The sequence below is a fragment of the Populus nigra genome, chromosome 5, assembly GCF_951802175.1.
Source record: "Populus nigra chromosome 5, ddPopNigr1.1, whole genome shotgun sequence".
Taxonomy (NCBI): Eukaryota; Viridiplantae; Streptophyta; class Magnoliopsida; order Malpighiales; family Salicaceae; genus Populus; species Populus nigra.
This window is the reverse complement of record NC_084856.1, coordinates 1270113-1384356: the sequence shown is the minus strand read 5'-3', so window position 1 is coordinate 1384356 and position 114244 is coordinate 1270113. Positions and strand designations below refer to the sequence as shown.

General features: G+C 33.9%; 20 protein-coding genes and 2 non-coding genes across 27 annotated transcripts; 11 read left to right on the top strand and 11 right to left on the bottom strand.

Moving 5' to 3' along the window:
- The first annotated feature begins 4772 nt into the window (after positions 1-4772).
- On the top strand, positions 4773-5584 carry LOC133693940 (uncharacterized). The gene has a single exon (XM_062115325.1). It carries the CDS (start codon positions 5007-5009, stop codon positions 5358-5360), a length of 354 nt encoding a protein of 117 aa, XP_061971309.1. The 5' UTR covers positions 4773-5006; the 3' UTR covers positions 5361-5584.
- A 457-nt stretch (positions 5585-6041) lies between these two features.
- On the bottom strand, positions 6042-7846 carry LOC133693939 (WEB family protein At1g75720-like). The gene is made up of 2 exons (XM_062115324.1): positions 7374-7846; positions 6042-6699 (listed from the first exon to the last, which is right to left on the bottom strand). Exons 1-2 carry the CDS (start codon positions 7512-7514, stop codon positions 6235-6237), a joined length of 606 nt encoding a protein of 201 aa, XP_061971308.1. The 5' UTR covers positions 7515-7846; the 3' UTR covers positions 6042-6234.
- A 1601-nt stretch (positions 7847-9447) lies between these two features.
- Positions 9448-12843, top strand: LOC133693465 (hexokinase-2, chloroplastic). The gene is made up of 9 exons (XM_062114682.1): positions 9448-9855; positions 10107-10257; positions 10335-10517; positions 10926-11000; positions 11087-11242; positions 11367-11462; positions 11550-11680; positions 11850-11931; positions 12237-12843. Exons 1-9 carry the CDS (start codon positions 9581-9583, stop codon positions 12573-12575), a joined length of 1488 nt encoding a protein of 495 aa, XP_061970666.1. The 5' UTR covers positions 9448-9580; the 3' UTR covers positions 12576-12843.
- An 803-nt stretch (positions 12844-13646) lies between these two features.
- Positions 13647-15461, top strand: LOC133693699 (AP-2 complex subunit sigma-like). Its single transcript, XM_062114973.1, has 6 exons — positions 13647-13880; positions 13954-14052; positions 14135-14185; positions 14420-14593; positions 14918-14977; positions 15114-15461. The coding sequence occupies exons 1-6, from the start codon at positions 13878-13880 to the stop codon at positions 15153-15155; spliced, it is 429 nt and encodes a 142-aa protein (XP_061970957.1). The 5' UTR covers positions 13647-13877; the 3' UTR covers positions 15156-15461.
- Positions 15462-15981: 520 nt separating this feature from the next.
- Positions 15982-21690, bottom strand: LOC133694618 (uncharacterized). Of its 2 annotated transcripts, none has more exons than XM_062116208.1 (12): positions 20642-21690; positions 20151-20392; positions 19885-19942; positions 19227-19351; positions 18949-19135; positions 18573-18843; positions 18339-18463; positions 18148-18217; positions 17974-18064; positions 17528-17872; positions 17239-17451; positions 15982-16894 (listed from the first exon to the last, which is right to left on the bottom strand). In XM_062116208.1, exons 1-12 carry the CDS (start codon positions 20733-20735, stop codon positions 16424-16426), a joined length of 2292 nt encoding a protein of 763 aa, XP_061972192.1. In that variant the 5' UTR covers positions 20736-21690; the 3' UTR covers positions 15982-16423. The 2 variants fall into 2 exon arrangements, with proteins under 2 accessions (XP_061972192.1, XP_061972193.1); XM_062116209.1 differs by having other exon boundaries at positions 19230-19351.
- Positions 21691-28629: 6939 nt separating this feature from the next.
- Positions 28630-29564, bottom strand: LOC133694351 (gibberellin-regulated protein 11-like). Its single transcript, XM_062115849.1, has 3 exons — positions 29430-29564; positions 29278-29320; positions 28630-29179 (listed from the first exon to the last, which is right to left on the bottom strand). Exons 1-3 carry the CDS (start codon positions 29499-29501, stop codon positions 28998-29000), a joined length of 297 nt encoding a protein of 98 aa, XP_061971833.1. The 5' UTR covers positions 29502-29564; the 3' UTR covers positions 28630-28997.
- Positions 29565-32231: 2667 nt separating this feature from the next.
- LOC133694194 (gibberellin-regulated protein 1-like) lies at positions 32232-33184 on the bottom strand. Its single transcript, XM_062115655.1, has 3 exons — positions 33011-33184; positions 32830-32872; positions 32232-32606 (listed from the first exon to the last, which is right to left on the bottom strand). Exons 1-3 carry the CDS (start codon positions 33092-33094, stop codon positions 32425-32427), a joined length of 309 nt encoding a protein of 102 aa, XP_061971639.1. The 5' UTR covers positions 33095-33184; the 3' UTR covers positions 32232-32424.
- Positions 33185-42587: 9403 nt separating this feature from the next.
- LOC133695328 (snakin-2-like) lies at positions 42588-43584 on the bottom strand. The gene is made up of 3 exons (XM_062117263.1): positions 43300-43584; positions 43101-43152; positions 42588-42948 (listed from the first exon to the last, which is right to left on the bottom strand). The coding sequence occupies exons 1-3, from the start codon at positions 43375-43377 to the stop codon at positions 42767-42769; spliced, it is 312 nt and encodes a 103-aa protein (XP_061973247.1). The 5' UTR covers positions 43378-43584; the 3' UTR covers positions 42588-42766.
- A 3066-nt stretch (positions 43585-46650) lies between these two features.
- On the bottom strand, positions 46651-50079 carry LOC133693905 (uncharacterized). The gene is made up of 6 exons (XM_062115282.1): positions 49655-50079; positions 48721-48920; positions 47916-48056; positions 47688-47768; positions 46987-47111; positions 46651-46907 (listed from the first exon to the last, which is right to left on the bottom strand). Exons 1-6 carry the CDS (start codon positions 49875-49877, stop codon positions 46859-46861), a joined length of 819 nt encoding a protein of 272 aa, XP_061971266.1. The 5' UTR covers positions 49878-50079; the 3' UTR covers positions 46651-46858.
- Positions 50080-55724: 5645 nt separating this feature from the next.
- Positions 55725-56797, bottom strand: LOC133695022 (chlorophyll a-b binding protein of LHCII type 1-like). The gene has a single exon (XM_062116760.1). The coding sequence runs from the start codon at positions 56672-56674 to the stop codon at positions 55880-55882; it is 795 nt and encodes a 264-aa protein (XP_061972744.1). The 5' UTR covers positions 56675-56797; the 3' UTR covers positions 55725-55879.
- Positions 56798-57665: 868 nt separating this feature from the next.
- LOC133695021 (chlorophyll a-b binding protein of LHCII type 1-like) lies at positions 57666-58796 on the top strand. The gene has a single exon (XM_062116759.1). The coding sequence runs from the start codon at positions 57861-57863 to the stop codon at positions 58653-58655; it is 795 nt and encodes a 264-aa protein (XP_061972743.1). The 5' UTR covers positions 57666-57860; the 3' UTR covers positions 58656-58796.
- Positions 58797-61507: 2711 nt separating this feature from the next.
- On the bottom strand, positions 61508-63484 carry LOC133693467 (probable alkaline/neutral invertase B). The gene is made up of 4 exons (XM_062114684.1): positions 63104-63484; positions 62578-63009; positions 61937-62495; positions 61508-61803 (listed from the first exon to the last, which is right to left on the bottom strand). The coding sequence occupies exons 1-4, from the start codon at positions 63482-63484 to the stop codon at positions 61508-61510; spliced, it is 1668 nt and encodes a 555-aa protein (XP_061970668.1).
- A 1292-nt stretch (positions 63485-64776) lies between these two features.
- LOC133693948 (uncharacterized) lies at positions 64777-67693 on the top strand. The gene is made up of 5 exons (XM_062115334.1): positions 64777-65142; positions 65235-65346; positions 66093-66157; positions 66243-66824; positions 67308-67693. Exons 1-5 carry the CDS (start codon positions 64936-64938, stop codon positions 67413-67415), a joined length of 1074 nt encoding a protein of 357 aa, XP_061971318.1. The 5' UTR covers positions 64777-64935; the 3' UTR covers positions 67416-67693.
- A 1866-nt stretch (positions 67694-69559) lies between these two features.
- On the top strand, positions 69560-72796 carry LOC133695422 (uncharacterized). 2 transcript variants are annotated; one of them, XM_062117417.1, is made up of 4 exons: positions 69560-69997; positions 70260-70397; positions 70484-70554; positions 72280-72796. In XM_062117417.1, the coding sequence occupies exons 1-4, from the start codon at positions 69644-69646 to the stop codon at positions 72620-72622; spliced, it is 906 nt and encodes a 301-aa protein (XP_061973401.1). In that variant the 5' UTR covers positions 69560-69643; the 3' UTR covers positions 72623-72796. The 2 variants fall into 2 exon arrangements, with proteins under 2 accessions (XP_061973401.1, XP_061973399.1); XM_062117415.1 differs by having other exon boundaries at positions 70254-70397.
- A 5192-nt stretch (positions 72797-77988) lies between these two features.
- Positions 77989-80091, top strand: LOC133693820 (uncharacterized). The gene is made up of 4 exons (XM_062115147.1): positions 77989-78623; positions 78870-78932; positions 79139-79213; positions 79355-80091. The coding sequence occupies exons 1-4, from the start codon at positions 78210-78212 to the stop codon at positions 79850-79852; spliced, it is 1050 nt and encodes a 349-aa protein (XP_061971131.1). The 5' UTR covers positions 77989-78209; the 3' UTR covers positions 79853-80091.
- Positions 80092-82013: 1922 nt separating this feature from the next.
- Positions 82014-85440, bottom strand: LOC133695168 (tubulin beta chain-like). The gene is made up of 3 exons (XM_062117020.1): positions 84882-85440; positions 83111-83380; positions 82014-83011 (listed from the first exon to the last, which is right to left on the bottom strand). The coding sequence occupies exons 1-3, from the start codon at positions 85282-85284 to the stop codon at positions 82335-82337; spliced, it is 1350 nt and encodes a 449-aa protein (XP_061973004.1). The 5' UTR covers positions 85285-85440; the 3' UTR covers positions 82014-82334.
- A 519-nt stretch (positions 85441-85959) lies between these two features.
- On the bottom strand, positions 85960-90024 carry LOC133695169 (uncharacterized). Of its 4 annotated transcripts, none has more exons than XM_062117023.1 (13): positions 89757-90024; positions 89648-89673; positions 89295-89484; positions 89111-89201; positions 88889-88924; positions 88665-88763; positions 88368-88495; positions 88211-88259; positions 88026-88115; positions 87888-87941; positions 87122-87187; positions 86432-86529; positions 85960-86325 (listed from the first exon to the last, which is right to left on the bottom strand). In XM_062117023.1, the coding sequence occupies exons 1-13, from the start codon at positions 89864-89866 to the stop codon at positions 86259-86261; spliced, it is 1104 nt and encodes a 367-aa protein (XP_061973007.1). In that variant the 5' UTR covers positions 89867-90024; the 3' UTR covers positions 85960-86258. The 4 variants fall into 4 exon arrangements, with proteins under 4 accessions (XP_061973007.1, XP_061973005.1, XP_061973008.1 ...); XM_062117021.1 differs by having other exon boundaries at positions 89583-89673; positions 89789-90024; XM_062117024.1 differs by having other exon boundaries at positions 89789-90024.
- A 2308-nt stretch (positions 90025-92332) lies between these two features.
- Positions 92333-92430, top strand: LOC133695495 (small nucleolar RNA Z161/Z228). Its single transcript, XR_009842448.1, has one exon. It is a non-coding gene; the product is annotated as a small nucleolar RNA Z161/Z228 (small nucleolar RNA).
- A 67-nt stretch (positions 92431-92497) lies between these two features.
- Positions 92498-92569, top strand: LOC133695559 (small nucleolar RNA Z105). The gene has a single exon (XR_009842499.1). It is a non-coding gene; the product is annotated as a small nucleolar RNA Z105 (small nucleolar RNA).
- A 557-nt stretch (positions 92570-93126) lies between these two features.
- LOC133694025 (putative E3 ubiquitin-protein ligase LIN-1) lies at positions 93127-99693 on the bottom strand. Its single transcript, XM_062115442.1, has 15 exons — positions 98547-99693; positions 98318-98378; positions 97848-98234; positions 97670-97755; positions 96270-97562; positions 95892-96036; positions 95532-95804; positions 95130-95439; positions 94921-95045; positions 94713-94832; positions 94479-94610; positions 94123-94245; positions 93768-94022; positions 93430-93681; positions 93127-93335 (listed from the first exon to the last, which is right to left on the bottom strand). Exons 1-15 carry the CDS (start codon positions 99482-99484, stop codon positions 93318-93320), a joined length of 4518 nt encoding a protein of 1505 aa, XP_061971426.1. The 5' UTR covers positions 99485-99693; the 3' UTR covers positions 93127-93317.
- A 1908-nt stretch (positions 99694-101601) lies between these two features.
- LOC133695190 (peptidyl-prolyl cis-trans isomerase-like) lies at positions 101602-102321 on the top strand. The gene has a single exon (XM_062117055.1). It carries the CDS (start codon positions 101640-101642, stop codon positions 102156-102158), a length of 519 nt encoding a protein of 172 aa, XP_061973039.1. The 5' UTR covers positions 101602-101639; the 3' UTR covers positions 102159-102321.
- A 6013-nt stretch (positions 102322-108334) lies between these two features.
- Positions 108335-113628, top strand: LOC133693567 (protein PSK SIMULATOR 2-like). The gene is made up of 12 exons (XM_062114800.1): positions 108335-108968; positions 109068-109393; positions 109498-109590; positions 109675-109765; positions 110173-110266; positions 110773-110870; positions 111215-111284; positions 112149-112252; positions 112355-112471; positions 112607-112683; positions 112876-112920; positions 113011-113628. The coding sequence occupies exons 1-12, from the start codon at positions 108708-108710 to the stop codon at positions 113474-113476; spliced, it is 1842 nt and encodes a 613-aa protein (XP_061970784.1). The 5' UTR covers positions 108335-108707; the 3' UTR covers positions 113477-113628.
- The last annotated feature ends 616 nt before the right edge of the window (positions 113629-114244 follow it).

The window sequence follows — 114244 nt, the reverse complement described above, 5'->3', positions numbered from 1 at the left end:
GTCTAAATAGCTCGCCCAAGTCTCTTTATTTGCAGGTGGGTCTCTTCTCCTATGATTTTATTCGTGACATTTACAGTAACTTGTCATGAGAAACAAAATTAAAGTCTTAAAGGGTGATTAATTAGGTATGAATTATTTCAGAATGGATGGATTAGTGCAATCTTTTCATTCTTTCAATTAAGTGACATGCTCCCATATGGGTTCTTGAGGAGAGTAGTGGACCAAAATTATGAAGGGCCACGTGAAATTATCTTGAAATAATTGTTAGATGAGATGAAAAGTGGTGGGGAGGGAGGGTATTCTTTGACCTTGACCAATCAACAATTAATAGCCAAGAGAAGACTTATGCGTGCTGGCTTTATATAACACACACAGTGACTCGATTATAATTGCCTACACATGCTTGAGCATATGCACATTCATTGTTTCTCGTTGTTTGCTGTGCTTGGATTTTGCAGGAGGTGATTAGAATATAGGAATAATTAAGGTCATGGCATGGTGTGTTTAAATCGAATGGGAGTTTCCTAGAATCATGATCAATGTAATCCCCAATGAGATCACTGAAAACTTGGCACACAAATCAATATAATAATTTAAGTGACGAGGGTCCATATATATTCTTGTCTTGTGTGAAAGACAGACCAGCTAATCTTGCCTGCATCGGCTCGTAGCTAAGATTCGAGGGTTGTGAGCAGTAGCACGCGTTGACAGGTTGATGATTAGCCATTGATCTTAGATCGAGGCTTGGCCTTGCGGGATAGAACCTTTGGCTAGTAAACCAAGTAAAAAAATACTCTCCTTGCCCTAATTGCTGGTCTTAATCATGTTTATATATTTAATTGTTGATAGCTTAATGTAAGTGTTTTTTTGGTTTGACATTTGTGTGGTCTCAGACTCTCAGTTATAAAATTAAATCAATTATGAGTTATGAATTTATTAGCATGATCTGTTATGGTGTCTTTTATAATTAGCTGTGACCTTAAATGATTTTGTTTTTCAATTTAAAACAGCAGAGCTGAGCTTGTGAAAGAACAATTTTTTTTCTAAAATGTAGCATCTTAAAGGCACGCTTATCTACATGGCCAACAATACTTTAAATTGCGGTTTGCCATGGAAAAAAAACATAAAAATTCAATTGCAGTTTGAAAAATAGGGTTGACCGCGTAGACAAATATACACTAAACTGGATTATTTGCTTAATATCTTGTCAAGAAAAAGATAAATTTGGAAATAAGAAGATAAAAGGAGGTGATATTATTGGTATTATCTTAACTTGGTTTTATATGTAAAATTTTATTTCAGAATAGTATCATTATTATTATTAGATGAAAACATTTAGATGCAAGATATATATATATATATATATATATATATATATATATATATATATTATTGTGCTGATTTTTGCTGGTTTGGTTGAGCAGATATAAATGCGCAGTGCCATTATAGCGGGTGATCCAAATACCACAAGCTCAAGCTTGATGGGACTGTCTCGTGCTTGATAGCAAGGATCAAGAGAGGTGGAAAGGGTCCAAGAACATGCGAACAAAACTAAACAAGAAAGAAAAGGTGAGCAGAATGCTCATAATATCAAGAAATTACTTGATCACTGAGAGATCCCACCAGCCCAGAACCGTTATCTTATCCCTTAAAAACTAGTGCCGTAATTTTTTATCATGGCTAAAAAGGATCAAATTTAATCTGTTTCCAGACAGGGAAGAACTTCTAACCCAATTAACACGGCAACAGGTTCAGCAGATTTCTCTCTTGAAAAGGCTGCTGAAGTATTTTTAGAAAGGACGTTGAATGGAAGAGAATTGAAAGTGAAATCATGGGACATATACTTGCCTTTACAAGGAGGAAATGTGCTAGATATGTGTCTTTCTATTCCCCTACAGCCTCGTTAAAGACATGTATATCAGAATCTATCTTTTATTGGCATGTCTTAAGCTTTATTTGCAGAGGTTTCTGCTCTAAATCTCTGTTTGTTTGTGGTACGTTCTGAGTTTTGTCTTTAAAATTATATAGTTAATCAAGAAATATCGTAGTCTTATATGAGTTTTACTAAAAACGCTTTCTTAAAATCTTTGTCAAGCAAAAATTATAATTTATATTTTTTTAAAAAAATATATTATTTTTTAAGCTGGAACACCAAGAGTTATTACAATGACAAACTCACACTCATGCAACTGCAACTGCTGTGTTCTAGGATTCCTGTTTGGAAATTCCTTTTGTATGGCCTCACTATAAGATGTTTGGGGATGCTCTATCTCTATAGATTTGTTTTCTGGGCTTTCAGCCTCGTAAACCTAAGGCCTTCTAGCAGGCCCAACTTTGTAAGGTTCAGCTATGACCCTACCAGATTGGCCCATAAAAAGCCCATTTACTAAGCCTAGTTTATAGACTTTTTAGCAAATTTCACTATTGTATTGAGGAGGAACTTTCGAGTGTTTTGTATGATTAAGAAAAAGTTGTTGATTATGCTGTTAAACCTATCATGGCTACTTAATTAAAAATTAATGTGAAAGGTGGCTAACTACAGACCTCATTATTGTCCCACCACTTAGATTATAGAAGAAAGTACAAGACACAATCATGGTTGTCTTGCAAAATCATCATCTCAAGCCCTCCACTCTTAATGATATCATTGAACAGACTCTTTTAATCTCATCATACATGACATGTTCTGCTCCTTTTAATTTTAAAATTAGTATAGTTTTGTGTTTTAAAATTTATTTTTTGCTTTAAATTCAAAATTTTTTAGTATTATTATATTATTTTAATGTACTGATATCAAAAATAAATTCTAAAAATAAAATATATATTATTTTATAATAAAAAATATTTTAAAAAATAACCACAATTAAAAAAAAAAACAAAGGCTATTAATCTTTTCAATTGAGCTTTTTTATCTAGTATTTTTTAAAAGCCTTTCATTTCCTCTGGCCACTTTTGTCATTGGTCTCTTGATAGATGCATGCACAATCAAGCCAAGCTTTGGATTTTATGTTGTATGGACCACAAGACCAGCGAGCTTCAAATATGAAATACGAAACTGTTTTTTAAAATACCTTTTAAATTATTTTTTGCTTTTTAATTAATATATTGATATCAAAAAATGAAAAAATAAAAAAGATATATTTTTAAATATAAAATATTTTTAAAAAACAGTAAACACCATTTTATCAAATACACTATTCGTTGCTTGGATTAGAATTGAATAATCACAGGTTCAGCTTTTGCTTATTCCCAATCAGCAGTGAATGATCAAGAGGCAGGCAGTTAATTACCAAGCCCTTCATTGAATGAACAGTAAAAAACTTGTCATTTCTCAAGCCAAGGGGTCATTTAGTTTCACATGCATCATGACATTAATCACTAATCACTAATTCATTATCAAATGCAATATTTCCATGATTCAATCCATCATCAAATTTAACACCATAAAAAGAAAATAATCACAAGTGGTGTTGAAAAATAATGCTACTAATTAATCTCTCTAAAACAAAATAATTCCAAAATCATTTTATCTACTTGCAAATTCAATACCGGCTATATCAATTTATTTCATGTTTATATATATTTTATCGATTAATAAATATTTAGATATTTATACTTATTCATGAGATTTTGAATATTTATATAGGTATTCATTATTCGATAATTATTTATTATCTAATATATATATATATATATATATATATATATATATAATCTCATATTAGATCTGAGTTAAGTTTTAGGATGGATTTAATGAATTCATAACTTATTTATTATTTGAGTAAAATAACTATCTAAAAAAATCCATTTATTTAGATTAGTATCTATCATGTTAATACCATGCATGCTAGTCTATCAATTCAGTACATATTTTTTTAAAAACAAATCAATAAAATTAAAATTAGCACAAGGCCACTCCACTTGTTGATAAATGTTTTCAATTAATTGACCCCACGTGAGCTAAACAGTTGATTAATTATGAAACAAAGAAGGCCACGCCCATCATTCACCATGGCTTTTACTATTCGTTTCAAGAAACCCCATCATACAAAATTACAGATTGGTTTCTTTTGAATTGATCACAAGAAGACAAGACACATTTGATCCTTCTGCTGCGAACTCGAGCCATTAATTTACCTCGTTCGAATCAGTAATCATTTACTACTCCCCCCCACCCACTATCCTGATGAGTTGAAGCCGAGACCACGAATCAAATTATTCTTTTTTTATGGAAATAGTTAAAACCAGGAACCATCCGAGCTTTTTAGGTAATGGGAATAACAATCATGTTCATGAGATATCTCTCTAAAAGATCGTTTGACTGTTACATCATTGGTGTTGGTGTTTGAATGCTCGAGTTCTTAAATTTATTCTAACACTTGGGTTTTAACTTATGAATGCCAGTAACTTTCTTTCTTTCTGCGTAACTTAGCTGAGTTAAAGAAAATATATTTTCTAAGTCAAGTATAGAGTTTTTATATGCATGAATACTTTGTTTGCATAGAATTGTTCTCTTACAAAAAATCAAAATCTCATGTATGGATGTTTTTGGTAAATGATGGAAAAAATATATATATCCGGTACGTACGTAGGATTAGCATACTAATTTTAATTTTTATGGGATATTCTTCCATTAATCAAAACTTACCTTCTTCATCTAATTAAACTCATGGGTCCACCATCTGGTTTGAGAACATCATTAAAAGGTAGGCAAGTGCCTTTGAAGTTTTCTTAAACTGCTTTAATCAGTTGAAGATAATCAAGAACAAACCCTAATAAACAATAACAACTTTGTCAGGACAAGTGAAGCCCATACAAATGATTTGGGCACATGCTACCTCTTTTCCCTCTCCTGCAATATGCTCTCTTTGAGCCTTCCCAAATAGAATAAACCCAGTGTTTGAAACCCTTCCCTCTTTTTATATCGTTCACCCAAACGACATACATGATTTGATTACACTTCCCGGAGGGTATCTGTCAAGCCAAGAGAAAAGAGAATTAATACCATGCACAAGCCTCAAAGAGACAGCTTTGTTATACAAGTAAGAGGCAGTAGTATTTATTCTGAAGCCCTTAGTGACCAGGCCCCTCAGGCTAGTAAGTTTAATTTCTCTGCCATGAAGCTTTTCAATCGCTTCAGGAAAATTCTCATGCGACTCGTGTTTTCGAGTCCATCTACGTCAAGCATGGCTTCAAAGCAAAGAAGTTGTGAGAGATTTGATCCACCAAAGACTTCATGTAGCTCTTACTACTCGTCTAACTCACATTATAGTGAGGCTATTGCTGATTGCATTGAGTTCTTCAACAAGTCATCTCAGGAAGGGATTTTAGATGGTCGAAAATCTGATGTTTGGGTTTGATTATGTTTCATGATGATTACTTTAATCACTTTCTTGCTTGGATTTCATTTGTTCTTGCTTTGATATATAATATACACGGTGGATACAAGAGTTAGGCATGCTGTTCTTGTTGGTTCTGTCAAGCACTTCTCTTCCCTGTTCTTTGTGGGCATCGTTTTGATGGTTGTGCTATGTTGTAAATCAATAATTTTGAGCTTGATATGAAGAATTTCCTTTTCTTTTTCTTTCTGTCTCTCTTTCCCTACATGGGCTGCCGTTTATGGCCCAGATCTTTGTCTGAACACTGGATATCTAGCAAAGCCGTCTCTAATGGGATTCCTGGCTCAGTAATGCATAGTCCAAAGTGTCCATAAGAGGCTTAGAAGTAAAGACCCTGAGATGCCTTAGCTCAACAACTATCAGAAAATGGGCCAAATGTGGCCCGTGACTCGTCTAAGATTTGTCTGCAGTGTCACTGGGTCGTAGACGATACAATAAAAGGTAGCTCTTCCTTTTCCATCATCATTGCATAATCTCTCCCGTAGCTTGTGTGAACCAGCTAGCAAGCACCCACTTCTGATTCTTTTTTTTTCCCTACTGATACAATGCTGTAGATATGTTTTGAAATTTCTTTGTTTTTTTTTTTTAATGTAAATTTAAGATCCATTTAAGTTAATAGTTCAAGAAGTAACAAAAACATAATGATTTGAACGTATTTTTATTACATAGACCTCGCAACCTTTTCAAACATCCATTTGCAAGTCAACTTCAGCTACAATGGAAAGGGACTGAAAAGGATTGTATGAAAACTTTGGGTACTAGATTATCATTATTTTTGGAGCTGAAAGTATGTTAATTAAGGATGTGCTTATGCTGCAACGCATGGAGATGAGCTTCATTTTCCGAGTTTCTTAGAGAAAATCCCTCCTATTAGAGGGATCAAAGGCTTCTTCTTCTTTTTCCTTAGAGAAGGGTGCCTCTCTAGTGCTTCAACTCCTTGTGGCATTAGAACTTGTGTCAAGGAAGGCGGATTGGCAAATGTCACATATCTCTTGTTTTGAAACTGTGTCCCTTCTTCATTCGATGTCTGCATTTTGACTTCAAATTTTGTTGTGTCTTCAACAACCTTGACAACTTCAATTTCAGATTCTATCAGTTGCCTTTCGACCTCACGTTCCTTCAATTGTTGAAGCTCTCTCCTTGTTCTCTCAAGTTCTTCTTGAAGCGAAGAAAGGCAATTTGCCATTAGCGTCCTTTGTTCTTTGGCTTTTTCGAGACTTTGTTTCGTCTCCTTTAGCTCTGCTGTGACTGTTCCAAGCCTGGAAGTGCCCTGCCCATATTCAATTCCTCCAACGTGCATCTACTTAAACAAAATAAAAAAAATTACATGAACATTAACAATGAATCATTAATCAATTAGAGCAACTCTAATAGAATCCATCCATCACCAATGTCAAAGATGTCGTCACCAATGGAGCCTTGGCTCGATCGAGATCTTCTTAGGTTCAAGAACCTATAGGATGCTTTGCTTACCGCCCTCTCCTATTAGACCTAAAGTGGTCATAGCCTTATTCTATGACAAGGTCGCATGCAGGATGAGCTGGCTTCTCCTCGTCAAAAGCAATTGAGATTGATTCTTAAAGCTCTAAATAAATCCTACTAAATAATAAAATAATATCGCTATTGTTTATCAATTGGAAAAAACATTCGGTATATTTTTAACTTTATCCTATCACATGACAAGGAATAAAAGTCTTAAATTCCGTCACAAGCAAGCATAATAACACTGTGATCAAGTGAATGATAATTAACGAAATGTTAATAATCTCATCATTAATTACAATGAAAACATTCTAGTGATCTTCTCCATCTGCTTTGGCCCCATGACAATGTCAGTGTGTGTTCACTTTCACAGTTGTTAAGCGTTAAAATTGAAAGGAAAACAGGCAAAGTCTCCAACAAGTAACAACTAGTTCCATATAGGAACATAGGAGCAACACAACAATGTAATAGAATCATGAAACAAAAGCTAACCTGTTTGAGCTTATTGGCATAGAGCTCCTCAGCTAAAACTTTCTCCCCGAACAATGTGACGGCCTCTTTAACTGACCTGAAGGGTGCTCGAGTATCAATCTCAGCCCTTTTGAGCACGATCACTCCTTCTCCACCTTCCATGTTCTATATGTGCCTTATTGTAAGGGAGAAATTAAGAGATTGAGAGCTAGAGATCAGGTATTTCTGGGTTGAAGGAAAGATGGGAACGAGGATGCAGTTTTAATCTAGAGAAAAGGATAGAGACAGGGACAGGTAGGTTACAAGTAGCTAGAAGTGAATCTTGATTAGGGGAGACAATAATGTATGATAAGTATATGTCTTGCAGGGGAGCTTCTTTTCTTCGCGTCCACTTCACTAGAATTCTTCTACTTCTGTTAATACTATTTTCGAGCGTGGAGGTGGTGGTTGGATGGACTTTTGCACAGTGGCGTCTGAGTAGCCCATGTTGATTCGGCAGAGGAGAGGGACTTTTCACCAAGAGCCAACGTTTCAAATGGGGCAATGCGTGTGTGTTAGGTGTTCCACGATCCACATTCTAATCCATAATTGTATCAAGTTATCAACTAAAGCCCAATATAGCCAAATTAACTCTAACCCGTGATTATGGGTCTTAATTTGGGCTCTCAAGCTTGTACATATCTTGTGCCTCTTGTTTTTGTATTGTTATTTTTTAAAATTATTTTTTTATTATTGACATAAATATATACTAAGATTATTATAAAAAATTTAAAAATATATTAATTTATGTTTTTTTAATAATTTAAAATGCAGAAAAACTATAATTTCAAGCGGACACAAAATCGCTTTTTATAACAACAATATGAAGGAAAATTAACCACGTAACATTGTTTAATAAGGAGTAAAATCATTTTCAATTTCCTCAAACTCTTACATGTTTTTAGAGAAGTGATTTGGCAATCCCAATATTGTAAGAAACCTCATATTAAACCTCAATTCTAATCAAGATTTAAGTCTTGTTTACTTAAAATAAAATTAAAAAGTGCATCTGACAGGTTAATTTGGATATTTTAAAAAATTAAATTAGCACTAGTTGAGGGACTAACATAAAAGAATCATAAAAAGAAAATGAACTAAGTTGTAATTTACCTAATTCTAATTGGTCTCTTAGGCCAGAGTTCACCCATCAAGAAAATCCTTATTATCGGTGTGGATTAATTTTTCAAAGGCCCACTGATAAATCCTCTGGGGCAGGGTCGATATTTGACATGATTCATCACCAGCTCTAACTTCTAAGGCAAAATTTCAGCAAGGAATTTCCCAGTGCCAGGCCCGTCGGAAAATTACCGGGAGTCCATAATATGCTGCCTGATGAAGGCTTGTCTGAACATCTAATTCATATCCATCTTGATCAGTCTGAAATCTACATGAGATTTACCTGATGTCTTTAGAATTTCCGAGTAATTATGTCCATTTTAATGTCTTTGTAGAATCAAAATCTAAATTTGATGACTTATTGAAGATTTGTTTCCGAATTGACTCTATCATTAGGCAGGTGTTTCTAGAAATGCTCCCGGTTAAGAGTGAGTTTGGGTCATTGAATCATATTCAATTTTAAAATAGTGTTGTTTAAATAATTTTTCTAAATAAAACGAAATTATCTTGGATAAAAATAAAAAATTCCTGGCATAATTCCTTGTCACCGCAACCTATGATTTGGAGGCAATGAGCTGCATAATGTACTATACAACATGCCAAAGAGAGCTAAAACATCTGAAGAGGACTCTCCGAACGAGAACAAGGCACAGATGTTGTGTCAACATCGGCTTGTCCGCCCATTCCCCAACTTTGTCCACCCCACCAAAGTCTTTATCCTCTAGCTAACATCGTTACATAAAAAATAACTAAACTAAAAAAATTTAAAAAAAAAAGAAGGAAAAAACCACCGAAATAAACTAGAATGTAACGACCGTGGTTGTTAAACTAGAAGAGAAACCGTTAACGGATTGTTTTTATTTTTATTTTATTTTTTTAAAATTAAGTATTTTATTATTAATAATAAATCTTGAAACCTAACTGTGGAAACCTTCCCGTCAAGAAATAAAAGAGAGCAAACAACACTCACTGTTCGCTATGCTTTCTGTGTCCCTGTCCCTGTCTCGGCCTCACATCTTTCTTTTTCCTTGTTTCTCTTTCTTCACGTTCTTTGATCTTACCGTCCACCCAAAATGTCGGTTGCCGCAACCACTTCACCGGCCGTTGGAACACTTTACGTTTCCCCTTCTCCTAGGAGCAGGGGCATGCCTCGAGTAACAATGGCTCTCCGATCTGTTGTTTCAGTAGGCTCGATCTTGACTAAGTTACAGCAAGACTGTGCAACTCCTTTACCGGTCATTCGCCACGTGGCGGATTCCATGACTGCTGACATGCGAGCTGGGCTTGCTGTTGATGGTGGCAGCAATCTCAAGATGATACTCAGCTATGTTGATAGCTTGCCTAGCGGGTATTTCCAAAGTTAAAGCTTAATGTTTTTTGCTTTATTTAGTTTACTTTTTGCTGAATTTTCTTCGTATGGAATGTATTTATATCTTATTCATGGAGCAAGCTAGGAAAATATTAAATTTTCAGTCACTTGATACAGAAAGAATAGTTATTATTGTAGTTAGTTGTTAGGTAGCTTGAAATTCATACCCAGAAACAGAGATGCCTACTAGAATTAAATTTTAAATAATTCATTGTTTCTTTGTTTGAAAGAAATGAGAAGGGATTGTTTTATGCATTGGATCTTGGAGGCACAAATTTTCGGGCGCTGAGGGTGCAGTTAGGTGGGAAAGAAGAGAGAGTTGTTGCCACGGAATTTGAGCAATTATCAATTCCTCAAGAGCTTATGTTTGGTACATCTGAGGTCTGTTTTTGCACAATTTAAGTCTGCCAACACATTTGTTTATGCATTCCTTTTAATTGTTTTGTGTCTTGATACAGGAGCTTTTCGATTTTATTGCATCCACACTGGCTGGATTTGCAGAAAAGGAGAGCAAGAAATTTCACCTGCCGCATGGAAGGCAAAGAGAAATTGGGTTCACATTTTCTTTCCCTGTGAAGCAGACATCCATCGACTCTGGCATATTAATGAAGTGGACCAAGGGTTTTGCAGTCTCCGGAACGGTTTGTAACTCTGTATCCTTTAATTGTATATACAAGAAATATTCTTCATAAGATTTTGGTGTCTCGACAATTCTTATCTTATTTCATATGGGTTTAGTTTGAACTTATTTGATAGAATCTAAAGTAGAAGGATGTTTGTGTCGATAACTCATTTCTCGTTTAGATAAAAAAAGTTTCACCTGTCCAATAAGCCTTCTATCAACTGGATTGTTGCAAACTGTCCGAGTTTAACCTACGTGCTCGTCTTCAGGTTCATTAGTTAGCTATAAACATAAACTTCCACCCTTATGTCTGGACACTTGCACTCTGAAGTAGTATCTTGCGTTAGAGTAGTTCTTTGTTTTACTGCATGAAGTGAACTCACTAATTCAAGTTATGGAGTAACCTGGCATGCCACGGTCTTTACAGGCAGGGCGAGATGTCGTTGCTTGTCTGAATGAAGCTATGGAAAGACAAGGATTGGATATGCGTGTGTCTGCCCTGGTATGTTGTGCTCATTCCAGCATCCTCCACGATAAACTTTCTGGCTTGATGAAATATTCTTTTTATTATAAATTCATGCCTATTAGGTTAATGATACTGTGGGAACTTTAGCGGGAGCAAGATACTGGGATGATGATGTCATGGTTGCTGTTATTTTGGGTACTGGAACTAATGCATGCTATGTAGAACGGACGGATTGCATTCCAAAACTACAGGGGCCTAAGTCTTCTTCTGGAAGAACGGTGCGGAAATTTTCCCTCTACCTCTTCTTCCTTCCCCTCCATCTCTTTCTATTTCTCTCATTCGAGGTTCTAAAAACATGGTCTTGATTTGAATCCTTAATTAGATGACATTCCCTTGCCTCAGATTATTAACACAGAATGGGGAGCGTTTTCAGATGGTATTCCTTTGACTGTGTTTGATAGAGATATGGATGCAGCTAGTATCAATCCTGGTGAGCAGGTAACTTTAGTTTTCTGTGTCATGGTCAATTATGTATGCTATGCCGTCATAATTGGTTAAAATTCAAAATAACTTATGCCTGGACAGATATTTGAGAAGACAATCTCTGGAATGTATCTAGGAGAAATTGCACGGCGAGCTCTAGTCACAATGGCTGGAGAAGGTTCTTTGTTTGGCAGGGCCGTCCCGAATAAACTATGCACACCTTTTGCACTCCGGTAACTACATCTTGAAATTTCCTCCATTGTAATTATAGAGTTTAAAGGTTAAAAAACTCACCATGAGTCACAGTAACACACTGTTACTGTCTGGTCCAGTTATATGCTTACATGCGATTAGCCCAATGTATTTCCTGCATGCTGAAGCATGTTCTCAAATGTATTGTAGGACACCAGATATATGCGCAATGCAGCAGGACAATTCAGATGATCTTCAAGCCGTTGGTTCAATTCTACATAATGTAGCTGGGGTAACATATACTATTCTGCCACTCCTCTGATATTCACCCTTCTGACGAAATTGAGCGTAAACACAGAATTTGCTTCCAGTGTGTGTGGATGCTCACGCTATCAATCAAGTGGGTTGATATTCAAAAAACAATTAATTAGTAACCTCTAGAGCTGCATTGTGCGTACACCATGCTATTTAGTAGTCCTGCTTTTTATACAGTATATTTGAACTAATGTCAATTGTTAACATCTGAAGCGTGCATATCTGAACTTAACTGTTCTTCTTACTCAATCACTATTTTATTTAATCCCTTTTCAAGTTCAGGTTGAATCCAGCTTAAGTGCAAGGAAGATTGTATTAGAGGTTTGCGATGCCCTTGTAAAGAGAGGTGGACGCTTGGCGGGTGCAGGAATTGTTGGGATTCTTCAAAAAATGGAAGAAGATTCAAAAGGTACCATCTTCAATAAAAGAACAGTGGTTGCCATGGACGGTGGATTATATGAGCACTACCCTCAGTACAGAAGTTACCTTCAAGATGCTGTCACCGAGCTTCTGGGATCAGAAATTTCAAAAAACATGGTCATAGAACATTCAAAGGATGGATCTGGTATTGGAGCTGCTCTCCTAGCAGCCACAAACTCCAAGTATGATCATGATTTTTAGGTCAGCCAGCAACCGGCTAGCCATGAAAGGTAATTTACTCCCATGTAATTAGTCTTTGATTAGAGTGAAGTAGTTGGGATTTGTAATGTGTACTTAAATTCGGAAACTAGGTTGAGAATAAGAAGACTTGTCCACGATCTCATTGTAATTCAAGAGAAATAGCTGTGAGGTCACATTTCCTGGCATATATGCAACCTAGCATATGGTGCAATTTTGTGTCATGTGTAATGTAAGTCAGACCATATGTAATAAGAGTGTGATTTATGTATCTTCAAAATCGGTTGCCTCATGCTTGCTCAATCAAGTGCTAAGTTTTTTCGGATAGTTTTTGGTTAGTGTAAGAGAAGAGATGAAGTGCTAGTTTTGAACTTGTTTTTTAAATGAATTTTTATTTGAAATAATATTAAATTGATTTTAAAAAAAATATTTATTGATAATTTGAATGTATTAATGTTAAAAATAAAAAAATAAAAATATTTTGATATATTTTTAAAAATAATTATACGCAACATTATTAAACATAAAAAATAATGACATATCTCTATTTAAAAGACAAAAATTCACTTTAAAGAAACATTTATTTTATTCATTCGTCTCTTTAATTAAATATTTTTTATTTTTTTTATTTTACGAAGCAATTATAAAGTGACTGGAATTCATTATTGGTGTATATTATTTTGATAATATATAATGAACACCACTATATGTTTTAAAAAAGAATAAAAATAAAACATACGGATATTTCTCAATGTAAACGTTGAGATTTATTGAATTCTCAAAAACATTTTCCTAGAATAAAATCATATGACTTTTCACGAGGTGTACAGACTACAGTAAATATTAAATTCTGAAAATTATAATATTGGAATTTACTTTCTTAGAAAATAAAAAGGCAAGCTGTCTGCGTTTCGTTTGACAAACACAGCGAAACGGCTAACATCAGGCTCGGCTCATTCATGTACGTGTGAAACACTTATACCAACTTTATGTGTGAACATCACGATAGCCGCAGATTAATCATATGAACACAGAGGGACAAAATTAGGAAATACATCATCGAGAAAGAAAATAAGACGTCAAGTATCAGACGATTTATCTGTATGATGTAGTTACACGCTAGATCTCTCACTCTCGCCTCCTTTCCTTCGGCATCTATTCAACCTCGGAGACTCTCTGCGAAGACGAAAGAAATTCACGACAAAAATCAAACATTTCTGCTCTCATCCCTCTCTATATTCACTCTCTCTGCAAATAATAATTCGTGGATTTTCTTCGTTAATTCCTCTTTCGATCCTTCTAACAATGGTACTGTTTTCAATTATCTTGTTAATGCATTTCTGCTTGATATCATGTTTATGATTGGTTTTTGACTTGGCAGATCCGGTTTATACTGCTGCAAAACAGACAAGGCAAGACTCGTCTCGCCAAATACTATGTTCCCCTCGAGGATTCCGAGAAGCACAAGGTCGAATACGAGGTGATGATCTTATTCATACTCTTTTCCTTTTGTTTTATTTTTTTAGGTTTTTTTATGATTTTTTTTTTAAAATAATTTACAGGTTCATCGATTGGTTGTTAATAGAGATCCCAAATTCACGAATTTTGTTGAGGTAAGTGATTTCTGATTCCTTTTCAATATTTGAGCAAAATATTTGATAAAGAGAAGAAGCTAATTGTGAAACGGAAGCCTGTGCTTAAACAAGCTTTAATCCAATTGATTTGACTAGATGTGCTGAGGTTTTTCATTAATGAAAGCCATTAAGAATTGAACGTTTGATTGCTTTTCCCACAGTTAGTAATGGAATGGTTGTTTTAGTTTTACCTAAGGAATGTTTTGGTTGCAGTTTCGGACACACAAGGTCATATACAGGCGGTATGCTGGATTGTTTTTCGCACTGTGTGTTGACATAACGGATAATGAACTGGCTTATTTGGAGTGCATTCATTTATTTGTGGAGATATTGGATCATTTCTTTAGCAATGTGTGCGAGCTAGATTTGGTGTTTAACTTTCACAAGGTTTGTCACTGCTGCAATTTTTCTTTTTAGTTGTTTTGATACTTTGACTTTAACCATGGTCGTCTTTTCTCTTGAAATTCTGTGTGAGTTGCATGCATAATTGATGTTTCCTTTTCCTACTTGAGATCATTGCCTTTTGGTCAGGTTACCAGATCAATTACTTTATCACGAGTCCCTCAAAAGGAATTTATTCACCGGCCTCATATTGGCTCTGATGATTCTCCTAATGTGTGCGCGCCTGCATGCGTGTTGCTATTGAGTAATTTGTTCTTTGCTGCTGTTTTTCTGATATACTGTTTTGTTTGATTTTCTGTTTCCTCCAAGGTTTATCTGATACTTGATGAATTCATTCTTGCCGGGGAGCTTCAAGAAACAAGCAAGAGGGTGAGTGTTTTCTAGAGTTTTATTTCTTCCTGGCATATCCAGCTCATAGGGAAACAAGTTTTTGCCCATTTCACACTGACATGTATAGAGTGCATGGTCTTCAAACATGCAACTAATACTCATTTGTAATGTGCAGGCAATCATAGAGAGAATGGGAGAGCTGGAGAAGCTGGAGTAAGCATGTGTTCTGCAGTGAAGAGTGTTTATGAGTGTCAATTTGGTCTTCCATTTTTTCCCTCCTGTGTTTGTTTGCCTTGTTCTTTATTGTTCAGCTGTTATTTCTTTACCCATTTTGCACAAGCCAGTTCTCACCTTGTAACATTACAGATTTTAGACAGAAATTGCTTCTTTTATCCTTCATTTTCCATCGCCTCTGTGTCTCACTCTGCCTTTATGGAGTGAGTTTGTGTGAGGTTACTGGGGTGTTCATCTCATGTTCTTTCTTATAACATTCTGGATGTCCATAAACAATTTACAATCGTCATCTCCTGTAACTCGTTAAACTCGTTCAAATTGTACTTTTATTTCAAGTAGATGCCAGAGATTTAGGAGCCTAAAGCTGTGGCAATTGCCCAACAGTGCTCAGGAAAACGCGGAAGTGATGGATAGGTGAGAAGTTTGATAATGAATTTACCGAAGCAATAGCACAGCTTTCTTGGCCTGCCAATAATCTAGCAAACACAACATTATGAAAAGTTAAATCCTGAATTCTAAATAGGAATGAATGCTCTCTGACATCATGCCCAGTCCCTATAAGCCCAAGATATTTATGAAAAATAGAACTGGGTTTTTTTTAATGGTAAAATAATATAGTTTGAAAAAAATTGATAAAATAGTATGTCGTGGTTAAAAAATATAACATTTCAAAAAACAATTATGAAATTTAGCACAAATATGAAAATAAAAAGGAAAGGAAAAAATAAAAATAAAAATCCTGGAAGTAAATTAAAGCTTTGATTATAACATTATTTGTATCATATATGAACGAAATGAATTGAACAGCATTAAAAAAAATCACCAAAAGTAATTAATTTGAATGTTGAGTTTTCTAATTACAACGTGTACTAATTATTTTTCAAACTATATTATTTTATCAATCTAAAAAAAAAAACCGTGGTAATAAGCAAAAACCATGAGCTAGCTTACAGGATTGAAGGTACTCAAAAGAGACAACGACATTCTACAATTTCCTTTCTATTTAAATTTTCTTTGAAAATGATCAAGATGTACTTGTAAAAAGGCGACAGTACTAAACGTCGTCACCACTTTTTATCAGCTAACTTCCCCTGCCTGCTGTCCTCCCCATTTCAATTGAACACCCAAGGATAACTTTGATGTTCATTCCCCATTTGATGGTGCCGAGGAATCACAGGTATTAACACACAGAATAAAATTATCTCACTGCTCATCTGATAGACAACAGCCTTCAGCCATCCCATTCCCATTTCATAGGCTCTCGTTACAGAGTAATTGCAATGGCAGTGCACCACCAGTTCGAAACCCACCTCCATTTTCTTCATAAACAGAAGAGAGATGGTGGTCTTGTCTTCTGACCCTAGCATGAGGCAATGTAGTGATGGTCATAAGCTGCTGCTGAGAGATTTGAGCGTGCTTGGGACCAATTGCTTCTTGAGATGACGAAGTAGGGATGATGGTTTGGGCGAATGATATCTGTGCAGGCGACTCTTGCCTTCCATTTTGCCAGTTTGGAAATTGAGTCATAGCTGTGGAATTTCCAACTGTCCTACATTGAGCTGCTGCTAACTGAGCTGCCCAAAGCCGGTTTTGTTGTTGCTGTTGGTGCTGCAGCTGCTGCTGCTGTTGGTTCTGTTTCTGATGCTGCTTTGTGAAGCCCGTAGGACTTGCACGAGTACCACAGTACAAGTTGCCAAGGTAGGAGGGTTGTTGAATCTGGGCCTAGATCAAGAATTGCGCCATAAGTTGGCATATGACTCGAAAGGCAACTCAGTAACTCAATCAGGATTTGACTAAATCATGTATAGATGTAGTAGAATTTAGTGTGAATTTGGAGACCACAGATAACTCAGAAAAGGGTAAGGAAAAAATAAGATCATGTCGAAAATAAGATCACCGATTGGCTGGCTCCCTACGTTCACTAAAACTACACTTCCACGGCATCCCCATTTAATGGATGTAATATTGACTAGAATTAAGGGAGAGTTTCAAAACCATCTGTTCAATTTGTTGTTCAGTCATCAATGTAAATGCATACATGCAATCTAAGAGGCAAGGATAAAAACCTGCTGTGCTGCTGCAGGCTGATCAGGGTGAGATGAGTAATATGTTTGGGACATAGGGAAAGGCACGAGTGTGGAATGTTGCTGTTGCAAATGTGAGTGCAGGTAAGGAAATTGCAGCTGAGCCGATTGTTCAGACCACTTTCCAACCCCACTGGAACTGTTATTAGCTTCTAAGCCGCTCCCACCAGTTGACAAGGACAAGAAATTGAAAGTCTGCAAGAGAGTACAAATTGATGAAAACCAGTTAGAAAATATTAAACCATAGCTAAATTGACATAGCTAAATTTACCTGCTTCTGAGAATTGTGCACCCCAGATGCTGATGAAGTCTGTGGCTGATCTTGGAGTGTTCTCTGTAGAAGAGTAGCCATTTCAACTTGATTTGAATTCTTGTCGACCATGTTAATTATGGCTCTAGCAGATGTAGCTCCATTCAAACCATTCCTGTTGCCATTGAAGTCGTTCATTGTCATGAATGCACCTTGCCTTAATATATCCTGTGGCCTCGGTTGATTCAGATGTGGTGGCAAGCTGTCTTTGCTCTCTGGAATTTGTAAAACCCGAATGAGATGACTTATGTAAACATGAGTTGTGGACCTCCTCAATGATCTTTTATCGGTGCTGACTTTAGAAACCTGTACAAGTCATAGTCCGTAAGATAAACCGGTCATTAAGTTTGGAGCAACCAATTCATGTGGGCAAGAGAAATAATCATTAGACTCAAGTCTTCCATCACCTTTCCAATAGACGAACAATTCTGGAATGAATTGGGCCTGGTAGCACCAAGAGCAGTATCCATCCAAGAAGGAAATTTGGTGGCAGAGGATCTGAGATAGGGAAAACTGAATGACAAATTGCAAAGGCATGGATGCTGTAAATGTACAAGATCAAAGGCATGGAAGAAAATTACTGTGATGAAGAACCATGATTGCATGCACCACTTGATACAGTTGAAGACAAACCTGGCCACAATGCTGGACCTTCAAATGAACAAAAAAATTCAATTATTTAATGTAGTCATAAACATGACAAAAATAATCTAATATCAAAGCTATTTCAAGTACATATGAGATGATAATTTCCCAGGAGCAGAAGTTTTACCATTGTTCTTGGATTGACAGATTGTATGCCGTTGATCTAGTTTACTTACAGCTGCTGTCAGCCCCAATGCAATGTCTGGCTTTCTCTCAAGTGAGGTCTCCAACCGTGTGGAGTGCTTCACTTTGCTGCAAGCCCAAAAAATGTAACGAATAAATAAACAAATGCCTTGAAGCTATAAATAAAGCAATGTATTTAACATAACCACCAAATGAAAAAGGAAAAAGATAAGCATACGGAGTATTTCGGTATTGCTCAGGGGCAATGAAAAGATTGATAGAATTGCACAATGACTTTAGCTCCTCCTGTTTAGCCAAAATAGGGGGCAGATTCATTTGAGCAACACGACCGCCTAATTCACCTTGGATTTTATCAGTGGGCAAATAAGGTCGTTCTTGAGCACTAGGCTTGTTCAAATAATCAACTTTAGGAGTTTCGTCAAGCAATGTTTTCTCAGCAGCCTCGTCAATTCTCGGGAGGGAAATTAGATTCAAGTCCTCTTTTACAGCTACAGAATTCCATAAACAACATACTTACAACACAAAAGGTACAACAACAAAAAATGGAGAAAAATAACAAAAAGAATCTTCAAAATCAGGGGAATTAGTCTCACTGGGCTCTTGCAATGTTGAAGGACTTGCATCCAAAGAAGTATTATCCAATTTACAGTCATTTTTAGGTTCTTCGTTGTCAGTGAACATTCCTGCCAAAGAATATAAGGTCTCCACAACTTCTTCCTCGTCTTTGGTTATTGGCCCACAGCCACTCTGTTCTCTGGACCAGTCTGGGCTTGGTTGTTTCTACAAAAGCATTTTTTGCCTTATATAAATTAAAGTGCTTAATGCAAAAGGAACTGGAACTTAAGAACTGAAACTGGGATCTAGATATAACCACATTCAGTCTCGATTTCTTTAAACCATCCCTTTTGGGTGATTCCACTCCACTGTTAGGGTGGTTCAGCTTCTTTGAATCAGGAACATGTGGAGAGATAGATTCGCGATTGCGCTTCTTCATGGCTGAGAATGAAAATGGTCATATATCCACAGAATTAATGCCACCAATATCGTGAAGAACTGATTTAATTTATTGCTTATTCAGGAAAAGAGAAATGAAAGAAACTTTTCTGATTCATAAAAAAGCTGAAAGTATCTCCCTCGGAAAAGCAAGCTTGAGAATATTAAGAACAAAAAGAAAATCCCAAACACAATAATATAAAAAATTACTTGAAAAGATTCGATACACCGTGAAAGTGGAAGCATCAACATAATAAATAGAATTAAAAAGGACAACACAGAGAATCTTGCTTCCATAAAAAGAAAAGAAAAGGCAAAAAGCTCCAGTTTTGCTTCAGCTCTAATCCAAAATTCACTATGACAAAAACAAAACCATCCGGAAAAAAAAAAAAAAAAGAAAGAAACTTCCAAGAAATACCCACCACCAAAAAACACTTGATATCAAAAACCAGACATCCAACCAAATAGCCAAAAACCCCACCAAGAAAAATGAAAAAGCATTCAATTTCTGAATTGACAAACGAAACAGCACACACCTGACCGTAGCTTCCTTGGAACAGTTGCATGATCAACACCATCGCAATCATCCAAAAACTGCTTTGGAATTCAACCAAAACATTAGAAAAGAAAACGAAATTATGAAGTGAAATTCGTACAGCAAAAAAAAAAGGAACAGGAATCTAATTAGTGAAAAGAAAAAAAAAACGAAATTAACAAGTAAAATCCGTACACAAAAATAAAGTTAACTTCAAACAGGAAACTAATTAATGAAAAGCAACTAACTCATAATTAATGGACTTACCTTTCTGGGAAGCTTGAATCTTTTGTTGCTTGTACTAACTACACCAATAAAAGTAGACGGTGCTTGAACTTCTTTGTCAGACTCCTCACAACCACCAACACCACCACCACCCATCTCACACTTCTTTTCTTTCTCCACCTCGTAACTACAACTCCCTTTATTAATATTATTATTAACAGCACTCAATCTTTTAATTCTCTTCGATTTCTCCAAAGAAACAACAAAGTCACCACCATTCGAACCTTGAAAAAATCATAAAAAATAAGAGACCAGATACTTCTACTAGGAATAGCTAACAAAGCAGAGAGCATGGAATCATAGACACGCATTATCAGTGGAACTCTTATCACAAAATCAGAATATGAATAAAACAGATAACGACAAATCTTCATTTGGGGTTTTGTTTATTTGTTTTTAAGTAAAAGACATGAATTTTTTTTTTCCTTGGGGACCAGAAATAATTAAATTTGAAATTTAGAAAAAGAAATCACCAGAGAGAAGCTTGTGTCCAGATTGCTTAATCTGTTGTCTTGAGAACCGACTGGCTCTTGGCCTCACGTCTTTACTCTTGTCCATTTCTATCATCTTTTAATCATTTTAACACACCAACACCACCACCACCACCACCACCAGCAGCTCTACTTCTGCTTCCTCAAAGACCAAAAAAATCCAGCCAGAATAAGCCAAACCCAGATCTTTTCTTATCGTTGCTACTGTCTTTCTCTTCACAATTTAAGCTTCTTCAATGGAACAAATACAAGTTAGATAACATTGACTATTGAGAGGAATACTGAAGGGGAGAGAGAGAGAGAGAGAGAGTTTTTGGTGTATTAGTTAGTAAGCGAAATGCAAGGCTGAAATAACCGAAAAAATGGCATTTGGGTTTTTTGTTTTTGTTCCAAAGAAAGAGAAAGTTAATCAATTTAGTAGCCAGATATCTCTCCGCTTCTCTCTCTCTCTCTCTCTTTATCTTGAAGAGCAGAGAATCTCTGTTTCTCTCGGAGAAGATGGAGATGAAGATAAGAGATAGAGAGAAATATAGCCGAGACAAAAAGCAAGAAAAGCCAAATAAAAAAAATAAAAAGAAGAAGAAGAAGAAGAAGAAACAGAAAAGTAATTCGTTTCCTCGTGTTTAGAGAATCAGGTTCTTCTTCGTGAAATAAAGCACACAAAAGACACGAACAAAGAACAAAGAAAGAGAAAAAATGGGACACCAAAAGAAAGTCTCAAAGCAGAAAGAAGGAGCAGAGCAAGCAAAAGGCAAAGCTCTTGAAAAATTTAAAGAGTGGGTGGATCTCACTCCTAAAACTTCTCCTTCATTACAATTAACATTAGCCCATCAATGCCACCAATCTCTACTACACTACTCTACACACAATATCCTACCTAGCCTCCATTTCAAAAATCATCACTCCTTTCACTCAAGCCATAAAAGAAAGAAATGGGAAATGCGAGTAACAAGTAACAACCTTTAAATTCGAAGGAAAATCGAAGCTTTGGGCACACGAAAATCCTCTTCGTTAAAGCTTCACTTGAGAAAACGTCTTCTTTTACTTCCAGCATTCCTTTATACACGCTCCCCATTCTCTTGTAATTCCCAATCTCAACGGTTTCTATTCTCTGCTCATCCGAAACCGTCCGATCAGTAGACTTGGGCTACTTACACGTGTCTGCCACATCGGATTTAATATGCCCCCATCGTTTTCTTGTCGCTCCCTGACACTCTGGAACTTTATTCTCTAGGGCTACGGAAAACCTTAATGTAGTCCCTAAAGTTTTTAAATTATTAATGATTAGGTTAATTTTGATATCTTTGATGAAAATATTTCATTTGAATGACTCTTGAAGAGGTAATCTTGTCTAGAATTTTTAATTTGATTGGTTTTGGGACAATAGTGACAATATCAAAAGATTTAGGGATCGGTAGATAATGAGGGTAGCAGTTAGGGGCTAAATTGAGGGTTCCTCGATCAAATAATCAACGCACCTGATTCACTGAAAAATGAGACTTTTGATTCATCGATCAACGGTTACTATTGAAAAGGTCAAATACAATAGACACGAGGCACTGCAGTATGTCCGTACGAGCGATCAGTCTGTTTCTGCTGTAAGAAAAGGAAATATACTGTATAAATTATCGGCCTTTCTACGAATTTTAGATACTAAAAAGGCCTGAATTCAGTCGCTGGTTTCTGATCTGACCCACACGCAACAGAATTTGAAGGGAGTGGAGCGTGAGGTGCATTCACGCGCTATCGAGAGAATTCGTGTTCGCTACTGAGAGAAAGAAGACGGGGGGGTTCTAGAAAAAGGTGGCGCTCACGAGGGAGTGGAGGTGTTTTAGAATCGGCGATTAATCGACGTTGATGTGGAAAATGGTAATGCGTGCAGTGATGATGATTCGATGCTGTGCGTCTCAGCGTGGCATCGGGTCATGAATTATGCGTGACTTCCATTTCTTTTGAGTTGGTAAGTTTAACTTGAAATGACAGAAATAACCCCGGATGATAATTCATGTTTTCGCATAGCAACGACTGCATAACACACAATAGGATTCAACCACTTACGTAGTGCGAATTATATATTTTTAGTTTTTATAAAAAAAATTATATATATATAGATTTTTTTTAATATGTTTTTATAATTTAAAAGATTTAATTTTAAATAAAAAAATTATGTATATATATAATTAAATAAATTAAAAATTATGTGTCTGAATAAATAAGTAAAAAATCATTAACGATATCTAAAAGTAAAACTTAAAAATTTTAAAAATATATATTTAGATCAAAACATTTGATCTTAGAAGACGAGATATTTATCTGGTTATATTTGCTAAATTTATTTATTAAAATAATTTTCTCATTCAAGTAAACAATAATAGAAATACAAAATTGATTGAATAAAATAAAAAGAGAAAAATCATCATGCAAGGCTGCATATATTAGAAATATTATCTGAAAATATTTTTTTATTTTCAAAAATAAAATTCATCTATACAAAAGATAAAAAAAAATTAAAAAAAAATCCATAAATGTAAATGCATAACTAAAAAAATAATCATTATTTAAAATAAGCTCTCCAAACAAAATAAAGAAGAGAATAGGTACTAATTTAAATATATTAAAAATATTTAGAGAGAAAACCATTAAAAACAATTAATTTTTTATGAAAAAAAAAGAGCAAAGGTCAAGTGTGGTGGGCCTAACAAGCTAGCCCACCTGACCCATTTTATCAGGCCTATGCGCGAGCCTTCTCTGGCAGACAAGTCTACGCGCGAGCCTTCTCTGGCAGACAAGCGCTATGGGGCCTTTAATTTTTTTGCCTACAACTAAGTGATTTAACCCAAAAGTTTTTGAAAAAAAATCATACGACACATTGCATGTTGAAACAGATAACATGTTATCCAATTTGCTCAAATTTCAGTTATCACAACGACCGGAAAATCAAGGCTTAAACTGTTTTTATTCAAAAACTCATTTTCAAGTCCTGTACGACACAAAACACTTATAAAATAACATAATAATAGTGATAAATCTATATATCTGGTTATATTTGCTAAATTTTTTTATTAAAATAATTTTCTCATCCAAGTAAACGATAATAGAAACAGAAACACAAATCAAATTGATTGAATAAAATAAAAAGAAAAAAATCATTATGCAAGGCTGTGCATATTAGAAATATTATCTAAAAATATTTTTTTATTTTCAAAAATAAAGTTTATTTATACAAAAGATAAAAAAAATATAGAAAAATTAAAAAAAAGTCTATAAATGTAAATGCATAACTAAGAAAATTATCATTATTTAAAATAAGCTCTCCAAACAAAATAAAAAAGAGAGTGTGTACTAATTTAAATATATTAAAAATATTTAGAGAGAAAACCATTAAAAAAATTAATTTTTTATAAAAAAATTAAAAAAAAAACAAGCAAAGGTCCCGTGTGGTGGGCCTAGCAAGCCAGCCCGCCTAACCCATTTTATCAGGCTCGCGCGAGAGCCTTCTCTGGTAGGCAAGCGCGATGGGGCCTTTAATTTTTTTGCTTGCAACTAGGTGATTTAACCCAAAAGTTTTTGAAAAAAAAATCATATGACGCATTGCCTGTTGAAGCAGATGACATGTTATCTAATTTGCTCAGATTTCAATTATCACAGTGACCGGAAAATCAAGGCTTAAATTTTTTTTAATTCAAAAACTCATTTTCAACTCATGTATGACACAAAACACTTATAAAATATCATAATAATAGTGATAAATCTATATATGACCTAAAAAACCACCTTAAAAACTGAAATAACCTCAAAACAAAAAATCAACTCAAGCTCATATCTGTTTTTTCATAAACTTTAAAGCTAGACAAAAGATCTAATATAAACTCTCATCGTTAAATTAAATCATTTGACACAAATATCATCTATTTTGGTGGTCTAAATCATTGTCAATAACATTTCTCTCTTTTTATAGCTGGGATTTAACGATCTCTATCTCCTCTCTTAATTAGGGATGAAAAAAAATAAAAAAGTTTATAAAAATTAGGTTGAAAAAATATTGAGGTACTGGAATTATATAATTTGTTGTGATTGTTGAAGTTCAAGAATCGATTCCATATTTGACGTATTTTTCATTTTGATCTCTCTTCTTGTAATCTCACCCTTTAGAATAAATCAAAATTAATTGGTTTTTGGTTAGGACTAAATTGCTGGGAAAAAAAATTTGAGAACCAAATTAAAAAAACAAAAAAAAATTACATAACTCATCCACATTAATTTGTAAAATGATGAAGAATTGAACCTTGCATAGTAAAATACTCGGCCTTTTAAAGTTATACTTAATTGCATACTTTTTTATTAAATTTTAACGATAATTCGTAATTGAATCTGCTCTCGAATAATTCAGATGACCATCTCAACTCGGTCAAACATGATTAATTCAATTGTTTTTGTAGAAATCGGGCGAGTGGGATCCCGGTATTCATCATTTATGGCTATAGCCACTAAGGATTCTAATCTCATTCGCTCTCATAACTTTTATTTTTCAGTGTCAGTGCGAGTGAAGCAAAATACATAATCGTTAGTGTTCTTTTCAATCTCTACGCATTTCACCGCTCCACTGTAAACTCCTTTTGCTCCTGCCGTCCTATAGCCTGGTAGTTTCCATCGTCTATCCGGCCAGTATTGAGCCCTGAAATCTGATGGCGAATTTAAAAGGCCACCTACAAACATGGTGTATTGATTTTATTTTATTTTATTAGCGTTACCTTGGAGACAATTAAAAAAAGAAAAGGAAAAAAAGAGTAGCAGTAGTTGATAAAGGCACATAGGCATGGCATGGCATAGTAGTTGCATCGTTCTCAAGAAGCGTAACGTGATGGCAAAAGGCTTGAGATCTGCACAGCAGGTTTCGAGTTCGAGTCAGGGCGTGCATCTCTTGTAAGAGCCTGAAACAGCCGGAATTTTACTCATTTATCTAGACCATAAAATACACTTTTTGAAAAGTAAAGTTTTCTCAAATTCAAAAAAAAAAAAATAGTAGTTGCATCATCTGACGGGTTGGACATGGGTGCTGTTAAATGATACAGTGATGAGATTGCAGATGTCTAGTGTTATAGGGCAACGTAGCAAATAAATGGCAAGTGGGCCTTGCTTGTATTGAGCTTGGAATGTTTATGATACTATTTATTTATTTATTTATTTAGTTATGTGATCGATCACGAATCAAATAACTTTTTTTTAATATAAATCAAAAGACATGTAAGAATTACTTATATCAACGCATATATAAAAAAAAGTATTGATATATTTATTCAACTCGTCTAATTTTAGTTTGAATGATTTTTTTTCAATGTAAAAAAATTAATATGTAGGTGTTATCAACATATTTTTTACATTGAGTAAAAAATATAACAATGAATCACAAAATCAATGTTTATATATAATAAAATATAATAAATATTATATGTATTAATAAAGATATGTAAGATCTCAAACTAATTTTTAACGTAGCTGGAAAAAAATAATATTGTAATCGCTACAATAAAACATTATTTTTCTAGTTTGTGTAGAATAAATTCATAAAATTGAAAATATAAAGAAAAAAAATTAAAAAGAAAATTACAAAAGAATAAAAAAATAAAAAAAAATGGTATAAATAGGCTAAGTGAAAAAGGAAAAAGAATAATATTTTTTTCTAGAAAAAAAGTGTAAATAAAAAAAAAATTAAATTCTTGAACATGACATGCAAGTTGTATTTTTTCTTGAAAAATATACTTGGTATGCAAGGTGCTCCGATGTATTTTTTTACATGAAGAATTAAATATGTTATCTAAAAAACATGCACAATTATTTAACTAAATAAATCATTAACTATTTATGTAAATAAAAAAAGTTGTTAACACTAACCAAAAAATATATAAAGATTAGATATTTACTCGATTATATTTACTAAAATTTTTTTATTTAAATAAAAAAAGATAAATTCACTCTAAAAAACACATGGCTTAAATGATAAATACAAACAAAAATATCTGAATAAACCAATACCATCAAAAATATTATGAAATGCCAAACACATCTGAAAAAATACAAGGAATGGACACTTGCCAACATGATGAAAACTTATAAAAATAAATAAAAGAAAGCCTCGAGTAAACCCAATAGCCGACCCGGGTGATCAAATAAAACATATGATCTAGGCAATGAAATTGGGATAACCCCATAAATAACAAAACAAAAAGAATACTGGCAATTGTTTTTTTAAAAAAAGATCAAAGCCAACCCGAGCTAATTTTTTAAATCTATGACATGAGCCATAAAACCAGGATGATCTAATTAAAAACAAACCTGAAAAAACAAAGGAGCAAGATTGTTGACCAGACAAACATTGAGGGATGAAATTAAGAAAAAAAGTCAATAAAAAAAACAATACAAAACAAAACAAAACAAAATAAACAGCAATTAAAAGAATGAGGACTAAATTCACATAAAAACCAATTAAAATTATATGTGAAGGGAAAATTTAAATGAAATTAAATGTTTAGGGATGGAATTGAAAAAAAATCAATTAAAAAAATTTAAAAAATAACAATTAAAAGAATTGACACTGAACTTGAGATAAAAATTTAATGAAAAGAAATACTCAATGATAGAATCAATGAAAAATAAATAAATCAAGAAAATGATTGAAAAAAAATAACAATTAAAATAATATATACTAAATTTAATAAAAAAAAACTATTAACATTAAATGACTAGGGATGAAATCAAAAATTAAATTAAATTAAATTAGAAATAAATAAAATAATTATAATTAAAAAAATTTACCAAATCAAAAGGAAAAAATTATATAACCAATTCAACCCATACGGTATAGAATTTTAATTAATATTGTTTGTCTTAGTTTCATGGGGCTAAGGCTTCCGAAGAATACAGTAACAGTTGATGCAAAGTAACGCTTTGATTACCCGAGCTAGGGGTTACTGGCTGGCGAATAGAAAGTTAACGTGCAATCTATACACATTGTAAAGTCAAAGAGTGGTTAACTAGTTTTGCATTAACTAAAAACCCTGTTGATCGATGCTCAGTGACCTACCATTGGATTTATATCTGACTTTGTACTTGATCTGATTGGATCTACGCATGCTCGCTCGACTGATTTAATTTTTCTGGGCCTTCGAGAAAAAAAGGGTTTGCCACAGTGACAATGGTCCTTCATCACACAGTAGTTGGGACGTAGATCAGTAGCTGTGCGGTTGATAATGGAGGCTGTGTCAAACAATTCAGATCCAAACCTGTCACCTAGCCTAGTCCAAGCATTAGAATATCAAATTCCAAATCATTGTTGAGAGCCTCCAATTTGAAGGGTTTTTTGATTCTGGTACAATGACTTTCATGAATGCAAATAATCTGTGAATTTCCATTCTCATTTCTCAGCATATCGCGAGGGAAAAGCAGTGTCGAGAAAGTGGAAGGAGAAGCCCTTGGCAATCTGTTGAAGATCAGGAGCCTGTGACCACTGATCGTGTATTCTCACTGTCATTTTCATGCTGTCAATTTTTAATTTTTTCCTGCAACTTTTCTCTTCTCTGGGCAGACCCTTTTTCCGTCCTGTTTTCATGTTTGATTATGCAAACACTAGAAATCGACATAGCTAGTAAGAATCACGCGACGTCAATCTATCATGAATGTGAAGGAAAAAATCTCTTGATATTTAATTATATATAAAAATCATTTAAAAACATTAAAAAATATAAATTTAATGTTTTTTTAAAATAAATATACTTTTAAAACACATACAAACATAATTTTCTCCCAAAAAAAAATCTTCTCTTAAAAGAAAATGACAGGCCCATATTTTCTTTTCTCCACTTTTGTCTACAACTTGCAGGCCCAATGGACCAATATAGGAAAAGAATAAAATTGGTCGTTCCACGCTTGTACATTGTCGATTCCCATTCATAAATTAACATGGTCCCCCATCATTGCTGGGAAAATTTCTGACTAGATATAACCAGGCCCAAGAAAAATACAAACTATGTAATTGGATTTTCTTGAATTATGCTCTCCCCTTCAGAACATACAGTGGAAATGATTTCTATGCATAAAAAGTATCTCCAGTCTCCACCCTTTTCTTTTCCTTTCCTCTTCTTTTTACAGAAAGCTACACCATATACCAAAAATAAATAAATAAAGCTAAATCCACAAATATATTCAATGCTTATCTTCCCGTCCTCGTTCTTGTAATTCTTTATTATGTTTTTTTGTATGAACGTGGTTGTTTTGTGCATCCTTATTCAGGTAATTGCAATCTCCATGGTATTAAAGCGGCAGCAGCATGGCCAAAAGCTGTTCAAGGGCACTTGTGCTGGCCATGGTGAGTTGTCATGTTGCCATAGCAGGGACACACGTCATAGTTGCCAGAAGTGCCCGGAGGAACGCAGTTGCAACGAGCACAGCAGGTACCACACGCTCGGTGGCATAGGTTTGGCCTTGACGATAATTGGCACCTCACAGCACAAGCCGAAGCACAGTCTACAAGAAGAATTTGAGAAATTCATAATAAAATCTGTTGAATCAAATCAATCTCTGATTTTTTTTTTTAAAAAAAACCCAGTGAATTTAATATATACCTATCTGCGGGGCTGGGTCACTCTCCACCAAGCTCTTGATCACCTGGAACATAAGACAATATTTGGAGTGAATGGAGATCAATAAATCAAACTGTTGGCAACATACAGCATGCTTCATGTGCTCAGACATGGCATTCAAAATGCTTAATTACCGTATAAGATACAGCAAGGTTGAAGACGATTCCTACAAGGAGGACAGCAGCTAGAGTCTTGAAGATGGCCATTGCTTTAAGACACGACTTTAAGGTTACCTTCTACTTCTAATGAGGTGTATTTATATGCAAGAATTTGTGAGGACGGTAATACATGGGGTGGTTGGTTTCTTGTCAAAGTAAAATTGTTGGTTCGATAAGGACTACTTAGTTTGATTGAAGTTAGGAGAATCATATGTTCGACAGAGACGACTTTGTATTTGATTACTCTTAACGATCGATTGAAGGTTTGATAACAGGGAGTGTTTATTTTCATGGGATGCTCTGTTTTTTAAATTGTTTTTTTATCTAAAAAATATTAAATTAATAATTTTTATTATTTTGCAATGATTTAAAATTATTGATGTACAAAATTTTTAAAAAATCTAAAAAAAAATGAACAATACTTTTATAAAAACATCTCGTACGTACGTAGAGAACTGCTCCTGTGATAAATGTCAATCGCTCTGTAAGTGTACAGGATTCGTTTTGGTCACTTTTACTGCTGCTTAAAGCATACGGGCGGAGCAAAAACGCAAGAAACATCTGCAGAACAGTAAAAGAGAACATCAAAAGTTTCCTTTGCCTTGGAGAAACCTCCACGCATGCTAGGAGGTTTCTCCAAGGCAAAGGAAACCTTCAGTCTTTACATATGCATCGGTACATTTTCACTGATGAAACCCTTCAAGTTTCAACGCTGAAATCACAAATAAATATAAACAAGGAGAGTGCTGAAGATTCAAGTCTTCACCCCACTCTGCATTAGGATCAAGCTTGCTCGAGGTAATCTGCTCCTTGAACCCTATTATCTAATCTAACTCGATATTTAGCCCAAACTCTTGGTGCTGGACCTAGACGATAATTGGTCGGTAAATAACATGCCCACAAGAACATGGGCTTAGGCTATCAGCAATCGTTATAAGGCCTTCAAAATCCCAAATTGGGCTGCCCTAGAGGCAGAAAATCCGATAAGTCAGAAGAAGACGGGTAATTACATAGTACTCTAAAGTGTTTTTTATACTATTTTTTATATAAAAAATGTTAAATTAACTGTTTTAATATGATTAAGTTAAAAATATAAAATAAATATATTTTAATTTAATTTTAAATAAAAAACATCTTAGGTGTTGGACATACTCCTTAACACCCAACACAACATTCCTTACATTCCTTTGGGCTTGGGCGTGCATCTCGAGCTCAACATTCATGCAGCGTACTTGAATTTATTTTTATTTTTAATAGGTCCGAGCCCAACACTTGTCAAAGATTTTTTTGAGACCTCACGCATGTCCCTTAATATTTTATATTGTTTCAATATATATTATTTTGAGTAGAATATAACTTAAAATATCACAATTATAAAATTACACTCTAGCTCTTTTTTTTCAAAAAAGAACAAGATTCATAAGTTATAAATACACCATGAATCTTTCAAGTTAAAGTTTCATAATCTTTTCATTCTTAATATTTTCAGTATATATATTTTTAGTTTATTTCTCTAAAATATCATTACACTTTTTTTTCTTTATAAAGTTATTGATTTTATTATTAGAGAGTTTCCACATTCATTACAGGAGACCTTTTGCAGGTGCCATAACTTCCGGTTATCTTGGCTTACCAATTATCACTCGTTACCGGTTATCAACTCCTTTAACTTTTTATATTAAGTCATTAGATAGATTAATAAAAATAAATTAAATCACTTAAACTAAAAAACCAGTCAATTATTCAATATATCCATCTATTTTTAAGCATTTTAAATTTTAATACCCATCGAAATGCAACAAGTCATGGACAAACAATAGAGAAACATAAAGTGTGAACAACATGAAGGGTGTAATAATTAGAGCATAAGATTTACCATGTTTTGATCAGCTTCAACGAGATGGAGAACAAGAAGAGAAATCATGAAGATTGAAGCAACCAAGGATTTTGAGATGGCAATCACTACAGGGATTTAGATTAACTAGAGCCCCTTGTTGATTAACTTCAAATTTTAGAGGAAGACAGCTTATTTATATCAAGGGAGTGAGGCACGGTGATGAATAGGTTGTGGCCGCTAGCTAGCTAGCTGCAGCCGCAAGAGGCAAGAGCTGCACATTCTCGTGGGTTGTAACTTGTACGTGTTTGATCGGAAACGAAAGGTGGCGTGGTAGTTGTTGTCGTGATTTGTCAAGAATGACAAAATCTAAATGGAGAGAGCGCAAGCATCAAGGATACATGTCTTCTGAGTTATATAGAGGAACATATATAGTTGTAAGATATGATTCGGAATTTGACCTGGTTTAGAATTATGATAGTTTGATTGATAAGTTAATATGCAATTTATTGAATAAATCTAAGTTAACTATTTTATTTAAAATAATATATTTTTTAAAATTTTAGTTTTTTTAAAATTTTATTTTATTTTAAATTGACTTGGCCAAGTTTGCTAAATCAAATCTAATTTAACATCTAAAAATATGTATATTTCTAGAAAGATATTTTTGCTCAACATTTACACAATAAAATGGATGTTGATATATTATTATGTGTATTATTTATTGGATGTTTAAGAAGAGACAAAATGAGTATTATATCTTTACATAATTTTGGGTTGTTCAACTATAATCAAATTAAATGTTTAGTAATGTTATATTTTTTAATTGAAAATATATTTTTATATTTCCTTTTGTTTTAATATCAACATTTTAAAATAATTAAAAAATATCAAAAAACATGAATTTAATATTTTGTAAATAAAAAATAATTTAAAAATCAATATTAACCACGGAAAAAAAACGCTCCCCTTCAAGAGATTACATATCGAAACCAAGTACAATTTTTAGATAATAGAAAACAGAGTAAAATTACAGAAACTTTATAATTAATAATAGCAGCCTGATTTTCCGGTTTACATATAAGAGCAGCATATTTTCTTGTATATTATTAAATCATGAGATGCTCGAGATTCGCTTCAGGGACACTTGCGTCTGCCGCCATGGGTAGTCAAGCTGGCGTAGCAGGGGCAAGCGTCATAGTTACCGGCCGTTCCTGGAGGCACACAGCTGCATCTTGAACAGCAAGTCCCACATGCTCTCTTGCACAGATGCGGCCTAGATGATAACTGGCACCTCGCCTCGCAAGCGCTACCACAATCTGAGAAAAGAAACCAGACGAGCATCATTAAGTATTAATGTTCTTTTTTGTTTTCAATTTTATCTCTCACTAATCAAAATATTCATAATTGCATGTTTAAACAAAAAATAATTGCAATTAAACCGAGTTTTTTTTAAAAAAAATTGTGGGGAGGTACAGCTGATAGATCATATTTTAAACATTTAACCTGGCCAGTTAATTATATTATGAAGATTGAGATTACCAATTTTCGTAGGAGGGGAACTCGCAGCCAGATTTGAGTTCACCTGCATCAATACCAAGCAACATATTACTTAGATAAATGATATATAGCTAGCAAGACTTCATGTACGTGAGCAATCAATATAAAAATTAAAGGGAAAAACAAGAAAGAAAAGAAAAGATAATTTGAAGTGAAACACTACTGTATCATGATCAGCCTCGGCAAGTTGGAGAACAAGAAGAGAGAAGAAAAGTAAAGCAATCAGAAACTTGGTGATCGTAGCCATTGCTAGAGAACACAAGTACTGCAACGGAGCTCACTGTCTCAAATTGAAACCTTAAACCTTGGCGTGCAAACCAAAGAGAAAGGGCCTTGGTATTTATAGCCATATGATGGTAGTAATGAATAAAAAGGCCGAGGTAGGTTTATGGAAGGACCAAATATTCTCGAAGTATTATTCCTATTTTACGCAGGGGGGAAAAGGTAGTATATAAGTATACGATCAGTATTGATGAGTTTTGTAGAAACGTACGAGTGGAGCAGAGCCCTCGGAATCATCTGGGATGAACGAGGAAAGGGTCGAAAGAACTCTTGTGATTCCTTAGTGGATGCTCTTACTATCAATGGCCCTGCTGGTGTATGCTACTTTTGCCTTCTCCAATTATTGTACTCGGAGATGTGGCACATCTTTCAGCATCAAAAAAGGTTAAAAGGAAATCAAAGCTGGGATGAAGATTGAGAATGCGTGAAAGACTAAAATATGGGTAATGGAACAAGGAAAATAATCGAGAGGCTCGCGTTTAACGTGATTTTAGGTATATTTGTGATATAATTATTTCTATTCTGAAAATTCCACAAGATACCAGACTAACAACTGTAGGATTGAAGAGACAAAGCTTGGAAGCAGCCACATAAACGATTTATTTGGAGTAAATTAGAGATATATATGGCTTAACATCCGACACAAACACAAATTAAGAAATTAAGATTTTTTAATTTTTAAAATTGTAATATTATTATGATTTGATAAATTTTGAATGTTAATAGTTTTTAGCTGTCATGAGAAATAATATATAAACTTGTTCAAATAATCGTTAATTAAAATAGATCTAATTAATAGAATCTAAACTAAAGAAAAATTTAAAGAAAAAAATGAAAAAAAAATTATTAAACGATATTTTTTTAGACCTAATTTGAAATCACATAACAAGCCGTGCGTCAATCTATGTCATCATTATGGTCTCGTGCCAAACTCCCGGTTCTTTTGTTGAAGTCCAATCTTTTGGGTGCCCTAGCAAAAATCTGTACTCCTGAAAGAGAAGCTGTCCCGTGCTGAATGGAGCCAAACTATCGACGTCCATAGGAGGTCATAGCTAGGTTTTAATTTAACCAGCACAAAACTTAAGTTTCTGACCAGCTGAGAGCCCAATCTTGGTTAGCCTCACTCGTTTTACCGATTCTATTTATGAAAGAAATATAAAGAAATGACAGGCAGCTATCACCTATGCACTTGAAAGCTTCTTTTAAGAACCTCCCCAGAGTGACTCCTCCAGCTGTTCGAGATCATGGAACACAGGTGTACTGTGTTCATGCACCTGATGCCAGCACGCACGAATTACATTAATTTGGTAGGAGCCTCGAATATCATGCACAAATGTTTTTTTATTTATTTATTAATTATGAGTGTCCGGATTAATTTATGTATACTTTAACTAATTTTTTAATATCTTAAGGTTAATAATCATGTAAACCTTTAATATTTCTGAAATTTAAAAAACTCAAACTCAACCTAATGATTTTTTAAGATTTAATTTAAAATCTAACTAATTAAATTATATTTTTTTTTTGTTACCGGTTTGTTTTTCTCCGAGAAAGTAATGGACCACCATGGGAATTAGTTAGATAGTAAAGGTGCTTTAATAATTGTTCCTAGGCGAGTGATTTAGGATGGGATTAAGGTACATTTTGGACAATAGTTTTTAATAATAAAAGAAAAGCACGGCTCCTAAGAATGGCTTATTTATTGAGAGGTGAAATAAAATATGCAAAAATCTCACTTTCTCGTTTTTTATAGTTCATCAAAATCAGCTTCACAGTCACCTTCCAACCAGACAATCGCGTATGTCTTTTTACAAAAAAATATTTAATCCTCACTGGCAAGGTATATGAGCCCAGTTAGTACTTTCATATCACCAAATTAAAACAATCAGAAAAGAAAAGAAAACGAATTAAAGCACCGGGGCAAATGTTTATTTTTTAGTTATGATTGGTTATTATCTTTATATATATATAAAACATATTTTGTCGTGGAAACGTAAACAAAAGTATAAAAATAGATATGTTTTTAGGACAGATTTGTAATGAACCTATCATTTTAAAATGAAAAAAAAAAGATAAGGAGACATGTTCTTCCAATCCAACCTATTTTTGTCTAATATCAATGCTATATTTACATGGCATTTTAATTCCATCTTCATGCTATTTGAGATTTTAGTGTAAAGTATTTTTTTAATAAATAATTTAATAATTTTTCAAACCAAAAATATTTTAAAAAAATATATTTAAAAACAGAAATAAAAATTAATTATATCAAATACCTCCTCAATTGTGATTTGCAACTAATACTAATTTCTCAATTGTGATTTGTCTACTATATATATATATATATATATATATATATATATATATATATGATAGAGCTAGACTCTGTCGTCTTTAACTCGTTTATAGAGCGATGCGACTTGAACGGTATTCTTTGTATCAGACATAAATCTTGGATAAGATTTCGAAACCGAAGCCTGATTTAGAGTTTTTTTTGGAATTGTAGTAATTGTTATATTTAAAAGTTTTTTTTATTTTGAAATGTAGTAAAGTAATATTTTTTTATGTTTTTAAAAAATTATTTCTGACATTATCACACCAAAATAATCTAAAATATTAAATAATTATTAATTTAAAGTATAAAAATAAAAACAATTTAATTTTTTTCAAAAACATTTTCAAAATATAAAAACAAAAATAACATGGATTTAGGAGGAAGTAAATGCACACAGCCTCACAGGAAAAACGAACAAGTTTAAAGCACTATTGTTTGGTTTTGATAGATCATATGTTCTTTTTCTCGGACTTTGACTCCAAATTAATGAATAGCCATTCAAAGGATGTACTTGTCGGCACGTAAAAATAATTAACTACAAAACTAAAAAAAAAAAAAACAGGGCTTAATACGATCGCTTCACTGGTTATATAAATAGTATAATACTTCCCAACTTTTTTTTTCATCATTTTTTTTAATTTTTATCCTTCAACTTTAATTTTCTTTTATAACATAATTGGATGAAATTAAATTTAAAATCCTGCAGAAAGATTAAATTAAAAAAAGGACTTCAATGTAAAGTAGGGATAAAATACATGACTAATTCTAAATTTGCAGAAATTTTCACCTTCATCTTTAATGTTCTTTTAATTAAATTCTTTTATGACATAATTAAATAAGATTAAGTTTGAAATAATGGTAGAAAGATTATATTTTTTTTAAAAGACTTATATGTAAAGCATATATAAAATACATGGTTTATTCCAAATTTATAAAATTTTTATTTTTGGTTTATTCCAAATTTATAAAATTTTTATTTTAGTTCAAAAGTTCATTCTATTTATTTTTTAAATTTTAAATTTGAGATTGAAAATAAAAAGTTATTAGAAAACAAAAAAAAAATAATTTTCTCTATTATCACAAAATTGACAATTTAAATGGCAAATTTAGGTATAAAAAGTTTTAATTCAACGAGAAAAGGTCGATAATGATATTTTTTATTTTTTATTTTACTTGAAAAATAACTAGTATTATTTTTATCTGAAAAACTTAGTTTCAGTTTGTTTAGATTTTTTAAATTTAAATAATTTTTTTTAATGATTCTAAAATGTTTTTTAGTTGATATGTAATTTATAAAGGTTTTTTCTAGTGATTATGAGTTTTTTTAAGTAAAAACGACTACAAATGTTGCGCTGTCTAGTATTGCATCGTATACCACACGAGTCCTGGAACTTGACGTGCAAAACAAAGAGAAAGGGTGTTGGTATTTCTGGCTACATTTTGATAGCAATGATTAAAGGGGCCGAGGTAGGTTCATGAAAGCACCAAGTAATTATCATATAGTGTGTGTATATATAATAATAATAATAATAATAATAATAATAATAATAATACGCATAAGAAGCCAAGAAGGCAAAACAAAGGGTGGCGTCAGGAATGAGTTGTCAGGGATATCTGGTGGACAAGAGTCCTTGGAATCGTCCAGGGGGAGCCAGGGAAGGGTCCAAATGAAGAAATTTTGTAAAATATTAATTTTAAAAAATATTTAATCTTTTTTAAAAAAAATTAAAAATTCAAAAACAATCATGAATTTTAGTGGATGTTCCATCTACTGGTGCATGGTACTTTTGCGTTCTGCTTTTTCTTTTTTTCAATAACTTGCGCACTTTCATAAAATAAAGAAATTAAAAACCTTCTCAATCATTAGGAAAGAGTTAAAGGAAAAAAAATTCAGACATTCACGGAGCATAAAAATTTAAACAAAATAAATTAAGCAAGAACAAATATCAAATAGACAGCCAGATTATTGAGATATTATCAGTTTTGCATCTAAATTATCGGATTATTTTGATATCTCAATTAAATACTTATAGTGGCCAGTTATTAGGAAACATCAAGTCGTTTGGAAAAAATAATATAATTTAAACAGAAATAAAGATGAAAACCCTCGAATTTAATTGAATTATTGAGGATCTGTGAGGGGTTGAGAGTGAAATTAATATAAAAAATCATTTGGTCATCGCATTAAAGCTACCATATTATCATCTCGTGGATTGTTAATTTTTATTCCAAGCAGTCCACTAGACACTCGATGGTAATGTGTCAAACTCCTTGTTGTTTTGTGACACCCTAATCTCTGCGGCTGCGGGTGCCTCACAAAAACTATAGTATTATTGCTAGTAATGCCGTCCCGCTGTAAAGGTTATGTTTAGTATTATTATGTTACTTCTTTTTTATTTAAAAATATATTAAAATAATTTATTTATAATATCAAAACAATTAAAAAACATTAGCCGCCACCCACGTCGGAAAAACAGTGCCAAAATGGTGATGTCCTAAGGAGGTCTTATCTAGGCTTTAAATTTAACTCAGCACAATGTTTTTCTTGTGTCTGAGTGTGATCGATCAGTGGACAGTTATCAAGTTGATGGGTGGTAATTAAGTTCCTGACAAGTCTGGTCGGATCACTCGTGCAGCTTGTTAATTTTATGATATCAATATCATTATTATCATTAATTATTATTAGACGTGCACTAATCCAACATATTGATCTAGTAAACTCATTTTAAATTATTTTAAATTGACCTAAAACACATTGACATGATAAAACATACTTAACTTAATTAACCATGTTTTGAATGATCCAGTTGTTTTTGTTGGATATAACCGGATCAATTCTGATAGTTATAAAAAAGCAATATTAATTTAATAAAAATATTGATTTAAAAACTCCTGAGTTGATATGATAATTAACTTGAATTATTTTTTGTTTTGGTTATAGATTTCTGTCTAACAACTATAACCACTAATACTATATATTTTATTTATGAAAAAAAAAAAGCATGCAACTATCACCCATGCACTTTAGCATTGCCGTCATTTAGCATTGTGGTAATTTTTATTATTATAATTTGAAAAAATATCTAATAAAAAATATAAATTATAATTATTTTATAATTAATATTTTTTAAAAAAATTTCAATAAAACTCGTGTAAAATTGTAGTGTGTAATAATTAATCAAACACTTTTAATATTATAATTAAAGCAAAAAATAATTTCAACTACAATTCATCTCACTACAATATATATATCACACCATAATAAAAGCTACAAATTATAATTTTTTTGAAACTAATATTTAAAGAAATAATTTTTAATAGAATCTATATAAAATTATTATGTGTATTAATAAATAAAATATTTTAAAAATTATAGCTAAAATAAAATACAATCTTAACCATAGTTATTAAATCTGATTCGAGAGTTGATCCGGCTAAGAGGTTAGGTCCTTAGTTACACAGGTTGAAGTGGGTTAACCCAGAAAAAAATAAAAAACAATGTTTGAGGTTTTAATATTTCATGTGAAAAGATTAAAAAATATTTCATATGGATTTATGTTATCCCACATTTAAAAGTAAAAAAAACTCTTTATATGAATGCGGGCTATATATAACTATCCCAACATGGAAAAATTCAAAAATATTTAATGTGAATGAAGGCCATATATAAATGGTTATCTTATATGTAAAAAATTAAGAAACTTTTCATATAAATGAAGGTTGTATTTAGCTATAATAAATATTCTATGTGGATATATACTATAAATATAATCATTTCACGTGAAAAAGTTATAAAATATTTAAGGAGATGTAGGCTATAAAAAAATAAGGTCAGATATTCATAAATTAATTTTATATTTTTTAGGTTTTTTTTTAAAAAAAATTAGGTCTCACCTGAGTTATACCAGATTATTCAGGTTGCAAATTAACCCGACAAAGTCATCCAAATTTAACCGGGATAATAGCAAGCCTGAGTTTTAGCCATTGAAAAGTGGAAAACCAACTAAAACCCCGAATCACTCTGATCAATCTATGTTGCTAGGCCGAGTTTTATATCTTTTACTTTAACCCAAGGTTGTCAATTCCGTTTTGGTAAGTGTTTCGTTTTTTCAATTGGAATGGAATGTTTCAGTTTTGGAGTGTTTCAGTGTGCCGTTTCGGAGTTGTATTGTTCGTGTGTGTGTGTGTGTCTATACACACACACACACACACACACACACACAACAAACATAATTCAAATTCAAGATAAATTAATTATAAATTATGCAATACAAACACAATGCCAAACAAATATAATTTCAAAATCTAAAATATTTCTAAATAGTCAAGATTAAATAGATCTTTAACTTAAAGTAATTCAACTTATACAAAATATCAAAATATTATGAAAGTGAAATGTTTTAACATAAATATTTTAAATATAAAGTTAGGTCAATGTTATCAAGGCTAATGGAATCTAAATCATCATTTGTTTTGCTCAAATTCTTACAAAGTATAAACATAAAAAAACAACATGGATATAAACTATATATATTAGTGATAAATGTAGTTTTAAAAAATTAATATCATTATTATTTAAAATAGTAATGAAAAAAAGCTTTTTATAATTGGGTGATTTAATTAATTAAATTGAACAAGATTCAATTTGATTTAATGGCTTTTTAAGAACGGAACGAAACATGTGGAATGAAACCGGAATATTCCAAATGAAATTTAGTTGAAAAATTTAGAGTGAATCGAGATTTTAAATAAAATAATTTTTTTTTTCTAAATTAATATGAAATATTTCAGTAATTTCAAATAAAACAGAACATAATTGAGAAGCTTGCTTTAACCCTTCTAAGTTCTAACCACTCTACCGAATGAACCATGTAGCTTCCCAAGAAGCTCCCAAAAGTGACTCCGCCAGCTGCACGGGATCGCACCACAGCTGTCTTATGTTCATGTACCTAGTGCTAGCAGGCATGTCCAAAAAATCATGTCACGGGTAATTTTGTTTTTGAAGATAGTAAAGGTCCCACCGAAGGCCCTTGATATTTTGTTCGGAGGCTAAGTAATTTAAGGTCCTTCTGGATAATGTTTGTTCATGCATGATGAAAAGATAAGCATTGGCACTGGGATCGATCCTATCTTTTATTCTTCCCTCTTTGTCATATCTACCTCTCCGAAAAAATTAAACGGGAAGGCAAGTTGGCGAATTTATTGTGCAAATATAAGCATTTTACTGCGTCCTGTAACAATATAATTACTGTTTTGTCATCCCAAAAAAAAATCAATGGTCTTCGTATTGCTATTGAAAGTATTTTGATATTTTCTCATTATTAAAAAATTAATAAAACATATAATCTTTTACAATTTTTTAAATATAGTAAAATAACTCCATTATTTTCCAAGTCAAGATTTTTAAAATTGACAAATAATAATATTTTTATCTTTTTACTTTTTAAAACAAAATAAAATGACAACTTGACCTTAAAAAAAAAGTATTCGGGGCTTTTAAAATATAGAATTATAAAGTTTTCTTTTTTTAGTCAAATTAAATTGAGTTAAGATAATTTCTACACGATTTAATTTTAAACTCGAACCACGTAAAAAGTTAAGTCAATAAGTTTTTTTATATTAATTTATTATTTTTTTTCAATTTATTCCTCAAAACTTTTTTTATTAATTTGTTATATTGTTTTTGAACCTACCCGGTAATTAACTCATGAGTTCTGTTAGAGCACATACGGTTTAATTTTAAACCTAATTAAGCAAAAAGCTGGACCATAAGTTTTTTTTATGTGAATTTTATTTTTTCTCAATTTTTTCTCATGATTTTTTTTACTGATTAGTCAGGATGTCTTTAGACTGATAAAACCAATTGGATTACATAGAGATATTTTCATACGATGTAATTTTAAAATCATGCTAAATAAAAAAATAAACAAGAAAATTTCAAGATTAACCCATTAATTCAAGTAAATATAAAATAATTTTTATTATCTTAGATAATTTTTATTATATTTAAATTCTTTTAATCCGACATTTTTGTGTCTAGATATTCTTTTAATTTTAAATATGATTTAAGCAAAAAGCTGGACCATAAATTTTTTTTTATTAATTTCATTTTTTTTAAGATATTTTTTTTTACTGATTGATCAAGATATTTTTAAACTAATTAAATCAATAAGGTTACGTAGTTACTTTTCATATAATTTTAAATTTTTTTATATAATTTAATTTTAAAATTGTGAATAAGACAAAAATAAATAAATAAACTTTTCATATGGTTAAAATAAACATATAAATAATTTTTTATTATCTAGATATTTTTTATTATATTTAAAATTCTTTTAATCCGACACAAAAAAGTGCGGGCATCAAACTACTAGCTGCTGCAAGTAAAATATTACTTGAGTGTGATTGTTCTATTAGATATTAGCTCAATGATAGAGCTGGACTCTCATCTTCAATTCGTTTATAAAGCAGATATGACCTGAACAATTATGTATCAAACATGAATTTGAAATAAGATTTCAAAACCAAAACCAATCTGGGTTCTACGAGAGAAAGAAATATTATGATACTCATGAAAAAATTACCGTACTTACTTTTTAGAAGAAAGATAAATTAAAAAGTGAGGTGAAAATATCCATATCAGTTCTAATTAAATTATATGAGAAACTGTTCATGTAAATTGTGTCCCAATTTTTGAGTTTTTTTTCCCTCCTTGAATTGAGTTTTTTTTTTACGGTAAATGAATGGCCATTCAAAGTGATTCAATTAAGGTTGCATTTGTCCCGCACAAAGAAAAAGACAAAATATGAATAAATTCATTTTTAAAATATAAATGAAGAGTGAATTCTAATATACTTCTCCTTGAACAATAATTTAATTTTTAATTTTCTTACATAATTTGATATAAGGTGTACTTTTGTCCGTGAGCCCATTTGTGCTTCGCTATCAAGAACATAAATGTCCGCATAAGATCGGAGTGGTGAACTTTGAATTCTATTTTTTTTATCATCCCAAGATTTGAAAGTTACTGAACGTCAGGTTAGTTTTTTTTTTTTTTTTTGAGAATTTGGTTGGTCGATCAATTGGTCATGATTTGGATTCAAGTTTTGCGCACATAAAGAAAGAAAACAAAACAGAACCCAGGATTTTATATATAAACAAAACCCTACATGTGCAGTTACAATTTATCACAAATAATTCAAAATATATATTACAAACAAAAAGAAAAAGAAAAGGAAAGTACAGCTTAACATCTATTATTCAAACTCCGATGGTTATTCTTGTTGCAGGCCAAGGCTGATTTCAAGGACACTTGAGGCGGCCACCTCGAGTAGTCATGGTGGCATAGCAAGGGCAGGTATAATGGTTGCCGGAAGTGCCTGGGGGGACACACTTGCATCGTGCACAGCAAGTCCCGCAAGCCCTCTTGCAAAGACGTGGCCTGGAGGATAAGGAACACCTAGCATTGCAAGCGCCACCACAATCTGCTTATAAATGCACGAATAAGTTTATTAGAATGTGCTGATGTTTAAACAATAATTTAATTTGATCTTGATATATACATATATTAACCAATGAAATAGTTGCCATTTGACCAACTGATGACAACTGTGGGCAGGTTGAACAAATTACGTACCGATATTCTTCCCAGGAGGATAGCTAGCAGCTTGAATATTTGAGTGCACCACCTGCATCAATCATCGATCAAACGCCATGTTATTTTGTATAATCTTGGAGAGTTCGACATTAAAAACAATGAGAAAGAAATCAACTTGACAACACTCAAATCTGAAGGAGGAAATAATTAAGCTGTATATAAGAAACAAAACTCAAACCTTCTGATCAGCTTCAACAAGGCGGAGCACAAGGAGAGATGCGACAAGAAAAACCATCAAAAGCTTCGATATAGCCATTGCTAGAGCTTTAACCAGACGACTCCTCGAGAACTTTTAATTTTGTTTGGAATTGAATTGAACTCTGTTAGTTTGATTGCATGAAACGATAGAAAGGGCGTCACTATTTATAGCCAGAGCATGATCAGCTTCAACAAGGTGGAGTAGGTGCATGGAAGGACGGGACATCCTGCTGGCATGCACATACGAAACTAAGAGCTGGTCTCCCACAAATTATAATATGGCAACTTGTTACTTGTTATATATTAGGACTTGGGGATGGGATATATTAGGACTTATCCAGAGCAGTTGTTTTGTTGAGTTTTTTTTCAAAGAAAAACCATAAGCATCCCCGTTTACATACACCGAGTATGCTTAAGTATATGTATCCGAACCCATTAATAGTTTAATTAATTAATTATAAAACATGCTTTTTATAGTCCAAAATAGCTTCCATAAATGGCAAGACTAATCATTTGGGAATTTTCCAAATGAGTAGTAGAAAATGCTTCGTTTTAATGTAAGTGTTTGTTTTATATTGATATTAGTTATGAAACTCAAGAGCCATAAATAGCGGGGTATTTTTTTAATTAACTTAATTATATAATTATTTATTCTTTTATCGTATAGTTAAAAAAATAATTTTTTTAAAAATATATTATTAAATTTTAAAAAATCTATGGGCTTGTTGACGAGTTTGAAAAATTTAACTTTTATTTTTTTCTTTAAAATTGGATTAGTTGGGAAGTGAGATTCATAGTTATTTATTTTTTACGTTCAATAGGATTATCACGATATCAAATAAACATATTTTTTAGGGTTTGTACTCGATTTTGCAAATATCTAGTGTTATTATAAAATTAAATAAAAAAATAAAAAAATTATTAAACTCATTGAAATCCATGAACCAGATCGCATGATGACTAAGGTTGATTTAATCTAGCACCGTCTCAATATTAAAAAATAATTGTTGTTTAAAATTTTTTTAATAATAATATAATATTTTTACTGATCATCAAAATTATCTTTGAATTTATTAAATTAAATGATTTATTTTAATTATCTATCATATAGTTTAATTTGAAACTCAAACTAAATATTTTAAAAAAATTCTCAATACTTTAAATATTATATTTTAAATTAAAAAAAAAGAAATAGTATGATATGTATCGCATACAAATGTACTGGGGGGTACTAAAAATTCATTGGGTCTAGCGAACTGTTTTTAATTTGTTTTATTTCGAAGAAGAAAGTTTCACGTCAAGGACAAATTGGCCTTGCCAGATGACTCGCACTGGAGGGTTAAGTTGGACTTCTTTTGACTCGAAACTAGCTATTAATTAAGCTTGATTTATGACTCGATTATGTAAGCGAGTCAACCGAATGATGTCGACAACATAAAGACAAGAGACTTACAGCTGTAATTTTTCCATCTATCCGTACCAATTATCACAGTGCACTGAATAGAGTTTATCTGCCGACACATTATTGGCATTCAAACTCGTTTGCTTAACCTTCAAAATTAGGAAGGGACTTCTTTCCCACTTCCCAGCATGGTATGCCCAAGTGAATTGGATACTGTTCACTTTGCTAAAAACTTCCTCCACGCAAATGCTTAATTTTCACATGAATTACTTATTGATGCATAGGCATTTATTGTTTTTTTTTTTAGAATTGTCTTTCGAAGGGTGCTCAAGGAGAGGATTATGACCCACATATTTCTAGACTCAAACAAGCGCTCAATTTAGAGGTATATGGATCAGATAAATTGTTAAACTTACTATATTTTAATATTCATGAGTCTGATAATTTATTAAATTTATTAGTGCTAGACATATATTTTTTCTTTAACTCTAAAAGAATTTCTAGCTCCCCGTTAGGATCGTGAGTCAAAAATATTTTAGAGATATTTTCACCTTGTGAGTCAAATGTATTGTAATCATGACAAGACAGATATATTATCATGTAAATTCTACCTTAATAAGACAAGACAGATATCTTATTTTAATATGTACGAAATTTTTTATCTTAACAAGAAATATATTTTATTAATACGCTAACGTCTTCTCCTCAAGCAAAAGGAGGGACTTCAGGGATATATATATATATATATATATATATATATATATATATATATATATATATATAAAGAATGATACACCACCATTCCATCAAGAAAAGATGCATCAAATTATAAAAATGAGAGAAACGAACCTCATCACTTAGCTAGTAATATCATCGACAGTCATTTAACGTTATCATACAAAAATTTTTACCCGAGAAGAAGAGAATTGGTGAGCCTCAGTCATCCTTGAATGACTTCGTAGAAATGGAAGGCTTTTTTTTTTCGTTTTGGTCTAAAAATTATCCAAGGGCCTGTGGAGTTTGGCGTTATTTTCTTAATAAAACAGGAAAGTCTCAGGAAAAAAAAAAGTAGCCTTACGAAGAAAAATATTTTATTTTTAATCAAAGCTAAAGTAGACTTTCTGTAAAAGAGTTCTTTTATATATAAAAAAGGGGATAAAAGATATTCTATAAGGAAAAACAAAACAAAAAAAGATGCCAGTGACAAATAGGAGGAATCACTGCCATCACACATCAGCTGTGATGGGTCTATACACTTTTTTTCTTTTATTTTCTTTATTCGAACTATAATCGATATTATTATTTTTTTGAGAAATAATTTTATATTAATTTAGTATATTAATTGATTTTTTTCCTTTTATTTTGTTTAGAAATATATTAAAATAATACATATTTTTTATTTTTTTAAATTTATTTTTAAAATCAATATATTAAAACAAAAAATACTTTTAAATAAGTTTTTTTAAAAAAATTTAAGCAAATAACATTTTGACTGTTCGAAGACACTATGATACCACGTAAAAGCATTGATGGGTTACTAATGAGCCGTTTCGATGTAAAGCGTAGAAAACCATACTTGAAATGTAGAATTCAACCGAACTCACCAAAAGTGATTAAGGCATGAATTATATATATAAACATTAAAAAATAATTATTTTAAAACCCAACTTGATCCGGTAACTTGATTCTGTGAATTGAAATCACCTTTGTGATCTAGATTGGGTCAAGTTTTAATAAAAAAATAAACAAAAATTAATCTAATATAATTAAGTTAAAAACTTAAATTAATCCAAAACCCGATCAATTTAGAAAAAATCAAGTAAAAACTGGTTTTTTAAAAAATTAATGTTAACTTAATTTTTTATAAAATAAAAATAAAAATTAATTTAAATCAACCCAGTCAATCAATCACACCAAGACTTGTTTCAGTTGTTTAAAAACCATGCTTAAAACCACCGACGGATCTCATTTCTAGGTGAGTGAGAGTGAGAAAAATAGAACAATTTTACAGTCCACCTACTACAACTCTAATGCCTGCAAAAGATAGAACAAGCGTTGCACGCACTATCTGGATGGCCAAGAGCAACCAAAGCTAGCATCGTCCCACACTTCGCAGATTTTTGCAAGGCAGACTAGCTTACACCACTCCTGAGGGGAGCCTTAGAACAAGTTGCCCACCAAGAACACTGCATTTATCCAAGCATGTGTTAGATGGATCATAAAGAACGTAATTTATATTTTCCAAAAAGAATGGCCATTACTCACCTCTTGACGTAGTAGTAGCAGAAATCGGCAAGAATGAAAGTCTGCACAATTTCTGAAAGTAGGACCATAAGAGGCCACAATCCATAGCCCAGTGCTGTTAATAGGCGTCCTCGAGTGTCCAGTACCTGTATTTAGATATGAAATGCATCCTCAGATATTCGTGGCTACTTAACTGATTCATGCTAAGCCATCTTCCCCTATGATTAGGCACAACTTCAAGCACTAAACACAGCAGAGTAACAAAGAATTTTACATGAAGCTTAATGAGACATATATTCAAGCATTCTTTTACACTTGAGGCATATGCACAAAGCATCGAGTGTGTCCGCGTGGGTAGGGATGGACAAGCAGAAAATTGATGTGTATTTGTGCCAAAAGATACAGGAGGGTGGGTATCATTACACCCAAAAAATTGTACATGGTCATCCATGCATCACAAAAAAATGAAATGCATGGGGAAAATAAGTACTTCTTTAGGCAGTTATATTAGTGTACTAATCAATCTTGTGGACAAAACATTACTCTATATGAAAGTCCTCTGCCTAGTGTTGGGCGGGCGTGCTACGGGGACAACCATCTGATGGTAATTGGTGATGCCAAGATGGATAACTAATAAGAATAGTTCATAATGCAATGGCCATGCAATTTTCCAATAACATAACCAAGTTATATCCCAAAATCTATAAGCTGCATTGTCAAACCTGGAGGACCCAATGTGCACAACCCAAGAACCTGGCAACTCCAAGCGCAAATACATAATGTGCCGTGAAGGGTTCAACAATCTGAAATAATAAGAATGAAAGAAAGATGAGCAAGAATAGTCATGTAAGGATCATGTACACATTAAAAGAAACAACCCAACAATACTCTTTATTTGGGCATTGATTAAGAAGAAAGCTAGTAGGCGCACATGTTATTCTCAGCCATACCTTTGTGTTTTGCATTACTCGCAGCTGAGGCAACACTGAAATAGATTCAAGGTAAACACAAAAGCCCCAGCAAATCCTGTTGAGTATGTGGTGATGTGTTCTTGGATGAATATACAAAGCTAGCACAGCACATGGTATCACCTGTTAGAAAGGAGAGAAGGCACATAGTACGTTAAGAAAATACAACAAAAAGCAAACTGAGACAAAAAAAAATCGTGATCAAACGACATTGGAGGCCTGATTAAAAAAATTAATAAGAACTACCACACTGTAAGCAACTGGTACTGCTTTTTTTGCGGGTTTAAGACATCACAAGGCTAAAGTATGAATCTTCCAAATTGATGATACACCAATCTGAAATCTAGAATGCACGGAGAGCTGACCAACCATTTCAATAGGCACATATGAAGATGGTTAGTTTAAACTCATAGTATAGTCAAGGTTGTTTAGACTTACAGGATGAGCTAACTGATTAATGACCTATGGAAAATTGCAGTTTAACTTGCATGCTAAAATAGGCACACTATCAGGTCCCTTATCACGATTTTTTTTGGTTAAACACATTTAAGCATGGTAAGCCATAGTGATTTATAATCTTGTTAAGGGCACAGCAAATTCAGGTATATTTAACTTACTGGACTGGATTAGCTAGCTGATCAAATACCCATGGAAACATTGCAGTTTAACTTACATGCTAGAATATAATTACTCAATAATCTTTACATTCCATGAAATCTCCCAAAAAGAAAAATAAAATAAAATCTACTAATGGATTATTTCAGTTCAACAAATGCACATGACTCACCAAATAGTAAATTGCAAAGTTATCTTTGCCTTCCATGTAACTGGACCTCAAGTTGAAACGGATCGTATAGATTACCCAAAGGGTTGTCAGCAACGTAGCTGAATCAAGTAGAGTGTGTATGTCATACTCCATGACAAAACTGCAATAGAGCCTAACAGCTAAAAATATAGCTGTTAGCTCCTGTGATTTCAGTGAAAGTCCTGCAAAGAACTAAAATTAGAGAAGACCAGGATAAAGACAAAACAAAGGCCAGAGTTGTGTTGGTGCAAATTAGAGAGACAGAATGCATGCTTAGTTGCAATGAGTTACATGAACGATACTGAAAATCACTACAATCACGAGACAAATAGTAGCATCGACCAAGCAATTGTCTGTACATGATAATTGATACGACGAAAATTAATGTTGCTTTTCTTCAATAAAAGCTCTTTATCCTAAACTAGCAATTTAGATCTTCACCCCTCAAAATAAATTCTTGACACTCCATAGACTTCCCAAAATGAAAGGATAAATCACCATATACAGAAAACAAGAAGATGACCTCGCCAAGTCACAATGCAAGATTGGCATAAATGATAAACCCCATGACTACTGCACCAGAGCCCTATCATTTTTTAAGCGAATTTTGACTCAGTTTTCACGGTCTCAGATTTTCAGCCTGAAATATCAAGCATAAGCCCTTTTCCTCTCTCACACTAATTTAATCAGAGGACTCAATAGTCCTCTTCAATGGTTAAACAGAAATAATCCCAATAAACCAAACCTTTTACACTTTACAGCCACGAATAAAACGAAAATGATCATAAACAAAAAAGCCAACTACATTTTACCTACAACAGCTTAAGAAATCAATTAGTACAACAAATCAAGAAAAAAAAAACCCTGACTTTTTAGCTAATCATAAAGTTTCAGAGAGATGTTTCATATTTATTACCAGCACAAGTCTTCTCCTTCATGAGCTTGTAAATAAGAACAGAGATTCCAATAGAATGAACAACCTCAGCAGCAACAAAGAGGTTATCATGATCACGAACAACCATTCTAAGAAAAACCAAAGCCACCAACCCTGAAACCACCGCTAAAAAAGCCTTCATCTTTGGTGGTTGCCTCCTTACCCATCTCGCCACCGCCTGTATCGGCCTCCTCGTTGCCTTCATTCTATTCCTCTCCTCCTCCAGCTATGACTCCTCTCCCTCTCCCTCTGCTTCTCACTCTGGGCTTCGAATTTCGATGTATCAGTCACGGGACAGTGAGGTGATAATGTAAAATGGATATGTTGTTGTTGATGTTGTAATAAATATTCGATCCGTGGATAGTTGATGCCTAGAGAAGAGGTACACATGTGAAGTATACGAGGGAGTCTTTCATCAATGTAGTTAATGTTATTATAGCACGTGGAGTGGTGGAGAGTTTGGTAAGAAGTAGAAATTGAATGTCGAACTACTTGTGTTTTGTTATTGTTTTGAGGAAGAAATATATTAAAATAAAAATAAAAATAAAAATATAGATAAAGATATCAAATAATTTGTTTCGTGAGTGATTTTAAATTATTTTTTTTGTATTTTTTTTAACTATTGATAGAACAAAGTATTTGAAAATGTATTTTTTAAACTTTTTTAAATGAAATGTGATTTTTATAAAAAAAAAAGTTTACAAATATATTGGTTTCTGCTTAGAAAAAATAAAATGAGAAGGGATGATTAAGGATTGCTTGCTTTATTTAAAAGAAGAATATAACATTAAATAACCTTAAATCATTAAAATAATAATGTTATATAGTTTATATTAATGTATAATCTAAAAATGTCATATGAGGTTCATTGAATCACTTGACTTTTAAATTTACCTATGAAAGTGTTTTTCTTGTTTTCGAGTAAATTATTTTAATTTCTTAATAAAAATATTTATGTAATGTATTTAATGCCAGCTTTAGTTCAAACAACACAACAAAAAGTCACCAAATAATTTAATGACGTTAGTTTAATGTACTCAACCTCATAACAAGGACCAAGCAAGCTCCTGGTCTTCAAAGACAATGGGTTATCTTTATTAAAAAAAAAACCGGGATGAGGAGCTAGTTTCTGACTGATAATAAACTAATATATAGTTTTTTATACCAGTGATGAAAAAAAAATATTATATAAGGTATTGATTCTCTGTCTTCTTCTGGGAATTATTGTTCACATTTTCACGTAGTTTAATTTAATTTTTTAATGAAAATTTTAAAATTATATATTTAATATCAATTTAATCCAAACAACACAACAATAAACTACTAAATAATTTAATGGTTTTGCCCCACTTACTATTTAATCTCATAAAATAATATAAAAGTCACAAAAGCAAGGATCAAACAACTTAGATTAAGGGCTAATCTATAACTAATAATAAATGAATGAGGTGTGATGATATATATATATATATATATATTCAAGAAAAAGGTGGGATTGAGGATTAGTCCAGCTACCATGAACTTATAATGGAGGATGCGTGCTGGATGATATTTTTCTTTTTGGCAAGGCAATCTCAATTAAGGTGAGGTGGTTGGTCTATCTTTTTTGCAAGGGCCAATGGAATCGTGCAATATGGTTGACAAATTTTCTATAAAAGCACTTCCTGTTGACCTTATCCATCTCCCAAAGACAGATGCAGATCTGGTACATCTAATATTATATTATCATTTTTATATCCATTGATTTGCAAAAATCATTCCAAAGTCAAAGACTCACAGTCAAATTCTACCTTCTATTTGCTTGTTTGCACCCCTGTTTTTATTATTGAAGTCGTGGATGATCGATTCCATGGTATCATCAACCAACTGGCAAGGAAAAACTACCTTTTCATTTTATTACGAGGGTTTTAATATACCTATTGGTAGTAGGGAATCACATGAAGATTATATACATTTCTTTTTATGGTAAATATGATAATCCTATTTTAAAGAAAATAAATAAAAGCTCAACATGTTTTTTATTGCTTGATTAAAAGAATTTCAGAAAACAATAAGTAAAGAGAGAGTTTCTTAAGAACATAAAAGTTAAAAGATAGCAACAAACAAAAAAAACATAAGAATTTTTTTGAGTGAAAAATATTACAGATGAAAATTTCAAGTTCATAAATTTTATTTTCTCTGAATGAATAATCCTTCAAAAGATTTATAAAGCATTAAATAGATTAGAAGCCTTACCTCAACTAGAAAACAAAATAAAAATATAAAATTATAAAGAAAAAAAGTAAGAAATCCAAAAATAATATGAAAAATCACAAGAACTGTCAATGTCAAAACCTAAGTCCGAGAGCAAGATTTTGAAAACCTAAAAATCTGATGGTTGAAGTAGTGATTCTATAAAAATTCAAGCATGATCCAATAGTTAGATAAAAAACTATGGTCTTTTTGAATCATTATTTTAGTTTAGCACAACTAAATTTCTTTTTGAATCTAGATCTGTCTCACTAGTTTATAAATATATCTGCTAGGCTATCCATATAATCTTTTTAAGATAGAGCCTTATCTATTTATAGCAGACTCACACATAGTTATTCAAAATCACTTGTTCTCACAAGTTCAACCACATTAATTTTATTCAATTTAAAATTAAAATAGAACTCTATTTTAAACTTATGTCTTTATAAAACCTAAACCGCAAAGGATTGACCTGAGAGTAGGTCCATTTAAGATCTTTATTGGTTTAGGTTAGAGAAAAAATTAAAGAAGAAAAAAACTTAGCTAACCCAGTTAAAAATTTGAGTTAATTAGTTAACCTAGTCTGAATTTGATCAAAACTCAGCCCTCAACCCGTTAATTTTTTTTGTGCCTTCAAAACCACATAATTTTGATTTTTTTTAAGAAAATTAAATTCAACCTAAACCAAGTTTTCCAACTATAGTTTTAGAGTTAAAAAAGAAATTTAGCTAATATGGACTTTTATTTAATTTTTATATAAGCCAATAGACCCTATATTAAACACCAAACTGGAAACTGGAATGGAGCAAAAGACAAAACAAAGGCTGCATAGCAGCCAAAAAAACACCGGGGAAAACAAACCCCCCAACTAGAACCACCTCACCAAAACAGAGCCTAAACAGCAGTGTGAGATGGCAACAAAAAGATGGCGAAGTAGAAAACTGCAGAGAGCCCACCATCCAAAACAGAAAATTTGGCCAACTAAAACCCCAGCCAGATGTAGACATGGAATTAGCCATTGAATATTTTTTAACGAGGAGTCACTAATCTATCTAACTACTCGAGCAAAGTGTAGGAAACTTACACTTGAGGAGAGCCAAGCATAAGAATGATGTTTCATACCTCTATATAATAAACAAATATAGCAACCGCTACGAGTCCTCGGTTCAATGTGACAGTTTTAGCAAAGAAAAGAAGTTCCATATGGCATTTGGATCTATGCAAAGCTGCATTGATGATGCCCATTATCATAAAACTTAGAAAATGATATTAGACAATGTCAGCAAGTCCACGGAGCAGATCTTTTCACCAAGGGCTCCATTTGTTTGTCTTGCCTCGAATGAAATCATGCCAAGATGGGATGGTTTCTTCCAGCATCATTTTGGCAACCAAGTTCCCTGTAATTGTCGAAGCCAAGATGGATTATCCCTAGGAAGAGTTCATAATATTTGTAAAATCTATGCCCCCTTTGAAGAACTTAGCTGGAATTCACATGGCACCCTCAGACGGTCTCTGTCTTACCTTCGTGTTCTGCATTACTCGTAGCTGAGGCAACACTGAAATGGATTCGAAGTAAACATTAATCCACCATCTCAATCTGCACATCTCATGATGGCTTTGTTTAATTGTTTATACTCATTTAAGCATTGTAAGCACAAGTAAGTGATAAAACCTAGCAGGGTTGTTCGACTTACAGGACGAGCTGGGTAATCAAAGACGTATGGGGAAATTGTAGTTTAGCTCACATGCTAAAATGGGCAAACCATTAGATCTTCATGGATCATGATGGTTTTTGGTTAAATTCATTTAACTGCTGTAAGCCAGAGTAATTGATATGCTTGTTGAGGGCATAAAAAATCAGGAATTCAACACTTTAACTTAGATGCTAATATATGATCACCGCATAATCTTTACCTCCCATAAAAACTTTTTAATAATCCATGGCCATCCATGCATCAAGAAAAAGGAAATACGAGGAGAATAAGTACTTGTTTAGGGAATTATTTAGTGTTGAAACTAGAGTGATTGGTCCTGCTAAATGTTGTGTTATTTAAAAAAAAATGTAAAAAAAATAAAATTAAATGCGTTACTAATGTGTTTTTTATTGTAAATAAAATTTGATTTTAAACTTTAAATTTAATATATACATTTAAATATATGCAAAGTAATTTCTTTTAAAATATAAGGATAATAATAGTTTTTATTTGACGAAGGTTAATCTTAACTAGTATATCAAACAAATAACTCAAGTGATGAGCCTGACTCGACTTAATAATATTTACATAACAATAAAAATATACACTAATAAAAAAACAACCATATAAAACTAAAAAAAATAAAATAGATTAAACAAAAACTTGCTAATATTATAAAAAAACAATTATATTCTTATTTGAAAACAAAACAAAGTAAAAAATGAAAATTATTTAATATATTAAAAATATATTCTTAATTTTTTCAAAATTTTGATAAATTATTAATATTTTGAATTAATAACCTAAAAACAAAGGTAAATTTAAATTAATTATATTAAAAAAAACAGGCGTGCATGCTTTACCTGAATTAAGAAGCACAAGCTTGCACCCGGACTTTTTTTTATTATTATTTATTGTTCACCTCGTCCACTCGTTTTGTTTTTTTTTTTTAATTAAGCACACGACAGGATGCCTGAGGTGGCAGGCAACCTCTGGCGTGCTGTTCCCATAATTCATTCACCATTGAGGGGCAGGAAACGGGGAGGGGAGGGGAGGGGAGGGATTTTTCTGTCTAAAAATCTATATTCAAGTTATTTTCACCGAAAAAATCATAAACAATCAATATAAACCATCTCAAAATACTGAAACATTCCAAGATCATTTTATTAAAAAATCAATCAAATTCCAAAAATCAAAATCAAACCTGATTAATTTGCCATTCTTATCATTTTAAAAGGAAAAAAATAAAACATTTTAACATTAATCTTTACCATTTTAGTTGTTGAAATCATGAAAACTTTCCATTCTTTTTTTTTTGCTGTTTTTTATAACTAAACTAATAAATAAATAAATAAAATAAACTTTGATGTTAAAATGAAAATTGTCAAGAATTTAAAGTCAGTCAAGTATTTTCTTCGTATTTACTTTTTAGTTTTAATGTTTTTTTTCCCTATAATCTCAAGTCTAATTCTATCCTATTATACTATAAAAGGACTCACATGCAAGAGAACAAAAATAAAAAATGAAAAAAACAACCTTCAAGTGCTTAACTGTTTAAAAAAACAATGAAAACCTTGGATATTTTAGTATATATTTTAATATATAATAGTGTTAAATACATTTGTTATGATATTATTTTCCACAGTTAAAAATTATATATATAGGCAAAGCCCTAAGGTCAGTGCAGCGGTGACTAAAACAAATATACAAAGAATGTCAACAATTCAGCTATTCGAAACAGTTATAAACACTAATGATGGTTAATTTAAGTGGTCTTACACACTACAATTATTACTGGAGCTTTATGTTTTAGTGAATCGACTCAACTTGACCGAATTAGTCACGATTCGATGAACTTCTAGATACAATTGTTTTTTTTTTTAAAAAAACAATTATAAACTGATATATCAGCACATTCTCATAGAATTATTCCATGATAATTAGTCAGGTTGTTGTTATTAATGGGTTCTTGGTCTGTGTATATTGGGGTCCTTGGAGTTTTTGTGGAGTTAGTTTCCAATGTTTTTGGGTTTTCAAGCTTTAATCACGTTTTGGATACTAATCTCATCCTCCTTCGATGAGAGGATTCAAACTGTAATGAGATGTTCTAAGCACAAGACGATAAATTTAGAAATTCAAAAGAATTATGAAAGATCATACACTCATCACAACTTGGTAGTACACATGTCACATTCTGGATACTAATTTACATCACCACACACCACTCAAATCACACAACACACACACACAAATATATCATTCTAGTAAAACCAAGAATCTCTCACTTTCCGGGGACGAAGTTTGTTGCATATGCCCAGGCGTTGTTGTTAACTGGGTCAGAAAGGTGGTCAGCAAGGTTCTCCAGGGGTCCCTTTCCGGTCACAATGGCCTGGACAAAGAATCCGAACATTGAGAACATAGCCAACCTCCCATTCTTGAGTTCCTTCACCTTCAACTCAGCGAATGCCTCTGGATCGTCAGCCAAGCCCAGTGGGTCGAAGCTTCCACCTGGGTAGATTGGGTCAGTTACCTCACCGAGTGGCCCGCCAGCAATTCTGTAACCCTCAACGGCACCCATCAAGACCACCTGTGTAGCCCAGATGGCCAAGATGCTTTGTGCGTGGATCAAGCTTGGGTTGCCCAAGTAATCAAGTCCACCCTCGCTGAAGATCTGGGCTCCAGCCTTGAACCATACAGCCTCACCGAACTTGACACCGTTGCGGGACAAGAGCTCGGGGAAGACGCATCCAAGAGCTCCAAGCATGGCCCACCTGGAATGGATGACTTCAAGCTCACGGTTCTTGGCGAAGGTCTCTGGGTCAGCAGAGAGGCCAGCAGTGTCCCAGCCGTAGTCACCAGGGAACTCACCGGTCAAGTAGGATGGGGGCTCACCAGAGAACGGGCCCAAGTATTTAACACGGTCTGGTCCGTACCATGGGCTCCCGGAGGGAACAGGCTTGGTGGTTTTCCTCATGGAGACACGGCCATTGCCCATGATCTCAGAGGAGGAGGGGTTGAGCTTCACCGCCTTTCCGGCTAGCGAAGGGGACGAGAGGGCCATTGTTGCTGCTGCCATTTTCGAGCTGATGAGTAAACGTGTATGTATTTGTGATTTACGATTGAAGAGATGGTGTTTGGTGGTCGTGGGTTGGAGTTGACGGTCTTCTTTTTATTTGATCTTGTGGAGATGGTCCTTATCTTAGGATTTCTATGACTGCACTCTTATTGGTTGCTCACGTTTTCGAAGATCGATTTTGAATGTCGACCTGGCACTCTCTACACCACCTATCATCTCCACGTCATTTTGGCTGCCAAAAAACGTATCCGAAATCTGGAGCAATGTTTCAAGATGTGTTTGTTCCAATAGAAATTTGCCACATATGCTTTTGGTCATCTCACAATCTATCTCTATTAGCTTGGAGGCAGCCATGAAATCTAACTTCATGTTGTCTAATGTGCTCTACATTATGTTTATAGCAGTTTTACCTCAAATTAGTGAGAACAATTAGATTTATTGTTTCCTTCTGGTGGACAAGAGTTAAAAAGCACAAGACATGTTGGTGTAAATCTTGCATCAATTTATCATATTTGATTACAATCTGACAGCAATGCCAATTACCAGTTTTAGCAATCTCCACCAGATAAAATATAGGCCTCCAAGAAATTCTGGAAGAAGCATGGCTTTAATGCTTCTTGACATGAGAAAAGGATTGTGTTTTGAATGGAAAACTGGCTGCCATTATAGCGAGAAAACACTGATTGAATCCACCCCAGATGGGGAGTATCATTAATTTGGTTCAAGAAAAACAATTAATGAAGACGTTTTCTTAAGAAGAAGAAAAACTTGAAGTCATTTGATCGAGATATTCTTGGCTAGACAAGCCACAACCTCTCATTTTTTTCATTTCAGCAGATATTTTGTGAAGCCATTCTACCAGCCACCCAATTCTGATAAAATGTATACGTGGAATACTTACAACATCAGAAATGAATCTAAAAACATGGTGATTGAGAGGGTGCCAAGTAAGATAATAAGTATAGAGACCAAAATCTAGGGCCTCCAATGAGATGAGAGATTCAGATACCCGAAGATAAGAGTTTCTGCTCTATAGGTGTAGCCCCGTGTAATCCAAGAATTTAGATACCACAGAGATAAAGGAACTCAAACGCATAGCTTCCTACAAATACCCCAGCTAGCCAACACTCTCCACCACTAAACCGAAAGCTCAAAAAAAATCTAAACTGCACCCGCTCATCCAGCAATGGCAGCAGCAACAATGGCCCTCTCCTCCCCTTCGCTTGCCGGAAAGGCGGTGAAGCTCAACCCCTCCTCCTCTGAGATCATGGGCAATGGCCGTGTCTCCATGAGGAAAACCACCAAGCCTGTTCCCTCCGGGAGCCCATGGTACGGACCAGACCGTGTTAAATACTTGGGCCCGTTCTCTGGTGAGCCCCCATCCTACTTGACTGGTGAGTTCCCTGGTGACTACGGCTGGGACACTGCTGGCCTCTCTGCTGACCCAGAGACCTTTGCCAAGAACCGTGAGCTTGAAGTCATCCATTCCAGGTGGGCCATGCTTGGAGCTCTTGGATGCGTCTTCCCCGAGCTCTTGTCCCGCAACGGTGTCAAGTTCGGTGAGGCTGTATGGTTCAAGGCTGGAGCCCAGATCTTCAGCGAGGGAGGACTTGACTACTTGGGCAACCCAAGCTTGATCCACGCACAAAGCATCTTGGCCATCTGGGCTACACAGGTGGTCTTGATGGGTGCCGTTGAGGGTTACAGAATTGCTGGCGGGCCACTCGGTGAGGTAACTGACCCAATCTATCCAGGTGGAAGCTTCGACCCACTGGGCTTGGCTGACGATCCCGAAGCATTCGCTGAGTTGAAGGTGAAGGAACTCAAGAATGGTAGGTTGGCTATGTTCTCAATGTTCGGATTCTTTGTCCAGGCCATTGTGACCGGAAAGGGACCCCTGGAGAACCTTGCTGACCACCTTTCTGACCCAGTTAACAACAACGCCTGGGCATATGCCACAAACTTCGTTCCCGGAAAGTGAGCAACAAAAGAGTTTTTTCTGTGCTGGGACTTTTGGCTTGTAATGTTAACTTGTGATGTAACGAGCTCATGAATTGAAACTTGCGCTAAAAGTAAATATTCTGTTTGGTCCCTTGAAAAAAGAAAGTCGTTTTTCCTCTTATTTTTCTGCTTCTTTGTTTTGGAAACCACCTCTCTCTCTCTCTCTCACACACACACACACTATAATAGGCTTCATTTAGGCATCAATCAAGAAAAAAATCTGCTGTCATCGTTCCCATATTTCCAAAATACATGCTCCATTTTGAAAAGGCTAATTAGGAATGCACATGTTACTCTCAGTCATACCTTTGTGTCCTGTTGAATATGTGATGCTGTGTTCCTGGATGAGTAACCATAGCTAGCACAGTACATGGAATCACCTGTTTGAGAGGAGAAAAGGCTCACAGTACATTAAGAAAAAAGCAACATACAGCAAACGGAGAGGGAAAAAAAAAACTCATGATCAAAAAATATTATGAACAGAATTAGTAATGCTATCTTTGTGCGTTTAATCTTGCAAATTGATGGCAACACCAAAGTGAATCCAAGAATTCACATAACACGCTAACCAACCATTTCAGTGGGCACAGATCAGGATGGTTACGTTTAAACTCATTTAAGTATTGCAAGCACAAGTAACCGATAAAACCTAGCAGGGTTACAATCAGGGAAGTTTGACTTACAGGATGAGCTAGCCGATCAAAGACCCATGGAAAAATTGCAGTTTAACTTGAATGTTAAAATACTCACACTGTTAGATCTCATCCCAAAATGGTTTTTGGTTAAACTCCTTGAAGGACTTGTAAGCCAATTGATAATCTTGCCGAGGGCATAATAAAATCAGGAATTTTTAACCTACAGGATTAGCTAACTGATGAAATACATATGGAAACATTGCAATTTAATGCTTTAACTTACATGCTAAAATATGATCACTCCATGATCTTTAAAATCCCATGGGATTTTCGGAAAGAAAAAAAAAAGGGTGCTATCAATGGATTATTTCAGCTCAAAGAACGCACAAGACTCAACAAATAGTGAATTGCAGAGTTTATCTTTGTATTCCACTTAACTGGAACTCAAGTTGAATCGGATCATATAAATTATGCGGAGGTTTGTCAGCAACGTAGCTGAATCAAGTAGATTGTGTATGTCATACTCCATGACAAAACTGCAATAGAGCCTAACAGCTAAAATATAGCTGCTAGCTCCTGTGATTTTAGTGGAAGTCCTGCAAAAAAAAACTAAAATTAGAGAGACCGGAACAGAGAGACTAATTATGGCAGGAGTTTCAAGCATGAGATTTACCACAAAACAAAATCTAGAGTTGTGCTGGTGCGTAATACAGAGATGAATGATATCTATCAAGCAATTATCTATGCATGACACAACGAAAATTGATCTTGCTTTCTTCAATAAAAGCTACTTATCCTCGATTAGCACATTAGACCCTCACACCTCAACACAAATTCTTCACTCATCACAGTCTTCCCATATGAGAAGATGAATCACCATATACAGAAAACAAGAAGAAACCCTTTCCAAGTCATAATGCAAGATTGACATAAACCTATACAAGAAAAAAAAAAGCAGAGAGAGATGTTTCGTATTTATTACCAGCACATGTATTCTCCTTCATGAGCTTATAAATAAGAACATAGATTCCAATAGCATGAACAGTCTCAGCAGCAACAAAGAGGTTGTCATGATCATTAACAACCATTCTAAGAAAAACCAAAGTTGCCAACCCTGATACCTGTTGGGAAAACCAGGGACAACTAACCGGATCAATTCAGCGGAATACAATTCACAATTCACAAGTTCCAATCCTTTTCCCTCTTTGTGCAGTAAAAAACAGAATTAAACAATGATCAAATATAATGCAAATAATCACACAAATCAACACCAAGATTTTTACGTGGAAAACCCGATGCGGGAAAAACCACGGGACCGTAGTCCACCTAAAAACTTCCACTATCACAAATAATGGGTTCACAACTGTTCTTCCTCAGATTCAACTAAGGGCTACAACATATATATCATCAAGAACTACTTATTCTCGGATTACAACAAGATTAAAAGAGAATTATTTGAGAAAAACTCACAATACTGACAGCCCCGTTTTCTATCAAAACGACCAGCTTCCACACCATCAATCTTCGATCCAACCGTCCAGAATGAAGAGGAACATGTTTAGAAGCTGCTGTCAAAATCTCAGCCCGATCCAACGGTGAACGAGCTGGAATCGAAGGAAGAACACAAGTTGCTTTGCTGCCTCTTTTTCTCTTTTCTCTCGTTTTTCTCTGCTCTCTTTTCTCCTGTTTTTGCTACTGCCATCTACAATGGCAACTCATTTAATTTAAAGAGACAGCAAGACTGTCTCTTACTAATTAATGTGATGGTCCCCCCATCACATGGTGCGGGACCACACAACAATACCATCACTAAAAACGCCTTGATCTTTGCCGTTTGCCTTGACCTCTTCATTGCCAGGCAAGGCCGGGTTTAATAGCATTGCTTTGATATGATGTTCAATTGATGTATTATGTAGTAATATATGATTATTTTTTTATATCCCACGATTACTATATTGACGTTCAATTGATGGACTATCTCTTTGATTAATTGGTTTCATACTTCCATATGATGCTCGGGTCCTCAGTTCATTGTTGCAGTTTTAGCACAAAAAAGAAATTTTCATATGGCAATTGGATCTATGAAAGGCTACAATCGATAACCAATATCATTAATCAGTAAAAGTTCCATTTTCTATTTGACATTCTAACAAAAAATAACCAAATCTTGAAACATAGAAAATGATAGGAGGAAATGTCAACAAGTCCACGAAGCAGATCTTTTCACCAAGTGCGTCATTTGTTTGTCTTCCTCGAGTGAAATCATGCCAAGATGAGATGGATCTTCAAGCATCATTTTGGCAACCAAGTAGCCGGCAATGGACCACGTTTGGAATTTGCGAGCCTGCTTTCCAACGTATAAACCAAGCTTGCCATCATAGTATTCAGGCCAGTAATCCTTTGATAACCGGCTTTCAGCAAGTTCAATGGCACGCCTAGCAATTTGAGGACGGCCAGTCTTGATACAAGCTGCTGTTAGAAGCCATAAAAGGACTGCATTGAAACAATTACACAGGTAAATATCTCAAACACCCATGGAGATCATAGCCAAGAACTACAATCCATTCCAATCTTGGAAGCAATGTATCATGACTTAAGCTAGATTTCGAAAGCATAAAAAGCTAACCTGGCCAGGACCCTCCATTGTGGTAACTCCACCTAGTATTCTTCGGATCACAGCCGGTCACAATACGCCATTCATGACTTTCTAGGGCTGGATAACAGATTTTCAGTGGCATTTCTCCAACCAGTTCTTCCCATCGAGATTCAATTAGATCCATTATTGCTGAAGCTTGCTCAATAGTTGCCAGAGATGACAAAATTGCAACACAATTACCTAAACAGAACCAACGAAAGTCCATTCTCGCAGGACTAACATTTCCAATGAAGTAGCCACCACGAGTCGGCATGAAATCGAAAACCCAATCTGGAAGAGAATCAGGCATAACATTGAACTTGTTAAGTGCAGTATGAGAATACTCCTCTGTCTTATACCGATATATGTCGTTGAGTTGCTTCATGTCTAGCCAAAAATAATTGCGCATGTGATAGCTTAAAGCATGGAGCCGCGTAGCTACCCGCTCCACAAATTCCTTCCCTTCATCATCTTGCTTGAGTAGAATCAAAGCACACCTTAGTGCCATAAAGAAGAGTGCTTGAATCTCAATAGGATATCCATACACACCCTGAACAACAACATGAAAAACAGTACAATTAGTTTGTCTACTCCAGGATAAACAACAAGAGCAAATTGTGTTGTAAACCAACCATTCGACGATCGATCATACAGCATCCATCGGCACAGAGCAGAGTTGGGAATGTGTCAAAGCCTTCTGACAGACACAGATTCAGGATAAGGCGCATACCCCTTTGACATTCAGGCATTTCAGCCAAGGAAGAGTCTCCTGTGGACTTGGTATATGCACGAAGCAATATAATCCACCAAAATCCAGAATCAACAGGAGCTACTCTTCCTATCGCACTCTCGCCAAAGTCAGCCATTAAAGTCTCAATATTTCTATCAGGATGATGGAGCACTTTAAAACTTGCTGGCATCACTCCTGCTCCTAGCTTGAACTGGTCTACCATTTTCTCACGTGACTGGAGATGAAGGGTTTTCAAAAGAAAATTCCTGACTACCTCGTGCTCCCCATTCATCAGAAAAGCTAAAGCACTTGGTACAAAATCTCTAACAAATACCTGTCAAGTACAGGAAGACCAGCACAGCTACTATGGATTAAGAATAGTCGAACAAGGCTCAAAAGAAACAGAAACTGAAGGGGATCGAATTTACCTGATCATAGTTGAGTTCTTCGACAGAATGGTCCAATGCAGCGATAGTCCCGACAGGTTGGCTCCGGAAGTAAACCAATGTTCTTCTCAACGATTCCCACGCGTCGACTACCATGGGGTGTGATTCAAAACCACATGACCTTGGTGTATTAAAACCAGACCTTCTTCCTGCGGGAGACAAATTCTCAAGATGGTCTATTATGCGAAAGGAATTTTCACTAAATGATCTTTCATCGAAGGATCTCTTTCTCTCCACATTGACAGGTCTAGGCTTGTCAGACAATCTTAAGAATTCGGAATCAATTTCAAACATAGAGCCTGCTGCCTCAAAGTTTTTGACACTTCCATTTTGACACACATCCATGGCAGCAATCGGAGACATCCTTGAAATTCTCAAACCAGTCACTGAAATAACAATCTAGACTTGATAGTATAAAAACACCTGCGATTGATGATCAAAACAAAATTAAAGAAAATAGGCATTCATACCAGTTGAGAGGGAAACAATGAACGTTAACTTTGAAGATTAGCAAATGGAAAGCGACCCTAAATAGAGTAACATTAAGATAACACAAACATATATAAAGGATAGAAGTAGGCTTAGGAAGTGCCGAGGATGTGCACGAGGAAACCTACACTGCCTTCGTACGCATCAACTAATGAAAAGAACATGCTTTATTCATGTCTGGCACTTGAATTTGGTACAAGAGGTGAAAATGTTGGCTTGCGTGGAAATCTTGTAAGATCCGGTAATGACTTGGGAAGTTTCATCCATTAACTTGTCTTTTCAAACTCCATCCTTTTGCTTACCTTAACAAAGGCTAATAACTGGCATAATCACAACTGTGTTGAAGACTTAAAATACAAATTATAACAATTCTCATGGTAATGAACTTGCTAATCCTTTTCTTTGTTTCTCTAACATTATCTTTTGTCGTGGATTATAAATTTTTTTTATTAAACTCAATTAAATCTGTTATCTGAATTATAAGTTGAATGAGTTAATTCAAATAGTATCATTTCAAAATTATAAAAAAAAATGCTAAAACAATATAGTTTTGAAGATTTTTTTTAAATGTAAAATAAATTTTGATTAGATCAAGTGAGTTAAAATAAATCAAGTCTAAATTAATTTTTTTTAAAAAAAACAAAGTTGACTTGAAATAACAATTAGGTCAATAAATAACCTTGTTGATCTATAAAGTCAAGTCAAATTTAATAACATTAATTATAAGGGTTCCTTAGAGTATGATAACAATTGTTTTTTAAAATATTTTTCACTCAAAAAATATTAAAATAATATTATTTTTGAAATCCAAATAATTTGAAAATAAAAAAAAAATAAAAATAAATAAATTTTTATTAAAAATACTTTTCAAATGTAAAAATATACCGTCCTTAAGTAAGCTTGAATGATAAATGGCAAATTAATTATGGATAATTTTACGAGCCCAATGATAAAGCCCTTTTTATTTGGAACGATGTTATTCATTCTAAATTGGATAATGAAAATTTGTCGAGGATTATTTCTGAAAAATGGATGATCTGAAGTCTGAACATCCAGGGAGTATTCATCAATGGCTTTTATTTTTATTATTTTTAGAAAATATTATAGTTAAGGCCCAATATGGCCCAAATCACTCCAGTAAAGAAAGCCAATCTCCCTATCACTACACTGAAACCCCCCCTGTTTTGCGTTTTTTAATTTACAACGGTCGAATCCGCTCTCAAACAGTGAAAGCCCTAAAATCACAATTATTCCTTTTTAATTCAAAAAACCTTCCTTTTCTTCTCCTCATCCTCCTTCATCTTCTATAACGATTCGATTCAACAATGGGTACTTCAAATTGTACTCAATTAGTAACCTCAGATCGTGAAAAATGGGATAAAGTATTCGGTGGCCTAGTAAAATTACTAAAGAGCCAACAAGAACAGCTCGAAACCCTCTTAAAAGAGAGGCACTTTCTTGAAGATCGCATTAAAACACAACATGAAAGATGGGTTTCTGATATTCGTCTCTATGAAGATCATATTTCACAGGCAACTTTACTTTCTTGTCAAAAAGTTTAGTTCTTTTTGGATTTCTAAATTAGGGTTTTGAAAACTTGGGTTTTTTGTGATTTCTTGTGTAGATTAATGGGGATTTGGTGGAGAAAGATATGGCCTGTGTGCTTGAGGCTGCGAAAGGTGATTTGATGTTGGGATTGAAGCAGAGAGAGGCATCTCTTCACAAATCGAGATTAGGTCAGTGGCTTTTTCAAGTGTTTTATGCACTCTTTTCGTGATTTGTTTTGATTAATGTGAAAAGAAACGGAATTTGGAGAATTAGTATCAGGTTGCAAGTTCAAATTAGGACTGAATGATAAAGGATTGCTCCTTTCTTTTTCTCCCTTATGTGCACTGCATTATGTCATTTTAATGGTGGAGTCTGTGGTAGGAACAAAGGGGGAAATTAGGTGATAGTTTTTTTTTTTTCAAGTGTTTTTATGCCTTCTTTGTGTGATATGTAGAATATAAATGGGGAAAAAAAAAGAAAGCAATTTTGGAATTTAGAGTTTGTTGGATGATTTTTTTAATTTAAGATGAAGCAAGGGTTAGATTATTTAATTTTTCCCCTTGTTATATTAAGAAAATGAATGCTTTCTATGATTTTGGCGATGGCACAAACAAAATGGGTAATAGAATATGGTAAGACACTCTAGTACTTTGGATATCTTATTGGTGTAGGAGTGATTCTCCATTGAAAACTGTGGTTGAATTCAAGTTTTATGTCTAACTGCATATTAAAACACTTCACAGGTTTCATCCTTGCTGCCAACTTTCTTGTTTGATTCTCTTGACTCAGAATTATTAGTTTGTTATTTGGTGTTAACGCATGGTGAATTTCACCTAGATTATGTTGTTGGGAATGCACTTGTTCATGGATGGCTTTGTAACAACTCCTTTACGTATTTAATTATGCTACATTTGATTGGTGTTTGTAATTGCAGAGGAAACTGAAGATGAATTGGCAGATTTTCAAGCATGGTTTAGCTACCTCTCTCAAAACTTAAAAGTATGTTTTGTTTCATTTTTTGGTTCTTGGGGACTTTATTTAAATACTATCGTGGGATTTTAATTCTCTGTTTGATATTTATCAGGCAAATTCTGAAGAAACTGCCAATGGAAAGGGAGGCGGGCGTAGTGATATGAAGTCTGGTGGTGCTAAAAAGTTGGAAGCCAAAGTAGAAAGGCTAAAGCTTGAAAATGAGAAGCTTGTTTCTGAAAAGAATTCTGAAGTATCTGCACTCCTGAAAGAGAAAACTTTTGTGTGGAATCAATATAATATTCTAGAAAGCAATCTGACCAGTAAATTAAGGAGTAAGGAAGCTGAAGTTGAAAAGGCAAATGAGAAGATAGCAGAAGTTCTTGCCACCGCAGAATTGCTCCAATCCTCTAATGATGAGAAGGATGAAATTATTCACAGACTGAATACGAAGGTGGCCAAGATGGAAGCTGACGCAGAAAAATGGAAGGGAGAAATTTCCAAACTTTCCCAGGAGTTGGAATTTATTAGAAAGTCAAGAAGTGCTCAAGTTACATCGATAATGAAACCTTGCAGTGCACCAACTAGATCTTCAACTTTGGGAGTCAAAAGCTGTGGCAGAAATTTTAGCAATCTCGTTGACAGGAAAGTATCGGCACCTATACTGGCCACTGTTCCTTCAAAAGGTTCTGACAAGGTACTTAAGAATCAATAGTGCACATACAAAGTGAGAAAGGGTTCGGGTTTTTTTTTTCCCAGTATAAGATGATGACTAATTTGGCTTATGCATCATTGGATATCTAGGGACTATATAATCTTTTCATTTATGAAAGAACAAAAATAGACAGCAGATTTTAGAAGAACTATTGTGTTGGAAGACCATTAAATGCATCATTAGAGCTAAAAAATTATATGATTATCACATCGATAGCAACTTAAAAAGTGTCTGGGGAAAACTTACTTCTTTTTTGTTTGTTCATGTTATCTTGTAGTCATATATATAGATTGATAGTCAAAGTTGAATGTTGAATCTGCAATCTGCATGATTCTTTGTGATTTGTTGCAAATACAGGACATTTTTTGTTTGTGATCTGTTAAAATGAACGTTAAACATGCGTGTTATCACATCTACTTTGATCATGCAAAGCTTAATTGTGATTAATGCCTTTTTTGTTGTCAGGGTAGCAGAAGCTTGAAGAAAAAAAGGATTGACATTTTGGAAACTCCGAAACTGTTCTCTTCTACCTTTGAAGTTCCTAAAGTGAAGGTCCCATCTACTCCTGCCTAATGACCTTACCACACCATTCTTTAACCTCTCAGCTTAACAAAGTAGCAGCTTCTCTGTGTAGTTTCTTATTGAACTCTGATGTTTGGCTCTGTAAAATTTTCTTTCTATTTTTTGTCGATCTGATGTAAGTTAAGTTGTGTCATATCTTGAGGAAAGCCATGCTTTCCTTTGATCTTATTGTGCAGTTTAAGTTAGCTGTAGTCCTGCTTAGTCTGTAGTGCTGAATTTGGTTAGAATTTGTATTGCCCCTTCTTTGCAACAGATACTCTTGTATATAATTGTCGGGATGCCCCAAAACATTAGGAGCATAAAAAATCCAAATGGAAAAAAAGATAGCAAAAGCCTTCTTCTTCATCTTCTCGATACAAGATGTTATAAAATACATGGATGATGCAAAGAGCTAGCCACTAAACGGGCCTCCATACAATTGGAGGACCACATGGACTGAAAAGAAGACCTGTAATTTACCACCACCGCAAGCACCACCACCAACACCACCAATCCCCAAGGCAAGCTCCAGGTTCTATCATCCAAGCCATACGATGCTTGTTGTTAGGAAGTGTGTGTTAGGAAGTGTGAAGGTCGCATGTTTGATAACGTGGTTATAATTGTTTTTGATTCACTATGAAAATAGAAGCAGATACACTAATTAAGTCGAGCTAATTGACTTATCCCATCTCGAATTCTCATTTAGCACGTCGACTTTAACACTATTTATATTATTCTAATCCAACTACAGAAAAGAAATCTACACCAGCTTATTCAGTATCAAAGGACTGTCTTCAAGTGTTTGATCAAGCATAAAGTGTTTTTTACTTATAAATATGTTAAAATAATATATTTTTTTATTTTTTAAAAATTATTTTTGACATCAACACATCAAAATAATCAAAAAATATCAAAAAAAATATTAATTTGAAGCAAAGAAAAAAATAAAAAAAAATTAATTTTTTAAAATCATTTTTGAAATACAAAAACAAACATAGCTTTAAATATTCAAACAATATATAATATAGAAATAATTAATTCCTAATTTTTATTTCGTTCCACTCTAATATCACTTCATAGTGTTAGAGAATAATATAAATCATATCTTGAACCTTACCTAATAATTTAAACTATTGGGTTAAAATGGTTCTTTAACATAGTATTAAATCCTTGATGATCAAATGATCACGAGTTTGAATCTCACCACCCCTGTTTATTTGATAAAAATCAAGCACTAGGTAATGTGGGTCTATACAAGTTTCAAGCCCAAATAGCTTTCACTTGAAGGTGTGTGTTAAAAAATAATATAAATCATATCTTGAACCTTACCTAATAATTTAAGCTATTAAATTAAGATGATTTTTTAACACACAAAAATCCATAACATTATCCTGCGAAACTCAATGAGATTTTATAGTCACCATTAAAAACGATTTCTAGATTTTAAGACTATTGATAATACATATTATGTTATGTTATATTATATTATATTATAGATGATACATATTATTAAATTACTTCTTTTATTGAATATCTTGATTTTGTAAATAAATTAGTTCTGAAATTTGATTATGGCCTTTTAATCAAAAGATTAATCTGTTCACCTCCTTAAAAAAATTATTTTTTGAAAAAAAAATCTAATTAGTTCATGCTGGTGAAGAAATTTATCATGCAACAACTAATTTCAAAAATATAAAATCCCTGTAAAACAATTCAAAAATCAATAAGGTAAATAAGATAAAAATTAGTCAAGTAAAAGTTAAAGATAGAAAGATAATAAATAAGGAATTGCAATTAAGAAAGAGAAATCAAAAGATTTATTAACTATAATTAATTTTACACGTGTGTAAGTGGATCTCTTTCCTTTCTTTATATATAATCGTGAAAACAAATAGTTAAATTAATTATTTTAAACAAATATAGTTAAATTAATTTTAAAATATTAAAAGTAAATTAATAAAATGAAATAAAATATTGTTATTCAATCAATAAATTAAGTTTTCATAAATATAGAGTAAAAAGATTTAAGGGTTATCAGTAAAATATTTTCCATGTAGAAATTTGAATATTTAAAGGTGCAAGGGAAACGGTGTCGTTGCGTCTAGATCGGTACTGCTTATGCTACTAGCTCCATACGACATCGCCTAGATATTACCCCTGAAACGAAGTGCTTTTTCCTCACCAATCATCACAACGTCTATAGAAGCTCCATCAATCGTTCTCTGGGTTTTCTCTAAAAGATGCCTCCAGAGGATGCGAAACTCGCGAAGAAAGAAGAGGTAGTAAAAAAAGCACCAGCAGGAGAAGAAGAAGATGAGAAAAAGAGCTTGAGTGCCATGCTCCAAGCCCGGAAAAAGAACCCAACAAATGCTGGTACTTTAACCACAAAATCTGGGTCCAAAGCTACCAAAGTCAAGAAAGAAGAGCCTCAAGATGATGATTTTGATGAACCCATTAAAGGTAAGGGCAAGGGCTCTTCGGGTTCTAGCTCTAAACCAGCAGCTAAAGTCAAGAAAGAAGAACCTAATAGTGATGATGATGATGATGATGATAAACCCATCTTCAAAAAGATCCCTGCTTCCAAAACTGACAAGGTATTTTGGTTTTGGCCTTTTTTCTTTTATCAAGTGTGTTATTTTTCTAAAGGTTGCAGTTTTGGTCTTGCACTTTATAAAGGTTTAGTTTTTATTAGTCCCTGTGGCTTGTTGACAGAGAGAGAGAGTGTGTGAGGGAGTTAAATTTCTGGTTTGAAATAGTGGGATTATTTTACTTTCCTTCTTTTAATTAGATGGAAGAATGGATTTTTTAATTGATGGGCGTGGTTTTGTTTTATTTTGCGATTGGTTTGAGATAAAGGAGCTGAACAAGAAGAAAGTTAAAAAAGAGGAAGATAATAAGAAGACAAAGGTGTATGTGGCAGCTGTGCAGATTGTGAAGAAGAGGGAGAGAAAAGTTTATGATTTTCCTGGACAGAAGAGAGATCCTCCTGAGGAGGTAATGTAGTTTGTTTCATTTGCTTTAAGTTGTTTTCCTTTTATTTTCCTGATTTTTAAGGGGCTTGTTGGATTCTATGGTTGCAGAGAGACCCATTGAGGATATTTTATGAGACACTGTATGAGCAGATTCCCGAAAGTGAAATGGCACAATTCTGGTGAGTCGTTTTGTCTTTAGGGTTCAGTCTCTTTGTTATCATACCATTATCTTGGTAATTGGAAAATAAGTTTGCTGATAGTTACTAAAGGACTTGCTTGATCTTCTATGATGCGCTCCTTAACCATTCTTTGTACATTCACCATGATCTTGCAAACTCTTAATCTAGGATTATTCGAATGTATCATGCTGGCTTAACAAGCCATGGAATTGTTGAGCTTTGATAATAAAGAGAGTGATAAAACCAGCACCAAAACCAAATTTAATCAGGAGTTTTAGAACATATGGGATAAGGATGGCCCTGGATAGATTATATTCTTGATGGTAAACATAAAGGCATGCCTCCTGGTGAGCAGGTACTGCAATGTTCGCAAATATTGACGTTTTATGCAGGAATTAGAAAGTGCAAAGGTTGTCGATGAGAATCTGCTAAAAAAGACTTGCCATGGTGTAGAAGTATTTAAAACATCAGTGCATAAAATCAGCTATTTTGATGCAAAATGGAAATCATAAATGCCCACTTAGAAACATAAACATACTTTGCAAGTGTGTACATATGTAGTTACCTTACGTTTGGCCTATTTTTCCCCTCTTTCTAATGTGGCCAACAAGGATTAGTGCATCTAATTCCCTATTCAGTCCCTGATTTGATGTTCAGTTCTTATGATGTGTAGGCCATATAAGAAATTGTGGACTAGTTACAGTGCCCTCAATGTAACCATATGATGAATGGTGTAGACTCTGTTGCTGTTTTACACCAACACAATCAATTCTTTGATACTTGAGTTAAAATAACATCAGTGTTTATTTGCATAAATTCACTGGTAATTTCTAGGACATGGCATTTTTATGATCCATGTATATTTTATAAAGGTTATGCTGCAATTTTCATGATAGGCATTTATGGTTGAATAGCCATTTTTTATTGAACTCCCTCAAATTTGACACGCAAAATATGGAATTTGTCAATGAGCAATCACAACTCCTTTTTTCTCAAAAATAGTCATAGGTTCAGCAAGAGGAAACCCAGCTGTTCATGGTAATCTCATAATGGTCATGGGAGAAATGCATTTATCATGTATGGAATGTAGAACTGAAGAACTCAACATCAATATCAGTTTTCTGAAAAGAATTTGAATTTGCTCTTGGTTCACCAGGTTGTAGTCCACCTTGGTTTTATCTCTGCTTCATCTTTTGTCACACCACTGAAAGTTTGGGTGCGATTGTTTGTGTAGTTTAGAGGATGATCAATTGAATTCTCTGGTTAATCATGACCCTTTTCCTTCTGTAATCTATTGCAGCAATGATTCCATCTTGAAAACATGCATTAGTTTCAACTTTCAATCAAGTGGAAAGGGATAATATTAGTTTTTGAGTGATCCTACGAGTCTGTGTGTCGTGCATATCGACTGACCCTTGTAGGATTTGGAAGTTGACTGTCTCTAAAGATTGCACTTCTTGTTTAGAATTTAGGCCAAACAAGAACAAGTATACATATCATGTCATATAGCATGACTTGATCTTTTTGAATTTAGTTAATTTCAGCAAACTAATCTGTGTGGCTATTGGGACTTTGGGAGTGCAATGATCATATTCATTTCTTCGGAACTGTTGTCTGCTTTGTGATAAATTGTTGAATTGTCAGCCTTGTGATCATGATTGTACTAGTCTTTTTGAGTATCGTCATGCATTTTTTAAACAAAGCTGCATCTGAATGTATATGCAGGTTGATGGAATCTGGTTTGCTACCTTTGGAGATGGCCAAGAAAGTTCATGAGAAGAAACAGAAAAAGAACAAGTTCACTTCGCCAGTGAAAACAATTACTGTCACAAAGAAGACTCAGTCCACAACTGTTACAAAAAAGACACCATCTTCTACAGTATCTTCAACGAAAACAAAGACAACAGACTCCAAAGTTGTATCTTCAACAAAAACGAAGGCGACAGACTCCAAAGTTGCATCAAAACAGCCTAAGAAGCGCAAGGCTGGAGATGAAAGCTCCGAAGATGATTCTGATGAGGACTTCTTAATTACTAGGAAAAACGCAAAGAAACAGAAAACATCTTAGACCAACCAACATTTTCTCATTTTAACTCTCTCAGGGACCGTTTATTGTTTTGACTAGTTTGTGGTTGCCAGAGCTGGATTTTCAGTGATTATTTATGTCCCCATGATTTTATTAAACATTGGATAGCAATCCAGGATTTTAAGAGAAGGTACCATGGGGTCATTTTCAGTTCAAGTTGGAGGATATTTTTTCCTTCTTTCTATATGGGGATTTTGCATAGAGAACCGTGGCTTTAAATAACACCAGTATTACATATATTGTCATTACTCTCACGGTCGTGATCACATTTATTAAACCTAGCATGCCGGGTTGACTTTGGATCTCCATGACCTTGGTTCTGTGTTAAAAAATTTGACTGGCTGAAACCTTATCAAAATCATTTTATTGTCTCTTTTTATATAAAATAATGTTTTGTTTTTTAACTATAAAATAAAACAACGTTATTTTAACTTGTCAAATTAGTCCGAGTTAATATATTTAACCCTAACCCTTAACTCGATTAATATATTTAACCCTTAACTCGATTTTAACCTGGATTATGGGTTATTTTAGATTTAGTTTTTATGGATATATTTAAAATCTTCAAATTATAATGCAATGAATATCACAAATCCGATTTTTAAACGAAGAGAATAGTTCGTTGAAATTAGACATCCAATCCGATTCTGATTATCTTATTAAAAAAACTACAATGTAATTTTAGTATTGTGGTCTGATTTGTATTGCTGGAATTAGAATTTGGAATGGAATGGAAGTGAAACACAGCCACCCAATCCATTCCAAATTCTAATTTCAATCATGCAAATCAGACCATACCTCTGATAACTTTCTAATGCGGGTATTAATTCGGTATCGACTGTTCATAAAAAGAAAAGAAAAGAAAACTGTGCCAATCAGGCAATAAATTGTTTGAGCCCTAAAAACTAGTTGCTTCTAGTCACTTTGCTTATTTTCTCTGTGCCAAAATCATTCGGCAAAGGGTTGATTGGCAACAATGAAGCACAACAACAATGTCATATGGCCTAGTTTATTCAACGATGACGAAAAAGAAGTTGCCAATACCTTACTGCAACTCCAAAAACTTATGCCCAATTTAGAGTTACGTAGCAGTAGTAAACGAGGGAGAAGTTACAGACATGTTCCTGTGCATCATACTGGTGAAAGGCCCATAAAAGTAGAGATCGATGGACAAGAAAGTTCTAGCATGGTGGATGAAGATCGTCTCCAAGAGCCACCTCCAAGTTTGGAGCAGAAAGATAGACTGGTGAAAATCGAAGCTGACCCTTCAAGTCCCGAGGCAGCAACTGTTTGTGTTGAAATTTAAGCTGTTAGGATGAAGACTGGAGATATGATTTGTATCTTACTCTGACACAAAGTTTTTTAAGGTTGCAGTTGTATTAATTCATACTGTCTTATATTATTAATTATTTTTAACTATAAAAAAAAATTTAAATTTTAAATTTATAACTATTTAATAATTAAAAATGTTAAATAATTATCTTAATCTAGAATCTTTGAAGATATGCTTAATTATAAATTGTGAGAGAGACTATCAAAAAGTATAATTAATTTATTAATTGAGTTATTTGTCTTAATTATATTCTTGAAAGTATTTAGTTTTATATATATATATATATATATATATATCACAGTTTTACAAAGATTTTATTGAAAAATTCTCTTAAAATTTTAGTTTTTATAAAGTTATAGTTTATTTTTTTAATTTACCTTTTCAATTTGCAACCGCATAATTTATCACAATACCTCACCTTATTCAGTGTTGTGATAATTTTTAGTTTTTAAAATATTTTTTACTTGAAAATATATTAAAATATTTTTTAAATTTTATTTTTAATATTAACATATTAAAATAATATAAAATATAATTATTTTAAATATTTTTTTATTAAAAAACACATTACAACTTTAAAAAAAAAAAAAAAAAAACATTCCGCGTTATTCTACAAAGTATAACGCCTTATGTGGGAGGAGGGGACGTGGAGGAAAAGAAAGGGGCTGGAGAGAGAATGGAAAGAGGAAGTTCATTTCCTTCCTTTGTAGCGCTATGGAAAACGGGAACCAGAGAGCGGAGACAAAATCTCCCCAAATGGGCCCACCAAAACCATCCTCCTGAAAGCGTAGGAAAGGGGAGGGAATTTTACAAGGAAAAAGACATTATTATCCTTAGTTTTTCAAAGCATTTAAAATGAGGCGTGCTTCTAGTGTCCACTTTCCAGAGGCAATAATTCTTTCTCACCCTTTTAAGCAAATAAGCATTATTTTCTCCGAATCTCCCCCATATTATCTCTCATCCGAACAAACCATAGTTATCGAACCGGTTTAAGATATTACTCGGCTCTATGTTAGTTGACTAAACGATATTGGTTTAATATTTTCAAAACAAAACAGCATATTTTTAAGAAAAATAAATTTGATTTGATAAAGTTTAATGCGGATTTGACTGAGCCAGTTAGATCCGCTTAGATTACCAACAAGCCAAGTTCTAAGAAAAACCTAGCTTAAATCGGAGTAGTTGTATAAAAAAAACAAAAAGAAAAGGAGAAAATCACAATTTTCACCTCAAACATTTTATATCTTCACTGTTTTTCTTCTCTCACACTCTATCCTCGCAAATACAGTGCAGTAGATAAATCCGAAAGTAATGATTGATGTATTTCCCGGTCCAGATTTCACTCAAATGGCCAGAAAGAAAGAACAAAAACAAGGAGTAATTTTGGGAAAGGGACACGCTCCTACAAAAAGCTGAAAGAAGTTTTGGAAGAAGATTGAGTGCTGTGATTCCACCGAGAAGGAAGCAGGAGTTCAGGTAACTATATATAGATGGTTATTGATACTGTCTCACACCGAGCCCTCTTTTATTCTTCTCCCATATGTTGGTTTTTTTTTTTAAATCACCATATTAATATTATTGAAAATTATGTAAAAAACTTATTATTTTAATTTTTAAGATCAAAATTACCGCGATGTTAAACCGGGACGTTATATCAAAATACTATAATTATCCTTTTATCTAACTGACGTGAAAAGTGAAAACAAAAACCACCGAGTGTTTTCTATGATAAATTTATGCGATGCTGCTTTACTTTTCGACCTCCCTTCGCCTGAAAACGACCGTTCAAACTTTCTCAGATTGGATAGTTTCGTAGCAACTGGCAATCGAAAAGGCGACAGAGATTTTGCGTGGAAATGGCGATTCGTGGCACGTATCAGTGCATTTGCCTCTTGGTTTTCGATACAGGATTTTCTTTTAAAAAAAAAACTTTAAAGTAAAAAAGTAATGCCCACATCAATCAATCACAGGGTCTGCTGAGCTCGAGCATAGCTTAGTGGCCGTTAAAAGGCTATCTCGAGTTCAAATCCCCTCTTCCCACATCAAATTGTTCGAAACACAACCTATCCCCTGATTCTTAGCTGAATTCCTAGACACAGATTAATTCTTGTCCATAGAGTTCCTCGGACGTTACTTAACTTCCCCTTCATTTAATACTTTTATTTTTCTATTTTATGCAGTGTAACGTCGCTGCTTTAACGAGAATTTGACGCTTTCCCTTCAAATATTATGAGTAAATTTGTTTCTTTTCAGGTGAAGGAAACCATCAGGTGTTTCTCATTAAAACAACAACCACCACATAATTATTAAGATAATGATTGATTGATATTATAGTAGTAATTGTTTTTAAAATATATTTTTAAAATATATTAAAATTATATATTTTTTATTTAAAAAAAATTATTTTAACATTAACACATTAAAACGATCCAAAATCATTAAAAAAATAATTCAAAGCCTTTAAAAATATTTTTGAAACGAAAAAATACTCTTCAGTTTTTTATAGTGCTTTTAGAAAATGACAAGGGAATTGTGACTTTCAAATTAGATTTTAATTTGTTATGTAAATTGATTTGAAAAATATGTAATTTAAAATTGAATCTATATCAAATTTAGAATAAATCAAAAAAATAGTAAACTGATTAAATTTTTAGTAACTTTATAAAAATGGTATTAATATTTTTTTAAAAAAAAACTTTATTTTCATAAATGACCAGCTCCAATTCACTTGATGAATCAATAACCAAGATTTTCTAAATCAATCATTAAACAAGTCTCAATTATGCCTATAAGTTTTAAATGAAAAGGGACACACGCATTGTTAGCTCAAGGAATGAATGTCAAATTCATGCTAAGCACATGCTTTTAATGTATATGTCGAGGTGTATCAATGTTTGCACTTAGCTTTCACTGCCCAGCCTAAAATTCCACATATATGCACTTGAGGGCCTAGCTGCTGTGGTCAACCGTGTGACTTGTTCCGCCCCCGTCCCGGGTTCGACCCTCTATGTGCACGCCTGTCACCCCCGCGGTGCTTAACCTGCCCCTGGGCTTGCAGGATGTCCAGTGGGCCGTGGGGAATAGTCGTGGTGCGCGCAAGCTGGCCCGGACACCCCACGTGAATCCAAAAAAAAAAAAAAAAAAAAAATTCCACATATATTGTCTACCTTAATTCTGTACTTGTAATCTCAATTTAATATTAGGTTTATTAAAAAATAAAATTTATAATTTATTTTAATTTAATTTATTTACGAAGTTATTCTAATCTTAAAATTAGATTTGTGGCTTTTACATATTAACTGAATTGACTAGGAGTTGTTTGGATTTTTTTTGTAATTTTTTTTTTATTTTTATCTTTTAATATTGAATTAAACAAAAATAAAACTTTATAATCTATTTTAATTTATATTGAACAAAGTTATCTAACTATTAACTAAAACCCACAATTGCCGATTAACTTATCATTTTATATTTGGATTATTTCATTAAATTTTAATTGTTTATAGAAATTGTTGACAAAAAAATTCTTATTATTATTTCAATGAATAATAAAATTTTTAATAGAAACATCTAATAATTTTAAAATTTATAAATCTCAAGTTAATAACTTCTATTTTACACAAAGTCAAACAGTCAAATGTCAAGTCGAAGTCCTCTTATTTTCGGAAGTACATAGGAAAAATAATTTACTTGCACGAATTTTTTTACCTTCCGAATTACTTGATGAATTTTAACCCTTGGAAGCTCACTAGAAGTGGCTCAGTGACAGCAACTAATCCTCAATTCTTACAGCCCCTTCTATCCACGATACAAGGAAGCTAGATGGTTTCCAGTTCCACTTTCAAGTCTCCTCCTTCTACAATACTGTCCCACTCATCTGTTAATAATAAATAGAAAAAAAAATAAAAATCAATATTCTTCATCATCAAAACCCTAGAACAGAAATTCATGCTCCCTTGTCACGACACGTGGCACGTTGCCATCCTTTTTCCTGTTTCATAAACAAGCGAAACCCTGTCTCCAAGTAACACAATCTCTCTCCCCCATCTCTCTCTCTCCCCCCCACACCTCCCTCGTATCTTCTCCTCTTAAAAAAATCCAATGTTTCTTTCTTGATTTCTCTCTCTCGGCGAAAGAGAGAGGCCCCCATTATTATTTTTTTCTCTATTGGAGAAAAAAGAAAGTAAAAAAGAGAGAGAAAGGGAGTTGAATTGATAGAAAGAAAGCAGAGAAACAATGGCATTCAAGCACGATTACTGTAGTCTTTACGAAGATTTCGGAGATGATGAAATTGAGGTTGCTGAAATCTTGTTAGATTTCCCTCGTTTAATTGCTGTCTCTAAGTATGGTTCTCTGCTTCCATTCTCATGGGGTGGTACAAGGAGGAGATCTGCGGAGGCCAATTTGGGTCCAAGATGCGCCGTTCACTCACCACCAACATCAGCGTCGCCTTCCCAAACACCGATATTATCCGTTCCTGTGGGCCCTGCTATTACTACTCCTCCTCCTCCTGCTGTTGCTACTGAACCAGAAGGACCCATCACCGTCAAAGCTGAACCGGCGACTAGCCCTGCAACGCCGCTTTCTTTCTCTCCAAGTGAATCCGATGAGAGGCCTAAGCGCTTGAAGAGGAAAGTCTACACTAAAAAGGTATGTTCTTTGAAATTCTGCTTCTCTGATTGTCCTTTTCAATCCCCTGTTTGGATATGATACGTGGCACTTTCTTGGTGATTTTTTTTTGTTAATGGGTTTTGATTGCTGGGATTTATCTGCAATTTTAGCTCTTTAACGGGTTTTAGATTCCTTTTGTTCTTCAGATTTGACCATGTTTTCTCTTTTACCAAAATAAAGATTCTCTGTTTGCTGATTCTCTTTTATTTTCTTGAATATATGCAGAGAAGAGAGGATTTGCTGAAGATTACAAACCAAATTATTGATAGCAATGAATTGTTAAGAGGGGTGAGTTTTCTTTATTTTCTTACTATTTCAAGATTCTGGGAACAAATCTTGTCCTTTTCTTGGATTTTTGCCATACATGGCATGCTTGCTACGTTATCTCCTGTTTTTAATTATGTTTTTGCTGTTCCTTTCTTTAAGCAAGCAAAACTACAGATGGTGTGGGTACTAATATATCCTTCATGATTCTGTGGAATTGTTTGAAACAGGAGATTCAAAAGGTGACTCGATATTATGAGCATTTGAAAGCTAGAAATTCTTTGTTGAAAGCAAGGAAACAAGAGGTAATCTATCTTTTTCCTCCTGATGAATCAATGCTCCTTTTTTAGTCTTTTTCATTGCTTTTATTTGATGCTGTTGGGTTTCTAAATCTTTTCTACTTTAATTATATTATTAACTTATGTTTTATGTTAAAAAAATTACAGCTAAACATGGGTGTTATTAAAAGAGAAGATCAGTTGAATCTTCCACGCATGAATTCAGTCCAATCGACTGTCAAATGTCCTCCTGTTATTGATGATCAAAACCATGTTCCTCGAGCCATGCCTCGCATCAGAGTTCATCATCATCATCAGCAGCAGCAGCAGCAGCCGCCGCCGCCGCCGCCGCCGCCGCCGCCCTATATGGTGGATAGGAATGCCAACAATCAAGAAATGGGTTGTAATTATCCAAACCCGTATGGCCAAAGAGTGTCCTTGTTCCAATCTACCAGTGCCAGTGATGGCACGGGCCCCCGTGGCATCCCTGATCTGAATCTAACTGTTGGGGAGCCTGTTTGGATGGACTCTAAACAACTGTTTGTTAATGACAGGAGTGCAGCGGTTAAAAGGGCCATCGCTGCTCAAGCAAGACAAAGAAGGAAGCTCATTTGCAAGGATAAGAGCTTTAATTCCTCTAGTAAATCACGATTCTCATTTAGATGATCTTGGTTTCTTCCTTGATCTCATTTCCCCCTTTAATCCATATAGTAATTAATATGAGATATGTTAGTGATTAGTGCGGTATCTAGCTGTAAATTAGAAAATCTCCCAAGGAGATGATTTTTCCCGAATTATTTGCTTAGGTTTGTAAGAATTGAAAGGCTCAAGGGTCCCCAGGCCCGCTCGTCTCCGCTCTCATTTATGGTCAATATTGCTAATAGTAAGGTAGTTTTTATTTTTTATTTTTGAAGTATTGTTTTGTTTATTTAGTCTCTTTAATTGCTTATTATGATTTGGGTAAATTATAAAATGGTGTGATTTAGTTTATTAATTTTAATTAGATGGCTCGGATTGACAAGCAACATGGATTCAAAATTACATGAAGAAAATAAGAATTGGAGGTAAAAAAAGAAAAAGAGTTCGAAACGGATATGTGATGTAATTTTAACACAAGTGAATGAGCTATATTTGTAATTTTACAATTTTTATATAGGGAAAAGATTAAAATTATTATTTTTATATTTAGATAATGTAATAAATTTATTTGTTATTATAGATTTAATATATTTTTTTGAGTTAGCAGTATAACTTTTTTATTATGATTTTTAATTTAAATAAAATAAAAATAACATTCTAAAATTATCTAAGATGATTATTATAAATTATAGTTTCGATTTTCTATGAAAAATAGTTGTAATCTTAGTGTTTTATTTTTTTGAAAAATTTGACTATATTTGCAATAAATAAAACATGTTTTTAATTTTTTTATTGAAAAAATAAAAATAAAATAGAATAATAGTCTTATATTAGTGAACAACTCGAACCATGATTCAAACAATTATATTACTTTGAGTGAAATCTTGTCCATGATCCTCTGAGATAGGACACGGAATGTTTCAAAATTTATAAAGAAAATAGGCTAAAATACAATTATTGCAGGAATTGTTTTTTTCTTATACCTATGCTTCTTGATTAATTACTATAGTAGTAGGTCGGGCTGAATGATATAGTTTAGTCAGTGTTAACACAAAGACTTTGATCTAAAATGTGAAATTTCATTAGAGAGATAATAATCTTCTCCTGTGTAGATCCAATCTTGATCTTTCACAATATAGTAAAATGGTTAACAAGTCTCAATCAACTTAAGTTTTGGCACCGAAACTCTTAGTCCTAGGGTTTTGAACAATATTATTATACTTGATTTGATTTATTAATTCAATTTAACAACTTGTTGATTTAAAATCTAATTTATATCAAGTTTTAAATTAAATTATATGAAAATTGATTTATTTAAATTTGATCGGTTAGACAGTTAATCCATTCAATTTTATTTTTTATTTTTTAAAGCTACATTATTTTAACTTAAGAAAATATTAAAAGATATTATTTTAAATTAATTCAAATTAATTTACTAAATCTTGGGTCGAATCATGAGTTGATTTTATGCCTTGAACTCCGTCAAATAATATTATACCCTCTCACTCTCTTACTCGTTCCTTATCCCCATCTGTGAAGTGATTTCATAGCTGTATTTGTGAATTTATTATTGCAAGTGCGATAAATTAAAGAGAAGAAATGATGAGGATTGTATTGGATTATGGAAAGCACGCATTTATTTTAACGGTTTTTTTTTTAGATTTAAGCATATTGATAAAATAATACAATGTAAAAAATATTTTAAAAAATAATATAAATTAAAAAGATGCAGATGATATATATAATTTACAAGTCTTGAGGGTGGTTTGTGATCTCTTTTAAATTAAAAATTTATTGTATATAAGATTTAATAAAAAAAAAAGAAGAGAAGAGAAAAACTCTCAAAATGTATCAAAACTCTAATAACAACATAAACGATATCATTAAAAAAATATTGATAAAATAAATTTAATAATATTAAAAAAAATCATCTACAATAATCGGGATAACCCACACAAAAAGTTTAAAGGTAAGTGAGATATCTTTAGAAGATTTATTTAGCCCACTATATTCATCATCTGTGAACTTTTTTTTTGTATTGAATTTGACTTGTCAAGACTGAATGATTTTTATAGCCATACTAGTAATATCATCATCCAAGCTTTAATGTCACTACACGAACATTTTCTCCTCTCTTTTTTTTTTCTTTCAAAAAGTAAAATATATATATACATAATATCTGCATCGGTAGTATCACATCCATTCTCATATGCAATTAATTCACAACAAAATGAACAATCCCCTGCCCCGAGCACTTACGGAAATAATTCCTGAGCGCTATTGAGAAATATCAACAGAAAGAAATACAATACAATTGGGACCCCTTTGTGGAGAGGTACCAACAAACATGAAATTTCTTATTCGAGTGCCGAGTAGGAAAAACTAACGAGATCACCTTGCGGAACTGAGAATTTCAAAACAACAAAGAATATAGTGACAGCCAGCAAGGGCGGCAGACTCGTCAAACCCCATTCCAGCGTTAAGGAAATAGCCACAATTCATATGCTTCTCAGTCATCATAGTTCTCCTCACCTTCCTCCTCGTATTCACCATCTTCCTCAACTGTTGCATCCTGGTACTGCTGGTACTCTGCCACTAGATCGTTCATGTTGCTCTCTGCTTCAGTGAACTCCATCTCATCCATCCCTTCCCCGGTATACCAGTGCAAAAAGGCCTTGCGACGGAACATGGCTGTGAACTGCTCACTCACCCTCCTGAACATCTCCTGGATTGACGTGGAGTTCCCCACAAAAGTTGATGACATCTTCAGACCCTTTGGTGGAATATCACACACGCTAGACTTCACATTGTTTGGAATCCACTCCACAAAATACGATGAATTTTTGTTCTGCACATTAATCATCTGTTCATCCACCTCTTTGGTGCTCATCTTGCCCCTGAACATGGCTGAAGCTGTCAAGTAGCGGCCATGGCGGGGGTCAGCAGCACACATCATGTTCTTGGAATCCCACATCTGCTGGGTCAGCTCTGGGACGGTGAGGGAGATATACCCCTGGGAACCGCGAGATGTGAGAGGTGCAAACCCTACCATGAAGAAGTGAAGACGTGGAAATGGGATCAGGTTTACAGCTAGCTTGCGAAGGTCAGAGTTGAGCTGGCCCGGGAACCTCAGACAGCATGTTACACCACTCATTGTTTCAGAGATCAAATGGTTAAGGTCACCAACTGCAAAATTGGGTAGAAAGAAGCTATGGTTTAGCATCAATGAAATAGAACTGTATTCTATCTAACGATAGTTACTCCAAAGGACAATTAGTAACTCACAGCTTGGAGTGCTAAGCTTTAGAGTCCGGAAGCAGATGTCATAAAGTGCTTCATTGTCAAGAACCATGCATTCGTCAGCATTCTCTACCAACTGATGCACTGAGAGGGTGGCATTATATGGCTCCACAACTGTGTCTGAGACCTTCGGTGAAGGGAAAACAGAGAATGTAAGCATCATCCTGTCAGGATATTCCTCTCGGATCTTTGAAATCAGAAGTGTTCCCATGCCAGAACCTGTACCACCTCCAAGCGAGTGGCATACCTGAAAGCCTGGTCAAGAAAAATTGAGACAAATGAGTTCCATCTTCCAACACAGAATAAACAAGAAAAATAAATAGCCAGCTTTCACCAAAACCAAACTGTAAAATATCAGCTTTCTTGGGAGAGTCAGGTTGGAGGATTGATAATTATTTCTTCCTTAAATCCCTCGTGACAAAGAAGTTGTTGATGGATGCTAGCACATACCCAAACAATAGCAATTTCAAAACAGTCAAAATGCCAAGCAGTCATACACTCCCAGCAAAATGCAAGATCCAGACACGAACTCATGCAAGAACCAAAGGTTAACTACGGCTTTATACAGATAGCCTCCTCTGACCTGTCTCAAAGATCTCGTGATTTCAAGTCATGATTTACTCGTTGGGCTAATCACCAATAGCAATTTTACATGTCCACCTTTTCGTCGTTCTAATGACAATCAGACATCCATACGTGTATATATAATTTGAATCAACATTTAACATCAAAGAAGACAAATGTGGCACTAATTGTCGTTGCCGCTGTTAAAAATTCCTTTCCCATGTGTAATTCAGATCCAGATCCAGATCATAAACTACAGGCATGATTCCAGCCATTTTGACATGATTAACGGTGCTCTTCATCATGAATCATGGGAAAGGACTTTTAAATGAATGATTTGATTGTTTTTCTTTTTGTCTCTTAAAGCTCACTTACATGATTATTACTTTTTTGGGTGCGGTGCTCTAACTCCAAGATCTACTTTTTAGTGTCAGCATTATAAATGTAAAAAGACAAGTCGCTGCACTGTCCTGCTGGTCCATGATACCATAAAAATCAGACACCATCGTATCTTTTTCTCCAATTACATAGAAGAACAAGATTCTTATCCTTCAGTATCCACACCAGACAAGAATGGGGTCTATTGATACAACTCATCAGCCTTATCAGCAACCCATAATATAAAAACAACCAAAACAAAGGAATAGTTAATTAAGGATGGCAACAGCCCTAATGAGTAATGACCCACCAGCATATAAAAAATATATAGGTGAGAATGAGATAATCAACAATGAGAAAGCTACAGCACGAAATTGAAAATTGAGATAATTAACAAAATTATTTGTTCATAGTTTCTACAAATTGAAAAAAAAAAAACATTACATTCCGATTTCAAGGCTTGATTACGAGATTCGCAAAGTGAAATTAATTAAATAATGAAAAATCTAAAATTAAAGTAATACCAAAACATCAATGCTGCCAAACATGGCTAGCAGAACCACCATAATTCAACAACTACAATAAATTAAAAAAAAAAAACCCTGTTGGAGATATTTCCGAATTCTGCCAGTTATAAATTATAATAGAGAAGAATCCGGCACATTAAAGACCACAAAATCATTAAAATAAATCTTTAAAAAATCAACGAAAAAAAACTAATAATCGATCGATTTGTTAATCACATTCAGAAAACTAATATAAAAAAAAAACAAATGAAGAAAGATTTTTTTAAAAAAAAAAGTTGTTAAAATACCTTGCAAGCAATCACAATTCTCGGCCTCTTTTCTGACAACATCAAGAACAGCATCAATCAACTCAGCTCCTTCAGTGTAATGACCTTTAGCCCAATTATTACCAGCACCGGACTGTCCATGCACAAAATTATCAGGCCTAAAGATCTGTCCATACGGGCCGGATCTAATACTCTCCATGGTACCCGGTTCAAGATCCATGAGGACCGCCCTCGGCACGTATTTTCCACCGGAAGCTTCGTTGTAATACACATTGATTCTTTCCAGTTGAAGATCAGACGACGCGGCGTCGCCTGAGTACTTCCCGGTAGTATCAATTCCATGTTCGCCGCAAATAACTTCCCAGAATTTGGAACCGATTTGGTTTCCGCATTGGCCCCCTTGAATGTGAAGGATCTCTCTCATCTTGTTTCGTTAATTTGTACAGAGAAACGGGTGACGAAGGAGAGAGGGAGGAGTTAATATATGGAGGGAGAGGGAGAGGTGGGGGTTAAAATGATACAAATAGGAGAGCGGGCAGGATATTTTCCAGGTGTTGTTCACGTGAGGGAACAGAGGGACAGGCGGATACTAACTAATTACCAACCACCTCTAGGGAGGGTGGGCACGTTAAGAAGGTGGGGCCCCGTCACTTGTGCTGTTTGGGATCAGCGATCTGGATTTTTTTTTAAAAAAAAAAAACTTACAAGCATGTCGGTTGTTTTTTAAGAATTTTTTAAATAATTAAGTAGTAGAGATGATAATTCAACTAAATTTATATTTTAGACAGGATCACTCCTATACTGTGCTGGGCCAAATTATCATCCCCAAGTGGATGCGGATCTGGGTCCACATAGAAATACAAACAGGCAGAGTCTAACAACACAAGATTTAAATGGATCAGAGGAATGTGGCATGTTCATCATTGTTGCCTCCAGCTGGGTTCCACAGGGCGCCATGATTATTTAGGAAATCCCGACTTTCCTCTTTTACCATGAATGGAAGCTTAAAACATGTCGCCATGGAGATGATCAATGAAGTTATAAAGAGTGCTTGGTGATTTTTTATCCAGAGAATCAGACAACTTCTGAAGTCGTTGGAAACTTTAATGCAGACACCATGAATGGCCATCTTTTCCATTTCAACAGTCTGCCACTGAACTTTACAGCGCAAATCATGTGTTAAAACGAAAAGAGGATAGTACCAGTAGGTTTTTCACTGCTTTCACAATAAAATGAAAAGGATACTTAACACCGAACCAATTACAACACGGGATGAGTGATGACCGTATTACTCCACCATGATTGAACATGGTACTAATTCATGAAGCGATTTTGGACAACTTGAATGGTGTAGGCTGCTGTGCATCAAGGAAAGATAACAGGTTCTCAACACATTGCTCAGTGTTGAAGGTGAGATTCGTTGCAGTGCCTTTTGAAATTTAGCGACTCATCCGCCAAAAAGTCACTGGTAAAATTGGATCACAGAAGCAAATAGCACACGAATGTGATTAGAAGGACAAGTTACTAACAAAAATAGGTAAGATTAAGAGTTGAAAATAAATTGAACTCACGAGATCCGGTCAGCCATTTGTGAGGTTTCCCATCTAGGACTCCATGGATACTCTGTAATGAGAGGCGACTTGACTGGCATGCCAAGGGAATTGAAATGCTATACACAAATATTATAAGCCAGTCAAGGAGAGTATTTGCATGCAAACCATTTGCTCAGTCAATGATAGGAAATAAATGGTTCCATAAATTAAATGAGCTTCAATCATTACTGCAAGGTTTTATACCCAAATTGAGCAATTGACAATACAAGAGACTGCATCAGCAGTCGACTTGATTCTGATGGAGAACTTTCAAAAACAGCAAGCTTCTTATGCTTAATTTTAGTATAAAAACATCATACAATGGCACACAGAAAAGACATAAGACCCTTTGTGATGCAAATCAACCTGTATTGTTCAGGATAATAGGTCCATTTTAAATCTAGTCAAGAGCAAGGCCATGCTGCAAGTGGGAAATAGGAAATCAAGCACGTAATAGATGAAAGTATCTGGTGGGACCTGATCCTGCCTCCTCCCATGATGAGGATCAATACAAGTATTCTTGGTAAATGGCACATATAAAAGGAATTTGCACCAGATTCATGTCTTAATATCCTTCTAGCAACACTTGCACGCACAAAAGAGCATGGCAATGACATTCACAGATGAATAATCCATAAATTTTAAACTGGAATAAAGAAATATGATCACCTGTGTACTTTGAAACATCAGAGAAGGCTGCTGTTTTGGAAAGTTGGTTGAAAGGAAAACATGCAGCTGCAGTTTAGGAAATCAAGCTCATATAAACAGCCAAATTATGTTAAAACATGCACAGAAAAAAATATTTCCATTGAAATAACTTTCTAAGCTTTTCCTATCATCTACATCCCCAGTATACAACTGACTACCAAACTTGATCTCAACTTAGGCTCCCATTTGTTTCATGTAAAATATGCTTCAGCAAAATATTTTTCTCATTTTCCATGTTTGGCTCACCTAGGAAAACATGGTCAAAGGAAAATATTTTACAGTCAAAGGAAAAGAAACTTAAAACAAGGAAAAACAACTCAAGGTTCTTAAGAGAAGAAAATATTTTACAAGACTTCCTTTGTCGTTAAATCCTGGCCCCATCACTAATTAATTCTTATCTTTTCTTTCTCAACACTTATTTTTCAATACAAGCCAAACACCAAACAATTATTGTCAAGTAGTTTTCACAGCCAAACAATGCAAAGTAGCGTGTGTTCGATGAAAATTTAACTGTGCTGTGGCAAAAAGAAAACCTTCAAATACTTAAGAGTTAACAATCTCCTTTGATATAGGCCTGAAGATATGATTTAGTGAAGATCAGGGGTAAATACCTCCTGAAACAATTTAGGTTTGGCATTCACTCTTTCACTATGTTTATATATAATATTACAGAAACTTGCCCCGCCCCTTCTAATATAATTTACAATTGGAGAAGATCTTACTATACCATGATCGTAAAGGGTCCAGAGCAGACAAGAAAAGAAGCCTTTCTGCAAAAAACCTGACAAGGGAAGCAATGGTTAACACCAGTCACTCTTGATGGATTAAAAAAAATGTCTGTATACAAAGTGCCTAGGATGCTTACTGGATCAGCTTCTAGTGGCCTTCCAAGCAGTGGGGCTAATGCCTCGATAAACTGCCTTCTAACATCAATTAGAGTAACTGCCTCTAAGACCTACAAAATGGGAAAGAAAATCTTTTATTAGCAAAAATGGTAGGCGAGCAATATCTCAACTAAAAGGAATCATTGGATGGAAGAAATAAGCTAACCTGTCTCTGAAGCAGTTCTTCCAGGTGGGGAAGATATTCAGCCATGCACCTTTTCAGAAGAAAAGAACCAACAAAAACAAGTCATGCAAATCTTCATGCAAAAAGCAACATGTACATATGCCAAAGACTTGAAGCAAAAATTATATGCATAGCTTACATTCCATCTACCCATGAAGGCAGTTTGACATCATCAATGGAAAACAGGGCTTTCAACTCAGGAGTGCACATTAATTTCAGACGAGGTGCTGAGGGAGATGCATACTTTCTACCAACAGGATATATAACCTGCACCGATCAAGAAAAGACTCACAAAACTATTGCAGTTGTGACACAAAATAAAAAGGAGATAGAGAGAGAGAGAGAGAGAGAGAGAGAGAGAATGGGACAGAAAGAAGGAAATAAAAAGAATTCAAGGGAAACTTCAAATACAAGGATAGCAGAAGAAATATCCAACCTGTAAGTATATCTTTTGTGGATGTCTCCAGGGGCATGCAGGCACCATTTTATTTATATTCATGTTCATTAAAGGCACTGCAAACTTAACCTCTTCTGGCTACACTAAAATTCAAAGGCATAGAAACCAGTGATGTAGTTAAATACCAACCTAAGCGGTGGATATATTTGATCACTTTATAGAACCCAGTTAAAATAAATAAAAGTTTTCATTTCAACAAATACCTTGTCAACACCGGAACTCATATGCATTTCAATTCCCTGCAGCACAATGACTGGAGTTTCAGTGGTATGCAGAAAACTAATCACCAATAGTACAAAGAAAAGCAGTGACAACAAAGTAACAATACAGTAATCTTTTCTACACAAAACAAGTAACTACCAACGATGTCCTAGCCAAATGTCAAGACATTAGCATTATACAAAAGATGCAAGTAAAAAAATTACCTCCCTGGACACAATAGTACTAATCTCAAACTTCAACCTATCATCATCAACTTCTCCCACTCGTTTCTCCTGGTAAGACCTATATTTATCCCTGGAAAACAGAATTCAAAATCCAATCACAAGTCACAACCAAGACTAAAAAAGTGTCAACACTACCCACTCCTAAAACATTCAGGTCCTCAACCTCAATTCAATTACGAGAGCCAACAGCCGCGTAGGATCTTTATTGTTCCAATCGGTCAAACTGTTCTTAACTAGCCTCGAATCCCCGTCCTCACCGCATAGGACATGAAAGGGATGGAAATCTTCATCCTCAGCACCAAATATAACATCCGGTGCAGCTAATGGAAATTCAGCATTGTATATAACATCCCCTGTAATAAATAAATAGAAATCAAAATTAACCCTAACCACAATAAATGAGTAAACACTCGATCAGTTGATAAAAGAAAACAAAAACAATGATACTAACATTTCATGTAGTCTAAACAGTAAGGAATGAGCAATGTGAATCGATCAAGACTTCCAGGGAAGTACCTGGTGCCTGACCGTGCCTGCTCAATCTGCAAAACAAGCAAATTAAGCCAACATAACCCGAATTTGAAAATCGCATAATTGCAAATCGGATTAGCGTTTCGTATAATACCTAGGGTTAGGGATTTGCGAGGCAATTTTTACCTGGATCGTGTGAGGATAGTGATTGAGGAGGTACTGGAGTTGAGCGGAGATGAAAGGAGGGAATCCATCATATGACATGGTGGTTTTGGAGGCAATTTGTCGGGTGGTTGGTTTCAGTAAATTCGTTGCGTTGCCGTTTATTGGGGAGGGTGCTCACTCGCTCCTCTATGCGGTGGTGAGCCTGCCTAGTGAAATGCGTACGTTGCTGCCCCACTGGCTTTCTAGACATGGTGGTGTGTGACTCTTGTCCAAAGTTAATTATTTTCCGTTTAGCTTCTATTTTTTAATGTTTTTAAAATTATATTTAATTTTTCTATTAATAATTTTGATATTCCATGTAAAATTTAAAAATATATATTTTAATATTTTTCAATTAAAAACATATACGTATATTACTAAACTATCATATATGTGTGATGTAAATTTCATTTCATTTAAAAGGACATAAAAATTATGTTTTTAAATACAAAATATAATTTATATAACGTAATCAAACAAAATTTAAACCCGGATGCTATATGATCTGTTTCTTTTTATAATAAGTAAATTAACTTAAATAAATTAAAATGATTTTATTTATTTATTTTAAGAGCTAAAATAATATTATTTTAAATTTTTTTAAAAAAGATCAAAAATGGTTTTGAATGGATTATGGTTGACCATGTAATTGTTTGGTTTTACCGAGACTAATCCTCATTTTATTTTATTAAAACTCAGCCTTGATAAGATTTTAATTACACCGAACATGATAGACGGGGTTTAATAACAACGTTGTTGGCTTATGTAGGTAACAAACGACATCGTTGAATGAAGCATAGGCCGTTAAAACCATTTTGTCCTGTTAGGAATAATTTTGTACTTGTTCTTTTTCCATTTTTCCTCACTTCCAAAAAAATATTCGATTAATAAAAATTAGTCTGTGTGTTTGAGATTAAAAAAATCGAGAAAATTTATACGTCTTTTATAAACCATATACTAATTTACAAAATTAGTGACATTATTTTGAGAGAGAGAGAAAAAATACACGAATACCTTACTTTTCACAAAACTTCATTTGATTTTATTTGTGTGGATGTTGTCGTGCAAGTGTGTTTACTAATTTAAGGTTGAAAATTTGTCGTGCAAATATTATACTAAATAAATTCTAAATACATCGTTATTTTTATATTTTACATAGAAAAAATTATAAATTTATTGTTTAAAAAATAATTGACAATATTATTAGTCATAACTAAACTCATTTCATAGACAATCATAAATTCATAATTAAACTCAATTCAGAGTAGTAGATATTTTTGAGATAGTCTAAAGATTTTAAGAACTGAATAATACTATATGAAATTTTTGAAAAGTTCAGAGTAACCTTCTCATGAACAGGATTTTCAAAATACTATCCCAAAGAAGGAAAGCTTGCGTATTAGATTTTATTCAAATCAATGCAAGATTTTTATTTGTAGTAATTGCTCTATACAAACTTGAATAGTTGATAATTAAATATTATAAAATGTTTGCTGAAAAATATTTTTTTATAGAAAATAAACTATTGAAAAGGAAATTATTTGTAATGTCATGTTAAATGAGTTGAAAAATATTTTTAAATATTTTACCATATCATGAAAAATTACCTGAAAATTGACTTATTAATATTTTTTAAACTTATTAAAAGCATTTGGATTAAATTTAATAGATAAAAAAAATTAAAAGATGATAAAATTTAAAATTTTTTTCATGATTTCCAATAAAAATAATAAAAATCAGATCTGACAGATAAAAAATTAAAAAATAATAAAATTGAATTTTTTTTTCTAATTTTATAAATTATTTAAAATAAAACAAATAGAAATAAAAAAAATGACAAAATGTTTGGTCATCTCACCTTGTTTTTTTTCTAGAAAAAAGGTTTTAAAAGTATTTTTCAATAAAATAAAAACACTTTTTATAGAATCAATTTTTACTTTGGTTGAAAAATATTTTTTTCATCAATTATTTTTCTTTAAATTACCAAATACTGGATGGAAAGTAGAGAAAATAATTTCATAAGTGTTTTCCTAAGGAAAATAGAAAAAAAAATTTATTCTCGAACACCCTCTAAAAAAATATTTCCAATATAAAAAAACAAGTTATTGATATTTAGAAATAAAAAAAAATTATTTCAAAAACATGAAATAAATAATAATATATAAAAAAGATTATATTAAATATTAATGTTCAACCGCATATCCCATGCACGGGGGTCCACAGATGTGAGCACACAGCAGTGTGCCGTTCATACTTCATACGAGCGTCTGAGGGGATAGATCCTCGAAATGATAGAAATCAAAGAACAGGGACAGGATCGTCAAACACAAAGTTAAAAACCCTAATAACAAAAGCTCCAGCCTCCTTCCTATAAATAAAGCGCAGCACCAGCTGCTTGGCTGTAGTTCAGACGTGCCGTTGCGGTTTACAGAAGAGTAGAGTTTTTCCCATGTCTCCATTCACATCTTCATCCCTTTCTTCTCTTTACGCCTTTTGTTTTTATTTCCATTACTTGTTTTGGCTGTGGAATCAAGTGATGAATTTGGATTACAAATTTCTCACGACGGTCGTCTGAGACACATCGTGTCAATTTTGATGTAATGATCCAATGTTTTCTGATGATCTCATCTTGCTCTTGTTCTTCTAAGTAATCATAAATTTTTTCCTACTTAGTTTTCTGTGATGGTGCGAGCATCGTGATGATAAATTTGAATTTGTCCGATCAATTTCATGACAGGATTATTTACCTCCTACTCATACTGAATGCTCGCTCATCACTGATTTCTCTATAATTTTATTTTTTTTGTATTTTATGGGTTGATAATTCTTTTATCATCTAGCTTTTCAGCAGCTCCTTTTCTCCTTTTTTTGAGAACGATCAAATTGGATTGGCACTATGAGGATTTAATATGGTACGAGGTCGAAAGATCTATGAAATTTGAAACTCTTAGTCCTTTTCATTCTGAGTGCGCAGTTCAATCTGTTTATGCATCTTGCTTATACCCAGAAGGCCTCGAATTTGTTTTCAACAGAGATTGCCTCTTTTCTCTTCATATAACCTGGTTTTTGGGCATGTCTGGTTATTCAGAAAAGTTGGAGGAAGCTTTTTGGTTAAGTAAATTGATAGGACAATGTGATGTCCTCTTTGGAAATCGGTGAATTTAATGTAGGCAAGCTGCTGGGACTACAATTTATGGGATACCGACCTGAATGAACATTAAATTTTCAGACGTAAATTAAAAAGTTTGAAAGTAAAATTATTCTAGATTTTGGTATGGATAAAACTCTAAATACTGATTCTATCAAGAAAGACGGAATCACGAACAAAAACAGATCTGTGGATATCTATTACCCTCATCAGTGATGTCCTCGTTGGAAATCGGTGAATAAAACTCTCAAGTCAATTGAAAACTCGGACAAATTTCATTGCTTTTGCTTCGTTTATCAGAAAAAAATAAATCCCCATCATGAAATTCAACGTGTCTTTGTTTTCCGTAAGAGCAGAGATCCACTAGTCCAATGACCAAGCCTGCAACCAGATAGGAGGGAAAATGAGTGATTCACTCGAGAACTATACCTTTGTCCATTTAAGTTGTTCAAACAATGATAATGAGTCGTCTAACCTGTATCTTGCCATCAGAAGTGCCAGCATAAAGCATTGCACCATCCATATCTGATGTTAAGCATGTAATTCTGGCATGCCACCCACTTCCTACTTTGATGGAAGCAACTCTTGTAACTCTTTCCTTTAACCAAACCTCAATGATCCCACTTTTCGTGGCTGTGAATATGAAGTCGCTGTTGACAGCAATTCGCTGAATGTCGAAACCAGTTGAGAAGGTTCCTGTTACAGTTTTGCTCGAGTGAGAAAATACCTGCCATGCACGGAAATTTGTTCACTTGATTAAATGATCTGTTCAAACATATTCCATGAACAATCAGATCAGTTGTTGTTGCTTACTTTCCCTGCTGTTCCATCAACAGCTGAACCACCAGCAAACAGAAGACCATCTTGGATTTGCAGGGAATAAATACTTTGTTTCCCCAACAATTTTCTTGTTCCAGAGAAGAATGTAGTTGATGTGAATTTGATCAAATCCACCTCCTGGATACTGTAACCGGAGACGCCACAATATAATGTATCCCCTGTCATAGCAAGGCACTTCACCGTTTTGTTGAAGTTTATATGCTTTGGAACACCTGACCAGCTGTATACCTGTGAAAATACAATTTTTAGGAAACCGGATTCTGTCAACCGCTAAAGACTGCACAGTTTGGTTTCAGTTGTTGAAACATGATGGGTAGGCGTCACTTGCCTTAACTCCTGCTCCTTGAGAAACAAAGCATGCAACTTTACCATTAGCTGTCAACTCGTATACTGCCTCTTTCATATCATGAACTTGAATACAATGAATTTCTTCAGGTTTAATTGCCCAAACCTGCAAAAGAAAATGCAGGAAAATGACCGTTTCAAATGATTAGGTATACAATTTATCAGACAATGGATTATGCAGTCTGGCATTCCTTCTTTCGGTGGTTCATTGAAAAGGGTAGCATAAATATGAGTTCATTGCTACAACTACAACGCATGAGATAGCAACAAATGTTCTTACAGGAGACGGAGTAATCTAAGATTCAAATAGCTAGAAAGCAGGGAAAAAAATGAAAGTACCCGAATGGTTTTGTCCAAGGAACCACTGTACAATTTGTCTCCTGAAGATGAAATATAGAGGCACGTGACAGCTTTTGTATGTTCACGAACTTCTTGAATCAACCTTAGAACACTCTTTCCAGCATCCCACACCTAAAAGCGAGTGTTGGTTAGTTATAACATCAAGGATTCATTAATACATATGCAACTGGTAATTGTATTAATGCACGGGGAAGAGGGCCAGGTAGATTGTACCTTGATGGTTCCGTCGGAATGGCTGCTAATAACACGACCTTTAAAATGAAGCAAAGACAGCACTTCACCATTGGCGCATGATTCTACCTCAACCACTTCGGTGCAGTTCCACAACTCTGTCTAAAATACAGATTAAAAGGCCTAATAATCTCATTATTTTATAGCTAATCTGAAGAGGCCAAGGACATAGTTTCCCAATCCCACTTACTGCATTGACAGACGACAAATTCATTAAGGATTTCAGTACATCAGCGATCACTGGTGAACTTCTCTTAAGCTTTCTCAAGGTGCTGTAGATGCATTTAGCATACTTTCCGAGCTCTTCAAGTGCAGCTAAAAATCAGGAAAGTTTGAGTTCAGCAATTATTTGTGTATATTCAAAACTTTGGTAAGAATTCTCACCTACACTAATCTTACCTGGGTCACTTACGAAGGTTCTTAATGCAAGGGTTGCCAAAATCTTCTCTTCCATGTTTCTAGTTGATTGGAGGACATTTATAAATTCATCAAGCAAGGATTTACGAGCCGCACTTTTTACGCCAGTATCAGGAAGAACTGAAAGCATGTATATGAGCCATGTGGAGATGACAAGGCATGATTTTGCCGTCTCTAAGGAATTACTCTTGAAGCACTCCTCTAAAGCTTTAAAGATAGAGCCCTTTTCATGATTGCAAAGAACAAATGCCACTCTTTTCTCCCAAGAACTTACTGCTTTCTCTTCATCTTCCTGCACAAAAGCATCCAAGGCTCAGAATCATCACAGAATTTAATTGAACAGGGTTCCATGTTCCGTATAAAACTTGAGCAAAAACCGCAAACCATTGTTTCAGCTAAAAAATTTTCTGCTAAATCATTTTCATTGTTCTTCAGCTTCTCTGCCTTCATCAAAGCATTGTAAGGTAGATCATATCCTGCGATCTTCAGTAACCAGGCTTCCATGTAAGTACCCCCAGATGAAGTCCGACGTGCAGAAATAGAAACTAAAGCATCCAGAGCCATCATCTGAGAATTAGAGAAGTCCTTTCTGTGCAGCGCTTCAATTAAAGCCTCTACAGCTTCTTCCCTGTAAATGCTCATCTTTAGCGGCTCAGCCTGGAAATTCAACCCATAGAAACCATGGTTAGATATCCAAGTTTTCCTGTTAAAGTAAGTGAATGATGTTAGAGAATCAAAGCAAACCAGGAGATCGAGCTGAAGAAGAAGAGTGGCAAGGGAAGGTTGCTGCCTCATGGGAGCCATTTGGAGATACACAAGAAACGTGTGCATGGTACTAAATGCTCCTTCATCTTTAATTATCTGCAATATCTGATTACAGAATGTCCTCCTGAAACACCATGGAAAAGGCAGAACATTCAGTGTCGGTATTGGAGATGATGTTGAAAAAGAAGAAACAGGCTAATCTTTAGACATTTGTGTTTGATTTTTCTACTTTTTCAAGTTGTAGCATTACAGTAGAACATTTTTACCTTCAACCATCCAACTATTAGCTGCTGGAAGAAAATATAAACAACATTCAAACTTCAAAGCATATTACAGAAGGGAATATTTGATGTGTACCTGTTTAACTGAACTAGCTCTGAGAGGAAGTCAATACATAAGCCTCTCACGCTATCATCCCCGGAGTGAAATAATTCAAGAACAGGAGATAGTTCGATTGTACTTGCTATCGAGTTCCGGGAACTTTTATCAGCACGCATGCAACAGAGAAGTATCGAAATAATTGACTTCCTTCCTTCCACTCTATCCAAACACTTGACTAGCGCTGGAATTCCATTTGCACAGATAACATCAAAAGCATTGACAGACCGGCTGTTTTCATCCCCACCCGTAAGCAACTGTTCAAGCACTGCTATAGCAGCGTCCTTGGGCTCTATTGCAAATCGAAAATCATCTAAATCTTCAATTTTGCTCTGGATTGACTGGACAAGTGAGGGTATAAAGTTGTGAGCTGAAAGCTGAGCAAAAGCTGGCCTCAGCTGGTATATCAGAACAACAGCCTCTGCAAGCCCATTTTTGAACAAAGCAGCTAGGCAATCAAAATCAGAATCTACACTGGTTAGAATCTCTCCGACACTTTCATCTGAAAATGTCAACTCAGAGAGAACGTAAACTGAAGCTTTAAGAGCATCTCTGCTTACAGAAGCAGAGAGTATTTCTACAATCCCATTTACAATAGTTGGCTCGGATAAATATGAAAGAACTGCAGGATCACCCTTTGAGTCCTTCCACAATTTGGCTACTGCTGACACAGCTGCTTCACATTCTTCTAAGTTTTCTGAAGTACAGAGAGATGAAATATAAGGTTTTAACCCATTGATGATTGTTTCAATAGTAGCTTGAGAAATTACACTGGTTGGTGATGTGGATACTTCTGCTCGGGCAAATTCTTTGCTCCTCTGATGCATGTGACTATCTGTACTGTTACGAGTATGAGTATGACTGGGAGAATAAAATGTTCTGGATGCAGTAGACACCAACAAATTTTCTCTTAAGGAGGAGGGGCTGAATGAATTCCTTGGTGTTTCAGAGTACGAAAATTCCTGAGCAAGCTCTGGATGCTGCTCTTTCCAAGATGTTATGAGTCTCTTCAAAACATAATTTGTTTTGGGCAGTGAGTTTGCAGAGAGAGGTTGGCGAGTAATAGGGCATGTCGTGTTTCCTCTTTTCACCCATTCTTGAATTGCTTTTCTCTCATAAGTCTGGCCTGTTTCAAGGGTAACTGGATCATTAAAAAGTTGGCCTGTGATAGGGCAAACAAAATCTTTTGGTGGTCTTGAACGGGGAGTCAGCATCTCTGATGTAGGAAGTGAAATGTAGCTCTGGCTTCCTTCATCACTCTCAATAAGTGAACTGCATAATAATAATAAAAAGATGTATATTTATCAATACTGAAAGGAAAAGAACAGCTTGAATACTGTAAAAGATAGCCTAAAGAAAAGAGAGAAATTTTTAGCTACCTATTCTCTAATATTTGGTTGTCGACATTGTCATAACTCATCCTCCTTGTTCGGCTACGGTTCTTCCTGGCACTTCTCAGCAGACCCTAGATTGCAAAAATGCTATCAGTATAAATGAAACGTTCGAAGTTCGAATGGAATTGGCAAGAACTCATCAAAATACAAGGCAAAGACATACTATCACTTCACCATCTGAGTCTGGTGAGCTACTGCTGTAATCTTTTCTCAAGCGTGGAGAATCAGGTAACGAGGTAGCACTAACAGAATCCGTAGCACGGCATGACAGAAGCCGTAACATTGTTGCAGGTTGTTTTTTAGACTGCACAACTGGATCAGGAGAACTAATCTTTGGCGAAGTTCTAGGGGAATTTATGGGAGAGAATATTTTGGGAGAATGCTTTTGGCTCTTTGCTTTAGATAGCCTTTTGCTTAGTCCAATTTCCTTAATCTCAGTTGATTCTATGCTGCGAAGAGTTACTAACTTCTGATTTTTATCTTCAGAATCAATATAAGTATCACTCCGCTCACAATCAGAATCGTTTTCTCTGTCCTCAGGCATGGCCTCCTGACATAATAAACAAGAACACAGCACAGAATCAACTATAGTTCATCGCAATGTGACAATTGTAATATAGTTATCAGTCTTACTTGATGATCACACATAACAGACTCTTCCAAATTAGGTGACAGGTTTGAAATTATCCTCAATCTGATCACAACCACATCCATCATAACAATAACAAGTTAGAGCCTTGAAAAAAGAAAATGTTCAGCGTGGATGTACAATAAAATAAGAACCAGAACATGCAAATGGCTGTATTCATACGTTCCTGACTGAATAGTACTATTTCATTTTCGATGCTGGATGTAGACTAACCTGCTTTCTGCTCTCACACCATGTTTAGATCTAAGAACTGGAGAGAAACCAGCACTTTTAGGCAAGATGGGACCAAATTTCACATAATCAGGAATCGACCGGCTAACCTCATGCAGAGGAGTTACTGGTGGATCTGCTATCGGCAACATTGGAATCATCTTCTTGCTTCTTGTTGAGTCAGAATTCATGCAGTCCTTGTAGTATTTAGCAAAAAGCCGCGTATTTTCATCCAAGGATTCCCTGTAAAGCTCCTCCAGGTTTTGCAATTTTTCCACCTGATCTGGCCTCATTGAATATATCAAAGACTCATTGAAGAACTGATCCAAGTCAGCAGTAAATGACAAATCAGAAGAATCAGGAATTACTTCCACCATAAGTCTGTGTCTAGCTTCAGAATACCACCCAACAATTGAGCTCATCTGTGGAAGAAACAGGTCTTTCCAGAGTTCAGGGGCAAAATCAATTCTCGAGAAGAACGGATCAACAATAAACATCTCAAGAACATGAAGAACAGAATTCTCATCATTGTTACGCAATTTCCATAGGTATGAAAGGTAGAGGCGGGCCCAAGCAGAGAGGTAGAAATTTGGGACCCCAGCTGTTCTTTGGTCAGAGTTCAACAAGGCACAAACTTGCAGCATCTTCTCTGCATAATCTAATCGTGCCAGCTTAGTCTCCATATTGGAGGTGTCAATGGCTTCTTCAAGGGCTTCTATACCCCAATCCAAATTTGCTAATACTGCTTGATCGGAGTATCGAACCTCTGTATCTTTGTCACAGCTCCCATGTTCAGCTGCTAATCTCTCAGCACACTGTTCTTTGTGCTGGGTTCTATGCTCTTTATTGATCAAACGATCTTGTGTGAAACTTCCCACGGTGGTAATCAAGAACCTCACAATATCCTTTTGGTCCATCGCAAACCTATAGCTTCCTTCCATTTCTGAGGAGAGAATCCCAGCTTACAGATTCCCAATCAAGTGCAAGAGCAAACAATCGTCATCTTCCTCTAGCAAGTTTCGTCAGAAGTAAATCAATCAAGGAAAAACTACCATGCTTTTCGAATTCATATGTTTTCAAATTTCCCTAGTTTTTAGCACTATAAATGTAGCAGCACTGCTTGGACTGGTTAAGGATTGATCTACCTACAACCTGGAAACCTCCATCTATAATTCTATTGCATCATCAATCTAAAAGCAATTACCAAAACTTCATAGACATTACACTATGAATACAATAGTAACTCAAGACGTAAACACCCCGTCAAAAATTACACGCACCATTGGCACTGGCATTGACAGAGGATGGCAGTCTGTCAACAACAAGAACAAAACATTCATTTGAAGAAATAAATAAATAAATAAAGAGTGCGATCGTTCTAGAGAAAAGTTCTTACAGTAAGGTGCAAGGCAACTTCATAGGAATTCAGATTACTTCGTTTACATAGATTGTCAAAAAGAAAAAAAGGGATTATTGCGTCAAAACATGAAATTAACACACGAAGAGATGTGGCCCATTAGACTCTAGTTGGTGTTGCCGGCTTTGATAGTTGTTGTGTGCTGATCAAAGCAAAATGTGGACTATTCATTTTATATTTACTAATCACAGTTCAAATCGTTATTATATATGTTGCCTTCCTCGAGTAGATGACAAGAAGAAGAAACTTTGCTGTTTGGATCATTGGACATGTCTAATCATCTATTATCTTTTCACCTCTAAACATAGTCAATCATGAGCGGTGTTTGTTTGACATTGCAAGGTTATTTTTTAAAATATTATTTTAAAAAAATATATTAAAGTAATAATTTTTAATTTTTTAAAATATACTTTTAATATTAGCATATTAAAATAATAATAAAAAATTAAAAAAATTAAAATTAAAATATTTTAAAAACACAGACACGCAACAAAGAGAAACAGCTCTAAAACCACTCTCCATCTGCTCACTATCGTTTAGCATGGTTTTTAACTTCTTTTGGCGGGAACCCAGTCCACATGAGCCGCTGGCCCATAGCCCAATCCTTAAATGGTTCAAAGCTAATTTGTATAATTTATAGAAAAGGATGGCAATACATCGGATCCACTTTGTACCCTATATTGTGGTTGGGGAACTAGGCCGATAGACGTGAGAAACGAAAACATTTAGGTTGTGTTCAGTAATAATAAAAACAATACTTTTTTTCTTCTTCTCAGTTTTCCATTTTTTCTATTAGTTTTTATTTTTTAATAAAAAATTAACAAACCTTTTTATTTTCTGAAAAAAATTATTTAAAAATAAAATAAATATATATATATATATATCTAGATTAAAATTATTTTTCATAAGGATTCATTGCTATCTTAATATTTTGTATTCATGATAATATAATTTTATTCTTGTTTTATTTGAATTAAAATTTCTCTTGAAAAAATTATATATATATATACTAAATTTATAATAAAATTTAAATTCATGACATTAATTAAATATCAAAATATATATAAAAAAAATATTTCACATTACTATTACTGAAAAGTGTTTCTATATAGAAAAAGTTTGTAACTAAAAAGCTGTAGATCGTTTTTAAAATGTGTTTTTTAAAATCAATATAAATTTAAAACATTGAGATATTGTTTTTTTAAATATAAAAATATTTTATTTAAAAGTAAATTCTTAATTTTAATTCTTTTTAGCTTTAATTTCTCAAATATTTTTTTTTTCATCCAAATAAAAAAAATTAGGTCTCGTTTAGATGGGCTGAAACTGGTAAATCCATGCTGGGTCAAATTGCTATCCAACGGATATTGTTAAACAAAAAAAAACCAGGCCGCCTCTCACTAAAAAAAACAAACAGTTATTAAAATTTATAAATATCGCCACGTGGGAGATAGAAACCTCGCTTGTCAGTTGTCCTCTGTCACCACGTAGAGTATAAAGATACTCGCGTCAACAATACGCAGTTCTAAAAGTCTCTTTTCAAACCCCACCAGATCCATCCACGTGTCCACTACCAACGGCCAAGATGAAACATCAAAACAGAATCCAGAAACACTACCTCCCTCCCTCTATAAAACCAGGCCTCAGTCCCTTCCATAGACGCAGTTCACAAATTCTCAATGGCAAACCCTAAAGTCTACTTCGACATGACAATCGGCGGCGTCCCAGCCGGCCGGATCGTGATGGAGCTGTTCGCGGACACAACTCCACAAACCGCAGAGAACTTCAGGGCTCTTTGCACTGGAGAGAAAGGCAAAGGCCGAAGCGGCAAGCCTTTACACTACAAAGGCTCGACTTTTCATCGAGTGATCCCTGGATTCATGTGTCAAGGAGGGGATTTTACTGCGGGGAACGGAACCGGAGGAGAATCAATCTATGGAGCGAAATTCGCTGATGAGAATTTCATAAAGAAACATACTGGGCCTGGAATTCTATCTATGGCAAATTCTGGGCCTGGCACTAATGGGTCTCAGTTTTTCATATGTACAGATAAGACTGAATGGCTTGATGGGAAACATGTGGTGTTCGGAAGAGTTGTGGAGGGTATGAATGTTGTCAAGGCTATAGAGAAGGTTGGATCTAGTAGTGGAAGGACCTCCAGGCCTGTTGTTGTTGCTGATTGCGGTCAGCTTTCTTGAGGGACACAGGATTTGTGATATGCTGGTGTGTTTATGTATCTATCTACATAACGAGTCTTTAATTGGACTCTGATTGTGTTTCTTCAAGTGTTGCTGTCCTTTAATGATCCTAATGAGATTTACAGATATAATAATTGAATGAATCATTTCACCTTTTTGTTTCGCTTTGTGTGATAATGGGCTGCTTGGATCTGATTCGAGCCTTGAGTCGGGTTGATTTTCGGTTCTTGTAACTATGCTTTTGCCCCTCTCTACTGGGGTTTTCATGATACCAGGTAAGCAAGCGGTTTGGTCAGCGCTTTTAGAATTTGAACATTCCTGCACTCCATGATGGAAATCGGTAGACTTCGGTGAGAGACCAAAGGGCTTAGTTTGCATCTAATAATTAAGGTCTTGAGGGGTACTGGAAGTTGACTAAGAGCGTGTTTGGCAGTGTGGTTACGGTGCTTTTCAAATAACTTTTCGTGCCAAAATGCATGCCAACGATGTTTTTTTATTTTTTAAAAATTATTTTTGACATCAGCACATCAAAACGATCCAAAACATACAAATCATATTAAATTTTAGCAAAAAAAAAAATTTAAAATTTTTTGGGAACGCGGCCACAGCCGCGTTCCCAAACGGTACCTAAGAGGTTAACGGGCAGTGTGGATATAGATGTTTTCTAAATAATTTTTTGTATTACAATATATATTAATAAATTTTTTTTATTTTAAAAAAATTATTTCTGATATTAATATATTAAAATATATAAATCATATTAATTTTTAAAAAAAAAATTAAATTCTTTAAAAACACGATTAAACTATGTTCTCAAACGTGCTCTAAATTAAACAGTACTATCAAGCATGTTTTTGACATTCTGTTAAGATTTGTTTGGAGTATCGGTGCACTATTATTTTTATTTAAAAATATATTAAAATTAATATTAAAATATATTAAAATTGTTCTATTTATTTTTTATTTTTTAAAAATTATTTTTGATATTAATATATAAAAATAATTTTAAAATACTAAAATAATATTAATTTAAAATAAAAAAAATAAAATTTTTAAAATATATAATTAACACAAAAATAAACAGTATCTGAATTAAATTTGTTGGTGTGACAAAATACGCTCTGTGCCGTGACCTTCTGTCGCTCCATCCTTATAAGGCAGAGAACTCGTCTCTGTCTTGGTTGTGCTGCTGGAGGCTCGGAATAGAAGAGCACTCATCTAAAAGTGGGCTTACTTTTTAGATGCTCATTGGAAGCATTCATCGGCTTACTATTTAGAATCTCGGTGCAAGATTCTTTATTCTATCACGTATTATTGTTATTATGGATGAGTTGTGAAATTTTTAATTTTTTAAATTTTGGTTTTTAAATTTTTTTTTCAATGATTTAATCCTGATAAAAAGACTCCTTAATTTTGATTTTTTATAAAATGATAAGATTAAAAGAAAAATATTAAAATGAAAAAGAAATCAAACATGATAGTGAGTTTTGCAAAAAAAAAAAAACAAACACTTTGGTTATTGAACTTTAAAAATAACATAAATTATATAATTTTAGTACTTCAATGTTCTTTCAATTTAATTTTTTTTATAAAAAATTTTTATTATTATTTTTTAGTCTCTAGTTTAGAGTAGAGATGAGAGAAAGTTGCTAGATTCTAGCAATACAAAGAAAAATGTCATTTTAAGCCACCAAATCAGATAATTTTATGTCAAATGATTTCATTTGATGATGAGAGTTCATATTGCGTGTTTTTTATCTTTAAAATTAATGAAAAAACATATTTGAGCTTAGATTGATTTTTTTATTTCGGATTGATTTTGATTTTTTAGGTTTTTTGATGTCATAGATAAGTTTATCACGGTTCATATGATGTTTTATAGGTTTTTGGGTCAAAAGGGGTTGAAAAACATGTTTTTGGGTCAAAAAACTTAAGTCCTGCTTTTTCCAAGCATTGTGTTTGGAAAAATCAGACGATGAGTCATCTTTTTTTTTTCAAAAAAGTTTGGGGAGGACCAACAAAAATTAAAGGCCCAGTCGCATGGGCCATGATAAAATGGGTCGAGTAAATATTAATATGAAAAATTATTTTAATAAATAAATTTAACAAACACAATCCGGTAAATGTCTTGTCTTTTGAAATTAAATATCTTGATCTATATTTATCTCTTATTTTTCAAGCTTTATTTTTATGTATTGTTAATGATTTTTTATTTATTTATCTGCATACATGGTTCTCAATTTTTTTGATTACATGCGTGTATAATTTTTTTTATTTGAACTTAAATCTTGTAAATTACATAAATACACTGAAAAAACCTGTATACACAAATTTTCATATGAAATAAAAAAAAATATGACTCCTAATAAAGCGCGGATCACATAACTAGTACCGCTCTATACAGTGACCTTCCATCACTCCATTTTTATATGGTAGAGAACTTGTCGCTATCTTGGTTGTGTTGTCAAAGGCTCGAACAGGAGAGCACTCGTCTTGAAGTGGGTTTACTATTGAGATGCTTACTAGCTATTTAACCTGCATTTCTTCGTGAATTATAATTTTTTTTTTCAAAAAAATTTCAAGTATGCAGGTTACTTCAACGTATTTTTCACATAAAAAATTCAAAATGTAAATTGAAAAATCTATGCAATCAAGATTAAGACATTCCATGATATAAAATGAAAACATATATGCAATTGTGTTTATTGAACTTATTTATTTAAATAAATAAAAGATAAATCCACACCATAAAAAACTCATGATTTAAAAGATAAATACAAATAAAGCTAACTGAATAAATCCATGTCATAACAATTATTAAGTAAGGCCGAGCATATCAACAATATAATTTAAAAACAAATATTTTTTATTTTAAAAAATAAACTTCATTTGTATAAAAAAAAATTATATATGAATTAGAATAATACCTTGAAAAATGAAATAGAAACAAAACAACTAAAAAAACTTAAATTCAAAAAATACATGCAAAAATTACGACCCAAGTCATGAGACTAAGATAAATTTACAGGAAAAACTTGAAAATAATCACAAAAGCAATATTAAAAAAAAAAACTAATACAGAGCAATAAGATCATACAAATTCAAATTCCCAATAAATTAAATGCCAAACCAAGAAAAAAATTAATTACACAAAGTGAGCGAAAAAAATAAGAGTGAGAAAAAAAATTAATTAAAGGGATAAAAATTTTCAATTGGAGGATTTAATTGATTTGAAAAATAGTTCTGATAAAAGGAAAAAAATCAAAAGAACAAAAGTCAAATTGAAAAAAATAAAACAAAAAAAATTAATTGAATGATGAAATTGAGAGAGAAAAACTTCAACTAAAGTGTCAATGACAAAATAAAAAATTTCAAAAATTAAGAACTAAGATGAAAAACCAAACATATGAGAAATTGCAATTGAAAGACTAAATTAAAATGAATAAAAACTTCTACAAATGAAAAAGAAACGAAATAATAAATTAGTGGAATGAGGACTGAAATTGAAAAATAAGAAACAAAGAGGACAATAGTGTACATTACTTGTCAGGAAAGGGGAAAGAAAGGGAAAAAAATCAAATGACCATCGACAACAACCCAACCATAGTAAGCTGTCATGCGCCATTCCAAATATAAGAAGACATGACAGCACATCTAGAAAGATTACGAAATGTTAGTTAGGTCCACCGGGTGGTGTCACACGCGTTGTCTAAATGGCTTGGATGCTACCCACGTGTTAGGGCATGCCTAACACACTCTATCAACTTTAAGCATTGAAAAAAAAAAAAACCAAAATGCCCCTATGACCTCGACAATGATAAAAATACCCATATGAAAGTACAAAAATACTCTTTATATGTTAAGCTTATGTTTTATTTCTTTCAAGGTTAAAGATGAAATTGCACTATACATTAAAACTTGAAAATCCTAAAACACTCTTATCCAGTAGCACAATAAGTTTTTTGACTTCAAAGGCAAATACATATTTTTACCGTTAAGAAACTTATGTAAAATTAAAAAAAAATTGATTAATAGTTATATATTTTAGGGACAAAAAAAAAATTCAATTGTGCCAAAAAAAAAAAACATCAGCACCCCACCCATGACACTCAATTGTTTTTGGATCAAAAAGATAATTTTATTCTAGCTTAAGATATATTTTAATGTGGATTGAGCTATAATAAAACACCCTGTCATTTAGTTTTTTTTTTTTTTGGAGGTAGAAGGAGAGCATTCAGTGGCTCACTATCTATGATGCTCCTCCGCTTTTGGCTACATCCTCGGCACAATAACCAAGTACACCAGAGCTGCATCCTTCCCGGTCCTCTCAAATTCTCAATGCTCTATTGCTCATACTGGATATGGGGCCCGAACTTATGCATACCACACTAAACCACCGCATTACACAAACCGTACTACTCGGCACCCATACTGGCAGCACCAGTAGGTTTTAGCTTGGATTTGATTAAAACAAGGATAAAGAAGTTTTAAATAGGACTACGTGGAGCAAAATTGGACCAAAACGCTTCTCCCTGCTGCGATGCATATCATTTTTTAAAAATATTATTTATTTAAAAATACACACATATTTTTTAAAAGTCATGACGCTTCCGAGCACGGAAGGAACTGGCCTCGAGCAGGCAGAGGGGAATTGGCCCCGAGTAGGTTTTCCATGCTGGACATGGGTCGGTGAACCGACACTGGATATGGATTGTGTCAACCACAACTTTAACCACAGTCAAAGAATCGCACGGCAAACCAAACCCAATTCTAATACCGTTTGAAAAAAAAAATCCGAGGCAGAATAATCCGTACTCAAATTGAGATAATTTAATATCTAAAGATCCAGTGTCCACCTGTAAATTGCCCATATAGGAAGATATATAATAGAGGTCGTGGTATCCTAGCCAGTGAAAAACATCCACGTTGTCGATTTTAGGTCCTCACGGCATCAGATTTTCTGACGAAGTAACCGTGCATTTAATCTTCGAACAATAACTTCACGGACCAGCAACAAGGGACGAGCTCTGTCCCAGTAGAGGAGAAGTGTCAGCTTGAAGTTAGAACTCGAGAGAGCCCTCTCTCATTCCCCCTTCCGTACGCCATAGATCTGAGATTTCTGATTGGAAAGGGTCAAATCATGTTTTTGTTGCTTTCACAGATACATTTTCATGGTCCCCTCCTTTTCTTTTTTAATTGCAGAATTCGTGAGCTACACTACACGTGCCTTCGAGCTGCCTGCAAAGGCTTCACGCAGGATTCTGAGATGCATTATTGAATATAATAATTCTGAGATGCAAATCTAAAATTTAACATAATAATTATTTTTAATATTAACCCATCAAAACAATTAAAAAATAAAATCAAGTTTGGAACCGGTTAAATCACACCCTCAATGATCCAACGGGAAAGGAATGTTTTTTGAATTACTTGTTAGTTCAATTTAGAAAACTTTGGATCCATGATATTTATTGTTTCGTAGCAAAATTAATCCTTCATTATTTAATTCCATTATCAATTTAGGTTCGAATTAAAGCTCAGCAGTCAAATGTCAAACTTTTCAACTAATCAAAGTTCATCACATATCATTCTCGAGGTCATAATATTCTAATATATCACAAAATAATAAATTGAATTATATAGAAAGGTTAACTTTGTCCAAATTCAAAGTATAAAAATTGCAATTTGTATTTTAAATCTCTGGTCAAGTATCATCCAATCCATCACCGATTCTCATCTTTATCTCCTAGTAGTAGTTATCTTTCTTGTAATTTGAATGATTGAAATTACGGTACCTTCTGTTTTTTTAATATATTTTAATTTTAAAAAATATTAAATTATTTTATTATATAATTTTAATGTGTTGATATAAATAATAAAAGATTAAAAATTTAAAAACAACTTTATTTTCTCTTAAAAAAACAACCCCTCATTACAATAACAAAAACACACCTCCAAAGCATTTGACTATTCAAGATCTAAAAAAAAAACAACACCCAAGAAATGTAGAATATTAATTAATATACATCAATTCAAGGCAGAATAGTAAACACAAGGTGCCATAATTGTGATTTATTTTAATCTTTCCAGCTCTGTGTCATGAAGCGTGACAACGGGGACAGAACAGTAAAAGAACAGCGGGGGGGTTAGACTTTAGCGAGTCAGAAGGACTCAGACAAGGGAGGCGGTCAGGGACGACTCAGTTTCGCATATGTCCGCTTCTAACAACAAGAGAGTAGTCAACAATTCCATTGCCCACGAGACTTCCGTTTTATTGCCAAAAGAAAGAAAGAAAAATATAATAAAAACAACGCGTTTGTTGCATTCATGAACCGAAATTAATCACAACCACCGCCTTTAGATTGCTAGTACTTGCAATTAATCTTTTCTTCCGTGCTTGCTACTATACCTTCTCTCACTTTGTCTTCACTTTTGAATTTTTTCTGGGTTCTTCTTCTTGATTCTGAAGTGGGGTTTTTATCATTTACGGGATCATTTTGAATTCTTTGTTAGTGGTGTGATCTGGGAGAGAACTTGCAAGAAGGGAAAATGGGAGGGGTCTGTTCTGGCGGAGCGAAAAGGAAAAGTGTGAAAGTTGGGGGGGAGGAGAAAAATAACAGTGGCATCAATACCTCAGGGAAGTTAAGGTCATTACATAGCACAGGCAAGAAAAGAGAGAATTCTTATAGGAATAATAATGGGGATGATTTTGGCAGAAAAACGCCACAGAGGAGTAATTCTAGTGAGTTTTTATCATCCTTTTCAAGGGAGCTCAAGCCATCAACGCCTGTTAGGACAGAGGCTGACAAGGTATGTTCTTTTTATGTTTTGTTTTCTTGATCATGTTTTTGCTTTGGATGTCCAATCTGTCAGTTTTGATGGTTTATTTTGTGCCTTTGGTTTTTGTAGATCAATCAAAAGAAGTCATTTTTAGGAAAAGCTGGGACGGTGGGACTAGAGAAAGCAGTAGAAGTTTTGGATACTCTAGGAAGTAGCATGTCAAATTTGAATCCCAAAGGGGGATTTGCCACTGGAATGGTTTCTAGAGGGAATAGGATATCAATATTGGCATTTGAAGTAGCTAATACAATAGCCAAAGGTGCAAACTTGTTTCATTCTCTTTCAGAGGAAAATGTCGAGTCCTTGAAAAAAGAGGTATTGCATTCAGAAGGAGTACACAAATTGGTTTCTACTGATATGGAAGAGTTGCTTATAATTGCTGCTGCTGATAAAAGGTTGTTGCTTGTTACAAATTCCTTGCCTTGGTTTAATTCTAACATAGTTCATGTTCTGTCATCTTAGTATTGTTTAAAAAGAAAATAATTGGGTGCTTTTGTAGAGAGGAATTTGATGTTTTCTCGCGAGAAGTGATTCGGTTTGGAGATTTATGTAAAGACCCTCAATGGCACAATTTGGGTCGATATTTTTCAAAGTAAGGTGCATTTTTGTTATGCATTATTTCCTGGTTATGTTCTTCTTGTTTTCTAACTATGCAATTATCTCTGTAATACATCAGATTGGATTCAGAATATTCAATTGACAGGCAGCATAGAACGGAGGCGGAAGTGACAATGCAAGAGCTGATTACTCTGGTGCAGAACACTTCTGTAAGTTTTTTATTTTCTTTTGCCACATCAAGTAGATGCTTGCATGCTGCTACTTGTTGATCAAATGCCTGTACAATGCCACGGTTGAAACTTGGTTTTCGTCTATAAACACTATTGTATTTTGCTTCCTTAATTAATTCCATCTAATTCTCGGAAAAAAGCATTGCTAATTTCCTTTTAATCACTCATTTCAGTATGTTATGCTTGATCCAATGAACGTTGCAGCTTTGAATTTAGATCATTTACTGTATTAAATTGTGATGCTGGGCAGTTTGCAGTTTTGTTTGGCATATGCATTTTTTTTTTTAAGAAATATCACGAATCCCAGCAACCTTTTCAGCTTATTTTACTACAGTTGAAGAATGTGTTCCTGTGATCCTGCTTTACAAATCTCTGTTCTTGTGCAGGAACTATATCATGAGTTGAATGCTTTGGACAGATTTGAACAAGATTATCGGCAAAAGGTTGAAGAAGTGCAGTCCCTAAATCTCTCTGTAAAAGGTTGGCATGGATGAGTCTTTTCTCTTCACTTGATTTTTTTTTTAAATGTGGTAGACTGTATTTTATGATGATATCGAGATGCTTACATATTTGTGACTACTGACTAATAAGCAATATCTGAGGTTATCTATAGAATTCTTTTTTGTGAGTTATATTTGCAAAGATCAAGCATTGTCAAGGTATTCGATTGTTATGTGTACAATTTCGGCTGCCTTCTTGTTGCTGAAACTATAACATTTTCTACAGCTCCGATTTCAATGTTTTTTTTTTAGCTTCAAGGATATGTCCTTCAAAGTGAATAACATGCTTCTCTATAATGAATAACTATCAGTTCTCATTGATAGTTAACTACTTGTTTTTTCTCATTACATTTATAACTGGTTCTAGGTGCTGATTTTCTTTTCTTCTTTCATTTTTTGGGCATCATGTCCAGTATCTGCTTGATACCCCACAAGCAATGGTGAAGCAGATATTTTATTAATGAGCCATTTTCTTTGTAATTGTAGGAGAATGTCTCACAATTTTACATAGTGAGCTAAAACAACAAAGAAAGCTTGTAAGGAGCTTGAAAAAGAAATCTCTTTGGTCTAAAAATGTGGAGGAGGTACATGTCTATGAGCCACTAGTTACATCTGCTGAAAAGTTGCACCATAGTCTCTTTGAAGGATTTTCTATCAATGCCGAACTCTTTCATGCCTCATAATTGCTTAGTTTGGCTTAACTCCCTCACTCAACATGAATGCTTTGCAGCCTTGATTGATTCCAGTAGCGGTTTTATGTAATAGATGGCAGTTAACATATCAGATAACTTGTTATTTTATATGAATATGTAGCTTACTCCATTAGAGTGGTTAACATGTTTTCACTTTTACTCTTCAGCCCATGAGAATATTAGTTTCTCTGTCTCAAGCAATAGAAATGTTCTATAACTTTCTTTATGAACTGCAGATCATGGAGAAACTTGTTGATATTGTTACCTACTTACAACAAGCGATCCTGGAAGCTTTTGGAAATAATGGTATGATCATTATGTCTTGCGATGAAACTAGAAGATGAAAATTTGCATGAATATCATAAATGGGTGCATTTACATTTCCATTCATTTATATCAGCAAGACACATTGATGAGTTCCTTTTGTTTTCCTAGATGCAAACCACCTTGTTTTTCATTTGTGTATGATATATGGTAGATAATTAGTGAAGGAACGGGTTTCATGTGGGGAGTCTATTATCTGAAACTGCTGTCCTTGAAATGTGTGTATTTCTATTGTGTCTGAGAAATTATCTTTATTAGAAATGAAAGACCGTTTATAGTGCCTGGATAATAAAAGAGGTGAATGCCATGTCCGAAGATACTGTCTCAGCTCTAGCTAGATCGTTCCACTATTTCTGAAGTACACAAACAGGCTAGTATATATATGAAAGGTCGGAATCAAGAGGATATGTAGGCAAACTGATGGACATACTGAATTTAGGCTCAGCTGCATTGAATTGATCTGTCCATATAAGTTCATTCTCGATAAATGTGTATGCACTTACATCCTTCTGGTTGGGTAAAACCATGATTAGCAGGCATGAGCTATCTTAAAAATGACTATCAATTCCATGTATCAACAAGATTCTAATCTGAAGTGCAGCTTTAATTCATTAAGATTCAAGCATTTTAGTGAATTGTGCTTGCGAAAGAACATTATAATCCTTACTGCGGTGATTTGGTGAAGGCCGACATATAAGAAACATGCCAATATAGAGTCTGTTTTTGTTTATTTCCCTCTCCTTGCTATCTATGCACATCATAACAAGATTTAAGATTTAATTCAATGTTTCTGGCTTTGAAGATGTGCTTAAATATTAATCTGTAGGGATTGACAACTCATGGCAGGTGTTATATTGGTTGACAAGGAGCCTGGCAACAGTCGTCAAAGACTTGGCACATCTGGTCTTGCATTGCATTATGCTAACTTAATCAACCAGATTGATAATATTGTAAGTGAAGCTCTTTCCTTCTTCACTAATCACATGGTTATTATAGGTCAATTAGTTTTCCTATATTGGGATGAATTCAACTGAAATATCACATGTTATTAGACTTGTCGACCCGCCTCCCTTCCTCCTAATACGAGGGACAGTTTATATCGAGGGATACCAAACAGTGTTAAGGCAGCTCTACGCTCAAGGTTGCAGATGGTTGATACCAAGGAAGAGGTATGTGTGCTCATTTTTGTGCTGCTCATTTTCTACTTTTTCTCCAAATGGAGATTTAGGATGGGTGTTTGTTCTTACTTTTTTGCTCTTGCACCTACTCAATACATAATTGCTTTCCACTATTTTTCTCTACAGCTCACGATAGCTCTGGTGAAAGCTGAAATGGAAAAGACTCTCCATTGGCTTGCGCCTATCGCCACAAACACAACCAAGTAGGTTAAATGACAATCTAATTTGATATTTCCTCGTGTTCATGTAAAAACATGTTTAAACAACATGGTGTTTTCATATGTCAGAGCTTTTTACGCTTGACCTTTCTTTTTCCTTATCTTTTTTCTCCTTGAGAATTTTCTTTACTGTCTTTGCTATTACACTTATTTTGTTTTTGTTTGAATTGGCAACAGAGCACACCAAGGCTTTGGATGGGTTGGAGAATGGGCAAACACTGGGTTAGTGAAGGCCTTTGTGCTGTCTTTGTGTTGTGACAAGTGTAATGCACCTTAGTAGCAGACGAGTGACGCTTTTTTTCTTTTTGACAGAAACGAATTCGGCAAGAATACAGCCGGAAACAGCAATCTGATCCGCCTCCAGACACTCCATCACGCAGATAAGCAGAAGACTGACCTATACATTCTTGAACTAGTGACATGGCTTCACCGGTTGATATACTTAGTGAGACAGAGAGATAATGGTTTCAAATCCGTGCATGTTAGATCTCCATCTCGTAAGGGACCGGTTTTTCACACCACGACCCCACGACTTCAATCCCTGAACCACGGTGCCCAACTTTCTCAAGAAGATCGAGATTTGTTAGCCAATGTGTGTCAGAGGAGATCGGTTCTAGGAAGAAGCAAAAGTCAGGAATTTCTTGTAGACAAGAAAAGAGGACAGGTCTGGACATTGAGCAGGAGCACTGGAAACTCACCAGTTGCTGCTAGACAAAAATTAGAGCATAAAAAAACTAATATTTTGGATGTCATGGATGGCCTAGATGACACAATATAAGACCATACTTCATGGAATTACCTTGTAGGCATTTTACTTCCCTAGTGAATTGTGAACCTCATTTTTCATGTATATTCTTTTGTTAAATTCCCATTCTATTGTATATACCCTTATATATTGTTATAATATATGTAATGATGGCATTAATATTATAGTCTGCTTATCTCCCAGTTCCATTTCTGGAGGGTATTAGAAGAGATGATATCCGATTCTTCTATAGCTGGTAGCAACATCAGACTTGGTATATAACTAGAGGTCCCTAAGCAGTGGGATCGGGTGATTATTATTTTTTCATAAAAAATAATGTTAGAAAAAAAAATTAAAATTTCTGTTTTTTTCTTTTTAAAAAGAATCAACCTCATAAAAAGTGTCTAGCCAACTTAAGTCATTAGTGAAAAAGATCAAAGTTTAATGATGATGAAATTAGAAATTGAAAAAAAAAAAAATGATGTCAACATACATTTAACTTTGCAAATTAAGTGTTATTAGACAAGAAATATTCTAGTTATTAGATAAGAAATATTCTACTTAAAAAAATAACGAAACTCAGTCCCCAACCAATCAAATATTAAAATATAAAATTGAAAAAAAAACTGTACAAAAGGATCCAAAAAACAATAAATAATAATTAAAAAATAAGGATCAATATTGAAATAAAAAGTAAATTAGAGAATAACTAATGTTTTTTGATTGAATTGTGAAATTAAACCAATTAGAAATTGAAAGATATGAAATTGAAAAAAAAAACTATACAAAAGGATTCAAAAC

What these genes read in the sequence shown, in the direction of transcription:
- LOC133693940 (XM_062115325.1), top strand. Translation starts at nt 5,007, where the DNA reads ATGCACAAGCCTCAAAGAGACAGCTTTGTTATACAAGTAAGAGGCAGT.
- LOC133693939 (XM_062115324.1), bottom strand. Translation starts at nt 7,514, where the DNA reads ATGGAAGGTGGAGAAGGAGTGATCGTGCTCAAAAGGGCTGAGATTGAT. An exon ending in ATGCCAATAAGCTCAAACAG is followed by an intron (nt 6,700 to 7,373) that starts GTTAGCTTTTGT and finishes TTGTTTAAGTAG; the next exon opens with ATGCACGTTGGAGGAATTGA.
- LOC133693465 (XM_062114682.1), top strand. Translation starts at nt 9,581, where the DNA reads ATGTCGGTTGCCGCAACCACTTCACCGGCCGTTGGAACACTTTACGTT. An exon ending in GTTTTGCAGTCTCCGGAACG is followed by an intron (nt 10,518 to 10,925) that starts GTTTGTAACTCT and finishes CGGTCTTTACAG; the next exon opens with GCAGGGCGAGATGTCGTTGC. An exon ending in TTCTACATAATGTAGCTGGG is followed by an intron (nt 11,932 to 12,236) that starts GTAACATATACT and finishes TTTCAAGTTCAG; the next exon opens with GTTGAATCCAGCTTAAGTGC.
- LOC133693699 (XM_062114973.1), top strand. An exon ending in AATTCACGAATTTTGTTGAG is followed by an intron (nt 14,186 to 14,419) that starts GTAAGTGATTTC and finishes TTTTGGTTGCAG; the next exon opens with TTTCGGACACACAAGGTCAT. An exon ending in TGGTGTTTAACTTTCACAAG is followed by an intron (nt 14,594 to 14,917) that starts GTTTGTCACTGC and finishes GTTTCCTCCAAG; the next exon opens with GTTTATCTGATACTTGATGA.
- LOC133694618 (XM_062116208.1), bottom strand. Translation starts at nt 20,735, where the DNA reads ATGATAGAAATGGACAAGAGTAAAGACGTGAGGCCAAGAGCCAGTCGG. An exon ending in TGGACACAAGCTTCTCTCTG is followed by an intron (nt 20,393 to 20,641) that starts GTGATTTCTTTT and finishes GATTTTTTCAAG; the next exon opens with GTTCGAATGGTGGTGACTTT. An exon ending in TTCAACATTGCAAGAGCCCA is followed by an intron (nt 18,844 to 18,948) that starts GTGAGACTAATT and finishes GGAATTCTGTAG; the next exon opens with CTGTAAAAGAGGACTTGAAT.
- LOC133694351 (XM_062115849.1), bottom strand. Translation starts at nt 29,501, where the DNA reads ATGGCCATCTTCAAGACTCTAGCTGCTGTCCTCCTTGTAGGAATCGTC. An exon ending in ACCTTGCTGTATCTTATACG is followed by an intron (nt 29,321 to 29,429) that starts GTAATTAAGCAT and finishes CTTATGTTCCAG; the next exon opens with GTGATCAAGAGCTTGGTGGA. An exon ending in TGACCCAGCCCCGCAGATAG is followed by an intron (nt 29,180 to 29,277) that starts GTATATATTAAA and finishes TTCTTCTTGTAG; the next exon opens with ACTGTGCTTCGGCTTGTGCT.
- LOC133694194 (XM_062115655.1), bottom strand. Translation starts at nt 33,094, where the DNA reads ATGGCTACGATCACCAAGTTTCTGATTGCTTTACTTTTCTTCTCTCTT. An exon ending in CCGAGGCTGATCATGATACA is followed by an intron (nt 32,873 to 33,010) that starts GTAGTGTTTCAC and finishes GTATTGATGCAG; the next exon opens with GTGAACTCAAATCTGGCTGC. An exon ending in TTCCCCTCCTACGAAAATTG is followed by an intron (nt 32,607 to 32,829) that starts GTAATCTCAATC and finishes TTCTTTTCTCAG; the next exon opens with ATTGTGGTAGCGCTTGCGAG.
- LOC133695328 (XM_062117263.1), bottom strand. Translation starts at nt 43,377, where the DNA reads ATGGCTATATCGAAGCTTTTGATGGTTTTTCTTGTCGCATCTCTCCTT. An exon ending in TTGTTGAAGCTGATCAGAAG is followed by an intron (nt 43,153 to 43,299) that starts GTTTGAGTTTTG and finishes TGATTGATGCAG; the next exon opens with GTGGTGCACTCAAATATTCA. An exon ending in TCCTCCTGGGAAGAATATCG is followed by an intron (nt 42,949 to 43,100) that starts GTACGTAATTTG and finishes ATTTATAAGCAG; the next exon opens with ATTGTGGTGGCGCTTGCAAT.
- LOC133693905 (XM_062115282.1), bottom strand. Translation starts at nt 49,877, where the DNA reads ATGAAGGCAACGAGGAGGCCGATACAGGCGGTGGCGAGATGGGTAAGG. An exon ending in GAAGGAGAAGACTTGTGCTG is followed by an intron (nt 48,921 to 49,654) that starts GTAATAAATATG and finishes AGTTCTTTGCAG; the next exon opens with GACTTTCACTGAAATCACAG. An exon ending in ACTTTGCAATTTACTATTTG is followed by an intron (nt 48,057 to 48,720) that starts GTGAGTCATGTG and finishes CCTTTCTAACAG; the next exon opens with GTGATACCATGTGCTGTGCT.
- LOC133695022 (XM_062116760.1), bottom strand. Translation starts at nt 56,674, where the DNA reads ATGGCAGCAGCAACAATGGCCCTCTCGTCCCCTTCGCTAGCCGGAAAG.
- LOC133695021 (XM_062116759.1), top strand. Translation starts at nt 57,861, where the DNA reads ATGGCAGCAGCAACAATGGCCCTCTCCTCCCCTTCGCTTGCCGGAAAG.
- LOC133693467 (XM_062114684.1), bottom strand. Translation starts at nt 63,484, where the DNA reads ATGTCTCCGATTGCTGCCATGGATGTGTGTCAAAATGGAAGTGTCAAA. An exon ending in AAGAACTCAACTATGATCAG is followed by an intron (nt 63,010 to 63,103) that starts GTAAATTCGATC and finishes TGTACTTGACAG; the next exon opens with GTATTTGTTAGAGATTTTGT. An exon ending in CAATGGAGGGTCCTGGCCAG is followed by an intron (nt 61,804 to 61,936) that starts GTTAGCTTTTTA and finishes GTTTCAATGCAG; the next exon opens with TCCTTTTATGGCTTCTAACA.
- LOC133693948 (XM_062115334.1), top strand. Translation starts at nt 64,936, where the DNA reads ATGGGTACTTCAAATTGTACTCAATTAGTAACCTCAGATCGTGAAAAA. An exon ending in ACCTCTCTCAAAACTTAAAA is followed by an intron (nt 66,158 to 66,242) that starts GTATGTTTTGTT and finishes GATATTTATCAG; the next exon opens with GCAAATTCTGAAGAAACTGC. An exon ending in CTTCAAAAGGTTCTGACAAG is followed by an intron (nt 66,825 to 67,307) that starts GTACTTAAGAAT and finishes TTTTGTTGTCAG; the next exon opens with GGTAGCAGAAGCTTGAAGAA.
- LOC133695422 (XM_062117415.1), top strand. Translation starts at nt 69,644, where the DNA reads ATGCCTCCAGAGGATGCGAAACTCGCGAAGAAAGAAGAGGTAGTAAAA. An exon ending in AGAGAGATCCTCCTGAGGAG is followed by an intron (nt 70,398 to 70,483) that starts GTAATGTAGTTT and finishes CTATGGTTGCAG; the next exon opens with AGAGACCCATTGAGGATATT. An exon ending in AGTGAAATGGCACAATTCTG is followed by an intron (nt 70,555 to 72,279) that starts GTGAGTCGTTTT and finishes ATGTATATGCAG; the next exon opens with GTTGATGGAATCTGGTTTGC.
- LOC133693820 (XM_062115147.1), top strand. Translation starts at nt 78,210, where the DNA reads ATGGCATTCAAGCACGATTACTGTAGTCTTTACGAAGATTTCGGAGAT. An exon ending in GCAATGAATTGTTAAGAGGG is followed by an intron (nt 78,933 to 79,138) that starts GTGAGTTTTCTT and finishes TGTTTGAAACAG; the next exon opens with GAGATTCAAAAGGTGACTCG. An exon ending in TGAAAGCAAGGAAACAAGAG is followed by an intron (nt 79,214 to 79,354) that starts GTAATCTATCTT and finishes AAAAAATTACAG; the next exon opens with CTAAACATGGGTGTTATTAA.
- LOC133695168 (XM_062117020.1), bottom strand. Translation starts at nt 85,284, where the DNA reads ATGAGAGAGATCCTTCACATTCAAGGGGGCCAATGCGGAAACCAAATC. An exon ending in GAATTGTGATTGCTTGCAAG is followed by an intron (nt 83,381 to 84,881) that starts GTATTTTAACAA and finishes TTTCTTGACCAG; the next exon opens with GCTTTCAGGTATGCCACTCG. An exon ending in AAAGCTTAGCACTCCAAGCT is followed by an intron (nt 83,012 to 83,110) that starts GTGAGTTACTAA and finishes CCAATTTTGCAG; the next exon opens with TTGGTGACCTTAACCATTTG.
- LOC133695169 (XM_062117021.1), bottom strand. Translation starts at nt 89,866, where the DNA reads ATGTCATATGATGGATTCCCTCCTTTCATCTCCGCTCAACTCCAGTAC. An exon ending in CTGTTTAGACTACATGAAAT is followed by an intron (nt 89,485 to 89,582) that starts GTTAGTATCATT and finishes TATTTATTACAG; the next exon opens with GGGATGTTATATACAATGCT. An exon ending in GCTCTCGTAATTGAATTGAG is followed by an intron (nt 89,202 to 89,294) that starts GTTGAGGACCTG and finishes TCTGTTTTCCAG; the next exon opens with GGATAAATATAGGTCTTACC.
- LOC133694025 (XM_062115442.1), bottom strand. Translation starts at nt 99,484, where the DNA reads ATGGAAGGAAGCTATAGGTTTGCGATGGACCAAAAGGATATTGTGAGG. An exon ending in AACCAAATATTAGAGAATAG is followed by an intron (nt 97,563 to 97,669) that starts GTAGCTAAAAAT and finishes ATTATTATGCAG; the next exon opens with TTCACTTATTGAGAGTGATG. An exon ending in ATTTTTTAGCTGAAACAATG is followed by an intron (nt 95,440 to 95,531) that starts GTTTGCGGTTTT and finishes GCTTTTGTGCAG; the next exon opens with GAAGATGAAGAGAAAGCAGT.
- LOC133695190 (XM_062117055.1), top strand. Translation starts at nt 101,640, where the DNA reads ATGGCAAACCCTAAAGTCTACTTCGACATGACAATCGGCGGCGTCCCA.
- LOC133693567 (XM_062114800.1), top strand. Translation starts at nt 108,708, where the DNA reads ATGGGAGGGGTCTGTTCTGGCGGAGCGAAAAGGAAAAGTGTGAAAGTT. An exon ending in ATTGCTGCTGCTGATAAAAG is followed by an intron (nt 109,394 to 109,497) that starts GTTGTTGCTTGT and finishes GTGCTTTTGTAG; the next exon opens with AGAGGAATTTGATGTTTTCT. An exon ending in TCAACCAGATTGATAATATT is followed by an intron (nt 112,253 to 112,354) that starts GTAAGTGAAGCT and finishes ACATGTTATTAG; the next exon opens with ACTTGTCGACCCGCCTCCCT.